General features: G+C 36.9%; 2 protein-coding genes across 2 annotated transcripts; one reads left to right on the top strand and one right to left on the bottom strand.

The window, feature by feature from the left end:
- Positions 1-2553: 2553 nt before the first annotated feature.
- On the bottom strand, positions 2554-57841 carry LOC129244369 (uncharacterized). Its single transcript, XM_054881989.1, has 14 exons — positions 57746-57841; positions 57187-57339; positions 44219-44657; positions 43847-44125; positions 7682-7835; positions 7187-7454; positions 6913-7016; positions 6603-6840; positions 6406-6534; positions 6137-6346; positions 4802-5153; positions 4596-4747; positions 2721-4529; positions 2554-2568 (listed from the first exon to the last, which is right to left on the bottom strand). The coding sequence occupies exons 1-14, from the start codon at positions 57839-57841 to the stop codon at positions 2554-2556; spliced, it is 4398 nt and encodes a 1465-aa protein (XP_054737964.1).
- Positions 57842-81429: 23588 nt separating this feature from the next.
- LOC129244370 (uncharacterized) lies at positions 81430-83457 on the top strand. Its single transcript, XM_054881990.1, has one exon. The coding sequence runs from the start codon at positions 81430-81432 to the stop codon at positions 83455-83457; it is 2028 nt and encodes a 675-aa protein (XP_054737965.1).
- The last annotated feature ends 60722 nt before the right edge of the window (positions 83458-144179 follow it).

Here is a 144179-nt window from a genome sequence, read left to right on the forward strand (position 1 = left end):
GCCGGGAGCTGTTCCATAAAATTAGGATATATGAGTTCATTCATATGCACTTCAGTACATAAAAGCATCAAAAAACTACTAACGAAAAAGCTGGGGGAAAAATGCGGTCTGCGTTTGGAAGTTATGACATGAATTTACTAGCCGTCCGATTGCCAAGGCGGCCACAAACTTCTCACTGCTTTCACTACACTTCTCGAAAGGTTTCGATATACTGGTTCCGAAATTGAACTCAGAAAAGTCTGGCCTGACGTCTGGTTTTCCAGGGAGTAGAGGGAGCGGATTTGTAGCATTAGGAGTTATTTGCTTTTAAACGATGGTAAGAGTGTATCAAAGTACAAAACTTTCCTTTTCCTTCTCTTACATATTTTCTCTGAGCTATCGTCTGTTGAATTTACAGTGAGCTATTTGTAAAAAGTGGCTGATAAAAAAACCTAAGTTGCAGTAAGTAAGTAAGCACTGCAAAATTAGCAAAGGTTATCTCAGAACCAAATACAAATTTGCAGCACGTCAAGAATCTTCAGAAAATGTAGTCTAGCTTTTTTTATTCTGCGATATCTGTCGCAGCTTACATTCCAAAACATGGTGGGCAAAGCACAACGGTCACTTCGAGGTTGTGACCACAGGGATGCTAAGATCTTGCTAGACGGAAACATTTCATGTGTTCTGTCTGCCCTCGTCAGATCTGCTAATAAAATAAATTAGGCTGCACAACGCCCTCAGTCATAAGCAGCACTTCCTAAAATACAGTGTAACCTGAAAAAAAAAATTACGCATCACGCTTCACACAACAAAGGAATGAAATGGCATATGGTATATTTCCAAATGCTTCGAATCATCAGTGGATTTATCCATGGCTCCAAAATGGGCTACGGAGACGATGCCAGCGCTTTCTTAGTGAATCTATATATTAAGAGGATTCTTGCGACGAATATGGCGAGCGAATATTTTTCGGTCGACAGTAACAATTTTTAATGCCAGACAACATTAAAAGCTTTTGGCTCAACAAAGCGTGTATCAAGCTTTGTAAATCGGGGATATGTTACGGAGCTTGCTAGTATTACCCGCTTGTGATCGTCCAATAACATTAAACGTTCCCCAACTAGCATTAAAATGGATATGAACAGAATTTATCTTGACTGACTGCTGGGAACTGATTGCTCGGATCGAACTGAGTGTTATGGAGGCAAGTTGCGATAGGCAAGGCAATTACTGCCGTGTGTGCAATTCATTTGCTAAGAATTGTGTAGGATTAGTATTAGGCCTGCAGACAAACCTGAGCCTCAGGTAATTTCTGCTTATTGAATTTACGAAACATCCTAGACTACTTTCTTTTTATTTTGCCATTCTTTTCAGGTTGAATCGCGAGTTCCATCCAAGGAAAGAATCCATGTGATCCATCAAAATATTTTGGATCCAAAAAAGAAAGCAAAACCATCCACAAAGTGAGAGTTTGAGCTGTCAAACAGATAGAGGTCGATTACCGAATTCAGGCCGGGTTAAACACAAAAGAATCTATAAGGGGAAAACAACTGATCGTCAACTGTCAAAAGTTTTTTTTTTTATCGAGTAACAACGTTAAATAACATGCCACAATTAGACAGAATGAGGCTGTAAGCCTTTTCTTATTTTCAAGATGTTTTCGGCGGCGGGAATCCAACCCTATAGTCGGCTTCTCACAATTCAGTTGGCAGTGGCGATGGAGCGATACACCTATGCTCAACTAAGAGAGGCTTCGCAAACTCGGAGATACGAGTTAGGCTTGCACAATCTGTGATTGAGGCAAGCAGCTTTCTTTGACTTTCTTCGAAAAATCTGTGATGGAGGTTATCTGCGGGTTGATTCTTATTTTTTGTATCAATAAACTTTTGAGTGCCTTGAAAAGCACGAATTGTTGCGTGAAGGAAAGGAATGAGGAGGGTTGATTCGATATGGTAACGAGCCCATTTGATTCACATTATCAAGCTAAACTAACCTAGCTTCCACATGCAGCTCTTTCAATTCATTTGCCCCATTAAGACCTAAATTTAGTGAAGACTTGAGTCGAAGATTTGCTAAAGTTTATTCTTATTGACTAATTCCAGCTTTTACGGTAAACCTTTCTATTTTCTTATGGCAGCTGAAATTATTTTCGTAAGTTTCACTTATGAAAACAAGTATGTATGTATATGTACAAGCACATATGCAAGAGTAATTGTTGTTTCTAGTACTTAGCCCATAACTTGTTTGGTTTTCTTCGCTTGTATATACGAGTATGTATGCTTGTAAGTAGTACGGTTAGGTTGAACTGTACGTTTTGAACGCCTTAAATTATGCCTTAGAAATTAGATTTTTTATATTTATGATAAAATTATGGGTACAGTTCTGATTATTTATGACTGAATTGTAGTAGTTTATAGTTTTTTTTCGAATTTCCGTTTTTGTTGCAACTTAGCACTTGGAAATATTTGTGAGTAATCTAAAATAGTTAATCTAGTAGGCGCTTAAGTACTTACTTCGTTAATCCGCTGTTTTAGGTATTAAACAGAGAGTGGCCATTAGCTTATTTTTATATACTCATACACTTGTGGACTGAGCGGGTGGAAGGGAAGTAATTATTTTGTATACAATTATTTTTTGCCAGAATTATTCGTCGTAGTGGTAATCGTAGTAGTAGTGGTGATTACACTTGTTGCTGTTGCAGTCACTGCGCTTGTTGGTTTTGTTGTTGTAGTTGCGGCAACAGTTGTTGCTATTATTGACTTGGCTATAGTAGGTGCTGTTGCTGCTGTTGTCGGCTTTGCAGCTGTTGTTGTAGTTCCCGTTACCGGTTGTGTTGTTGTTGTTGCTGATGCTACTGCTATTGCTGGTTTTGCTGTTTTGGCTGCAGCAGCTGTTGGCGCTGTTGCTACTGCTGTCTTTGCTGCGCCTGCTGTTGTTGTCGACGTTATTGCTGCCGATGTTGCCGCCTTTGTTGTTGCTGCCTCCATCGCTGGCAACTTGGCGTCTGCCTTTAAGGTTGCTGTTAACACTGTTGGCTTCTGCATGGCCGTGGTGATGGGATTTGCAGTTGTGCTGACCACTTTCGTGGCGGCAACTTTCGTAGGCTGTGCGGCGAGGGTGGGGGCAATAGTTACAGCCGCTGGCGAAGTGCTAGCAACACTCGATTTCGTAGTTGTTGGCTTAGGTGCTGTTGTTGTTATTGTAGTTGTGGCTGATGCAGATTGCTTTGGTGCTACAGTTGTTGTTGTTGACATTAAATTTATATTGACCATTGATAATGGTGTTGTTGTTGTAGTTTTGGCAACAGTGGCGACCACTTTGGCAGTTATTGTTGTAGTTGTTGGGGGTGGTGTAGTCGTTTGTGCGGCAGTAGGAGCAGCAGAGATAGCTGGTAATAATTTACTTGTTATTGTTGTTGCAGCTATTGTTGGCGGCTTCGCAGCAGTTGTTGTGGCTGACGATTTGCTTTCTGGAAGTGTTTTTGTGACTGTTGTTGTAGGCTTAGTATTTGTTATTGCTGTTGCTCCAGCCGCCATTGTTGCAGCTGTGATGCTCGGTTTTGCGATAGACATTTGCCCTGCCGGTGAAGTAATTGCTGTTGTTGTTGTTACTTTTTGTGTCGCAGTTGTTTTTGCCGCTGGCTGTACTACTGTTGCCGTAGTTGTTGCTGTTGTAGTTTTTGTCGCTGCAACAATTGGCATTTTTACAGATACAGCAACTGTAGTTGCTGCTGCCGTTGCTGTTGCCGCCAGCTTTGGCTTGGTAATTGTTGCTGTTACGGCAGTAGTTACAATTGACGCCGGCCGGGCAGCAACCGCCGATAAAGTGGTTGTTGCACTTATACCGGGCTTAGTAGTTGTAAGCCCCTTCGCGGCTTCTGCTGCTGCCGGCTTTGTTGTCACAATCTCCGTGGGTTGCTTAGTTTTTCTTATTGCTGCTGCTGTCTCTGTTATAGTTCCATCTGGCAATTTAGAGTTTTTCGCAGTTGGTGTCGCCGCTTTTGTTGTCGGTGCGCTTACGGAAAAAGTTGTTGTTGCTGCTGCCGTCGTTTTGGTCGCTGTTGTAGTAACTGCTTCTGCACCTGGTACTACGCCACGTTCACCAAACGTGGTGAGCATTCGCTCGCGGCCACTGCTCATTGTGCCAGCGACCAACACTTGTGTTGTTGCTGCTGTGGTGGCGGCACTAGCGCCTGTCGATGCCACTGTAGTGGTCGGTAATGCCGATTTCGTGGGCAATACAATGCTGGCAGTCACTTTTGTAATTTTATCACCAGCCTCGCCAGCATAGCCATTCGTCGTTTGCGCTTTGCGCTGTGCCAATGCGGCTGCCTCATTAAGGAACGAGCCGACACTATCGTTGGCACGGAGCTCCGCTTCTATTAGCGGTTGGCGGCTGGGACTCGATTCGGGCTGCGACTGCCCTTTGGCACGGCCATTGCTGGCTGCCTGATTACTCTTTGACGTCTTCAGTATGCTGGGACCGGGCAGCTTTGTAGTACCAGCCGAGCCGGGTGTTTTGATGGCTACTGAGGTGCCATAGTCAGAATGCTGGAAGCATACAATCTTAAATTATTTAAAGAAATATTAGAACTTCAGCAATTCTTTCTAACTTACACTTCCGTTCCTGATCGTTACAGCTGCACCGCTACCTTTTCTATCGCCACCTCCTCCTCCACTTCCTGACCCATTACCGCTCATTCGCAGTCCTATGCCATCGTCGACGTGATCACTCATGCGCACAATAGCAGTGGATGTCTTTGTTGCTGCTGTCGTCGTCGACGATGCGCTCACTCGCTCTCAGAGTTGCATCGCCTCATCACGATATCCATTGCTGTTGTCCTCATAGGGTGACACATCAGCGGGTAGGCCATTAATTAGTACTTGCGTATTGGCGACGACGTCGTAGTTTTGGCTGTCGTAGCGTTCGGCATGCAAATTGACGCATGGTCTACCAGCCGGTCCCCACTCGGCTGTGGGACGAAGTAAAAGTTTTAGACGCTCCTTGAATGTGAGTTGCTTAGGTGCTTTGCAAATTTGTTGGAAGGCAATTAGGAAAATGAAGAGTACCGGTAGTAGACCGATGAACCAACCAACCGCATCGGCCCACAACGGGTAGACGTAGTGGCCATATGAGGCGGGTTTATATTCGACCCAGTTGAAGAAGAGGATGAACTGAAAGAGGGAGTTTAAAATTTATATTAGTTAAAAATATTTAGCATAATTGGTTTTGGGAAGAAAGTTTTTGTGACTATAATTGGTTTCGGCTATTATTTTTGTCGTTTTATAAGCTCTGAGGTGATAGAAATGAGAGAGAAGTTCCAGGTATGAATACCAAGTTTTACACTTATCAGAAACTTGCTAATTTTTACCTTTGCGAACCAAAAGTTGATGTTTTTAAACCTGAATTGACCAACCTATTTAATAGTTTAGTATGAAGGCTAATAAGATTGAGATTTGTTATAGATGATGGGGCATATCTGGTAAGACTACTTTTTGGGCTGAATATAGGCTAGAGGCTAAATTGGCAAGGGGTAAATGTGATCATGAAAAATAATTTTCCCTGTTCGATCAACCATTGAAGATTCTTACTTTTCATAAGAGACTAAGTACAGCAATCGCGGAATTTTGGGATCCCGGCCGTTTTTAAGTCTCGAAAAACCGAGATTTCATACAATGAAGAAAAACCATTCACCCTGTTTATAAGAGACTAAATATATCAATCCCGAAGTTTCGGGATCGGGGTGTTTTTTAAGTCCCGAAAACCCGAGATTTCATACAATAAAGAAAAACCATATAAGAGACTAAGTACACCAATTCCGGAATTTCGGAACCGGGGTGTTTTTTAAGTCGCGAAAATCCGATACTTCACACAATGAAGAAAAAAGATGCACCCTGTTCATAAGAGACTAAGCATATCCATCACGGAATTCCGGGATCCCGGTCTTTTTAAGTCCCGAAAATCCGAGATTTGTTCATAAGAGACTAGGCATATCCATCACGGAATTCCGGGATCCCGGTCTTTTTTAAGTCACGAAAATGCAAGATTTGTTCATAAGAGCTCATAATGCTTATCATTTTTCTAGGCCCTTCACTTTTTCTTCCCAAAATTGGCAACCTACTTCTTCCCATTTTTAAAACGTCCTTCCGTTACTTACCAACAGTGTTGCTGGCGTGATATAACGCCACATTGTAGACCAAAAAATATTCCAGAACCTTGATCTTTTACCAATCATACCCTGTATATCGTTTAAGAAACGCTGAGAGCCGTATATCCAAGCAATTAGAACACACTCAGATATGGCGATAAGCAGTACGGACCAATTGGCAGCATACTTATCCATTAGCTGCAGCCAATACATGCCGCTCTGCGGAGAAAAATAGTTTAGTAAAGTTTCTCTTGAACACAGAGTTGCATTGCACTTACATTCGTGGTAAAACCGAGACCACCAATATAACCGAAAATTCCAACAAAAAGCACAACCCATGTTTTGTATTGTCGTAAATTAGGGAATTTATCCAATATGGCAGTTGTAACTGTTTCCATGAGCGCGAACTGAAAGGAGAAAGGGAGAAAGTGAAAATATTTTGAAAATGATATTACACTACACTCGAAAGTTTCACCTGTGAGTCCAGTCCCAGCGTAAGCAACATGACGAAAAATAGCACCGACCACACGGGCGAGACTGGGAGACGTGTCACCACCTCCGGATAAACAATGAACGCCAGGCCAGCCCCTTGATCGACCACCTTCTTTACTTCCACCTCTAATTCGTGTGCTAGAAAACCGATGATCGAGAAGATGACCAAACCGGCAAAAAATGAGGTGGCTATATTGCAAATGGCCACAATCAAAGAGTCTCTGGAAGTGATAGACACATTTTCTTCAGAAGCAAGCGCCATTTTTTTTATTTTTAAAAAGTCATAGACTTACTTGTAACAGTTGTTAGAGAATTTGTTGTAGGAAGACAAGGTGATCAAACCACCCCAAGCGGGGCTGAGCGCAAAGAATATTTGTACGGCAGCATCACCCCAAACCTGTGAAAAGAGGGTGAAAATAATAGGTGTAAGCTGAATATGAAGCAGCACACTTTTTTTATATTGGCTCATTAGATTAGTTCAATATAAACGTGGTAAAAAGAACGTGGAAGAGCACGCAAGCTCTTTCTCTCTCTCTTTCTTCGAAATAGTTCGCTCAGTTCACCTACCTGTGCATTAGCTAACTGCTTGAAATCAGGCGTTAAGTAAAATAATATACCCGTTTTAGCGCCTGGTAGAGTTACACCTCTAAAGAATAGTATAACTAATACTACATATGGAAAAAGCGCCGTAAAGTAGACTACTTTGCCCGAAGATTGCACGCCTTTGCAGAGGCATAGAAAAACTATAGCCCATGCAACGAAAAGACAGGCAGCGAGTTCGACTTTTATACCGCCAGTTTCTTCAATGCCCGAAGATAAGCCGAGTACGTGATTGCTGGAAGAAAGAAAAATCATTAAAAAATGAAAAAGAGTTCAGCAGCACAGATGCATGTTGATTCGCGCTTATTTCGCAGTTTCTTTAAATCTCAAATGCCTTTTGGGAAAGGCAAACATGACAAGGCGAATCGAAATGCAGTACACGCCTGATAGTTACAAGAAATATAAATTCTAGAGCCACTAATTTGTGTGATACTTTTCCACTTGTCACATTTTGTAACCTACGTGAAATACTCCTCAGCCGGTGGACGCTTCAACGCATGCAACGCCAATTCGGTGATGTTATGCTCCTCAGCATAGCTAATATTGTAACATTTTCTCAAGTAGAAGGTGCCATTGACGGCATCACATTGATCGGCCATCTCGTAGGAGAAACAGTCTGGAACGAGAAAAGTTGAGAATAAAATAGAAATATTCAGTGGAGAAATGAAGTGAAGATTATACTTTAAAAAATGGTTAGAATATGCGCGTATGCACATATAAGCGATGCCATGTAAAGTGATCGAAGTATTTCGGATAAGATCTTAAATTTTTTTAAAATTAACTTATTTGTAGACGTAATAAGAAGTAAACTGAGACAATTTTCAAATATATTTTGAGATTCATTCAATGCTGAAAATGTTCGTATGGAGTTTTTAAAACCAATTATCTTTGGTTCATTTTTTTCACCCGAGCTTCAGGGTGAAGACATTTAATCATTTTATATCATGAAAAAAAATATAACAACTTATACGGTTAATATATTTTTTAAATATGTGTTTTTGCAATTTTTTTTGAAAAATGAGTAATTTTCCATCTCAACTTTTCCTCTACCGCTTCCTAAACGATCAGTGGGAAACATTTACTGCTTTTGTGAGTATCTATGAATGCACGAATATATTTCCACTAGTTTTTGAAGCACGTTTACATATACATACAAGGTGGCACAAAATTAATAATCGCTATATGGAGAAAATGATCAAGATTTCCAAAGGAAAAAACTATCATAAATCAACGAGAATTTTGAGTAACTTCAAATTTTCACTTTATTATACTACAAGGTGGGGCAAAACTAATAATTTTGAATTACACTGTGATATTATACTTTTATGGAGACCTAGCACAACTTGTAGGTATAGTAAAACTAAGAAAAATGGTATAGGAGAAATTTCCAATACACCCCCAAAATCTCATTTTATGGCCATAAAACCGTTTTTCAGTAGGTTGATGTGAACAATCACTCCTAACTTCGTCAATTTCTATCCGATTTCGAATTTGTTTTTGACAGTGTGTTCACAATTTTTCTGAAATGACAACTGACGAGACTGTAGACCAGGGGTGGGCAAATACTTTAAAGCGCGGGCCAAAATGAAATTTTCAAAATGTCTCCCGGGCCGGAGGACTATACCGCATATGCTTTGCACAAGCGGATGTTTTGGATCCAGTTTTTTCCCTGCCAATTTTTTTTTGACAAAAACACTAAGTATCATTTCAATTTGAATAAAATATGTCACGTAATTTTTAAAGAAATATTTTTATAAATAAATGCCTATCAGATAAACCAGTCAATGAAACATTTTATTTTGTTACTTATTTATGTCTTAATGATACAAATTATTTTATATTGACACATAGTTATTACAATTTAACATTTATATTGCATTTCGTAAATATAATAGTAAATAGAATTCAAAAAAGAAAAGAAAAACATCAAACGGTAAAATAAATATTTAAAGTTAATGCGAAACGTGAAATCTCGAATGTTCATCTGACATTATTTCTTCAAAATTGGGTTCCAAATCACTTGCAGCAATCCTTAATACCGAGTGTAGATTTTCGTCAGTAATTTGTGATCGATATTTATTTTTCGTGGAAATCATTAAAGAAAAAGTTCTTTCACAAATATATGTCGAACCAAATAAAACAAGGTATTTTTGAACATAGTTCAAAAAATGTTTGAAATGTTCATCATTCAAAGCGCCATAGAAAGCACTCAATTCGTTTGAGTGAAAATTTTCTTTTAGTAAAATATTTGATTGTAAGTCAATTAGTTCTAGTTGAATTTCAACAGGGGCTTCTTGCACATCGAAATTGAAAGGTTGGCTAATTAATGATAAAGGTTTGTCAATAGCTTTGAAATCTTGAAATCTTCTTTGGAATTCAGAATGCAGGTCTTGTGTTATTGTACTATATTTAAAAAAATCTGTATTTTTCAATGATTCTCGCCGTGCTTGCAATGAGGGGAAATGATTTAATAATTTATTATTAAAGTTTTCAGCAAATAAACTTAGTTTTGTCATAAATGCTTTGACGTTTGAGTGCATATTGAAAGCGGATTGTTTTTTCCCTTGTAGATTTATATTTAGTTCATTCAAATATTTTACGATATCTACTAAAAATGAGAAATCGTTTAGCCAAGCTCTATTTTGCAATTCAGGAAAATCATGTAGTTTTTCTTTTATCGACAAGAAGGATACTATTTCATCAAGCAAATATTGAAATCTGTCCAAAACTTTACCAATGCTAAGCCATCTCACTTCAGTGTAATAAGGAATTTCATAGAAGTCACTTTCAATTTCTTTCAAAAATTCAACAAACTGTCGATGGTTTACGGCACGTCCTCGAATAAAATTCACAACTTTGGTCACAACAGTAACGACGTCATTCAGTTTTAAAACCTTTCTGCATAGCACTTCTTGATGAATAATGCAGTGCAAAAATAATATATCGTGTTCTGGTTGTAACTTTTTTACTTTGTCGCGAATTCGTTTAAGTAAGCCTACATTTTTCCCTGTTAAACTAGTACAACCATCCGTAGTGACGCTTACTATTTTATTCCAAGTTAAACTTACTTTAACTAAACACTCTTCAAGAGCGAGAAAAAAGTCTTCACCAGTAGTTGTATCTTTCATTGGATGCACACTAAGAAGTTCCTCGCTAATTTCGCATTTCTTGTTAATGCCGCGAATAAATTGACTTGTATCAGTAATATCGCAGGACTCATCTAAAGCCAGAGAACAATAGGTAAAATCAGCAATTTTAGTTCTTAGCTGGTCAAGTAAGTTTCCTGAAATATTTTCAATCCGTCGTACTATTGTTCTTCTTGAAAGGCTTACATTTTCAAAAATATGTTTCTTTTCAGGACAACATATCTCCGACACTTGTACCATGCATTGTTTAACAAATTCTGCTTCAGAAAACGGCTTACATAACTTAGCAATTTTGTGTGCGACAACATATGTACATATTTCGTACGGATTGTGCTTATTTTTAGTATATGTAGGTGTTTACGAGTGATATAAGGCTATTGGGCAACCGCACACTAAATACTAACCTCAATGGTGGTGTGGAAACTAAAAATTCCAGACCTTTGATTCAAAAATACCCAATTCATGTTTCTACCGGTGTGGCAATATTGGAAAATGTTATAAAAAATGCACATTTTTCAGCGCTCTCACGAGAAAAAGAGTTTCACATCTAGTCATCTATGGCATATGCCTTACTCACAGGCATTTCGAATCTAGCGCGGTCTCCTTTGTGTTTGACGAAAAAACCGCCCTGAGAGCGATCGTCGCCAGCGACCCGTGTGAAACACACGAGGATTTTTTAAGCTCACGACATCGTCCACACTAGGAGACCGACCGCCCATTTTATTAAGACTATTATATATACAGTACGCACACTAATAATGCTGATGTCAACAAAATCTCATAAAAGAGTTTAAAAAAATTTATGTGCGGAATTTTTCAACGGGCCGGATAAAATTAGCAAGAGGGCCGGATCCGGCCCGCGGGCCGGCTTTTGCCCACCCCTGCTGTAGACGGAAGTATTTGAAATTTTTTTATTTTTTCTCTATTTTTTCAACTTTGACATAATTTTTACGATATTATCCGATATTGAGGATTTTTATTAGTACACTACTGTTATAGAAAATTTAATTTTGCGTCGAATGAGCTATATTTGACTGTAATTGAATTAAAATTAATAGAGTTGTGTGAGTTTTAAGATTTTTTGTTTTTTTTTTTTTACTAATTTGGTATGTAGGTATAACTTACGCTAATGGGAATAAGGGCGCGTTTTGAAGCATGAAAATGATAACAAGTGTCATTATAAACACATAATATTTATTGGAGTGCAGTGCAGCACTGTATGGTATGGTACGGTGCAGTACACAACGGAACTTGTTCCAAACTTAAAAATGCATTGGAAACGGCCCTTTGGAGTTTAGTATGGTACGGTACATTTGCCATTCTCTTCATCAGTTTTGAATACTTCTCTGTAATAAATTTGATCATCATCATTCATCTGAAGTCGTCATCAACTAAATTCCATTGTTTAAATCGAGAAGCGAGAAAGTTTTCTTCATCATCAGGTTTATTGTTATCAGTTTGATTATCATCAGCAATGAGTTGAACTTCCTTCAGTTCATGACCTGCAGTTGAGTCAATCATATCGTCCAAGACTAAGGGGTTCTTAACAGATGCAACATCAGCATACTTTATGAGCTTTCGAGTTTTATAATGATGACCGTTTACGTCCGTTTTACAAAAATAACAATCATCTGGTTTTTATGATAAGGCTGATGATACCACATCAACATTTCAATGAACACTCAGTACAAGCAAATTCCGGTTCATACCAGCGGTCAGAAGTAGTATATGTAAGCTTAAAGAAATCGTTGTAGCCATCAACCAGAGCTTTATTACTCTGTAACTTCAAACAATGTTTTTGATCCACAAACCACATATGAAACAAAACTTATTGCGATTATCGCACATTTCTTTCTCACAAATTGAAGCAAAACAAAAAAACTTTGACGTTTTAATAAGGTTAAATTATAATAACAAACTTCTTTTGTTAATCAATGTACAGTGTGAACTTTGGTAGACTTGGGAGCTTTTTCATATATTGAAAAAAAAAAAATGTGTGGTAATATGTAAGTTGTATGCAGTGTACTCTTATGTATACATATATATCCAATAAATATTACGTATCTATATTATAATAACGCATCAAAACACGTCCTTATTCCCATTTAGCGTAAGTTATACCTACATACCAAATTAGTAAAAAAAAAAAAATTAAATCTTAAAACTCACACAACTCTATTAATTTTAATTCAATTACAGTCAAATATAGCTCATTCGACGCAAAATTAAATTTTCTATAACAGTAGTGTACTAATAAAAATCCTCAATATCAGATAATATCGTAAAAATTATGTCAAAGTTGAAAAAATAGAGAAAAAATAAAAAAATTCCAAATACTTCCGTCTACAGTCTCGTCAGTTGTCATTTCAGAAAAATTGTCAACACCCTATCAAAAAGGCTTGTTTTCGTTCATTCGAACTAAAAAAACTAATTCGAAATCGGATGGAAATTGGCGAGGTTAGGAGTGATTCTTCACATCAACCTACTGAAAAACGGTTTTATGGCCATAAAATGAGATTTTGGGGGTGTATTAGAAATTTCTTCTATTCCATTTTTTTTAGTTTTTCTATACCCACAAATTGTGCTAATATAGGTCTCCATAAAAGTATATTTAATTTTTGTTTTTTTTGTCACACAGTGTTATCAATTCGAATTAGCCGGCGCGAATTTCCATAGGCATCACAAGACAACCTCGTTCTCTTTCAAATTGGCAAGATCTTGCAATCCGGTGTCGTAAAGTAATTGACGCCAACTTTTTCGCCTGGTTTCAATGAAGTGTCGCACGATTTTATCCTATCTTTCCTTTTCATTTTGCATTCTGGGAGACGAACAAACTTAAGGGATTATACACTTGTAATTTTCAAAAAATCGATTTTCTTTTCATTTTCGGAATGTATATATACTTGAGTATATCCTCTGAAAATTTCAATTCGATTCGCTAAATATTTTCTGAGATATATCTGTAATTGTAAACACGTTTTTGAGTGTCGAAAAATAGGAAACGGAGTAGCAGCTGCATTCACTGCCCGCACTACCTGCGATACCTTTGGCCATTATTTTTTCGCTCGAAACGCGAATTCAAGAAATTCATAGTATACCTGAAGGTAAAATTTAGTTATTTAAACTTTTAGGCATCAGTATTAAATAAATTGTGTCAGTCTATGCAGCTCTGTAGCGTTGTAAAGTCGTTAGTTCTGGTCAACTTACTGTTCTTGCTTTTTCATTATATGTTTTATTAAATTTACTTTAACGCGCTCTTTTCTCCAAGTTTTATGGCACAACAAAAACAGTATTGCCTGTTAACTTTCTTAGCAAAAGTTTTCATTTCTATGCTCATTTCGTACTTTTGCTATGGAATTTGAGTTTTCAAATAAAAAGTAGCCTTTCTAATGTCCTCTTGGACGGATTTACTAAGTAGCTCAAAATGACCGACACAAGGTGAAAATTAGACACCTAACATAAATAAATAATTGGTGCGTACACTTCTGTTAGGTGTTTAGCCGAGCTACTCCTCCTATTTGTGGTGTGCGTCTTGATGTTGTTCCACAAATGGAGGGACCTACAGTTTCAAGCCGACTCCGAACGGCAGATATTTTTATGAGGAGCTTTTTCATGGCAGAAATACACTCGGAGGTTTGCCATTGCTTGCCGAGGGACGACCGCTATTAGAAAAATGTTTTTTTTAATTTTGCTTGCACCAAGATTTGAACCTAACACACCGAAGACACCTAACATCACCTTTAACAATTGCTTCGAGCTGTTTTCCCATATGAGAATTTACACATTTTTTCTTAATATTTGGTCATACGTAGAGTTGCTCTTTTCCCCAAGGATTTTTACATTTTTTCCCCTATTTTGTCATGCGTAACATAATTTTCCCACTTTCTATCAGTCATACATAACTTGCTAAATGCTTTCATTCTTACATTAAAATTTTCGTTTTTGCATCTTTTTTCTGATTTTCCATCTTTGCTTCCATTTAAATTCCAAATAGCTTTATTTTGGGCGGCTATTTAATTTTGCATTAAATTTAATAACTCCATTTTAATTTGTTATTACCCATTTGCTTCACATTCAACATACATACATATGCATGTCTTTCAGCCTTTTCAAGTTCCCCTCATCCTTTCTGGCATCTGTACTTTTATTCACAGAATAATATCCTTTTGTGCCTTTAATGATGTTGGGAATTGCCAGCAATGCCGTTGGGCTTTTACTGCCGCCCCTTGATGTATAAAACGGCTTGTGCGAATTTGTATGTATTAGAATACATATCTACATGTGCAGATCTCTACATAAATTATGCAGTAGTAATGTCTATGTTAAACCAGTGGGTACGCGTCGCAGACATCTTGCCTACTTCCGTTTCCAGCTGTACATAATACACAAATATAATTTTCTTAATATGCTCGCCTTTGAATTCGTTTTTATTTGCTCAACATTCGACCCTAATAACAATCTTCCGCATCATCTGCATTCACTTTCTATGGCGGCTAAATAATTTCGCTCCATCTTTTATTAATTTGCTAGAATTTCAGTCATAAGTATTTTGGCTTTTGTCCCTTTGTACTTCAACCGCGTTTGCCTCTCTTCACAGCTCGCACATTTCTTTGCTATTCTGTTTCATTGCCAATTCTCCTTCTATTCCCTTATGTATTAGCGCTCGGCCAGTTGCCTTTTTTATGCTTTAAGCAACCCTTTCATGCGATTTTTCGCACTACTTCAGTTGTTGGTCGGCCTTTGTTCTTTGACTTCTGATTCTTCATTTGCTTTAATTTTTGTGGACTGTTTTTTTTCTTTTCTTCGCAAAGCACTCACTTTTAGCTTGTTTAGTTTTAGCCTTCAACCTTCTAATTAATTTTCCTTACTTTTTTCTGTTTGGGCAAGCTAACTGTTTATAAATACAATATGAGCACAAAGGTTTTTTCCTTATTTTTCTTCCGTTTGCGCTTCATGTTGTTTCCTTTCATAATTCATAAAAATATTAAATTACTCAAAGGAACTCAAATTATTCATAAATGATTGTCATAGTTGTATTCAATTTGTGGAACGCCGGAAATGAGACAAATGGCAGTGTCAACTGAATGTTATGAACTTGTAAATTTTTCTTTTTAAACTGCGTGGATGCTCACTAACATAAAAAATGGTTTGACGGCAATTAGGAAAAATAATTGTTTGTTGAAAAGGACAATTTGGAAAATATTTGCATAAAAAGCGACTTAAAAAAGCAACAAAAAGTAGTATTCATATTTATAAGGGTGATTGCCGGTAGGTACAGGCGCAGACAACACAATGTTTGATGAGATGGCCCTAGTGGTGTTCGAGATTTATGATATTTTGTGTGACTACAAATATCGTGGATGATGAAACAGTAGGTTTTATGAGCTTTAATAGGGTTATAGACATCAAGTCGCGAATAAATAACCCCTGCTTGCTAGCTGAAGTCAAATGAAATGGATGCAAGCGCTTCGGCGCTGAAAACATTCCAAGTGCTATCTGCTGCTGTTCGTAGATGCCTCCTGGTGCTTCTCTGCGTAGAAAAATGCAAACGAAGAAGGATTTGGCTTCACTTGGGCTTTCTAATTGCCTTGAGTTAAACAGATACGACTGGCTTGCTTTGTTGTACTCAGCCAAAGTTGCTAATCTAAACCACTTTTTTAAATTATCCAAAGAATTACTTTCTGCGTAAAATCAAAATGAAGTCACATAAAGAATAATGTAATAAAAAATTGTTTATCGTTCTTTATGTGCGTCTCTTAATTCATGCGTTATTATTTATGAAATAAATCACTTCATTCCATTTCTCCACTTAATTTTCCTCTCCCGCAAACGGCATAAAACACTTTTAAATTTTAGCACCGTTACTGGTTTGCGTGAAAATGAGATTAGTGTAAACAGTAAATTTCGCTGTAAATCCTTTACATAACCACATGCTTTCACATCCATCAATAACCGCTTACTCTTTTCACCTTCAACAATTTTTGCTATGGGCCTACCCGCCGTACTATATGAGCAACACACATTGAATGGCAGCGGATGTGCAACCATTTGTACAGGTGCATGTGTGTATGTGCATGTGTAGTTATGAGAAGAAGGATTTAGCTGTAAGTTATGCATAATCTTACAATTTGTTTATTTATTCATAAATTGTTTACAGGCAAATTGATGTGAATATGTAAATACACGCACACAACCGTATGCTTCTAAGTCCACAGGTATGTACATATACCTATGTATGTATGTACCTGGTGGGTATGGTTATTTTGCAAGCGCATTAGAAGGCTTTAATATCCTGCCAGCACATTCGCCCTTGCTCCAATTTTTATGTCAGATTGCGTTATTTGGTTGCCGTAGATTTGAATGGTTAAACGTAAATGGGGTCACATGTGCGAGTTCGTTCATTGGAAATGTGTTAATTTGTGCAAATGTGTGCATGAAGTCGTATAGGTTAATGCAAGGACTATTTGGGAGCTGCTGCTGGAGCAGTGAAATTTTTAATTTCCTCTTGAAACCACAAATCATGAAATAAAAACATTTGATTGAAGACGGAAAATAATGAATGCGAAAAAATTTAAGATCAGATATTAGAAAAAAAGAAAAATGAAAAGAGATAAAAAAATTACAAAAAAATTAAAGAAAAAATTAAAGAAAAAATGAAAGAAAAAATTAAATAAATAATGAAGTCAAATAAATTAAATAAAAAGTCAAGGAAATTCAGTAATTTAATTAAATGATAATAGAAAAGAATTGAAAAACTTATAAAATTAAATTAAATAAAAGGGAAAGACAAAATAAATAAATAATAAAAAATAAAAAAAAATTTTTTAAAATGTAATGATATAAAATAAAGTAAATTGAAATAAATAATAAATTAAAGTAAAATTAAATAAAATGAAATAGATTAAAAGAAAATTAGTTGAAATAAAACAAACCAAAATAAAAGAAAATCGAATAAAATAAAACAGAATAGAATAGAATAAACACAAGAATAAAAATAGTTAAAATACAGTAATTTGATAAACAAATAATATTATATTAATAAAATAAGCTAAAATCCAATAAAATGGAAGGAAAATTGAAAAAAATTTAAACAAGGAATAAAATAAGATAAGGAAAATTAAAATAAATAAGTTGAAATAAAAGAATATAAATAAAAAAACAAATGAATAAAAAAATAAATAAATAAAAAAATAAAACAAAATAAACTGAATAGAATACAACAGAAAGAAAAAAAATTAAGCGAGAAATAATATAAAATAGAGTAAATTAAGATACATATGGTGAGATAATGTAATATAAATAAATAATTAAATAAAGTAAAACAAAATAAGCTGAAAAAGAATACAATAGAACAAAAAAAAAATTAAAAAAGAAATAAAATGAAGTAAATTAAGATAAACCAGATTAAATAAAAGAATATAAATTAAGAAAAAATAATAATAAATAATAAAATAGAAATGTATATAAAAAAATATTTAAAAAAATAAAATAAAACAAAATAACCTGAAAAATAATTCAACAGAAGGAAAAAAAATTAAACAAGAAACAAAATAAAAGTAAATTAAGATTAATGTAATAAATAGATAATTACTTGGCATGTCGAAAAAGGTATGGAAGGTAAAAATTTTGATGAATGGCATGAAAGCTGTGAAAGATTACAGTAAAATAAAAACTAAATAAAACAAAGATGATCGAAAATTAATAAAACTGAATATAGCTAAATGATATTGAATACGACGGGGTGGAGCCGTTGAAGCTCTCGCTAATTTAGTTGTGATGTTGTTGTTGTTGTAGCAGTAAGAGAATCCCGTCAGCGTAGTAAAACTAGCCCTGTCTAGTGAACAGTCTTTAATTGTGATCTCGTTTATGGGTTGCTATTTTGGCTAAAGGTGCACTATGCGTTCAAAAACTGCAGTAAATAGTGCATCTGTAATTTCCTTCTCTAATTCTAGCTTAGACTCCACGAAAATTCCGGTCTTTTGCACAAAAAACAGAAAAATATAGTAAAAGAAAGTAGACGATTGTTCGTCTGTACGCATGAGATTAGACTCCCTTCTCATTAAGCTCCGTGACTACTTCTCAATTCAAAGCGTCTCAGCTTGTTAATGATGAAGGAATGAAGTTTTTAAAATGAACTCAAGGAACATTCGGACCTGAAAGCTGTCCCTTTACAGTTAGAAATATAGTTTGTGGCCTTTAAAGCACTTATAACCTATATAACTCCTATAGTATAGCCCCCATTTGGTATAATTTTTTTCCTTTAACTTCTAATAGAGCAGAGGGCGTCAACTATGCCTCTTCGCCAAAGGACACGGGTTTGAGCTACATATCCCAGTTCATTCCACGTAAGACCAAGAGAGTTCATTCCAGCTTCTGTTGTGCGTCTCCTGGTGGTACGCGGCCTATCCAATCCTCGGCTAGCTTGCTGGAAGGAGTCCCAACGCATGGTCTACCTAACAACATTTTCACCATTTTTTCTAAGCGTGTGTTCTATTCACTGCTACTTCCTTTTTGCGATTTTCAGTCTCCACGTCAAGCTGGTTAGCTTTTCTTAGCAAGTCCGAGTTGAGCATTGTACGGGATCAAAAAATTCCCAAATACGGCGCAGGTAGCGGCTGACAAGTTTTTGCGAGCGTCTTGTGATTGCCGTGGTTACTTTCCATGCGGTCCAATCATATAGAACATAACAAATTTGACATGAGTGTTCAATATGCGCAATTTAGTATGAAGGCTGATGCTGTTATTTTGCCACAAAGGTGCTTGGATGCCAAAAGATGAAATAGCTTTACTAATCCTACATTCAACATCTACCTCAGAGCCGTCTCCGGGGGTGACAATGCAGCCAAGGTAGCAAAATTTCTCAACAATTTCGTACTGTTCTACGCCTACTGGAAGAAATAGAATAAGGTATTCTCACTAAACAACTTCGACACCACAGTTTATACAGATGGCAGTAAAATGGATTGTGGTGTTGGAGCTGGCATATATTCTCACAGACTTAAAATTGAAAAATTGGTGCGTCTCCCTAATGCTTGCAGTGTCTTTCAGGCGGAAGTACTGGTACCTGTCATGTCCGATCGACTGTCGCAAACCCTTCTGTCATTAAGCAGAGGGGAGTGCAGACGGCTGGTTGGACTGATGACGGGCCACTTTCTGTGGGCAAAGCACATGGAAAGGTTGGGCATCTCAGACAGTGTACTCTGCCCAGCTTGTGAAGAGGAGGATGAGACGGCGGACCACTTCCTGTGTGTCTGCTGCCCCGCCTTCGCTCGAGTCAGGTTTGAGGTCTTTGGCACTGATGTGTTAAGAAGCGACCATCTTGGCTCCTTGGCACCACAAGATCTACTCCAAGTGTAGTACAATGGATTCAATTAATGTCTGAGTGCTGCACTTGCTAGTTGTCCCGACAAAAAAAAAAAAAACTGGCAATTGGGGAAGCTTGTAGGCTACTAATCGCATATCCCTCTTTTAAGGGCAATATCGCTATTCTTTCGGATAGCCAAGCAGCAATTCAGGCACTAGATATGGCGACAACAACCTCAAACCGGGACATCGGAGCATTGAAGGTAATGAAAAACCAGATGAACTGGCAAGAAGGGGATCTGCCATGAATAACGCTCTTGCAGAATTGGTATTCACACCATTAGGTGCAGTCAAGAGTACAATTTCCCTAAAATACCTCCGAATTGCGGATTGTAGATGGAGAGACCAGACGAAATGCAAAATTACCAGAACGTTATGGGCCACCTATAACCTCAAACAATCGTCAACATTAATAAGCGTGAAACGAAGGGACGCCTGGAGACTAACGGCAGTCATAACTGACTTTTGGTTTGTGGGACAACAATCAGCCAAAATGGGCTCACAAAACACACTGTCACAGTTGTAAACAATCAGAGAAAAAGGAAACGACTGTGTACATTTCCTCTGTGAACGCCCTGCCCTATGGAAGGACAGAATATTAACCCTGGGCAAACCGCTGTTCGAGAGTCTTGAACAGCTGTCTGGCTTAGATGTCAACAACTTGATAAGGTTCCTGAACTGCACAGACTGGATAAAGTCATGCCGTAAATAACTGGTAAACAAGTTGGTAACGAGGATGTGCCAAAAAAATGGTGCGGAAGCGCTAGTTGGATTCTGGAAGAATCATCACTTAAACCACGCCCACTGTAATCAGCTCTGATGTGACCTCATTGAAATGCAGCACTTTCGTTTTCTTAGCGTTGATCTTGAGGCCGGTACTTTGCAGATTTTCGGCATGGGTTAATAAACAGTTTTAGCTTGCAAAAGTTTATAAGCTAATAAGCAGATGTTATCCTTGTATGCCAGGTATCTGAGAAATCGATTGCTTATATGCCACTGAATCCCTTTCTGCTGATTTTCATTACAGAAAGCAGCGGACATGACGTTTTCGATGACAAGAAGAAACAGCATTAATATCCTCTAAAGCTTCTGTAATATCTATGAGAACCAGCTCTGAGCCTGATACTGGGGCAGTAGCGGATTTAAGAAGTGAATAGACCAGTGAATAGAATTAGTGACGGCATCAATACCTTTGACAAATGCTGAGTAATGCGCATAGCAGTCATTGGGTTTTGCGTCGTTAGCATTCTACGAGTATAAACATCTTCCATAGCTCCTCTGCTAACATCTATCCTTTCTGTATCTTAACTTGATTCTATTTACAATTTCTGTTTTACAATTTCACTTTCAAAATTTCATAAAGCAAATCATTGAGCTCATAAGCAAAGCACAAAAAAAATATATATATAAATCACAGTGGAGTGGAAATGATAAGCGCACCTGAGACGAAGGCAAAACATAAAAAAATTAACGAGAATCGAATGAGAAAAGGTGCTGCGGAATGATATAAAATTGCATATAAAATTATATTGACAGCTAAAAACGTGCGAATAGAAAATAATAAAAAAAATTTCAAGTATCAATAATAATTCAGTAAAATCGAATTTTTCTTCTAGTATATCGACCGAACCCTTCCTTAGAATAACTTATCCAAAATATTGTACGAACGAATATATGTACGATTGAAAGCGACCTTCCCTTATGACCTTCAAACTTTATCTTCTGCTTTGACTTGTTCCTTTTCAAAGCGTAAAGTAAAAATATTTATGCGCTTGTATATGTGAGATTTTTGTTTACTCATCATTGTTGCAGCATTTTATCAATGCGACGGTCTGACAAGTTATCCATATCACAAAATCTGCCCGAGTGAATTCCTTTGCTATTGAACTTTTTACACAGAAAAAAAAACACACATTCGTATGCGTATAAATATTTATTACCCTGTAGGGAAATTACTGAAATATAGGTAAACTGGCAAAACTTTGCGGATTGTGAAATATTTCGCCTCTAATTTTCGGAAGGTTCGAATCTTCGGAATTAGGTTCGAATTCAAAGCCATTCTTTATTCGTTGCGCTATGTCTATGTCGTCGTAAAGCTTATACAGCTCATCGTTCTATCGATTACGCTACTCGCCGTCACCAACGTGCAAAGGCCCAAAAATCTTTCGCAGAATCTTTCTCTCAAACACTATAAGGGATGCCTTATGGGATGTTGTCCTAGCTTTTGCCCCATTCGATAGCGCGGCCATAATGAGAGCCTTATAAAGTGTTAGCTTTGTACGTCGAGAGCGGACTTTGCTACTCAATTCCCTACATAGTCCAAAGTATGATATGTGGCACTTGCTGGCTAGAGTGACTCTCCGTTGGATATGAAAAACTGAAGCAACACAAATAAGCCATTGATCTCAAATCACCAGAAGCGCATTAGTTAGGTACTACTACGTATTCCTACAGGGTACCTGCAAGTATCAGAGCAAATGTTGTTATTCAACGCCAGTGCTCGAGCCCAGAAACCTTTGCCATCTCAATCATTTAACCCAAACATTCCGCCACACTCAAGCACGCAATCACTCATTCATTCCGAGTTCATTAATGCGATTGTAAGTTTGATTAACGTGAAAATTTGTATAGCCAACTGACACATACACATTCAAGTCGGATACACATTCGCGTGCAGACTTCGCATACTTATGAGCACAATTGTGTGGCTGCCACAAATGAAAAAGGATATTGCAAACCGCACTTTTAATGGGGAAAAATTGATGAATTGAAAAAGGAAAGCCCCAAAACATGCGTCCCTGACTACGAGCATACTTGTGTATGTATGTGTGCGAATGATGGTATATCAGGCCATTGACATTTGGGGGAAAAAGGTTGTAAAAATGCGGCAACTTGCAAATGACAGTCGTGCAAAGTAGATTAGAGAGCGAAGAAAAGAGTGAGCGAGACCAAGAGGGAAAGAGAAAAAGACATAGGGTAAAAGAGCGAAGAAGTGACGAAAGAAAAATAAAAGTTTGTGAACGAAAGCGGCACCAACTTTTCAAATTTAAAATATCTAATAAAATGTATCGCAAATTGAATGAAAATTTAAGTACGAAGAGAAAAATGATGGCAGAACCAAAGGATTTAAAACTTTACATCAGCTGGCATACTCAAGCATGGCTGCAGCCAAAATTAATTTCTTGCAGTATTTTGGGTGCTTCCTCCACTCGGAGGAAAGGTAACGAAAGTTAGCTGACAGCAGCCGCCTTAGCGGCAATAGTTTGCTGAATTGCCTCTCTCTGCTAGTTGACACTTCCTTCACCACCAGTCAGCTATCATCGCCTTTCATGATCTCTTTCAAACCGGCTTGTGATTAGCGAGGAAATTATCCTGCAACTGCTAAGTTTTCATAAACAATTGATTTAAGTGCGCAAAACAGGGAACTGCTGCTGGCTGTCGCAAAGAGACAAACCTGTTTTGTTTATTGTTTCTGTGGTCATTGTGTGACATTCTAACGTTTCCCTGCAGGGAAAATCTGAACTAATCACTTGCCCACTTACCCCCTTGATGACGGTTGCGGCATTTGTTTTCAAAATCTGAGCTCTGTGTCTAAAGCTATTCAAAGCTTACTCGCATTTTACAACCGGAGCGCCATGAAGCAGGAAGTTCGCTGCCGGTTCGAGTCGGGTTGGAAGATGATGCGAGTTTTTTCAAATTCAGTAACGCGAAGTAAGTTATTGTGTCACGTTTGAGTTCTAATAAAATTTAAATTAATTTAGAGCTATGTATTAAAAAGTAAATGCATCTTTTAGTGAAAAGCCAAAGTACTCAGTAAAAATTTTTAAAAATTTATGAACAGGTTTTTAATCTCAGTTCGATGGTGACTGTGCCAGTTGCCCAATTGTCCACAAGACGGTCATGCCAAACAAATATTATTCTTCTATTGTTAATAAAAATATTTCAAATTTTAAGTGTGCTGAAATGAGAATTATACGGATTATACCATGGCGAATTCATTTAAGGTGATGTTATGCAATTTTTTTATCTTTCACTTTCGTGATTTGATTTTTTCCTACTCTAATTGGAATTCGTGGCATTGCTTTTCTAGTTTTTTTCTCACAAGTAAATTGCTATAGAAGTAATACTAACTTACAGAAAAAAAAAACCAAAAACCCAAAAGTTCAGATCAACACATTTTTTTTCTACGAAGAGAAAAATGCTGACATAATCAAAGGATTCAAAACTTTACATCAGCTGACACATACAAAAAATTTATTTCGAGAAATCTTGAAAATTACTTGACAGAACAAAATGTAAATTTTCGAACTCGGCGGCCGACCGATTTTATATAAGACTTGAGTCGTCTGGCTCTTGGGTAAAAAAAAATATTATTTGTAAGCCAGTGCAAACGGCTGATTTGAGATTCAAACCACCAAATTGAGAAAGTGAAAATACAACCAAATTCCTTTTATGGAAATATTAATGGAGTAAATTATCAGTTTTTTTTGTATATCTATTTTGGACTATTCGTGGACGTATGGCGCAGAAGCGTGGACGATGACAACATCCGATGAAGCGACGCTAGGAGTGTTTGAGAGAAAGATTCTGCGGAAGAGCTTTGGGCCTTTGCACGTTGGCAACGGCGAATATCATAGGCGATGGAACGATGAGCTGTATGAGCTTTAAGACGACATAGACATATCGCTGCGAATAAAGATCCAGCGGCTTCGTTGGCTTAGTCCGAATGAATACAAACACTGCGGCCCTGCAAGTATTCGACGCGGTACCAGCTGGTGGTAGCAGAGGAAGAGGAAGGCCTCCTCTGCGTTGGAAAGATCAGGTGGAGAAGGACTTGGTGTTTCCAACTGGCCCTGGTTAGCACAAGAAAGAAACGACTGGCGCGCTTTGTTATACTCGGCTAACATCGCGTAAGCGGTTATTGAGCCACTCGTACTTCGTTAAAACCTGTAATGCTACGCATTTACTGATAGGCTGATCAGTCTGACATTTGACACTTCGTAGGACGTCGTCATGCTAAAAGTGCCAGTTGCTAATATTGTAAAAAGCGGCCGTCGTAGCCGAATGGATTGGCGCGTGAGTTCGAATATCCGTGCATGAAACAGCAAAATTATGGAAAAAGTTTTTTTTAAGGCAAGACAAGCAATGCCAGGCCTTCGAGTGAGTGTATTTCTGCCATGAAAAAGCTCCTCATAAAACAAAAACCATCTGCCGTTCGTAGTCGACTTAAAACTGTAGGAGGAGGAGCTCGGCTAAACATCTAACAAAAAGTGTACGCGCAAAGTATTACTGTTTTTTTCCATTTGGAAGTAAGCCTGGGTTCAAATCTTCATGCACGAAACACGAAATAATAGAACACGTTTTTTCTAATAGCGGTTGCCCCTCGCCAGGCAGTGGCAAGCCTGTGTAGGTATTTCTGGCAAGGAAAAGCTTCTCATGAAAAACCATTTGCCGTTCGAAATCTGCTTAAAGCTATAGGTGTCTCCATTTCTGGAACAACATTTAGATGCACACCACAAACGTAGAAGGAGGAGCTCTGCCAAACACCAAAATTTATATAGGTTCTAGCGAATCAGAGCTCGAAAATCGTGGTGTATTCTGGGCTATTCAATTTTTTATATTAATCAAAAAAATATTCTTTAGCAGCACGGAATGTCAAAGCGAGGGTTTGCTAGTTATATAATAAAGTACGAACGTAAAATTTATATTAAATTAAATTCACCTGCGCCTTTATTCAATTAATTTGTATATATCTTTGTTTGTTTAGCTTCGACAAAAAGTGAAAGAGCAGGCCAAAACAAAAACAAATCCCACTCTTAAAACGCATTTTAATCCAAGGCTTGTGATAACTAACTTCTCGGCATCAGCGCAAAAATGAATCAAAACAAAACAACAAATGAAACACAGGTAAAACGCTAACTCAATGAACTCTTTGATGTCAACAAATGTAGCCACAACAACAACAACACCAGCAGCTACAACAAAACATCCTATTTAGCTGAATAAATAAATAGTTTGCCGCTATGTAGCAAAATAAAATACGAGAATCAACAAAAGCAAAAAAAAAACAAAGCACGAAATTTATGATGCCAATGAATGCTGCTCTATTTTTTGAGCTAGAGCCGTATTGTGAATCTTACAAAATAGAACAGGCTATAAATCAAGTAGATCCAGAAAAAGTACTCAGTGACACTCGGTGGCTGCATTTCAACTTCAAAATCAGTGGGAAACAGCACAGGGATACAATTAAAGGGTGATCAGATTGGAGGTACTTCTTCCAATAGGGGGTTTTTGACAGATCACGCGTGACTACTGTCAAACTAAATACATAATTTTTTTTCAATGTTCATTGGCATTTCATCATGGGAAAACTTACCCCTCAACAACGTTTACAAATCGTACAAATGCATTACGAAAATCGACGCTCTGTGAAAAGTGTTCATCGCGTGCTCAGGCCAACTGAATGGACTATTCGGCAAACCAGTGGCAAAATTGAGAACAATATTACATTATTGGATGATACTCGACCTATTAAACCACGTATAGACCTAAGTAAAGATAATAGTACGGCTGTAAATCAGAGTTTCCTGAAAATCCGGGAGAATTGTTTCGGCGCAGATTTCAAATACTTGGTTTATCTTACGGACCTACTTTTGCGATTTTGCGCAAAGATCTTGGTTTGAAAGCGTATAAAATAAAACTAGTCTAAGATTTGAAGTCGGCTGATCTTCCGAAACGTTATAATTTCATTCGCGGGGTTCTTGAAAAACTCGCCGTAGATTCGCATTTTGGGACCCGAAATTCGTTCAGCGAAGAGACACAGTTTTGACTGATTTGGGTTACGTCAATAAACAAACTGAAGAGCAACCCGAAGCCATTCAAAAAGAGCCATAGCATCCATTGAAAACAACCCTTTAGTGCGGCCTATGGGCTGGAAATATCCGAGGCCCATTTTTCTTCAAAGACGAGGCTAGCGTCAATGCAATAGTGAATGACAAACGCTATCGCGCTATGATAAACGTCTTTGTGATGCCTGAAATTGAAGCCCCTGATCTCCACAATATTTAGTTCCAACAAAACGGCGGACGGCACTACTTGCCATACAGCCCGTGAAATCCATTGTTTCGTCATTTCGGTGGGCAATTTGTCTCTCCTCTCGGACCAGTGGATTGGCCACCAAGATCGTGTGGTATTCCACTTTATGACTTTCATTTGTGGAGGTATGTAAAGTCTAAATGCTTTGCGGATACAACAACTTCGATGGAGGCATTGAAAGCCAACATTACTAAAGATATTCACGACATACCGACCGAAGTGCTCCAGCGAGTCATTCAAAATTGGTGTTCACCGATGGCTGAATTACGGCACAGTTGCGGCCAACATTTGGAAGGGTTTATCTTTCAAAAATAAATATCATGAATGGTTCTACACAAAAATAATAAAGTTTGTCCAATCAAACTGAATTTCGTTGTTTTATTTCAATGTGAAATCTGATACCTCTACATAGATCACCCTTTATGTGTATGCATGTCGACTATCTTTTATTCCAGCAAGAGTTTTGCACAGCTGTGGTTTGGGTCTTTTGTCTTTACGAGCGTTGTTAATTCATCATTTGCTCAGGCACTCTTTGTACTCTTGTAATTGCTGGAAGTAACCAAAAATGCGAACAGCACAGAACAGCATCCTATACTCAAGCTAACTTTTCGTTGGATTTGATGATTCGTAGATATCAAACACATACAATATGTATACTTTAAGAGGCATAAGAACGTACATAAACACTAAGGTGAGTCAATTTGTATGGAATGATTTTTCTAGATTCGGTTTTTCAAGCAGGTTTGGTTGCTACATGACATTCTAAGAGAAATAGTCCATTCGAGCATAGCTCTAGAGTCAATTTTGAGCCCTCTGAATTTGAAAAGGCCCCCCTAATTAATATAAAAATTGTAAATACATTGTTAATTGTACAAAAAAAAGTTAAGAAAAAATATGTTAAAAGTACTGTAAAATTTAGTCGTTTTTGGTATTTTTTTTTAACTAAACTTTACTTTTCAGAGAAAAAAATTGCATACGGTTACTTTTCCTTTTACGATATTAAAAAGTACATGCAGTTTGGCAATGAATATAAAAAGAAGAAAAATACGCTTCCTGTTGAAAGTAAAAATGATGTAAAACCTAATAATTGTAAATGCATTGTTAATTGTCAAAAAAAAAAAAAAAAAAAAAATACCGATTAAAAAAATGCTAAAAAACTGATTTTTGAAATATCCTATTTTAAATTTAATTGCTTTTTGCGGTTTTAATCTAATTTACATATTGTATAAAAAAATTACACACAGTCACTTTTTCTCTTATAATAAAAAAAGTATGTATTTTTTGGTTCTTAAAATATAAAATAAGTATCAGAAATAAATTCTTCGTATCAAAAAAAATTCAAAAATGTTAAGTTTGTTTTGAAAAAAAAAGTTGGTCAGTATAAATTTTCATAATACTGAAAACTACCTTCTTTTAAAATTTGGGAGGTCAAAACTGAGCTTAGAGCTATGCTCTGGTGAGGCACAAAAGGCCTAAAGGGGTCCCGGTTGTCTAGAGCTTGGAAATTTAGGGTATGTTCATGAATTTTTTTTTACAATAAACGATATTTAAAATTTTGATGCTTTTTATTTAACTTATTTTACAAACAAAAATGAATTTTTTTTTTAATTTTAATAATTTAAAAAATGGCGTTGAAGTTGACCGTCCTGAAAAATTGGACCTGGACGGTGTTGTCGATTTTGGCTCTTCTATTTATATAAAACATATAAGCCAAAAAATTATTAATGTCCCGTACTAGAATTAAAAAAAAAAATTTACAAAATGGCGCGGTTTTGAATTTGACACTCTAAAATCGTTTTTTTTTCAGTTTTTTAATCAAAAAAATACGAAATAATTGAAATAATAATTTGATTCAAGAACGGGCGATAGCCATTGATGTTGTGAAAACGACGATTCGATTGAATTGTTTTTTTTTTTTTGTTTTGGCCGAAAAAAGTCGCTTCGAGATAAATGAGTTTAAAGTTTGAGGTACAGCAGCGCGCGGACCGCTCTCTACCTAGTTAATGGGCTGTAGAAGCTATAATATTGGGAGTCCCGCATCGAAATTTCACAGTGTATTCTTCAAATATTATGCTATCGAAATATCGAAAAAAAAATCCATTTTTTGAAACTTCTCGACCACCGGGTACCCTTAAGGTTGAAGTGCAAACCTCTCGCTCTTTTCATTTCATGCTCTAGTAGACTTTGTTTCCTGGAATTTTATGTAGAATCCGTATCTACTTAGAACGTTGTCAAAAAAAGAAGAAAAATGACCCACCCTAATAAACATTTTTGTATGTAAATATGTGTATAAAAAAGCCATTCCGAGAATTTTGTTCGCATCAACGTAAGTAATTACCTATTAAATTTCACGGCCATTACTATTACGACCTTTTTCGACATTCGATTACGGCATATTTTGCCCAATCATTGGTTGTTGTATAAACACATAAGAATGCAAGAAGTGTTGCACAAACATACTTTGTTATATTTGATATTTGGCCGAGCCAATTCAACATATTATTATTCAGGACATATTTTGTGAAGAATGAAATAAAGTGAGAAAAACAAATTTTGTTTTGTATGCATTGACATTATTTATTAAACAAGATTTTAGGCATGTGGCAGCCTTAGTGGTGATCGTAGAAGGACATTCTCTCAGGCCAATTTTCTAAAATGGACTACGATTTTTCACTCACTTCATGTGCATCGAGCTTCTGTCTAGGTAGGTAGGTAGGTAGGTGGGTTGGGTGATCGTCGTAGCGACACACTTAGACCTTTAATAAACGAGTAGAGCTTCGTTTGTTTTAGATGCGCTTTGTCCGCTACATCAGTTAAAAATGCTGAAAAAAAGTGTGCTTAGCCTCCTCATAGCTAAGTTTTCACACTCACATAAAAGGTGTCTGACTGTTTCCTCTTTTTCTGTATTAAGACAGCTTCTACAGAAATCGAAGTACGGGAGCCCTAACCTTCTAGCGTGGCTGCCTATTAAAGACTGACCAGTTAGTACGCCTATCATTTTTCTTATAGGTACTCTGTTAAATCTTAACAGGATTTTCGATCGACCGCTTTTCCAATTCGACAATGTCTGTCTGCTTAGTTCGCATGTTGTGAGGTTTTGCCAGCTTTTATTTACCTTTTTGATGGTCTATAGGTCTATAAGTAATTTACAAGTGGCTATAGGCATGGGTATCAGCGTCTTGTCCGGTTGGAGATCGAGCGTTGTACCGGTTACTCCGAGTTTATCGGAGTAAACCCCTCCACCTACTTTGTTGTCTAGTTTTAAGCCATCTCTATAGATATTTATATCATATTTCTTAACAATAAGCCCGTTATCCCATTCCTTTTGGGAAGGAAATACTGTGACGAAGGATGTATTTAAGTTGATATCCTTGGTCTTACAGAAATCCGTTGTGCCAGGAATGCAGGGGAATTTTTCTAAAATTGAAGAAAGTCCTCTCTGGTTCGTTCTGAGTAGGCCGATTTCTCTTAGTCTGAGAGCTGCTTTGGCATCAAGATACATTGTCTTGTTTGTTTTTGAGTCATCTCAATATACAGTAGCGGACACGGAAATCTTGATACTAGTACAGCGATCAATTACAGCTGCATTTTGAGGGATGAATTAGGCTTACAATTTTGTTTTACATTATTTGAAAGTGCATTTGGTAGGTTGTGAAAAAAGTGGAAAATGTTAAACCATAAAAAAAGCGAACATTTTAACTTTAAGTCACGAAAACTACACTCTTTGCGAAATTAGTGCTTAAGTTAGATCTAGCAAGGTTATAATTTTCCCTCTAACTAAAAACAAGCACCCTTTTTGGGTGATTGGCCGAACTACTCCTCCTGTTTGTGGTGTGCGTCTTGATGTTCTTCCACAAATGGAAGGACCTACAATTTTAAGCCGAGATTCCGAACGGCAAATGGGTTTATGCGGAGCTTTTTCATGGCAAAAATACACTCGGAGCTTCGCCATTGCCTGCCGTGGGGGCGTCCGGTATTAGAAAAAAATTTTCTACTTCCAAGCATTAAAAATGTTAGGGTTGCTTAAAAAATACTCCAATTGAAGCCTGTTAAGAATTATAAAAACTTGTTTCCTAAATATCAATTAACGTATATCGGCTCTTAAAAATGATTTCGTCATATGTTTCACGTGTGCAAAAATACAATAAAACTGTTTAAAAATCTAGATTCCGTCCGTATATCAGTGAATTTCTAGAATTTTGCGTAATGGTGTAACACAAATACAGCCTTTTTTGCATTCATACAGCCATTTTGTCTGCCTGCTTCAGATACTTTAACACGCGCGTACATACACACTACACGCACACACATACACACATCCACACATGCTTCCATTTGACTGATTTTTGCTGACTCAAACTTCCTTCTGTTTCGACAAATCCATTCGTTTACTTTTCTATTCTACGCTAAATAAAACCACTTTCACTTTCTTCTCTTCGTACCAGCATTCTCTTTCATCTTCGCACTTCGCTTTCATGCGGATCTAATCGACCCATCTGCCCCATCTGTCTTTAGGAGCATCTTGTCTCAGTAATTGAAGTGGAATGGGTTCACATTTGAGAAAACTCAAGTGGGGAGTGTTGTTTGATGTGCAGAAAATTATCGAAAATCTATTAAGCGATCAAACGCATCTTTGCTTGCTTGTTTGATATTATTTAATCAGCTTTTTACTTATACAAATATCGAAATGGTTAGAACTTATAATTTTCAGCATGGAAGAATGTTTACCATTCACAGTAATTATTTTCATGAGGGTATGACTTTACGGGAACAAAAATTTACGCGTGTTGTTTGAAAAATAACGTGCAACAATAAAAACTACTTAATTGTTTGGGGTAAATATTTTTTGTTTTTCGACATAGTCTTCTTTTAGGCTTATAAATACACCTCGTTCAACGCCAATTGTGTTGCCTTTTATTCCTGAGTGATCCGGAACCCAGGAAAGTACACTTTTATTTATTGTACTAAGTTGATTAGGTGCCACAACAAGTCCTACTTTGGACTGAGTAGGCAACTGAGCAGTAAAGTCCTCTCTCGACGAACAAAACTAACACTCTACAAGGCTCTCATCATTCCCGTCCTAACGTATGGCGCTGAAGCGTGGACGATTACAACATCCGATGAAGCGACGCTTGGAATATTTGAGAGAAAGATGCTGCGTAAGATTTTTGGACCTTTGCACTTTGGTAACGGCGAATATCGCAGGCGATGGAATGAAGAGCTGTATAAGCTTTACGACGACATAGACATAGCGCAGCGAATAAAGATCCAGCGGCTACGTTGGCTGGGACATGTCATGAAAGTATTCGACGCGGTACCAGCTGGTGGTAGCAAAGGAATAGGAAGGCCTCCTTTGCGTTGGAAAGATCAGGTGGAGAAAGACTTGGCTTCATTTGGTGTGTCCAACTGGCGCCGGTTCGCACGAGAAAGAAATGACTGGCGCGCTTTGTTAAACTCAATCAAAATCACGTAAGCGGTTATCGCGCCAATGAAGAAGAAGAAGTTGATTAGGTTGAACTAATTGACTTCATAGCGACACCAGCTGGAGTTCATTAGCTATGTGTTTTGAAATAGTTCATCCGAATGGTGCCTGTTTCAATTCCGAATTTAAGGAGACATTTCCAACCTACTATCTTCCAATCCATCAAACAGTGGTGCCCCCAAATATTTCCATCCTATTTTGAATAACGGAGGACATCTGCAAAGGAGATGCTCTACAGCTTTCCATGAGCCCTGCTCCTTTAATTTCTGTACTCCTCGCAGTCCGAGATTCCTATCTTATAAACTTGCGCTGTTATTAGGTGTTACAAAGTACCACGAATACTTATGACCAAGCGCGAACAAAAAGGGGGAAAACAACCGGCTTCAGTTACAGAATTTATTCAAGTTAATTCGTAGTTCTAACATTTATTATGTCAAGTCTTTGTAAAGGTAAAAAAGGAGATAATGGCAAAAGAGAGAGAATTAAATATGCGTTTGGAATGTAGATTTATTTCCGCACAGATTGAAATTGCTTGAATTTCTGCCTGTTCTTTGCCCATTGGTTCGTGCTTGGTCCATATACTCTCGCACCGTCTCCAGTGAATCATTCGGGACAATCGCTATGATAACCAGGCTCTCACTTTATTTCACAGAACGCGTAATTCAAGTGAGAATTTTTCGGTTGTGATAAATGAAACTTAAAGCGGTCGGTTCATACTCTTGAGTATTGACGCTCCTTATCTGGTTTTTGCAAATTCACCCTTCAAACAACCAATTTACCAAGTATTGAATTTTTCCATTGAATCAAAGAAGCAAATTTTTTTTTAATGTTGTTGTTTGCTTGGGTTGAGATTTTCATGTTATTTGACATACACGTGTCACGCAGGAGACATTGTGAAAGTATGTATGTGAGATAGTGACATAAAAGCAACAATAATACTATATGCAGCAACAATAGCGAAATTAAAGTACAAGACAAATACTAAAGCTTGAGTGAGCGACGCTTTGTTGAGTAGCTTAAGAGATATACCGTTCTCTGAAAGAGTTGGTGGAATGAAGGACGTGAGAGACGTAGCGTGCGAATATGCAAACATGCATGTTTGTGTGGGCAAGAATTTGAGCATGTGCTTGTGCTATGACAGTCAGATTGCCCCATGGCTGAGTGTGTAGTATGCTCATATTTTATGCATGAGTATGTGTGTCAATGTAAATATTTACAAGTCCATGTATGTGTAACCGCTGGCTGGACTAAACGCAAATACTAGATAAACGCCACTGAAGGGTTCGCTCAACGCCAACTGCCAAGTGTAAAGTCGCAACCAGTTTTGGGGAAGGCTCACGGATATATCCACTTGGTGATGTATTGGTAAGCACGAGCAACTCGTGCTAACCGACCAACAACATCACATTATTTCAACCTCCACAAATGACACTGGCGTTGTGATGACTTTATACTCCTATTATGTAAATATGTACACATCCATACTCGTGGGAACATATGTATATATGCACGTGAGTGTTGTAGTTGTGCTTGCGTCGGTTTGTTGTCATTTTGAGACGCTTGTTACAGCGTTACAACTACAAACAGTTATGTCTAAACTGCTGATAAATTTGTAAATAATTTCGCAAGGGCGCACGGTAGATTTGTGCTTAGGTGTGTCGGTGTGTGCATGCATGCGTGAATCTGTGCACACCGCCAAGAAAGTGACAAGCAGGCAAGTGAGTTGGAAGATATACTACTTATAGATCTATGTGTGTATGTGTGTGATATGGTCCTGCTCACGTTGGGCTGTCACAAGCAGTAAGGGACAGCGGAAAGCAATAAAAGAATATAATAAAAGCGCACGAATTTGAGGTGCTTTGGTAATCGGTAAAAAATGGGAATAAGCATAAGAAGCGTGAAAAATCAAAGTGACACTCGCAAGGCCTTCGAAAGTTATAAATCTTGTTAATAAATATAATTAAGAAATAAATAAAAGGTAACGCAAAAATACCATCCAATTGTTCATCCATTTGACGGTTACGAAATTTATTTTGTTTCAAAAGGGAGCGGTATAGGGTGGAAGGAGAGCGGCGTTACACCTCGTTTTCGTCGACTACCGTACCGCTTTCGTCAGCATTTATAGAGGATGCATATGGGGCGCCATATATCGCCGAGGCATTGAACCGAAATTAACCAGCTAATTAAAGCCCAGTGCGATAGCTTCAAATGCAAGGTTCAACATAATGGAAGTCTATCGTCCACCTTTGACTCTATATCTGGTGTTCGGCAAGGTTGCCTGATTTTTCCTATGCTGCTCCTAATTGTGCTCGATGACGTGCTTTCAAGATCTGTACGCGTATGCCGCGGAGGTATACAATGGAGTCGCTCAAGCTCCAGTTCAGGGATAGACTCTAGCCTTTCAAAACTAAGAGCACTCAGGTAGCATAGTCTAGTTTTCGAGAGAGCCGGACAGTAGCATCGAACATACTCTAGGATATTAGGTACCTCCTAAATTAAATGTTAGGTAGAGTAAACAATTTTCAATGTTTTTTCGTTTAATTCTGATTATGAAGTTAACATAGAATGGGGTTAATAACACTAACACAGGGACAATTTTTTAATTTAATTTTAATATTTTTTTATGAAAATATATAATAATTCATTGCTCAGTTTTGATAATTTATTTGTTCTTTATTTAATTTGAATGATTTTTTGTGAAAATATAATTCATTCTCCTACGAAAATCATATAAATTTAAGCTTCAAACTTGGTGCAAATTAAAAAAAATAAACAAATTTTCAGTAAAATTTCAAACCTTTTAATATTACTGGTTATAAAGTGGAACACTAATCCAACATGGATAAATGATGACTCAAAAAAATGGTACACAGATGGTTCCAAAACGCTCCAAGGAGTAGGAGCAGAAATAGTGGGGCCTAGAGCACGCAAATCCCTAACACTAAGTACGGATACCACAATTTTCAATGCGGAGCTCTACGCCATAATGGAAACAGTGGAAATTATATCCAAAAGAGGGTTCGAGAAAGTAAAAATTAAAATACTTTCGGACAGCTTTGAATAGCTTTCTCAATCAAGTCAAAAGTCCTAATAGAGTGTAACAATGCACTCAACAAACTGGTCACTCATAATCAGGTCTCACTGATTTGGCTAGCAGGACATGAGGGACACGAAGTAAACGAGAAGGCAGACTTTTATGCCAAAAAATGGGCAGAAGGGCTTTTTATTGGACCAACCCCATTTTTCGGCTTTAACAAATATAATATAAAACAGGAAACCAAAAAATGGATCCAAACTAAAATCAGGGAACACTGGAATGGGACAAGCGGCCTTAATCACTCCAAAGAGTTTTTGGATTTCAATGCCAACAGAGCAAAATCTGCTTTACCCCTAGATAAAGATATTACTCTGTGGAGCACTGACAGGTCACTTTGCCTGTAATAAATACTTTAACACAATAGGGTTATCTAGTATAAGATTATGCAGCTTCTGCTGTGATGAATAGGAGTCTATGAAACAGTTAATCACCAACTGTGAGCCATTAGGCCACAGGAGACACAGAATTATGGGCTAGTACCTACAAGAGGAGGAAGACCTACAATTACTCCCTCTTAAGGAGCTGGTTCGATTCGTCTGTATACTCAATAAAGAACTCTTGAAAATTTTTAACTATTGCGCACATTGAGAGATTCTGTATCTCACGCCAACTGCCCCAACCAACCACCCGTGACATTTTCGCCTAGTGGCAGGGCAATTTAACATTTTCAAATACACAACTACAAAATTCAAGTGCCTTTGTCGCATGTGTACGGAAGGAGGCTGAAGGTAAGCTTTGAAGAAAGTTGATGTTCTTCGTTTGAAAAAATGAAGGCAATACTGCTCTATTTAATATCGTCCTAGTCGGCGGATCACAGCCACATGACGCACTCAGCTGGCGGTATGGCATAGAGCTACCGCAAATTGTCTAAAGTTTGAGTTGCCTTTTAAAAAGCGAAATAATAATTTATGATTTGTGGCGGTAGCGTGTGAAAAAAATGCGTGTGGAGGTGAGCAGTGGAAATGAAATAAAGTATGAGTGAAAAAATAGGTTGCGGCAGCGTAATTTTCGAAAGCTCTTGCCGCATTTCTCATTTTGTGATACTTCACTTTGTAAAGCATTTAAGATGTTATATCATCTTCGAGTCCTCATATTTGCGCCATTACTCATCATTACAACCCAGTCTCCTTGGCTTTGCTTTTTCCATTTGTATAGTCAAATATTGCCAGCTGGATGCCAGCGCAAAGTTTTAGCGCCTAAAACCGCAATAACAACTCCAAGAGCCACTTGGTGTTTCTTAATGCTATTGTTGCTACTTGGAAGCCTATTACTTTACTTGCAGCTGCTTGAAGTATTTTTCTTTCGTTTGCTTGTTTTGCAGCGTTTTTTCTTCCTTACCTCCCTTCTTCCTTCTCACCATTGGAGCTGGTGTTCTAAGTTCCAGCTCAGCGAGCAGTTTACTGTGCATCAATTTTTGCTGAGGCAGTTATAATTTTATAGCTTAAAGTAATTCTAATTTGTAATCTACTGCTCAACCACCAAGTATATTAGCACTGTGAGGCACTCAGAGAGCAGTCATATGTTTATTAAGGTTGCCGCGAGAAATTACATTTTGGAGATTAACCAGAGTTAAAGGTTTTAGTGAATTACTAAATTTACACCTCGTGCCAAAAAATAGTAAAGAGTAGTTGAATTTTTATATCTTTCTAGACGGACTACCGTGCTGAGTGCTCACTTTAAATAACGGATATCAGACAGTGAAATCTACATAGTAAGGAATCGAGAATCAATAATGCTCAGATAGCGCTTCTCGATTCCACACTGGCTAATCCAGTGTAGGGAATAGAGACGAAGGGAGTGTCTACTCTGTTCAACTAGGGGTTCCAAGTTTGTTACGGCAACTCGACCACTGTAGCGCTTTTCAGGCCAAAGACGAAGCTGTTGTTAACCCAACTAACTGTTGTCACGAAAAATTTGATTTTCATTTACTCAGATAGCCGAGCTATCCAGAAGGCGCTTGGCCCTCGAACGATCAATATGGAACCAGAAGTGAATCGGGACAAATTCCAAGCGTCCGTCTGGTATGCATGCTTACTAACTAAAATGTAAGATATTTGACAGCAAAAAAAAAACCAATTCATCAACTGAGAGGAGGCTCGTCATGACGCTCATTAGTTGGAAGCTCCTAATTTGGAGGTATTTTTTTTAAATGAGTGTAATTGCACAACGGAGCCAAACTCATGTGACTGGGGTTGAACCTGAGGATATAGCTAATGATTGGGCAAATTCTTATCGTGAGACACGCAGTACGACAAGGCGCCACAGTAATGTTCCACTTGATTTGACTGCTTGGAGAGGTTTGAAGATTAGTAGGGAGTTCGGATCTATGCGGTAGCTGGAAGTGTTAAATTTCGGGACGGAGCTCTCAATGGCCAGCTCAATTAAACTAAATTCGAAACAAAGAATTTTCAAAGCTCAATATTAGGTTTCCAAAAAAACGACAATTTCAGGGTCTACAAAACAGAGACCGAAAGCAAATCGGAGCGCGCAAGACCAGAAAATATATGCAACACTAAGCAGCATAGTCGCTGTTTGGAGTGAATGAGTTTGCAGAAAATGTTTCCAATGCTAGGCATCGGAGGCAGGACGTAGAGGACATTAATAAAGCGAACACGCAGTAGGTCAAAGAATTACGCAATTGCTTGTGGACTGGCAAAAATTCACATTGCAAAAAAAAAAAAGATCACATGGGCTAATAGTCCTCAATCTTGGACTCTTGATGATTTGAAAATTTGAAGATTTTTTCTAGATAAGCGTAAAATTTAAAGAAGACTGCCTTTCCCAAGCTTTGAAGCTTTCAATGGAAGCTGGTTTTATGCGATATTCCCAGGCTTAGGCATAATTAGATCTTGGGATATTTTATTTAAGAATACATTTCTTTAGTGACCCACTTGCCTCAAGACAAACGCCTGCTTGAAGCTGCACTTACTAGGGACAGCCGTAGTAGAACCTGGTAAGTTCTTCAGCCGAATACGTCGGAGTTCGACGAGATTCTCCTCTTCACTTTATCTCGCTCTTAAATGGAAGTTTGGAGGTTATTTAGAAGTTACTTGGCTGTGAAGTAGCGAAAGGAAATGACTTCTGGAGGTCAATCGAGATCAAAGAGATTTAATTTGGGTTGCTGTTGTTATTGTTGCAGTATAAACATTCCCCATGCATGTGAAGGGAGTGCTGCGGAGTGACAGTCCTTGGCTGAATATAAATCCGGGTCATTTCGGTAAAGTAGGACCGACTGTTATGGGAACGATTTAAGTCTCTGCTTGCTTGGCTTGAGATGCCCGATTCGGAGTTATTGGTGCGTTCCGAACCTAAGCGAGTTGTTCAGCGAGTTGTGGTTCATTACTTTCCTCTTCTGTACGTATGCATTTTTCAGCGGCGGTTTGCTCCATTGCACCATATTGGTGTGTGCTCACAAGTTAACCTTCATATCAAGCGCAAATACATACATAAATAATCTCGCAACAAAGAAGTACTCACTCGTACATCACTCTATTTTCTCTCTACCGCGATACCTCACTCTCACTAAGTTAATGATGCTAATTACTTAGCATCAAGAAAGAAACCGCACATGATGAAGAGAATGTTTTTCTCTCAACACATGAACTTATTGGCTTACAAGAGTGCATTCACCATGACAAAATTAAGTTACTTCTTTTTTACTTTGCATTACAGAATGCATTTCTGTTGTTTTCTCAAAAAAAATTTTGCTCATTAGTATGTTAAACTTAATAAGAGTTTGAAAGGCTAAAGAACTGAAAAATTAAAGAAGAAGAAAAAATGCGAAAGTTAAGCTTTGAAAAGACATGCTGCTAAAGCGAGAAAAGTTTAAGCGACACGAAGTTGGGAAAGTTTAAAATGCAAAGGTAAGAAATGAAAATTTATTAAGCAAAACGAAAAAAAAATAGGAAAAAAACTAACAAAGTGAGAAGTCAGAAAAGCAGTTTTTACCAACAGAAAGAAAAAAAGAGAAAGCTTCGCAAAAGTTAAGTGCTTAAATTAATTTTTCAACGACAGATTCGTTAATTTCTTTTTAGTAGAGAATGGAAATATTGAGAAAAAATTAAATATATTTTTTTCAAACTGGCTTTTTTAGATCTATATCGAAAAAGTAAGCAAGTAATTGGCTGCTCTCTAGCGTAAAATTATATAATATGTGGCTGCGATGTAGGTAGGCATAATCATGGTAAAAAACTGACTAATATCAGACCGTTAACCGGCTCTCAGCGAATTTAAAAGCAGCATCTGATGAGCTGACGTAACTGGGGTCAAGACAGCGGGTTGTTTACGAAAAAACTGTGATTGTGTTGGTGATATATGAAAAAAATCCAGGCACTCTCTGCTCACGTTGCTTCGTTGCCATCTGAACAACGGCTAATTGGACGAGTGTGTGAATACGTGTGAAATGAGCGGTCAGAATTCTGTTGCCGAGTGACGTGGCAGCCGAAGTAGCTAGCACAATTTTCTGCAAGAACGATAGAATATAAGATTGCGCCTTCCGAATACGTTGTGACGTCAGGGTCCGAGAATATACAAACTACTAATGGAAGGGGAATTACTTGTTTGTGAAAAGGAAGAGTAGGCGAAAGCTAGTTAGTTTGTATAAAATCAAAAACAAGGCATTCTCGTATAGAAATAAAACAAGGCTACACTGTAGTACTTAAAAAAAATTTAATTTGCGTTCGTTTGGGATTAATAAATTTGCCAAATTGTGTGAAATGAAAAAGTTTCATATTCCCGTGAGCAGTTGGAATATATGAAGATTAAAATGGTGAAATGTTTCTTAATATTTCGCATGAAAGCAATTTCGTGTCACGTCCAGTCTCTTGACCATGTTTTTCCATGGTGAGGCAGTCATGGCCCTGGCATGCTCAGCCAGATTTTGCGCCCTTCTTTCAACAAAAAACACACTTACACACGTTTGATTGCCTTCGCTTGGTTTCTGCAACTGATTACCGCGATTTAAGCTACAACAAAGTTGCCAGCAGTATCATTCGGTTTGATTACTTTAGAATTGTTTGAAGACAGGAAAGAAGAAATCTCAACAGCTAGAAGCGTATAAACTAGAAATGCGTGCAATAGTGCTGCCGTACAGCAAACGGCTTTGCCTCACTTCCATCTCTGTTTAGCAAACAGAAAATTGCCTACCTCGTCCACTTTCATTCTCACACGCCCAATTTATTGCCTATCAACTGTGGGGGCCGTGATGTTATTGCTTGCCCTGTTTGCTGTTACGCTTTGCTTGTGCATTGTCTGCGCGCTTGGCGGCTTGGCTGTCTGTGTATTTACTTATCTGACCGTCCTACATTTCAGCGCTTCTTTCATAGTCATTTGCTAACTTTTCACTTCCGTTTCCGCAGCTAACTGCTTTTGCTTTCTGAGCACGCGAGACGAGAAATCGATAGCTATGAGTTAAAGACGAGCCAACGTGCCTCGCATGTTGCAAGGCATCAATGGCAGCGTGCCATTGATAATGCGGCCGGAATTATTTGCAATATTCGTTCATGAGCAGAAGGCACAATGACAGCGAGAGAGCAGTTATGAACGAGATGCGTGGATTTCTACCTTTGTCTACATAGATGAACTTTTTGCGTGTTGTGTATCTGTTAATTGTAGTTGTGTGTATGCACGCATACATACACTATATATCGGTACAAGTACATTTCCCGGGCGGCCTAAAGTTGTTTATTTTTCATTTGGTAATAAAAATGTTTTATAAAGAGTAAAAATAATAATATATTTAATTATACTATAACTTTATTAACGCGTCATTGTCACTTGTAATTCTGTTAAAATTGAATATAAAAATTTGCATAAAAAATCAACAGCCATAAAATTTATTTATCTCCAAATAATTGCATATACGTACGGGTATAAAAAGATTGGCCATTTTTTCTAGGACTTTCACAGCAATTTTACACTTTGTCGTAAAGTATTGCATAATGAAAACCAGGTATATTACACGAATTACCAAAGTGCTGCAACCTAATTGGAAAAGGAAACCAGTAATAAAGGAAAGAATTACTAAAAATAATTTTTATCTTATTGTTGCAAAATGAGTAACAAGGCAGTGGCATATAAGAAAGTTTTAATCCAAACGGCAATATTTTCACCTAATTTTTAATGGCAAATATAAATTAAATACGATATGTGTTAAAATAATAAGATTTGGTATCAAACTAAAAATGTTCAAAAGAAATATTTTATTAAAATATTTTTGTATCGCGTTGCCACCTAACTTAAAATGCAATGCGAAAATAGTAACTGGTTTAACTGCTGAATTAAGTATTAGGCTATGGCTAGCCCACAAGGGATAAACAAAATTTTATGATGGCGTTGCCACCTAACTTTTAAGGGACAAATATAAATTAAATATGAAATTTGTTAAAATGTTAAGATTTTTATGAAATGAAAAGTATAATATTTAAAATAAAGGGTAGTAGAAAATAGATTTTTATTGGCCTTGCCACATAATTTTTAATAGAAAAGTAAAAAATAGCTACAAATTCAAGTAAATATTAGAATAACGGTGTCAGAAGAAATATTTTCAAAGAAAATATTTAATTAAAAAAAATTATTTTGTACCGCGTTCCCACATAACTCCAAATAGTAACTAGTTACATAGCTTAATTAGGTATTAGAAGAAGACCATCACGCTAAAGATGATTAAAAAGTTGTTTTTAGTTGTTCTGCCACCTAATTTGTAATGAACAAATATAAATTAAACACGAAATTAGTGAAAAATGGCACTGCCATCTAATTTTTAATATAATAAATAGAAAAGTTGAAATTAGTTACAAAATTCGATTAAATATTAAAACTGCGGTGTGAGAAGCAATATTTTCCAAAAAAGTAAGTTTGTACCCCGTTGCCACCTAACTCTAATTAGTAGCAAAAATATTAGCTAGTTGCACAGCTGAGCTAAGTATAGAATGTGACTATCACAGAAAAGGAAATTTAAAAATTTTTGAATAACGTTGCCACCTAGTTTTTAATGGAAAAATATGAACTAATTACAAAATTTAATAAAATATTAGGTTATGAGCATCAAAGGTATCAAGTGTTCAAATAACCGATTTTATTTAAAAATTATTTTTGTACTGCGTTGCCACCAAACTCTAAATAGTGGCAAAAATAATAGCTAGTTACACAGTTGAATTAAGTAAAAATGAGGCTATCACACAAGAGGAAATTAAAAATATTTCTGAATAGCGTTGCCACCTAATTTTTAAAGGAAAAATATTAATAATTTTCGAAATTGAATTGAATATTAGGTTAGAAGCATCAAACGTATCAAGTGTTTAAGTAACAGGTTTTATTTATGGTAAAAGTTATTTTTGTACTGCGTTGCCACCTAACTATAAATAGTAGTAAGAATAGTAGCTAGTTACATAGCTGAATTATGTATTAGAAAGTGGCTATCGTACAAGAGAGTATTAAAAATAAATCTAGAAAGCGTTGTCACCAAGTTTTTAATGCGAAAAAAAAATTTTTTGCGAAATTTAAATAAATATTAGGTTATAAGCATGGAACGTAACAAGTGTTCAACGGGCAAATTTATTTGAAAAATAGTATTAAGCCGCGTTGTCACCTTACTTTAAATGCCGAAATCGTAAATACTTATTATATATAGTGATCCTATGCTTCACTACGGAGCGAAAGGAATAAATATATACGAGTATTTAGCTCTAATAAGTATTAGGATGTGGCTAAGCACACAAAAGTTGATTGGAAATATATTTGAATAGCATTGCCACCTAATTTTTAGTTCAGAAAGCATTAGAAATGTCCGCAAATCTAAAAAATATCTGCTAAATCTACTCTCACAACAACATTGAAATTGACTGGTACTCAACATCGCCTCTTAAAGTTTCATAGCTCTAAACTATCGCTCTATTTATATTTTTGAAGCTTCTGGTCACACTTGAGCAGTGAAGTTGATAACAAAAATTATAGAGAAAATTTTTACTCTCAGGTTACACAAAAGTTGCAAAATTATCTCTTTTCTTTCTTTCATACAAAATTGTGTAGGGGCGGCCAATCTCATTGGCAGTACAAAAATATTCACATATTCCTCCTTAAAGGCAGAGCTCAGTGGGAGGGAGTCTGAATATTTATAAATATTTCCTTCTCGACGAGTTTATTAATTCTTCTCGGCTTACTGAAAATAAGATAATTTCACGCCTTTGCAGGGAAGTGTTATTTAAGTGCGTACTCATAAGTCAATTAAGGCACGCACACAAAAGTTTCACTTAATCGGCTAAACGCAACACGCCATTAAATTAAATTTAATATTTACCTTTTCAAAACACTACGCAAGTCAACAAAATGAACGCGAAGTAGGATGTCTTGTGAGCCAACACAATTAAATATATACACTTATACATATACACATATACATCTACATATAAATCTATAATAAAGTGGTGATTTTTGTTTGTACTCACTTTTAGTGCTCCAAGCAGGCTCACAATTCTGCCACGGCAACTGACGACGAAATGAGGCGCACATATAGAATATTGTCCAGGCAATAATCAAATTATAGTAGAGCATTACAATTGCCGAAACGATAACCATGCCAGCGCCGAGACCACGAAACAGCGGGCAGAAGCGGCGATAAATTGCTACTGGGCCCAAGGCGGCATACTGGCCGAACGATAGCTCCATGAACATGAGCGGCAGACCGGCGATAATTAACATTATTGTGAAGGGTATGAGAAAAGCGCCTGTAGAAGAAAGCGAGATGGAGAAGGAGACAAATAGCGAGATGTGAAATAAATAATTCTGATTTGATCTACAGCTTCACACTTCAAACTTACCACCGCCATTGTTATAGCACAGATAGGGAAAGCGCCACACATTTCCCAGTCCCACCGAATAACCGAGTAGGGAGAGTAAGAAATCGAAGCGTCCAGTCCAATTGCCACGCTCCGGTTCGTTTGACTCGCCTGTGTCAAGTGCAATGAGCGCAGCGCCAGAATCGCCACCGCCAATGGCTACTTTGGCTGCGGGTGTGGTGGGTGTGTTCGGTGGATAGGTGATCACATCAATGGGTTCACACGGAGTAGGCCCACCTGGACCATCCCCTCCACCACCATCGCCGCCAATACTGATGCTGATCGATTTACCAGGTTTGCTGCTGCTGCTGCTAGCGCTAGCGGGTGTGGTACTTGTAGCAGCTGTTGTCGTGGCACTGCTATTGTTCGGCATTTTGACGCCGGCGGGCAGTTCGACGGTGGTGAAGCGATCCTCATTTTGCTGAATACAGGGAGTGAAAGTGAGAAAAATGTAGTATTTAGTGTGAAAATATTTCTTTTCTTAACTGCAGTTTATTGGCAAATGTTTAATTAGGTTAAGGCAAGAAAATCTGATATTTATTTAAACTGCATTCAAGTAAATTTTTTAGGAAACAACAATAATAATGGTATTAAATACTAAATTTGATTTTTCTTTTACAGTTCATATCGATAAGTAGAGGTAACCCCATTGTGAATCGAAGAGTTGTCCATTCCACACACAGGAAATTGCATTTTCCTTTTTTTTGAAATTTTCGAAATAAGATTTGGCATACAAGTAATAATTTTGAAAATTTTTATATAAGCACCAGTTTTGGAAACGTTCTTTAAATGTTTTCCCGTTTAGCTGCTTAATCATTGATACAAAAGGCATATGCGAAATAGTGAAAGAAATAATGAAAGAAAACCTGCAGGTAGGATAGGATCAGGAATCATGAAAATTATACAATTTTGGCAAAAAAAAAACAAAAACAAAATATAAGAGTCTATGCTAGGCAGCGAGTCTTTGAATTTAGCTACGGCGGCCGCCAAAGTAGAGAATTTAGTTCAATATCGCTAAATTCGATGCTTCTGATTTGTCTAAAACCAACTAGTCAAAATGCAACCGAGTATCAAAGTGATCAGTGGAAGATCAGGTTAGGAAATATGTGAAATTTTTTTACTATCGCAAAGTTTCTTAAACAAATGTAGAGCTTACAACTTTGCGAAGAGGTTCCCAAACTCAACATCGCTAAAACTATATGGCCGATAATGAATCGAAGGTTAGCTTTGATTGGCAATTCATATAGAAAGACCCAAACACTTACTAGGGGGCATAATCACCTATTGTGGCTGCGCTCTGTAAGTGCTTCGTGCTGACTTATCCCGCAGTATTTGGTTACCGTAATAAGTCAACGTATTGGTCTTTTGAAATTTAAATAATTAAATACTAACTCTGAAAATGAGCCCGGAAAATACTGTTTTCGCTCTTTAACGGATGGCTTTAGGACCGAGTACGGTTACGGCTCTGATGTCTACACGGAATCTACGCGAGACAAAACTGCACTTTGTTTTTGGAATGCATGCATCTGTGTTTCAAGCGGGGGTGTATGCTATTCAAGAAGCAATGAACTTTGTTGTGGAAAACAGATGGAGAGGCAGATCTGTATGGGTCTGTTGCGCTCATGGCCTTAAACAGGCCTCCAACCACTTCAAGGGTAGTTGAGTCCTGTAAATCCAGGCTAAACTAAGTCGGTAGACATAATATTCTAATGGGTCCCGGGACAAGCGGGTATCTTACTCTTTAGCTAGGATGGGCTCTGAGGCCAACTTCTTTGGCCCGGAACCCGTTCTGGCACACTTTTCTGCAGCTATCAAAGCCGCGACTAGCAAACGGGCTACTTCAACCCACAAGCGAGCCTGGCAGGTTGAGCGAGGCTGCAGATGAACAAAACTGATGTTACCTGTCATATCCGAACGAATGTCTTAGATCCTCCCGTTATTAAGCAGAAGAGACTGATGACGGGCCAGTTGGCATCTCAGACATTGCACTGTGCCCAGCATATCTGGAGGAGGATGAGACGGCGGACCATGTTCTGTGTGTCGGCCTGGCCTTCGCTCGAGTCAGACTTGAGGTCTATGGCACTGATGTGTTAAGAAGCTACTACCTTGGTTCCTTGGCACTACAAGATCTACTCAGATTTCTTCGGAGATCGGGTAGATTTAAAGAAAATTAAAAAGGAATTCCGAGTGCAGTACAATGGGCTTAATGTTGTCTGAGTGCGGTAATTGCTATATGTCAGGACAAAAAAAAAACAAAAGAAATTAGTCCAAACTGGCACTTGTTGCCGCATTTGTTAGAGCAAGGCTGCGAATTTTAGGTTCCAATGTCATGAAAACAAGTAAAAAAATTGTCTCAGGTCTAACTACCTCTATTCCTCTATTATATCCTATCCTTTTACTTTTGTTACTTTTCCCCTTTCCTCTTTGACTAACTATTATTTCACTTTCCAGAGTTGTAAATAAAATGGGCTTTTTAGCCTCTGTGTTTTAGGAGTTACCAAATATCTCGGTGCTTCTTGGCTGGACTTTTCAAATTAAAAAAAGGAAGAAGTTTAAGGGATTATACGTTGGATTTCAAGGCTGACGGTATTACCGGTGTTAATACTGGTTCCTAAATGAACGAAGTCTCTTACAACCTATGGATATTAACTTAAGCTATATTTAATTACATAAGCGGTCAGCCACTTAGAGCTTGGCTGTTAGGTAGTGTAAAGAAAATTGAAGTTGCTTCACCAAAGCCCGCAGGTTTTAGAAAAAAATATTGGGGTTTTAAATACAATAATTTTGAAATTTTTTATATTTTATTTTCAGTTCAAAGCTATATGTTTGCATGCATCAACTCGTTTCTCCAGTCTGAAAGTGAAAGAGAAAGAAATGCGTAATCCCATCGAAGATTTTCAGCCCCACTTAAGACCAAGAGTGCGTGCCGCTTGGCAAAAGCTATTTCTTGGAAAAGTTGAAAGTATGTACGAGTACATATTTATAACTAAAATGAAGTAATTGCGTGGAAATATGGCATACATTTTACCCTATCGCAGGGCTTTAGAATTTCTACGCCTAGCGAGTTGCTTAAGTAGTTGGTGGAAGCGTTTGTTTTTTGTTTGTGTTTTCTGTTTATTTTGAGTAAGCGCAAATCCGCTGATGAGCGCAAGCATTAGTTGGCTGTTTAAGAGCAGACTTTTCGCTAAAACTTAATCCTCTTACGCACACATATATAATAGTATACACATAGAAGTGTGCACTGGAGCATGCTCACGCCCACAAATTCATGGCCGTAGGGATGCACGCAAGTGTGGTATGAAAACCCACCTACCAAATCCACTGTAGCTGTGTTCAGGCTAAAAGTAGATTTTAACTTAAGTTATTATAATTATTGTAAATATTAAGTTTTCTATACGATTGAAATAGCAGCAGATGCGGGAGAATATTCATAGCTATGGATGAATCTATGTGTATGTGCATGTATATTAGTTCACCACATTTCTGTTTGTTGTCGTAAGAGCAAATACTGCGTTTATATAAAAAAGGAAACAAAAAACCAACATTTTATAAAAAATAATATCTTATGGAAAAAAATATATGAATTTAAAAAACTAATCTAACATTGGTACCGGAAGCTGAAAACAGAAGAGAGACGTATTATCAGAGGGAGGAGCTTGAGATGCTGGCCAACAGGAAAAAGGCCCCAAAATTCTACCAGAATGTTTGGCGGTTTACAGAAGGCTTAAAGACAGAAGGTTTAAAGTCAAAGACTGACATGCCGAGGGAACACTTCTCAAACCGGTTAAAAGGTGGCAACTACGCATTTCACAGAGAATGTGAAGATCCCGATAACTCAATCGTTGACGACGGGGCTGTCGTTCCGCTTTCCGACCATGACGAGGTGAGAATACGAATAACGCGGCTAACGAACAACAAAGCCGCGGGAGCTGACGCACTGCCGGTTGAGCTATTCAAACATGGTGGCGAAAAGCTAGTAAGCTGCATGCTTCAGCTCCTATGATGCAAAATATGGTTGGATGAAAGCATGCCTGCCGATTGGAATTTAAGCGTGCTCTGCCGAATCCATAGGAAGGGTGATCCTGCAATCTGTGCCAATTACCGCGGGATTAGTCTTCTAAATATCGCATATGAGGTTCTAGCGAGCGTATTGTGTGAAAGGCTGAAGCCCAACGTTAACCAACTGATTGGACCTTATCAGTGTGGGTTTAGACCTGGAAAGTCTATCATCGACCAAATATTCACAATACTCCAAATCTCGGAAAAGACCCATGAAAGGAGAATCGACATACACCATCTTTTTGTCGATTTAAAGCTGCATTCGACAACCTCGCTATTCGTTCTTCCTGCCCAAGTTGGATAAAGAAGTAAAACGTATGGGTCTGGTGGTGCACGAGGACAAAACGAAGTACCGCCTGTCATCAGACAAACATTCGGCACACTCGCGTATTGGCACTTGGACGATGACAACATCTGATGGGGCCTCCCTTGGGGTGTTTGAGATAAAGTTTCTGCGGAAGATTTTTGGACCTTTGCGCGTTAGTGACGACGAGTATCGCAGACGATGTAACGATGAGCTGTATGAGCTGTACGACGACATAGATATAGCGCAGCGTCAATTTAGAAGAAGAGAGCTTAACATTCCCATATTACGAGTATGAAATAAGTGTGGCATTTGAATCTAAATAACTAATTTGTCAGCCTGCTGTATACTGCGTTCGGGAAATGAGTTTCAAAATTATGGTAGCGTATTGACATTTTTGTTGAAATCTTCGTAAAAAGCATTGAAAAATATAAGGCGATGATTGTTCTTCCCGTACATAAACTTGGGCGTTATCTAATTGTCATTTTCAAATGAGTAAATAGAGCCTTCCACGAGAAAAATTAGATTGTCCATACATTGAACTAACAGCCCAGATATTATTGAATGAAATGGAATATCAAATTCCAGATGTCACAGATATCTGTATTTTATACCAATTTTTATTCTATATTCGATCCGACTAAGGCGAAATTTGGGTAAGAAAATCGTTGCCGATAAAGCATGGAAATCTTTAAGTCATTTCCGCATATGAACACTTTTTTCATTGAGCGATTTCATGTAAAGTGATCCAAGTAGTTTGGACATTATCGTCAATTTTTCTGAACATTTTTTGCTAGTGTTTTTTACAAATGAAGAACTTTTTTTTTGGCTCAATAAATTTTGAATGAAAATACTATACTTTTTTCTCTAAGAATTTCTGCAGATGCCGTTGCCGAATGGGTTAGTGCTTAACTACCATTCGGGAGTACACTGATCTGGAACGTTCGTCATTAAACCCAATTACAGGAAATGTCGTTTTTGATTTTTGATTGAGCGATCGCCCTTTGGCGTGTATTTCCGCCATGATATGAGCCAAAAATGAGGAATCACTCAAATTGGAAGCCTATTTAAGGCTCGCGATCAAGCATAAGAGACCACATCGGAGGTCGCAGTGGACTCTGGCTAACACAACTTGTTTGTAGTTTCATCAGCTAACAAGTCAGAAAAACAGAATATTGTCGGTTGGGTATACCTGTACAGGTGGAGAGGCATGTGGCGCGCTGTACAAGGCTTCGGCAAAGGTACTTTTTCGATTGCTAAGCACAGCCCTTTACTCATTTTGCAATTTTAAGGTAAGTTAAAAGAATCAATGACAATTAAATGAGCTACAGATATCCTAAGCGAGCCTTGATATACTCCAAGGGGCAAAAACTGGGTTTCCCATTTTGTGAGTTCCTATTGTTTTAAGTACGAAAAATGTCGAAATTTCCTGCTTCATGTGGATTTTGTTGCATTTTCTGCTTCTATTGCTGATTTCTTGTTCTCTATATTCGCCACTCTCCTGCTTTTCCTCTTCTATTAGCTGCAAATTATGTATGTCAGGCATAATTTCTCAATATCTCACCCACACTCGGCTGTCCACAGTTAATACAATAGCGCAAATGAAATAAGGCATATCCATTGTTTCACACTTAGCCATTGAAATCCGGTTGAACGGTAGCATTGAGTCGATAATTAAGTTTATTAGCATCAGACGGCAATCTCGTGTGCACACAAGCACACCCACCCGATTCGCTATCTATCCACGCTAATGCCTATAAAATATAGAATTGTGAGCACAATGTTGCGCCGTCATATTTAGTCGAGAATGGAATACTCTATCGCATAGGTTCAATCCAATTTTGTAATTATATGCACGCTGCGTTTTCGTCGCTTGCCTCACATTTGACCTTTGCAGAATTACGTGAAGGCGAGTATTGAAAATTTGTAAGCAAACCAAACTAAATGCCAATCGATCGCGCGCATTAGCTATTGCACTCCCACAGCCAGCCGAAGGGATAGCGAGTGGGTATATTTCAAGTGTGAATTTGCAACGAATTTGTGAATTCAAAGCCATTATATGGATGCATGTGTGTGTGTGCAAGTGTTTGTTTAAAAACTATTTGTGCAATAAATAAATTTATATTATTCGCTTGGAAATTGCTTAATTATTGACAGATGACGGCAATCAACACAAATGCGCAAACGCTCCATCGCCCAATACATCAGCGCATTCGATATGTGCGTGGGGAATACGCGGCGATGCAAGCAGCTGCTGTCATGACACAAATGCATAAACAATGATGCAACGAAATGAATGAATGAATTGCTTACATCGGTGCTGCTGACATGAATGCAGTGTTGTACCGCGGGGCGTATGAGCAACAACTGTCAGCACCTAATCTCCACGGGCGCTGAGAAATGAGAAATTAAATAAACAAAGTAATAGAGAAATGTTATGAAATGAAAATGCGAGAAGTAAGAGGAAAATGTGCAGTGAATTAAATAAATATTAAAAATTGATTTATATATAGTAATGGCTGAAAAACTAGGAGTGGGAAGAGAGAATGTTATATGAATGCACAGAAGAAGAAGGCATACTAAAGGGTCTTTCAAAAGACGTGCTTATTTGTTGTTTTAAAAAAAGATATGTGAACATTTAGAAGCTTTTAGGTGTCACTAAATTATTTACTGTAAACAATTATATGTGAAAAGGTATTAAACGTCCACCATGAGAACGTCTACAGGTAAAATCCGCCAAACAGTCGATTCATAAATGTCTAACTTTTGAGAACGTGGAAATATCGATGTTGAAGTTTGTTCACCAACACTTCAGCAACTGCGCTCCAGCTGCAATATTCTCAACAGAACGTCCAGTTTTTGGTCTGTCCGTCTTTTTCCTATACTCGACAGAACCAGTTTCTTGAATTTTTTTCACCAACCTTTGAATTGTCGACGAAATGATCGATGATGATTTTCACCAAAAAAATCATCAATTTTGCGATATGTTGTTCTTAAAGATCGACCATTTTCATGAAAATTTTCATTAAGTTGTGATTGATTTTTTAATTTTTTTGTCTACTTGACAAATACCAAAGATGACATAAAAAAATAGGTGCCGTCTTGGAATTATTTACTACTGAGATTTAGGCGTCAGGCGGATTTTATGTTTAGACAAGACATGCTTATAGCGCACACATTTATATTATTAAATTTTTCACATATAATTGTTAAAAGTCGCATTTTGAAAAAAAAACTTGAATTAATATACATTTTTACATGTTTTATTTAACAATAACAAAGTTTTGTACGTTTCTTTGTCAGGGCAAAGTATTGGCAAAGTGAAAAACAAAGAATGAATTCGCCTTGTTTCATTCTGTGCTGACAGTCACATTGACATGGCGAAAGAAAAAGTAAATCAGCTGATTTACCAACACCACCTTCAATAGATTTGCGAAAATGAAATAAATGGAAAAACACAAAAATTGTTTTTTTTTAATTGTGAAATTGAGGTATAATAATAATGCAGCGCTCCCGAATTATTCCCTGCTGCCAACTGTCTTATATACAATATTTAAAAATTCTAGGACTCAAATACAGTAGTTTCTGTTTATAATCTCATCCATTAATTTCACACACAATTGGAAATGTGAAGATTATAAAAAAAAAATTGTACGGATTAAATTTTACTAAAAAATATATTTTCCAGTAGAATAATTTTTCTATGAAATATCTACTTTTCTGCAGATTAGTTGCGCAGATGGCATTTAAATTTCCCGGGCTGGGCTACGTTGAATATTTCAGTTTTTTCTAAAAAAAATATTTTGTTGGTAATCAACTCTTTGCACGCTACTCTTTCTCTTCTTTGTTGATTTTCTGCAATAGCAGAGTTGGTCCACTTTACCTTTAGCATTTTTTTTGTTAAAGAATTATAGTTACTCTGTGACTTTTGCATTACGTTGGAGCATCTGTACTGAGCATTCATCCACTTCACACTTCCACTCAAACAGTTAGGCCGTGCATAAGTCGCATTATATTGACTTATGTGAAGCAGTTGGATCGTCTAAACTTTGTGCCTTCTCCCTTTATTCGCTAGGAATTAAGCAGCTATAAAGCACAGGGCGACTCATGTGAGGCTTACCTTTTTTATATTTTGCGCCCCATAATAATGAAAATACAGTGAAATCATAATGAAAATGGCTTTATTGTTTTTAAAAATATTCTCTCTGGAAGACAATACACTTCTGCATTCGCTTAAATTAATTTTCAAAGTACTTTTGCCACTCAGAAGTGGACACCTCCAATACGAACTGTTTAAAGCCTTCAGCAGTTAGCTCAGGCGTTGAAAAACGTTGGTGTCACATTTAATTTTTGAAGTTCAGGAACAAAAATAAATCATTACATGTGAAATGAGGGATGCAATGCGGTTGACGAACTGATTCGATTTTTTGAGTGCTCAAAAACTCTCTTGTGTGAGTCGATCCGTGAGAGTTCGCATTGTCTTGATGAACGATGGATGATTCGTCTTCAGCGGTTAGTTTTTCTTAATTCTTTGAAAATTTCTAGCAAACAACTAGTTTTATGCCACTCAGAATTGACTATTGGACATTTTTCTAGTGATACAGTTGCAACATGACCAGATTTTCTGAAACAAACAGGCAACCACTTGCTTTGAGGTGCTTCTGTTCATAGGCATATATCGAATGTTTGTCGCCTGCTACGATGTCATAGACGTGCTTTGAATCACCGCGGCTAAATGTCCTAACCCAATCCACGCGATGCATTTTTTGGGAAATTTATGCCAGTTAAGGAGAATGAGAATGTCTGAGGGCAAAAAAAAAACCTTTGTAATGATTCTATTTAAGCGGGTAGTGCTTAATATTGTTCTCATCTGCAGGCGTGCCGCAAATTGAGCCTTTTATTTATTATTTAATTTGCGTATCAAATCTGCATGATTTGCATCAAGCTCTCATAACGGTAACGGGAAATCTTCAATTCAAGTTAAAGGTAGCTAGAAACATTCATTGGTGTGCGCTTACCTGCCCAACGAGCTATAAAGCCCAAATAAATAACACAGCAAATAAGCTCACCATGAAGCTCACGCAATCCTTTGTCATTAGTCTGAGCTCCCCACAATCCCTGAGCTAATCAAACTTGAAAAATGCGTAAAAAATCGACCAGTAAAAAGGCACCTGGTAAACTGTTACTTTAATTATTATCTTCTCAATCATAAATTCTTGGTTGTTATTATAAAATTAATCGCAAAATTATACAGATATTCATCGCACAGTTTTATTAGATACTTAAATATTTATTCCTGTTTCAAAGGCACTGAATGCGATACTGACCCTTAACCCCATTATAATTTATTATATTTACTTGTATATACGAGTTTGTATGCATGCAATTACTGAGAACGAGCAATTAAGAAGAGAATAACGGAAATTCAAAAGCTTGAACTTGAATGTCATTAAACAAAGGCATTAACTAGAGAGTGCCGAGCTGCACAGAGGCTGGCAAGGCAAAAGAGCAAACAAATAACTGAAGGTAAACAACCTTGACGGAGAGGCGGAGGACAAGCAGTTTTTTGGTGGATATTTGCGAGCGAATGCGGAAAAGTTACATTCATAGAGAAGAGTGGAAGGTAAGACCGAGAAAATACTCAATTGAAACGGTGTTGAGCACAATAAAGCTGGTCACATACCTAGGAACACAGATAAGCGCTTGAAAAATATACGGAGGCAGTGTGGGCGAAACAACAACAATAACACGAAATACTTATTTGATATAAAAGAACACCGAAGGGTACTAAAAGGGCTATGAAATGGGTGTATAAAAACAAAAAAAAAAAAAACAAAAAAAAAACACATAAAACGAGGGCAAGTGTGCGGACAACCGGTATCGCAGCAGCCATGTTGCTTTTGGCTATCAAATTGGTAACACTTGTCGTTGACACTTTGAAGGCGTGATCAAAGGCAAAACGAAAAAAAAGGAAAACAAAAACAACAACCAACAAACATGAAATATCAACACCCCTTCACACACACTTTCGCTGAGGGCTTACTAATTTTCAAAGTCATTGCGATGTGCAAAACAGGCTCGTTCGGAAGCTGAGCGGAACTGAGTAAGCACAATAACAGCAATTTGGCGAGCAGCCAACAGTCCATGACTAAATGCCAAAAAGCGACACGGCCCAAATACAGCAAACGTCGCGACACCCGCACGGTCAGTTGATGGCGCTTTTATTTCGCAATTCAACCATAATTTACTGTCAAGTGCGAGCAAAAAGTGCAAAAACAAAAACACACAACAAAAATGAAACAATCAACTAACATTTTTGCACTACAATCAACCTTCACTTTGAATTATCCATCCATAGTGGGTTTGTTCATTTCAGACTCTCCATTTGCATTCTAAATTTAAGGGCGGCATTTTTTTTATTTCGCAATAATATTTTAGTAGCGTTAAAAATGTGGCTCCGAAATGAAAATGTGCACAGTTTTAAGAGAGTGAGAGTGAGTTTAAAGTGTATATAGAGTGAGAGTGGGTTCGAAGTTATGATAACTGTTGGGTTAAGCTGAGGTTCTGTCCGAGGATAAATGGATCACAATGTGTAAAGTTCAACGTTCAATTAAGGAGTGAGAAGAGAAATAAAAAGTAAAAAAAAAATTGAGTTAAAGACAAACGCATTGTTATTTACACAGAGTTTCTAATTTAAATAGTAGTGGGTGCTTTTTTTAAGAGCTTGAGAACTTAAAATTATAATACAAAACAAATATGTTTTTGAAATAAATTTGTTTTTCTATTATAAGCTGGTAGATAAGTTCTTATACCAAATCAAGATGTTGAGAGCAGAATAAAAAAAAAAACACTTTTGCCTCCCATGAAATTACAATACGCTAAGCATATTTCAAAGCAAACCAAACTTCGTATTTTCAGTTGAAATGTGAAATCGATTATGTTGTATGGGAGTGAAACATGGCACATGCCAGCAGAACTTCATACTAAGAAACTTCAAACATTCGCCAATCAATGTCTCAGAGTCATTATTCGTATATGGTAGCCAGATACTTGGGTTTCAAACCAACAACTGCTCCAGCACAGTAAAAAACAACCGATTCATTTTGAAATTTTGAAAATTCGGGAGCACAAATGGAGATGGATAGGCCATACACTATTTGAACCTACTTCCGAAATCAGTGGAACGGCCCTTGAATGGAAAGCAAGCCGATCGCGCAGAGGCTAATGCAGACGCAGTCTAAATAATGAAATTAGTACCACCGGACTTAATACGACGTGGTCTCAAGTCAAGATAAAGGCTGAAAACCAGAGCGATTTTGAAATATTTGGGAAGCCACTGTGCGCCCACCAGACGGCACTATAGCTATAAGTCTGGCATGCAGTTTAATGCTAGCTTGAATATTGCGATCTTTTAGCCGATTAATTTTTGTTAATAAAAATTCAGTCAGAATGGTTCGATAGCGCTCGTTACTCCCCGAAATGGCTGCTCCTTCCTCATTTCGTAAGAAATATGGGCCAATCATGCCGCCAGTGCTCTATGAACTTTGTGAACAGATTTATTTATTTCTTTCAAAGTAAATTTTCACAGTTTGGAAGCATTGTTCTGGCGTTAAACTATTCATAATGACTGGACAAACTTTACTGAACAGAAATGTCAACCTTCTCACATTGGAGACCCAGCGTCATTTTGAGTTCACATGCTAGTGACTACTAATCCCTCAAACCACTTACTATCACGCGGCACTTGGTGCTACACCTTAGATTTCTCTGATTATTGGAAGGGAAAGAACAGCTCAGAGGCACATCAAAAGGATGAAGAAAGAAGATAATCAGTTTTCAGATTGTGCTTTGAAGTCTGACCCTCATTTCTAGAAATTTCCTTCTCTTCGCCCGAGTAGGCTCCGTATGACATAAACTATGGACATATAATATAATCAGTTATACGATAGCAACAATTTCAGCTGTGAATACAAATACTCCTGGTATCGGTGATGCTAAATATTTTGTGAAAGTTTGCTTTTCCTTTTACGATTGCCATTTGTTGGAAATATAACCAAAATTACAGGCTTATTACTTGTCACAGTAGCCACTGAGGAAGGCATAACCGAAAGTCTGGTCGCGCATGCATACGGATACCATCCCAAAAAGAGGGGGAAAGATGCCTGTAATCCGGTCACCTGATAGAGATCCAACATCCTCAGATCCTCTTGGTCTACATCTAGCCATTGCAATATGCGCTGATGCATTGTCTTGCTCTATTTTTAGAGGTAACCGTTTTTCCAAGAAACACAAAAAAAGGACTAAAACTGGAATGAAGAATATGACCACATTGACTTATTTGTAGAAAAGAGATACAGGATTTGAAAAAGAAATCTTCACACTACACAGGTGGGGATCGCGAGAAAGGATATAAAGGCAAGAACGTAGAGTTCCTTCACTGTTTCGCTGACAAAATTTGGTTGGGAAATCTACAACTCAAAACCCAATTGGAACTAAATAGAGTCAGTGGCTCTATGCTTCAATTTTGAACTTTAGGAGCTGATGATGATGATGATAAGAGTCAACTTAGAGTAGTAAGCGCTCTTACAATTAAGAATGTCGCTTGTCGGCGGAAATTTTCAATGATTTCCAAACGTTGTGCATTCATGTGAATAATTACGATAAAAGCGTAGGCGCAAGTGGCCGCTGTAGTCGAATAGGTAAGAGCTTGACTATCATTCGGCATTGCCCGGGCTTGAAACTACGGGAATGGAGCAACAAATGATAGAACAAAATTTTTCAAATAACGGCCACGCTCGGCAGGCCAAAGAAAAACTCCGAGTGTATTTTTGTCATGAAGAAAAAAAGCTCTTCATAAAAAAGTATCTACCGTTCGGGGGCGGTATGAAACTGTTGGATCCTCTATTTGCACAAACATCAAGATACACCACAAATAGGAGGAAGAGCTCCACCAAAGGGGTGTTAGTGCCAATTATATGCCTTGAAAGACATTTTGATGCCAATTGCCTGATTAAAAAAAAAATTGCGACTACATCTTTGAATGCTCAATGATTGTTATTTCTATTTAAACAAGAAAATTATATATTGCAAATAGTACCAGAGCCATATATGAAGGTATGTATGCATTTTTATTCACAACTACTTACCTCCCATAGGTCCACATCCAATGCTGTGCTCGACTCTTTGTTTGATTTCAAACGTTTCGGTTTGGTTTTTGATTTCGCTTTATTCTTTTTATCCATATTGTTATGATTTGTTATGTTGTTTTTGTAATTTATGCTAGAGCAATTTTTGCCTCGGCACACGAAGTTAGTTTTAAAATTTTGCTTATTTGGTTAATTATTGTTGTAGCAGTTGTTGTTTCTACACCGAGTTCCTTTAAGGAACAAAAAACGTTCAAATTGATTTCTAATATTTGATTAAAAAAAATCAAATTCCTAATTTTTTTCGAACCCTAAATTGTAAATTCTTTTCGTTTTTCTTTAAAAAATAGTTGCTATATTGTTGCTGCCTCACTTTTATAGCAATTCCAATACCTTTTACACCTTTACAATTTTTTAGTTCTTTGCTGCTTCACCACTGCTTTTTTGCATTGTAACAAAGTGGCACTTTCATAGTTGGTATAGTATTGAGTCTACTATGAAACAATGAAATTATAAATTACGGCAAACCTTTTTGTTATTGTTTACCAAGGAATATGAGAAAGTCTTAGCCAGCATTCAAACCAGCTCGCGTAAAAAACTGCTTCGATTGGATAGTCTTGGATTCTTCGCTCGCTGTTGTTGTAAGTGATCTGATTGACTCTGTTGGTGTTTATAGTATTTTGTTTTTCTAAATTACTATCTCTTTAAAATATTTTATTATATTTCATCTATATTTTTACTTTTCTTTCTTCACATTATTTATTTTATTCCCGCATTTTCATTTTAATTTTCATTTTTGCTTTGTCTTTATTTCCCAGCTCCTTTTTGTTTTGTTAATTTATAGAAAGGCTAGTTGCGCTCTTCTGCTTTCAAAATTTTTCTATTGTTGTTGTGGTAGCTTTTGCTAATTTTCACTTATGATTTATGCTCCTCACTGTTGGTGTCCACTGGTAATGTTGGCACCATGTGGCTCACTGTTGCGTTGCTCTGGTCTTGTCTGTTGCGTGTCGCTTGTCGGCTGTTGTCGCCTGTTGTTTGCTGTTTTTGTTTCTGGCTGGGTTGACTGGGTTGGTTTGATATTCAATACGAATGTAATTTAACCAAGCGAATTCGGTCAGCAATTAACCAATGAACTGTAGCGGACACTGAAATAAGTTGAAGAAAGGATACAAGAAATTTGATTACTTGAACAAGTTTGTAAGCAGAAATTGTAAAATATGAAATTTCTATAAAACAAGTGCTTTTTTATTTAAAAAATAAACTTATAAATTTAATTTGTTTAACATAAAATTCAGAGAGTTCAATATAACGGAAGCACTGCTCATCAGTGGAGACTGCTGCGAAGCGTAGGAATTCGTGAAAATTAAACAGAAATGTATATTAATTTTTTTCGGCTTCCTGAAGTAACTTCTTGAAATCAATTGGAGCCGAGTGTAGTTCGAGTTGGGTTAGAGCCTTCTGTTGCAAGTCAGAGGCATAAGAATACAGCTGTCATTATTTATTTTATGCTCCTCAAAGAAATAATTTATTGATTAAAATTGTTAGAAATTGTTAAAAACAAAAATATTTATGTAAAAAAATTATTTAAAAATATCTAAATTAAAAAAAAAAAAAATTAAATATAAAAAAAAATTATATAAAAATATCTAAATTTTGTTTTTATGTAAAAATAAATTTTTGTGTGCTTTTATTATACACATAATTTTGTTATAGTATCCATAATTAAAAAAAAAATTTAAATAAAAAAAAATTATGCAAAAATTTGTAGATAAATGAGAAAAAAACATTAATAAAAAATATATAAATTTTTTCAAAAAAAAAAAATATGTTAAAACATGTATTATTAATTAAAAAAAAATTAAATTACAAATAAATGTAAAAATATGTAAAATTTTTTTATGTAATAATAATTTTTGTGTGCTTTTATTATACACATAATTTTTTTATAGTATCCACAATTTAAAAAAAAATTTAAATAAAAAAAAAAATGATGTAAAAATATGTAAAGTAAAAAAACACATAATTAAAAAGTATGTAAATTTGTTTCAAAAAAAATGATGAAAAAACATGTAAATTTTTTACAAACAAAAAAAAATGTAACAACATATATTATTATTTAAAAAAAAAAATAAATAAAAAAAAAAATGTAAAAATATGTAAATTTGTTTTATGTAAAAGTAAATATTTGTGTGCTTTTATTACAATATATACAAAATTTTTTGTAATATAGTAAAAAAAAATTTAAACAAAAATAATAATTATGTAAAAATATGTAAAAGTTGTTTTTATGTAAAAATAAATTTTTGTGTGCTTTTATTATATACATAATTTTTTATAGTATCCATAATTAAAAAAAAAAAATTTAAGTAAAAATATGTAATTTTTGTTTTTATGTAAAAATAAATGTTTGTGTGCTTTTATTATACACATAATCTTTTATAGTATCCATCTTTGTTGGAAATTGATGCTTTTAATCTTACTTCTGCTAGCCACATTTTATTAATTTTATTCCTATTTGAAGCTGCACCCTACGCCCATTACCGCTACATGCGCATGGGGCACCACCTTTCACATTTGTGATTTTCACAACTTTGTGCTAAGTAATTGGCACTAAAAATAGCAAACTTGCGGAAGAAGAAAATTTGTACATAAAGCTGAAGAATTCAAGCGCTAATTGTGTGGGTCTGAGATAATGAAGAGAAGGTGACTACATGTGAATAAGTGACTCACTGCAGGCTTACTTTGTAGTAAATCATTACTTTATTCCTAATTTTTTAGTTTTTATTCTTTGTTTTTTTATTTTTTATTTTTTGTTTTTTCATTTTTTCATTTTTTTATTTTTTTATCTATTTTTATTTTTTTATTTTATTTATTAAACCGTTTTTTTTTGTTCAAAGCTGCTAAGCGTTTCTCTCAAACGATGTGTGTAATTTTGTTTTGTACTTTTTTACCATTTCATTACTGTTGGCTAATCACTTCAAGGAAAAGCGCTAATTCGACTTGTCACTTTTGTAATTTTCATTGTCTTATGAGTAATTGGTAAGGAAATTATGCACATAAAAGTTTTACAATACTAATTAACAATGAATTACTCATTTTATGAATGATTAAAATTTCCTTTGAATTGTTCACGTTTTTCAATGGAAGCACAAAATTTTGTAGGCATTCAGGGCCATTTATGTAGATAAAATGTAAGCTGTTGCAAATACAAGGAGCTCAAGTTTCTATTTTGAATTTTTAAATAAATTTCAAGTCTTTGCGACTCGTGCAAGCTCCAGTCAGATCTGACGATAACGTCGCGGCTTGGTGTGATAAAAATCGCCTTCGCTTAAATTTTAGAAAATATTTTCAGATTTCGTTTTTTAAGTCAAGTTTTTTGTTTTTCTAAGTCAGTTATTTGATACCTCATATTTAATTAAGGAAAATCGCGTCCCACCATTATGAATGAAGTTTCGCAACTGGTTGTAATTTTTGAATAAAAATTCCTATTTCGGTGTCATTTAAAGTATTTATAATTTCTAAGTCATATTCTTTTAATTTTCCTTTGGTTCAGACTTTACCGATCCATGCACGCTAAAGTTACCTCACTTGGGTGATCTAAGTGGAAATATGCCGTCTTAACAGGGTGGTGATGCAGTCTTGCCATATTAATAGATTGAACGAATTCAAAAGCATTTCGTTTGTTTCGCTCTCAGATCGCTTAATTTTGGTGATGCGATTCCTTACAAGATGTGCCTTAATATATTTGAAGTTGTTGCAAAATAGAGGTAGGCATATTTTCACTCTGCCTTATCTTTGGTAACGTGCCTGCTTTGATGAATGCCCTCTGTTTTAAGTCCTCGCATTTATTTTTATATTTGCACATTTCGCGAAAACATTTGCAGAGTAGTTTATTCATTTTGGTGCGGACTAGAACGGTCTATGCCCCTTATGCTCCGAGGCATAGAATGATGAAAGAACTTAATGAGACTTCAATGTCAACCCTAGGCAAAGCACTGTTCGAGAATCATTCTTAAAACGCACAGACTGGATATAGTCACACTGTAAATAACAGTTGAACAAGTTGGTAGCGAGGAAGTAGCAACAAAATGGTGCGGAAGCGCTAATTGGATTCTGGATGAATCACCACTTTAACCAACCAATCAGCCAATGCGACTTCAAATTTTTTAACTATCCATTTTTCATCGTCTAAACAAACTTTACTTAATGAATTATTTAGATAAGTATGAACTACCTGGTTTGGTGGTAAGCTCTTCGGAAGGGCTATGATAAGGGATAAACGCAAAAAAACACTTTTTTCATGAATTTATTGTAGCGAAACGGTTCAAGTCAGTTTATTAAAAGTTGTTGCATATTATAAAGTAACATTTCAAGAATATTTGATAAAATTTTCATGTAAAAATATTGCAAAATGAGCGAATGAGAGCACATTTATGTAGACGTCTTTTCAAAAATACATTTTGCAGTAGTCAGCATATCTCAGCGTAGAATCATCTGAAATCAAAAAAATCGAATAATTTAGTTAAAGTATGAGTTAAACTTCCCCCCAACGTTTATTTTGACGATTTATTTTCATTTTCAGCCATTTGGTAGTCGTTTGAAGTAAAAAGTGATTTTTGACGAAAAAATGCCGCCATTTTGTAGGTGTAAAACCACCTTAATATAAAAAAAAATGGCGAAAAAAAACGTTGGCGGGAGGTTTTTTATATGTAAAATATGTGTGCAAAATTTCAAAAGGATCGGTTGAGTAGTTTTCAAATGCCAATGACTACGCACTTTAAAAAAAAAGGTTCGAGAAAACCGCGTTTAAAGTTTGTAACGGACTACGCGCGCAACTGCTGCGTCTCGGCAGATGTTTGAGGCGGCTCGGCTTAATGCTCTATAACTTAAAAAGTTTTACTCGGATTGACTTAAAATTTTAACACGGTATTTTTGAAATGTTTTACTACAATAACATGAAAAAAAATCGATTTTTATCCCTTATTAAAAATTAAAAATATTAAATTACAGTTTCAGTTGGTCGAGACGCGCATCCTCCAACAAAGCATTCCTTCAAGAAAGGCTGTGCAACTGTCTTTTGGTTTTATATTGCGTGTAGCCTAACTTCTCATTACCTGCCAAACGTGGCACCATCGAACTCTAAAAAAAGAAACTTGACCTTGAAATACCCTGCACGTTAGAGCGGCTGTAATTTCAACATGGAAAATTACTAATTATTATTTTATGGGGAATTATTAAGTTTTTCTGGGCAACCTCTAGAAATAGAAGCTTATTACCAAAAAAAAAAGCAAAAACAAAACAAAAATTACTAAAAAATAAATTTTAACCCGATCGGAGAAGGTTTAGAAGTTCCGATTAAAGTTTTAGTTTTAAAAAGGAAAACCCTAACGCATTGACTGCAATGTTGTTTGAAAAATAAAACAAAAAATCGTAACAATTTTTTTAGCTTATATCATCTTTGCTTTTAAGAAATATAAGAATTTTTCGTATTTTAACTTCAAGTCACAAGTTTTAAATCTTATCCGATTGGCTTAATATTTCATATTCTGCCAATTTTCCGGTAGCGCCCCCATGTTAAGTAGTGTTCCGAACAATATCAACAGTTTCAGAAATAGCGACTACCCTAATGTGCAATTGTATGTGCGAAATTCACTTCCAAGTGCCTTCACTTTGTATTAAATTTTCATAATTTTACTATTTCCAGTTTAAGATTTCACCTTTTCCCCCGAGTGGCTTTGATTTCCTCATTCATGCACTTACTCATGCACTCGCCTTGGAAGTTGTTTTTCAAATATCTTTATTTTTTAGCATTTATTTGCAAACAATTACGCCCATTCACACTTGTAATGCAGTTAGCGCCTTGTATTTATGAGTGTTGGCCTCGATTGAATGCGTTCGACTCTCGACTCTTCGCATACATACAGACACACATGCCTACATATGCACGCACTTAATAATTTTTTATGACCTACTGACTTCCTTGATTTTTAATTGTCTACTTATGCTTTGTTTACATGTTCTGTCCTCCGTGTTTTCTCTGATATTTTTATTATTGCATTTAATTTTTTGTTGTCTTAAAATTTGATGTATTTCGTTTTTCTTTTTGTGTTCTTTTTTAATTATGCCTTCCTTCATGTCCCATAAACACTTTTATTTGCTCTTTTATATAAATTCATTATTTTTTCTATTTGATACGCGCAATTGTTATTGACATTTCACAATCCCGCGCAATTTTTGTTTACTTAGCAATTTCTGTGACCTTTTGTCAATAAGCGCCTACAATAAATGGATGTTCTGCGTATTTGCATTAATGGCGTGTACTATATGTATGGGTGTGTGTACATTAGTCTGAGTGCCCCTGAGACGCATTATAATTAAATAATAAAAAAAAACTGAAAGCTTCACTACGCACGTAAATACACGCACACACACTTATATACCTGGTGACACTGTTTTTTTTCATAATTGCTTGTATTGCTTTTTGATTGGCTGTGTATTCTTTTTCCTTTCGAGCAATGCCAAATAAACTGATTAATTTTACGCTCGTTCTTTCAGGATTTCAGGGAGAAAAAAGATCGAGACGAATAGTAAACGTAGTTAGTAGACTTTTTAAAGAAACTCTGCCAAGTGGTTACTCATAAAAATGTGCTTAATGCAGATCGGTTTTTGATGGATTCTTTTCCGGGCCTAAAATCTTACGGTGAGTGATTCTATGTCAAGTCATCCAAGTAGTTTGGAGATTGCCGCGAATTTAATTGGGTTTTTAGTACAAAATACAATTTTTAAAATTTTTTTGTAATTTTTTTTTATTTATAAAGGTCTTTTTAAGATTTAACAATTTGTGGTTTTTAAGTTTTTTGGATAAAATATAAAGGGCCCGCCATCTATCGTTACGGATTTGAACTAGGTATTATTTGAAGAATGGTAACACTTAGCTGTCATCTGATTTGACAGAAAATTAGTTTTATTCTTCCGCTGAACGAAAATGGTTGTGTATACGCTCAAAGAACGCTGGGAAATATTGCGACATTACTTTGAAAATCATGGTAATGCTGCAGAATGTGTACGAAAATTACGTACGGCAATGGGAAGAAGAAAAGCACCGAATGAAGCGTATGTGCGTTACTTTGCGAAAAAAGTAAGAGAAAGCTACGATTTGACGCCGTTGGATTATTATCTTTGGGGTGCCATCAAAGACCAGTGTTATGCCAACAAACCAGCAACAATTGATGCACTGAAGACCAACATACGCGATGTCATAGCTGAAATACAGCCGCATGCAATCGAAAATGTGTTGAAAAATTGGACCGATCGTATGGGATGGTGCGTGGCTAGCCGAGGCAGCCATATGAATGAAGTTGTGTTCCACCATTAACCGGAAGGATTGTACTTCAAAATAAAAAAAAAAAGTTTGAAAAATATTGAATAGTTCCTTTTTTATAGTATTTTTAATTCCGTAAAGTTATATGGCGGACCCTTTACTTTAAGAGAAGTTTATTTTCAAAAGAGGAACTTTTCTTGTTCACAAATTTCAGCGGTTACTGAACAGCTGTAACCAGTAACTCTCTGTAGCCAATTTTCAATCACTTTCGAAGAAAAAAATCTGAGGAGGGACTGTTTTTAAAAATGACATAACAAAAATTTGTGAAAAAAAGAGTTGAAGTAAACTGTAAAGTTTTAGAAAAGAGAAAAATCTTCAGTTATTTTTAACATTTTTTTCCGAATTTTTAGGCTTTGTTTTTTAAAATTGATTTTGCCATTTTTGAAAAACGCCCTGTCAAATTTTTTTCTTTTTTTCGATTCGCTATAATTTTTCAATGTAACTCGAAATTTTATGGGAAACCTTCCAGTTGAAGTAAACTGTAAACATTTTTGTTTATTTTTAGAATTTTTGTTTGACTTTTTTGAAAATCTTTTAAAAGTTTTTTTTCCATTTTTTTCTTTATTTTTAGAACTTTTTTTGCCATTTTTGAAAAACACCCAGTTAACTTTTTTTCCTTTTTCCGATTCGTTGTAATTTTTCAATTCGAAATGCCATGGGAAACCCTTTAAGGACCCTTCAGCGATTATCTGTAGCCTGTTTTCAATTAGTTTCGATTAAAAATGTAAGACAAAAATCTGAGGAGAGGCTGTTTTACAAAAATGACAGAACAAAATGTTTCTCCCTAAAATTGTGAAAACCCAGTTTTGAAGTAAACTGTAAAAACTTGTTAAAAAGCAAAATATTCAAATATTTTTACCATTTTAAATTTCAATGAAAAAATATTCGACAAAAAATGTTTATCTGTTTTGAAATTTTTTTTGTTTTTTTTTTTCAATTTTTTGTTAACATTTTTGAACAGAACCCCTCTAATTTCATATTTTTTTCTGGTTCTGGCTGTTTTTCAAAAATGTCGAAACAAAATTTTTTTCACTGAAATTTTGAAAAACCAGTTTTGAAGAAAACTGTAAAAACTTTTTAAAAGGAAAAATTTTCAAATATTTTTAACATTTTAAATTTTTATGAAAAAATATTCGCAAAAAATTATTTATTTGTTTTGAAATTTTTGAAAAGGACTCCTCTCATTTTTTTCTTATTTTTTCTGGTTCTGGCTGTTTTTCAAAAACAACAAAACGAAATTGTTTTCTCTCAAATTGTGTAAACCCAGTTCTGAAGTAAACCGTAAAAGCTTTTTAAAGAGAAAAATCTTGACACCTTTTTAACATTTTTGAAAATTTTCCTAATAAAATATACGTTAAGAAAATATATGTTTAAATTTTTTTTTTGAAAATTCTTTTTTTGTTTATTTTGCTTTCATCCGTTTGCTAAACATTGTAATACAAATGGATTCTTTTTTCAATAGACTGATGCTTTTAAGCAACCTTATGAATTAAAAAAATCAATCTCGTTTCGAGAGTTGTTTCACTGACTCGAAATCAGCAATTAAGTAGTCGAGTCAAGTAAGTCGAGTCAAGTAAGTCGAGTCTCAGTTTGGTTGTACAAAACGAAATACTCAAAATAGCAGGTAGACTTTATGAAAAATGCGACACGTTCGTCTCTGCGCTCCAAAAGGCGACAGCCTCCAGCAATAGCAAGCATTTTTGTGTAAGCAAAATTCGTTGCACGATCAGGTAGATGTAAAGAACTTTTTACCTCCAGGATAGCACCGAAAACTCCTTTTCCAATACACCATCCCTGAAGGAGTTGGTGGTGTATAAGCCAGATATCAAGGGTGGAAGGGTTCGAGAGGTTCAAAGAATTTCTTTGAACTGAGCTGAAATTGTGCTTATTTTCTTGATACATTTTAAAAGTACACCAATAAAAAAATTTCGTCTCATGGTAAGAGGATTCTTCAACATGGCGCTGTTGCGTATAGTTTAACGTCTAATTAGTACGCCCTTGCCGACTAAAAACAAGAAATATCAAATAAACCGAGGAATAAAAGGAAACTAGTAAATATTCTTGAGCAAACAGTGCATTAAATTTACGCCTTTCCAGCAAAGCTCAGCAGCAGCTGCTGTAGGACGAAAGAGTATTATTTATAAAATCACATCACTCATACGCCTACGTGTGCCAAGAAAAGCGCTGCTGGACACAAGTAAATGTGGACCCAGGCAGCATACAATTGGCGTACTTTTCCAACAGAAACCTAGCAATATTAGTGGAGAAATCAACGCAAGGAAGGCAAAAGGTGTAAAGCGGAGAAAGTTAAGTAGCACAAAAAAGGTAAATAGAAAAGGAGAGCGCGAAAGGTATCTAAGGAAACTATGTAGAAAATTTTAAAATTCAGAAAAATTCAGGGCACCAAAATAAGATAAAAAAAAAAAAATGCTGCACAATATTGCCATAGCGACTAAGAATAATGACGTCAGTTAACAGTAAAAACGGTCGAGCATGCACGAGCCATAAAAACAAGTAATATTTTACAGCAAATATTGATATTAATTTTTTGCCTTTATAAAAGTTCTCATTTTTTATTATAGGTATTTATAGCCATTCCTTCTTGCTTGAAATGCGTTGTAAATTTTTTGTTACTTTAATTGCCTTTTTTAGCTACTTTGCGTTTCTGTATTGTTTTGTATTTTATTTTCAATTTTTTTTCGTTATTTTGTTAGCAGTTTTTATTATTATGCAGCTTTGTTGTTGTTTGAGCTTGATAAATACGCTTTAATTTGTACTCATAAATCTGCACTTAGCCTCACTCGCTACGATTCAAGCACGGATAACCCAAATATTTTAAGTCTGTTGCAATGGCTGTAGATAAATGCGAGCAACTGGCATATGCATGTGTGTGTGTGTGTATGTGTGTAGATGTTAGGGTAATATAGTTGAAAATGTGGGCGGTTAAATTTATATTGAAGGCGAATGTTGGGTGAGCCTGAGTAAATATGTATGGAATAGTGTGTCGCACAAGAGAGGAGCTTCAAAATTTTCAATGTCATGACCGACTGAGCATTAAAGATTTTATGCAATGAAGATTTAATTGCCTTTTTTAATGTGATTTTTTTTGCCACATTTTCCAAACAGAAATAACAGATTTTAAATGTTGATAATTTTAGAAAAGCTTCACTTAATATAGTTTTATGTAACTGGAGAGAGTTTCAGCCAAAAACGATTCATTCTTTGCTGCATTTATTACGAATTTCTAGAAATCGATTTTGGTGTTATACATAATTTTGGTAATCTGCGTTTTGAGAAGTATGAGAAAGCTCTTGCTTCTGTTCTTCGGATTTATATTTTGTATCAGCATTCTCGCAAATGTGTGAGCCTTTTGACGACTGTGTAAATCTCAAAATATATGTCAGAAAATAACTTGCTGTCTCCATTACTGTCAGGCTTCAGGCCTAAGTACCAATAATAAATGACGTGACACTGGTAGAGTGTGATGCGACACCTGGAGATGATATCTACATTTTTACTGATAGCCAGAAGACAATAAAACCCCCTACAAAGCATTCGAAAACCTCCAAAGTAGCCTTGAAATGACGCACATCTTTTAATGAGATGGCTGAGTCATTTCACCTGAGGGTAACTGCAGAGCCAATGAACTAGCGAGACTTGGTACCAAGTTGACAATGATGAGTACACAGAGAATGTCATAAACATGGCTTTACAGACATGAAAGTTACTTATCCTTGAGGGAATCGTAAGAGCAGCGAACGAAAGATGTCGTGATAAACTCAGAATTGCCCGACAATTGTGGCCGATTCTCAATGCTAAATGGACAGAATCTTTGCTAAGCCAAAAAAGGGATAATCTTAGCACACTGATTCCAGTTATAGTAAGACCCTGCGGGTCCGTTCATAGGATAGCGGGTACGTTTACTTCTGCAGAAGTTGTCGAGATGAGAAAGAGGAAGAGACAATCTCGCACCTCCTGTGCCATTGTCCTGGTCTATACAGACGTAGCCCTACCCGGTTTAGGTAGACAATTTTTTGGAATATCTCAGTTCCGCGATCTTTGGAAGTACACACTGTTTTCAGGAGAGATAAGGACAAGTTCCCCAAGCGGCATCACAATGAGCTGCAAGCCTGAGTGTGGCAACCATACTTTGCTTTTATGGAAACGTGGGCTCTTCTATGCCTTTTCCGACAGCGCCATATAACTTTTAATTAGCTACTTTGTGGGTAGAGTTCCACAAGTTAAAGCAGAGAGGGTTTCAATGCGGTTAAAAGCAACAACAGCGAGCGCCCCTCAGGGTTCGGTTCTTGGTGCTCTCATTACCTTAACGGAATTCTTAAACTATTGTAAGAGCCCTGCCAGGTAAGTTAGTAAGTAAGTAAACTGAAATAGCTGGAATGGGTTGAAATTCTTTTTAATTTTTTCTTTCTTGTAAGAAACCAAACAATTGCTCCCATCCAGTCCCACCAATGCTAGAGCCGCCATACGCATGAAGTACCGCTCATTTTTGTCGTGACATCTTCTCAAGAAAGAAGAGAGGTCTTTTATTGAGAGAGAGGATGGTGTAGTTTTCTTGATGGTGGAAAACGAGTTCGATATAACAAAATTACTGGAATAACAGTTTACATATTTGCATAAGGATGTAAGTGGGCCAGAAAAAATGGGCTAGAAATGGACCTTGTGAGCTGATTGGTTAGTTTTATGAAGTGGCGATTCACCAAGAACCCAATTAAAGTTTCCGCGCTATTTTGCTGCCATATTCTCGCTACCAACAAGTTATGCCGTTATTCCTTCACGACTATATCCAGTTGAAGGATTGAGAATCTTTATAGTTTTGCTGACGTCTATGCCGGTTCGATCTGCGAAGTATTCAAAAAGCGGTTTACCTAGGGTTAACATTCTCGCCTTGAGTACAATGCAAAGTAGACTGAGACAATTTTGAGAAAATGTTTATAATTTTTAGATTTATTTAATGTTGAAAATTTTGGTACCATGTATTTTAAAGAAGCAGACTTAGCCATAGAAAACACTCCTCCGAACCATCAAATAACCCTTAGCCAAGCAGCCATCAAAGCAATAGCAGCTATAATGACAAACTCACACTGCGTACGACCATGCCGAAACAGTTGGGTGAGCTAGGAACTGAGAAACAAGCCGCCATCTACTGGGTTGCAGAGCACAAGTGAATTGAAGGAAACGAGAAAGTAGATATAGTAGCAAAAAACGACTGGATATAGATGCAGCAATGATTTAAGAAGAGAACTCAAGATGGGGAAGAACCAGCTCATGCACCAGCTCTGTCATTGTCCTGCACTTAGCAAAACACGAATAAACTGCTTAGGTTCTGCACCCTTTTCAACCTTAGAAAGTGTGGCAGATTAAAAAATTAGCAGCCTACTTAAATTATCTACGCTGTGTATTTGAGACAAAATATAAAGTTCTTAAGCTCTCCATACACACTTGGTATCACTTGGATCAATTTCTGGTCTATGTGTAATCTAACCTAACCTAACCTTTTTGTAGTGAACTACTTTCGGATATAAATAACATTCTTATAGTTTTTTTAAATTGTTTTACAATACAATTTAATTACAAATTTTTAATTCTTTTTAATAAATTTTATTTTTGAATAGTTTTTTTTTAGTAAATTAAAAAAAAAAATTTTAATAAATTGTATTTTTTAATAAAAATTCTTGGGGAAGAAACTAAATTTTTTTTTGGTTGAAAATTGTTGGAAAGTGTTTTTTGTCTGTTTGAAAAATACTACCCCCATCATATTTTTATGTAATTTTTTTTATTCATAGCTTAGACTATATTGAACTATCTCTGTGTCATAATGGGAAGCTCATAATTTTTCAAGTTAAACAAAGTGGCGCAAAATTAATCAATCAATTTTATTTTTCAAAAACCTTTATACAAGTAAAAAAAAATAGTTAGTGATGGACATTTTTATTTATAAAGGCGCTACTTGTTGGTTTGTGTACTTTAAAAGTCAAAAACAAGGGCCAAAAAAAGGGTTGTTCATCTTTTACCATCCGCCATTTGTTCGTAGTTCACACGATTACGACACTCATACGGAATAAGAACCTTTTTATCATTTTGTTTTCAGACAGCTGTGAGTCCCGGAATCCGTGTCGCCAGCGAAATACCTTTTTTGGGAAGACCAGTTCTTGAAGCCTGACAACTTTTTGAAAAAACCTCGTATGACTAAACAAAATTTTTGTTTCTTAAAAATGAATCAAAAAATTAAAAAATACTGGAAACAAAAATAAAAAATCATTTTTCGTTTATGTTTTACGCGCTTTTAAAGAAACCCCCAAAAAACACCATTTCAAATGATCGAGGGCCTTAAATATCCTCTGATAGGGCCAACTACGTACAAAATAAGAGGAACAATATTTGCGTATCTGGTTACTAAGATACGTAGCGATGCCTCGATCGACTTACAAACAGGCCTAATATACTGCGCTAGCACATCGCTGGAGCAGTAGTGCTCTACTCAACATGTCGCCTCATAATTGCTTTCATTGTGCGAGTAGTCTCATCAAGCCCTTTGTATTTCATGGCAATCAATTTGCACATCCTTTGCTGCCTTAGAAGTAGGCACATGTACGTATATGTAACTATGTACATGTGTGTGTATAAGTAGATAAGCTTCCATCGCAGTTAAATCATTTCCTTCGATTTCGTTAAGATTTCTCCTCATTGACGCTTGAGTGGAAAATTTGCAAAAGTCGCAACTTAATTACGAAAGCGACAGATGAGGGAAAAGTCGGAGTGATCTGTTCCTAAACATATTTTTGTAATTTTTATATGACTTATATATATATATGAGCATACTCAAGTGCATATTTATTGGTGATTATCATGATTTGTACATTTTTTTATAGTATCTTGCAAGCCATTGTGCGCCTGATGGAATCTCATCTCATAATCCATTCCGGCACTTTGCTTGCGCAAAATACGAAGAAATAAAGAAATATGGAAGAAAAAGTGCTGCTAGGCGCATACAGATGTGCGCTGCACTCGTTGACAAGCGCTGAGTGTCATTGACGTGAACGTCACTTGCGGCGGCCCGAACAGCGTGAGCACACTCATTAATCTTGAGGCAAGCCACAAGGGTGTGGGCCACCGTTGACAGATACTCGTATAATATGAGTACAATACACTGACACTTTCGTACTTTTTATACTCGTATGAGCGAAAGGCTACAAAAATGTGTTGAAATCAAGGAGAATATGTTGGAAATAAATCTGTGAGAAAATAAGAAAGCGCAGAAGAAGCAGAGCAAGTGCTGAAAAAATGAATGATAGTGTGCGTCAAATGCGAGGCAAAAAGCAAGAAAATGAAAAAAAAAATGGTGGCAAAGCAGTGGAGAGGTGGTTGACTGGAATGCCTGCCGGCAGCATAAGCAGCAACATTTGCAGCAATTCATATATATATTTATAATTTGTTTCTACTTGTTTTTGGGTACATGTACAGCGCTTTTACTCAAGACAAATTTTGCCTGCATGCCATGCGTTACATGGCGTAGTAAGTAGCACTTTTTTGTTATTTGTACTTTGTTTTTTTTTTTTTGTTTTTTGCCATGCCTTGAATGCATGTAAAAAAGGTTTAAGTTGGTGCTGAACATGCGCTGTCCGGAAGCTGTGCGAAATTAAATTGTACGCAGAATATTAAGCAAAGCACTCGGGCGCAAATATGTGTGTTCGATAGCCGCAGGTTGCGTATACGCCGTGTTGGGCTACAGCGCGCGATGTGTAGCGAGAGAATGTTGAATGTTGAAAGTTGGAAGTTGAAAGGTGTGAAACGCCGCCAATGCAACTTAATTAAAGTGCGACAACGTGAGTGAGCTTATGTTTATAAGTGTAAATACGTGAATGTGCGTGAGTGTGCGTGAGTGTATATAAGCTGCGGTGCGTATTTAAGCTGACCCCTGGCACTTATGTAAGTATGCGTCAGCTCAAAAATAAATGCATTGCCGTCAGGTAAATGTAGTTGGATGCTGAATGTTGCTATGGCAGTATAGCTATAACAGTACAATACCAGCAACAGCAACAACAACAGTAGCAGTATCACAACTTAATCAGTAAACAAGCTGACAAATGCAATCAAGCGTGGAAATGCAATGAGGATATGGCACTACGTGGTGTGCTACAATGTGTGAACGCAGTACGGATACGTCCTCGGGTCGGCTTTATGCAAATAAATATTGTAGTTCATATGTATATGAAGTGAGTATAAAGTGCGATAATAAAGTGCCATGCACGCATATAGAAAAGTTTAGACAATTTATTTATTTCGGTTTTAATTTTTACACATTTTTTATAAAAATGTATTTCATTCACAAAGAGCAAAAAAAAAAAAACTAAATGTTTTAAATTTGCTCATCCAAGTAATGTGTAGTCTTACCATTATTTTCAATAACTTTAAAGGCGCTACTCGGCATTTACTCAAATATCTTTTTTTTTAGTTGTATGCTCATGAATGAAGAATGACGTCATTGTTGTTGTTGTTGTATCAGCATAAACATTCTCCATATTTACATACGCCGGATTTAAGTCCGGGTCGTTTCGGTAACGTAGAACCGACTGTCGTGGAAACGGAATGACACCCTTCAACTCTTCCTTTGTAGAGTGCTGCTTATTTCATTCCTAAACTTCTCGGGAAAATTGTTGTTCTTCATTATATTGAGATCTGGAAAAATTGATGGCCACTCAAGACAGGGGATACATTGTTCGGCAACCCTACTCCAAGTGCGATAAGATGAATGACAGGCCACCTTAGAATGCTGTAAAACAAGATTTTCGCCAGATTGCACATTGAAAAATGGTAGCAATTCATTCGCAAGAAAGCTTCAATACACTTTGGAATTTATGTGTGTTGATGGTAAGTGGATATACATCTTTCCCAGTGTACGCACAGCTCGCCACACCATTTCAGCTTCAAAATTTCTTTTTCAAAAATATTCTGCCTCTAAACGTATATCTCTTCAATACCTACTGAACCCATCTGTCCCATCAAAGTTAAATTTATTTCCTTCAGAAAAGATAGCCTCAAAAAAAAAGTGGACAAATTTGGAAAACTAACATATTTTTGGAAAACTGTTTTACTTTTTTTAAACTACCAGATTCCAAGAGGTATAATAACGAGCGAGGGTTTTTCGTCTAATTTTATTGGCAGTCCAAAGCTTGGGCCCCCTCCCTTCATATTAGAGAATTTAATACTGCACGAGCGCTTTAAAACTCGACTTAACGTGACCCGAGTAACATTGGGGTCACTTTCAGCCTTGATATCACGTAAGTCCTTTGTATTGTTTCGCGTCATATAAATAAAATTGGGTAGCTAATTACAATTGCGTTAACCACTTCCAGCTATTTATGCAATTCACCAGGTGTGTGGTATCTAAACCTCCCATATCCGCAGGTGTAGCAAACGAGTGATCCTGACTCTTGTCTGAGTTTTAGTCCGGCCAGAGCAAAACGGGTAAGGAAAAGGTGCTGATATGATTACACCTCATCCTCGAGGCAGTTGCTGTAGAAAGTACTTGAAGCGAAGGCAAATATTACCACATGGATGCCAGAGCTGCTGCTTAGTTGGCCTTAAAAGTTCTCTCGCAAATAGGTTATTATTATTGTTAGTGCGCAGTAGCACTGCGACCAAAAGAGATGTATTGTGCAAAGACTGCTGAGATACCCTATATTTTGAGTTTTTTGTTTAATTTTCAGCACATTCTGGGGTTTATTGTTCCATAAATTATATGGATGCAAGGCAATACGAGTACCAATGAGGTGATTTAGCCATTTTTTGCCTAGCGAAGAATATTTAAAAAGAATATGTCTTGAGTTTTCAGTGTCCATTTCACACAACCAGCAGATAATGGTCACAGAGATACCAATTTTGTTTAAGTGATATCTCAGGCTGCAATGGCCTTTAAAGTAACCAGTTAATAGTCTTGAGTCTAATCTGCTAAGTGAAAGTAGCTCATCAGAAATTTCTTTGTTCGACGTTAGGAATTATTTCAGACTTCGCCATACTACGATCCTTAACCTGCTTGGCAATGAGACTTTTAGTCTTCCTTAATGAATAATAAAAAGCACTTGGACTATGTAGGAGTTGAGATCTTTCATTTTTTGTCTGATAAGTAGCAGATGTTTTCACAAAATATGCTCAAATCGCTCATCATCTCCCAAGCAAGCCGGCCAAATGTTTCAGTAGGCAGACTTCACTTGGGCTTATGAAGACTCTTTCGATTGTTACCGGTTAGATAATTAATGAGGCAACGAATGCCAATCTTACTTAACGAGTTAATCTTCCTCCTATCGAACGGATACCAAATAGCCTTGTATGGCTTATACCACTTTATTATTCTCCAGTTTTCACTTCACTCAGCAACTCTGAATATGAAGGATGATCAACTAGGGCCGCAGAATGGACTCAAGTACCAAAATTCAGAGTGCTCCAAATATTCCAAACTATTTCAAAGAGGAGTCGAGCAAAGTATTTACTCTGCATACACTGACGTGCAACACTGTAAATTCAAATTCTAAAGAATCACATAAATTTGTTGAATAATCTGCGTTTGGTTACATAACCGGCTCGGGAGCCACTCTAGTTATGAGACGCCTGAGGGATGGAAGCAACTTTTGTTTTTCATTTTCTCCATATGAATTCGGGTGATCCTTATAACCTGTAATGGTATATTAGTTTGCTTCCACAACTCATTTCTCCTATGGGGTTGGTTTATATATTAAACACACTGCAATTTGGCCGCCGCCGTAGTCAAATAGGTTGGTGCGTGACTACCATTCGGAATTCACAGAAGGAACGTAGGTTCGAATCTCGGTGAAACACCAAAATTAAGAAAAACATTTTTCTAATAGCGGTCGCCCCTCGGCAGGCAATGGCAAACCTCCGAGTGTATTTCTGCCATGAAAAAGCTCCTCATAAAAATATCTGCCGTTCGGTGTCGGTTTGAAACTGTAGGCCTCTCCATTTGTGGAACATCATCAAGACGCACACCACAAATAGGAGGAGGAGCTCAGCCACACACCCAAAAAAGGGTGTACGCGCCTATTATATATATATACACTGCAATTTGTCATAATGCCACAAATTTTCAATTGAATTGATGTGAGAAGATTTTGAATATGACTACAAATGATGCAATTTTTTTATTTTGTATCTGAACTTTGCCTACAGCTCCGGTATGCTTTGCGCTACTGCATTTCTAAAAATAACACAAAATAACATAGAAAAATCTATTTGTTCCACTACACCGGGCGCAGCTTATTGCGGGATGCTTAGGTACTGAAGACAATTTTTCGAATTTCAAACTCAACGCCATTATTGATCGCCCACTATATTTCATGGATTGGCTTACATTAGCAGGGCGGTTTGAATCAGAATGTGAGCACATATTACAGTGCCCAATAATGAAAAATTTGCAGAAAAAGTGTTTGGAGCGATTTGCGTGGGGCTGGTCTGAAGAAAAAGCTCGATGTACAAGAATTTCTGTAAACTAATCTTCTGGAGCTAATTGATGTCTGCAATGCTTTGCAGAAGCGTGAGGAAATCGTCCAATTTATGAAGCTGAAGGTAACTGGTGAACGAGAATAGCGCCCATGCTCGAATCAAGAAGGTTTTGCTACGCATTTGGTGTAAGTGGAAGAGAATCATCCACTGTGAGGTACTTCTACTGGGGCTAAAGCCTCGATTTCGGACCTTTACCGCTCATTACCTGACCAGTGTGAAGCAGGTGAAGTGGCCAAAATTGACGAATAGAAATGTTGTTATGTTTCAGTAACATATCTGCTTTATCATTTTTCTAAAACTAAAATTTCTTGGTCCACACTTAAAGCAAAGAAAAATAACAAGGAATACCCAGAGTGCCGCAACTAAATTTGTGAATGCCTTCCAAAGTTCACACAACTGTTGCTGTGATACTACAAATTTTTGCTGCACAACATTCAGTTTTCACATCATTATCGTTCTCGTAGCGTAACAAGAAAATTCTTCTGCTTAATGTTGAATTTCCATAAAAATATTTTTCATATTTGTACTTTTGTACTGCAAATTAATTACAGGCAATTTCTTGCAAAGAGTCACATTGGCGCAGCAGAATTCATGAATATGAGAATAATAGCAATTAAATGTGTATGTATGTATGTGTATACATGTATGTGATAAATATGTGCAAGAATGCAACCGTCCTTTCGCTTCCTCCGCCTGTGTGCGTACACTGCATATCGCTTGTTCAACTAAAATTTCAAGCACCCTTAAATATTCCACCGAAATTTATTTGAGTCTTCACCCATTAGTGAAGGTAAAATGTAATATATATACTTATATTTGCATGCGTATGTGTATATAAAATTTCCTTTCACATGTATGGAAAAGCGTGCAAACAGCCTTCGCCCCTATATCCGTCTCGATCTGGGTCTCGGTCTCGATAACATGAACTTGCTATGCTGGCGATAATCACAATAAGAGCAACAACAATGCAATCCCCACTTTTTGGCATTTTCGTTTGCATCGCTACAAGTGCTTGAGCTTGATCTCTCTCTCAACGCAGGGTGAGTTTAAGGACATGTGCAATGAGGTCGCTGAGGAAATGTAAATCGCATACCCACATAAATAAAATCTATAATTCTTATAACGCTCTTGTTAATGTGAGTGCGTGTGAAAATTTCAAATAGATTGAAAATCCATGCAAGGAATTGAAAAATTTTTAGTGAATGATGTGGAAGTAAAAATCGGGGTAGCACAAATTTTAGTACTCTAGGCTTGGAAAAATATGTATATATGTAAAAAATCATAGCATCTGGGGCTATTCACAGAATGCTTAGATTTGCACAGTTGTTTTTCTTTTGTTGCAGCTAATCTTTTGTGGAACGTTTTGTTTTGGGCATAACTTGCATAAACTTTCAGAAAATGCATACCAATTTGCCTACAAAGCATAAAATTAATTTTCGAATTGAAGCAAATCAAAAATGACTAAACTGTTGACGCCCAGTTCTTGTTCTGTGTTAACGTAAACTGAAAAAAATTTCATTTTCGTTTTCACAGGCACTTTTCACTCTGCCCTTTTATAAACGACCGGCAGATTTCAAAAAAATGTATACTGCTTTTGAAAAATATAAAAAAATCGTGCCTGATCGAAGGATTTTTTTTCAAAATTTCGGTTTTTTTAATTGGACAGATACCTGTAAAATTTCGAAAAAAAAAAAATTTTTTTTTCATAAAATGTTAATATAATCCTATAAAAATTTGTCAAAAAAATTTTAGAACGTAAGTTTAAGTATTTCTTAGACGCGTTTTTTTCAAAACTATATTTTTCGAATTGGCGCACACGATAATTCGAAAAGTTATTGACCGATCTCCCTGAAATTTTGCACACATCTTTTCTATGATATTACTTTCTATGTGAATTTACAAGTTCTTGAAAATATTTCAAAAAAATAGTGTTTTCGAAGCAAAAATAGTAGGAAAATTCGGCCCAAAATTCATTTTTTAAGCATTTTATTCCGCGAATTTTTTTTTCATTTTTGTTTCATCCATATAGAAATTATGACATTAATAAACAAAAAAATTTTTGGTTTTTTGAATTCAGGTCACTGATGCCGATGCTCGTCGATTGAGAAGCCCCGCTGCGGCTTCCTGGAAGAATTGAGTGTACATCCGCCATTTTAAATGATTAAAATAAAAAAAAAAAAATTATACTTTTCAAATGTATAAACAAACTGTATACCAATTTTGCAAAAAAATATATTGACTTCTTCATCTATACTAATATTATAAAGAGGAAAACTTTGTTTGTTTGTAATGAATAGGCTCAAAAACTACTGGACCGATTTTAAAAATTCTTTCACCATTCGAAAGCTACATAATCCACGAGTACCATGGATTATATTTTATTTTGGAAATAGGGCTCGAGATATAGGTCAAAACGTGGACCCGGGTAACCTTCGGATGTGTATGTACAATATGGGTATCAAATGGAAGCTGTTCGTGAATGCTTTAGTCCAGAGTATTTTTCATGCCGCTCCGTGACTAGGGTCTTGAGATAGAGACCAAAACGTGGACCCTAGAATGTGTTTGTACAATATGGATATCAAATTGAAGCTGTTGGTGAATGCTTTAGTACAGAGTATTTTTCATGCCGCTCCGTGACTGGGGTCTCGAGATATAGGTCAAAACGTGGACCCGGGTAACCTTTGGTTGTGTATGTACAATATGGGTATCAAATGAAAGCTGTTGATAAGTTCTTTAACACGGGGTAATTTTCATACCTATTGATGACTAGGGTCTCGAAATATATGCCAAAACGTGGACCCGCCGTGTCTTTGCACCGAATTAAACCAAACTTACGCACATTGTTAAGGAGGTATTGAAGATGGTTTCCGTATAGTTTGGATACCTATTGGTAGATAGGGTCTCGAGATATAGGTCAAAACGTGGACCCGGGTAACCTTCGGATGTGTATGTACAATATGAGTATCAAATGGAAGCTGTTGGTGAATGCTTTAGTTCAGAGTATTTCCATCCGCTCCGTGACTAGGGTCTCGAGATAGAGACCAAAACGTGGACTCTAGAATGTGTTTGTACAATATGGATATCAAATGAAAGCTGTTGATAAGTGCTTTAATACGGGGTAATTTTCATACCTATTGATGACTAGGGTCTCGAAATATATGCCAAAACGTGGACCCGCCGTGTCTTTGCACCGAATTAAACCAAACTTACACACATTGTTAAGTAAGTATTGAAAATGGGATTCGTTAAGTTTGGTTGTAATTCGGAGCACTGGCAACGGGTACAGCGTTCTTTTGAACCAGCCATAATGTCACTTACTTTTTTAACGCTTGGGGCGGAACTGAACTGTCAAATTGACAGTGTGAGTTACAATGTGTCAATATTTCTTTCTGATTTGGATGCCATAAGGAAAAAACGTAAGTGCAACATGTAAAAATTGTTTGTGAATTTTTTTGGAGTGGATTTGGGAACAGTGAATAATTTCTTACGAAATTTGAGAATTTAATGTGAAATCCGAATGAAATTAATATATGTGTTCGTGGAAAAAAAATTTTTTTTCGTTTTTTTTTTTTGAAAAATATAAATGGATAATGGTTAAAAAAGCTCCAATGCTTAATAAAACATATAAATTGAAACGAAAAATTCATGGATGATCAGGAAAAAAGACGATTGTTTCTTAGTTATTCATATGCGTTGATTTGAAATTTAAAAACAATCTTCTTTTTTCCTGATTTTCAATTTATATTTTATATATACTCAAAAACAAATAGAAAAACAAAAAATATTGTTTATGCCAAAGCGCTTGAGTAAAGAATAAAGAAACAAATAATATGAAAATCATATATTTTCTGTTCTAAACCATATCTATTCTATTTTAGTGTGGGCCGGGTTTGCTAGTTTTAAATAATTTGAAGGAAAATCAGGGATAATATGGCCATCTACAGGCCCATTCCCTTACACAATTAATTGTTGGTTTTTTTCTCGAAAATCTGAAAAAGATTTCCTGAGGACGCCATATTGTTAATTTTGAAAAAATGGCATAAGATTGTCTATTAATAAAACTAATTTCTCTTGTCCGATTGATTTTTGATGAAGGGACTTGTTGGGAACCGCTCTAATGAATAGAACCCAGCACTTTGACTTTGCAATTTCTTTCGTTCTGTAGTCATTTACAGTCATTTACACTCAATGCATACTTATATTACATACATACACACATACCAATTAAGCGCTCTCATTTTAATCATTTTGCCTATTACTTATATTCGTTTCTAATTTACTGTAACATCTTGTACATACATTTTTGCTATATAAGGTCCTACTCAACTTATGTACATTACCATTAGAAAAAATACACTAGCGAAATAAAGTGAATTGGAAGTCAAGACAAATCAGCCTTCCGACTCTTAACATTGGTGACCCCGACGTGATCATACATTTGATACGTCGTACAAACAAAACAAAAACAAAAAAAAACCAAAAACTAATAAGCAAACGTTGGCGCTCATCTTAAGTACCGTGTGCTTAAGTACATTCACCTGCATAACCGTTGCATACACGGTCAGCTACCTTGGCCTACGGGACTTGCATTTACTTTTGCAGCTGTAAACTCACGCCATCCTACCGCTAACTTAGTACTGTATACGGCATACAGTTGGGAATTTTTGTAATCGCTATCAAAGGCACTGTGAAAATGTCAAGGAATGAAGACTCTCTATCCGCACGACCAGGATGGTTCCTGAAAAGGAAAAGTGAAGCTATTTTTAGGCAAATGGAATCCATACATCGTCTCGCAACAACCGAAGCCCTACGCTCACTGGATCATGTAGATCTCACGTTGAAATTGGAACTGGTAGACAACATAAGGAGTAATTTTGAGCTCACACAAAACCGCCTGGAAGAAGAAGATCCTGACGAATTAGATACTGATGCTCGACAGCAGTTCTTGAACATATTTATTTCAGTCAAAGGCGCCATCACTCGCGAGCTACAGTCCAACCGCTTAGATAGCCATTTACATTCAACCACGCGCAATTTTTCGCCTCAGGACTCGCAATCTGTGGTTGTTCTTAAGCAACCAAAATCTTGTTTACCGGAACTGAAGTTGCCAACGTTTAGAGGCAACTACTCAGATTGGCCACAATTTTTCTCCATGTTTCGCACCATAAGTGACCGAGAAGCTGAATTAACTAAAGTGGAAAAACTCCAACATCTCCGCTCATGCCTTGCAGATGCCGCGTTGGACACCATAAAGTCCTTAGAAATTCGCGAATCTAACTATGATAAAGCTCTTGAATTACTAAATAACCGATTTGATAACAAGCGTTTAATTTTTCAGGCACATATCCGTGAGTTGTTTGGACTAGAAAGTGTCGAAGGAAAGGTGGCAACAAATCTCCGGCAGTTAACGGATAAATTTTTGTCACATATTCGTGCATTACAGACTTTAGGCAGCATAGAACAATTGGCCGACAGCTTGCTGATACACATCGTTATGCAGAAACTTGACTCCGCTACTCAAAACATGTGGGAGGAAAAAGTGTCATCCAATGAGCTACCCACTTGGGAAGGCATGGCGTTGTTCCTAGAAAAAAGGTGTCAAACTCTGGAGAATGTTCCGTTTGTTACGCTCGGTAAGACTCCAACTAAGGTGAGCAAATATGTGAATCGCAACAAGTCTTTTGTGGTCTCGAAGCCTGCGCAAAGGTCATGTGTGTTTTGCAAGCACCGTGATCACCTCATTTATACTTGCCCGTCATTTGCGAAACTCTCCCCAAGCGAGCGCTGGAAAGAGGCAAAAAATGCTGAACTTTGCCTGAACTGTCTTAAGCTTGGACATCGAGTACAACAATGCAAATCCACTCACTGTTTTCGTTGTAAAGGTGCTCATCACACCCTTTTACATAAGGATATTCCAGAGCAACCCTTCCAAAATGCCTCATTGGCAGAAAAGTTTCCTCAACCAGGATCAGCAGCATCTTTGGTTTCCATGGCGCCTCCATGCATATCAAACGAGCACTCAAGCATTAAACTAAACGAATCCGTACTACTAGCTACCGCAACGGTGTTTGTAAAAAACAGTGTTGGATGTTTTATCCCCTGTCGTGCTATTTTAGACTCAGCTTCGCAACTAAATTTCGCTACGAGCAGGTTATCCAACCAACTACAGTTGAAGAAATCGAAGTTCCCAGTAGCAGTTTCGGGAATTGGAGAGTCAGATACAACAGTTGAGTACACAATCAATATTATTTTTAAATCTATTCACAGTGATTACACAAACACTATTACGGCGTCAATAATTCCCACCATTACTGAGCAGCAACCAACCACCACGTTCAGCATATCGCAATGGGTCATACCTAAGAACATAAAATTGGCCGATCCATCATTCAATACTTCTCGTAGGATTGACCTCTTAATTGGAGCCGGCATATTTTTTGACTTGTTGTGTGTCGGCCAAATACGTCTTAAGGAACCAACACACATTTTGCAAAAGACACGTCTCGGCTGGATCGTCTCTGGCGGTAAACAACGCTCCAACATCAGCTCTTCGTGCACGGTGTCATCCAAACTCGTCGAAAGCAACGAACCACATGGATCACTTGATCAAATGGTTCGCAGTTTTTGGGAAACAGAAAATTGTCTCGAAGGAACCACGAAGGTAACAAAAGAAGAACTAGATTGTGAAATACATTTCCAAACAAACCATTGCCGTCTGGGTACTGGCGAGTACTCAGTCCGCCTTCCTGTCAAACTGAGTCCAAATATGCTTGGTGACTCATATCAATACGCCGATTAATCTCTCTAGAACGACGTTTGCAGCGAAACGACAACGTAAGGTTACAGTATTCAGCGTTCATGCGAGAATATCTTGATTTAAAGCACATGACTCTTGTGGATGCTCTCCCCAATGTACCAACACATTATCTTCCTCATCACTGCGTTTTTAAAGAAGATAGCACAACAACGAAATTACGGGTAGTATTCGATGGTTCAGCTTCTACAACAAGTAACTACTCTCTGAATGAAATTCTTATGGCAGGTCCAACAATTCAACCAAAACTTGCAGAAACTTTAATACGTTTTAGGTCAAGGCCCATCGCATTAACAGGTGACATATGCAAAATGTACCGCTGCGTACGCATCACCTCACCAGATGACTATCTTCAGTGCATACTTTGGAGGGAAAACCCGATGGAAGATGTTAAGACCTACAAATTAGAGACTGTCACTTAGGGAACACGACCAGCATCATTCTTAGCTATTAGAGCTAACGATGAAGCCGAATCGTACCCCCTTGGTGCTCAGATAGTACTGCGGGATTTTTATGTTGATGACATGATCACTGGATCCGATACTGTTGAGGAGGCAATTGAAATAATGGGGCAAACTTCGCAGCTACTTGCAAAGGGTAACTTCAAAATACGAAAGTGGTGCTCCAATGATCAAGCTGTAATAGCGCAGATTCCTCTAGCTGATAGGGAAAAACGTCTAAGGTTTGACGACGGCAGCAACATAACAAAGGCACTAGGGTTGCAATGGAACACAGATCATGATTTATTTTTCTTTGCATTTACCCCATTTCAGAAACCAACAAAAATAACGAAACGCTCTGCACTTTCCATCATTGCCCGTTTGTATGATCCGCTCGGCTTAGTCGGCCCATTTGTATTAAAGGCAAAAATATTTCTTCAGCGTCTATGGATGGAAAAACTTGACTGGGATGAAAGTTTACCGATGTCTCATGAAACAAGTTGGGAGAACCTATGCAGCCAATTCAACGATGTCAAACATTTGACATTTCCCCGCTTCATCGCTAAAAGGAATGCATCATTGGAACTTCATGCCTTTTGTGACGCCAGTTTGTCTGCTTATGGTACGTGTGTTTACATACGTGCTAGCAATGGTAAGAGCGTATGTATAAATCTGCTTTGCTCAAAGTCGCGAGTTGCTCCGATTAAATCTCTCACTGTGCCAAAGCTCGAGCTGTGTGCTGCCTATTTGCTTGCTCAGTTAGTGCACTCTATTGCTCAACTTAATATCTTCAGCTGTATGTTTTATTGTTGATCAGACTCCAGTATTGTGCTCTCATGGTTAAAGGAGGACTCATCCCGGTTCAACGTATTCGTAGCTAATCGCATTAACAGTATTCAAAATCTCACAGATGGTATGGAGTGGCGTTATGTCCCAACAGCTGTAAACCCTGCTGATATACTATCACGCGGAGCCACACCAACAGAATTACTAAATTCTTCGTTGTGGAAACATGGACCGCCGTTTTTGTCTAATCCGCACAATGAGTGGCCTAAATGCTGCGTTCGAACTCAAGAGCTTCCCGAAATGCGCAAAACCTTTTTGCTAACTACGCGCTCTGCTTCTGATATGTCAATAAACTGCAAATACGTAAATTCTTTTGCATCTATGCAACGCATCTACGGTTACGTTTACAAGTTTGTGAAGAAAGATATCTCAGGTCATTTAACACCTAGTCACATTCAGAATGGAACATACTTCTTAATCCGCATGATACAAATGGTACACTTTTCAGCTGAGTATACGTCACTTCAAAGAAAAAACACAATTTCCTCTAAAAGTGCATTGTTTTCTTTATCACCTTTTCTGGACCCGGTTGGACTTCTGAGAGTTGGTGGCCGTCTCAAGAACACAAACTTAGATTTTGATTCCAACATCTATGATTAGTTATTTCCATTTAAAATATCTACATGTAGGTCCTCAGGCATTGCTTGCAACGATTCGTTTACAATATTGGCCAATAGGTGGTCGGAAAACGGTGGCACAGGTTATCAACAAATGCATCATTTGTTTTCGTGCGAAACCAAACTTGATGGAACAAATCATGGCAGATTTACTGGTGGAACGAGTAAAAGCGGCCAGATCATTTTTTACTACAGGAATAGATTTTTGTGGCCCGTTCTATTATCAGTCGGAAATTCGGAACAGGCAACCACTGAAGTGCTACATCGCCTTGTTCATATGCTTTGCCACGAAGGCAGTTCATCTTGAACTCGTCAAGGATTTGTCGACACCCGCGTTTCTAGCTGCGTTGCAAAGATTCATCAGCACACGAGGTAAACCTAAAACAATTTGGACGGATAACGCAACAAACTTTGTTGGAGCCAAAAACGAGCTGCTGGAACTAAGGCGATTATTTCTGAGTAGCGAACATCAACGTGAAGTGGCCAAACATTGTGTCGAAGATGGAATCGAATGGAAGTTTATACCGCCAAGATCTCCTCATTTTGGTGGACTTTGGGAAGCTGCTGTTAAGTCAGCGAAATTTCATTTCTACAGAGTCGTTTGTTCTTCGAGGCTGTCCTTCGAAGAGCTCCGCACACTTGTTTGCCAAATCTCAGCAGTAATTAATTCACGGCCTCTTATTCCTCTTACAGAGCATCCTGATGATCTTGCAGTTCTTACGCCGGGACATTTTTTGATTGGCGGCCCTTTCACAGCTACAGTAGAACCAGACATCACTGACCTGAATATTAACAGGCTCAGTCGTTGGCAGCAAATTTCTCACATGCAACAAATATTTTGGAAGAAGTGGAGTACAGAATATCTTACCCAATTACAACAACGATCCAAATGGCGAACCCATAGGGAAGGACTTAAAAAAGGTGCTCTAGTACTCATAAAAGACGAAAATCTGCCGCCGCTTCGTTGACCTCTGGCACGAGTTATTGACATAATTCCTGAACCAGATAGTGTAGTACGCGTAGCAAGCCTAAAAACAACTTCAGGAATCACCAAAAGAGCTATAACTAAATTGTGCTTGTTGCCATTAGACGATCATCTTGAAAGCTTAAACTTTCAACGGGCGGAGGATGTTGGGAACCGCTGTAATGAATAGAACCCAGCACTTTGACTTTGCAATTTCTTTCGTTTTGTTGTCATTTACAGTCATTTACACTCAATGCATACTTATATTACATACATACACACATACCAATTAAGCGCTCTCATTTTAATCATTTTGCCTATTACTTATATTCGTTTCTAATTTACTGTAACATCTTGTACATACATTTATGCTATATAAGGTCCTACTCAACTTATGTACATTACCATTAGAAAAAATACACTAGCGAAATAAAGTGAATTGGAAGTCAAGACAAATCAGTCTTCCGACTCTTAACAGGACTTATGGGGAAACGGGCTTCACACAAACAGCGACAACTTTTATAATTAATAAGTTTTTTGTTTTGAAATTTTGCTAGGGTCAATTCGAAACATGATGTATTAATGCCATGTTTTTATTTTTGTAAAATAAAGCAACTGACTAGCAAAGTCAGTCAGTTGTTAATTTAAACTGTTTTTTTTAATTTTTTAATTCACAAAATCAATAAACAAAAGAAATAAAAGTGAAAAATACGTACAGTTTTTCTCCTAAATTTTTTCATATGAAAATATTTGGCAAGAAAAAATGTTTGAAGTGAAAACAAACAAATTAAACTTATAATATTTTTCCGTCATTTATGAAAAATTAGATCATTAGTTATTTTAAGTGAAAGCAAAAAAAGCAATTGAAAAAAAAAATTACATTCTATGTCAAAATTCTCTGGGCGGGAGAATTTAGCATTTTTGTGCAATTATGTAAGAACTAAGGCCTGCATATGTAAGAATTGTGCTTGGGATCATTGCCTTGGTATAGTTTCAATAACAGTCATTTGGATCATTTGGATCAAGATCACTGATTTTTGCAAATTTCGTTTCAAATTATTACTATTATTATTACATATATGTAAAATATGTAAATAGATTTCTTTTTTTATGAAGTCTCCAATAATTTTAATTTCATCAACGCCTCTGCTAGAAATGCAACCCCATATCATTACACTTCTTCTTCCGCTCAAGGGATTTTGGCCGAGTTCAACAACCAGTTGGAAACACCAAGTGAAGTCAAGTACCTCTTCACCTGATCTGAAGCAGAGGAGGCCTTCCACTTCCTCTGCTACCACCAGCTGGTACCGCGTCGAATACTTTCTGAGCTGGAGCTCTTATTTCTATTCGGACGCCAACGAAGCCGGTGGATCTTTATGCGGATCTATGTCATCGTAAAGCTCATACAGCTCGTCGTTACATCGCCTACGATATTCGCAGAATCTTTCTCTCGAACACTCCAAGCGTCCCTTCATCGGATGTTGTCAGCGTCTTAGCTTCTGCGCCATACATTAGGACGGGCACGATGAGAGTCTTGTAGTGTGTTAGTTTTGTTCGTCGAGACAGGACTTTACTGTTCAGTTGCCTACTTAGTCCAAAGTAACACTTGTTGGCAAGAGAGATTCTACGTTGGATTTCAAGGCTAAGATTATTATCGGTATAAATGCTGGTTCCTAATTAAACGAAGTCTTTTACAACCTCGAAATTATAACTGTGAACTGTGACGTGGGTGCCGATACGCGAGTGCGCCGACTGTTTGTTTGAAGACAGGAGGTACTTCGTTTTGTCCTCGTTCACCACCAGACCCATTCGCTTTGTCTCTTTATCCAGTTTGGAGAAGGCAGAACTAACAGCGCGGTTGTTAAGGCCGATGATGTCGATATCATCGGTATACGCCAGCAATTGTACGCTCTTATAAAAAATTGTGCCTGAACGATTAAGTTCTGCGGCTCGTACGACGCTCTCCAACATCAGGTTAAAGAAGTCACACGACAGTCGTTTGGTACCAAAGGGCTCGGAGAGGTCCTTCCCAATTCTGATGGCGGTGCTTGAAAAGCCGTATTAGTTTTGTGGGGATACCAAATTCAGACATCGCGGCATACAACTACCTCCTTTTCGTACTGTCGAATGCAGCTTTGAAATCGACGAAACGATGGTGTGTGTCGATTCTCCTTTCGTGGGTCTTTTCCAAGATTTGGCGTATTGTAAATATTTGGTCGATGGTAGACTTTCCAGGTCTAAAGGCACACTGATAAGGTCCAATCAGTTGGTTAACGTTGGGCTTCAGCCTTTCACACAATACGCTCGCTAGAACCTCATATGCGATATTTAGAAGACTAATCCCGCGGTAATTGGCACAGATTGCAGGATCGCCCTTCTTATGAATAGGGCAGAGCACACTTAAATTCTCATCGGCAGGCATGCTTTCTTCCGACCATATTTTGCCTAGAAGCTGATTTACCTTTACGGTAATTATAATAAATCAATTGCCTAATTTTTTCACTCACATGATAGCCCGCCATTAATGCAAAAGGATTTCAAAGTATTAATCCATAATCAAATTTACTAAGAAAATAATGAGAAGATTTTCTTAAATATTTCGGCCAGAGCTCTGCGTAGTTCGGAGTTCTTTTATATTGGTCTCTCAAAATCTCTTTATGCTCAAACTGCTTCTATTACTAGAACGTAAATTGAGTTTAATAAAATCTCCAAATTTGTTGAGATAGATTTTTCATTTTCAAAAGACCACCTATTGAAATTTTGGAATATTTATTATAGATATCATAGTTCAATTCTACTTCCTTTTTTAATGCCCATTAACCTTAAAATATGTCCACTGAGCCTAACAAATCTATTAGATTATAAATATTACATTGTGAAAAGAATTATGAGACCAACTGTACATACATATGATATGCACAAACACCAATAAAACCTGCACCACACGATCCATCAGCCACAAATGGAAGGCAGCAAATTTGCCCTATTTTTTTTTCTCAGATAAGTAGGCAACCAGGCATACACGCACACATACAGCGTACAGCCGTTAGAACAAAGTGAAATATTACTAACACAACAACAAAAAAAAATAATACTTGTTACCACAACAACATGCCACAACTGCTTCCTATAACAAAGATAACAAAAGCTTGAGTAAAAAGTTGGCAGTGTAACACAATTTTTACGGCTTGCACTTTGCTGCTTCCATGTTTTAGATTCTTAAATTTCAGAAATCGATTATTGAATTTCGCCAGCGTATTGTGCGCTAACCGCAAATATTCCCTTACATGCAATGCATTTGTTTCGGCCGCGCTTTGCTGCCGCGGGGTATGCAAATTTTGAAAAGAGAAGAACATCTCTAATCTGTATGCTACCGTTGCGCTATTGTGCAAGTGCATGTGAGTGTGAGTGTGTCTATGTGTGTATTTTTCGACTGGCATTTTTTCCTCGTTCCTCATTTCTCATTTCATCTTGCTTTCACTTTTGTTCTACTATTGAGATGAATGCTTTATGATTCTGGTCGGTTGGTAGGTTGATTGCTCGAAAGAGTTTTTGTGGCTAAAGTGTAAAACGGGGTGGTAGGAGGCAGGAGAAATGGTTGCTTTGTATGGTAGATGAAATTGTAGCTGCAAACATATGCAGAGTGGTACTAAATACGTATGACTTTACAAAGTTGTATTCACATTTTTTCCATAAAATATTTTTGCGAATTACATTGAAACGCCAGCGCATCTCTTTGAGGTTTATTTTTTGTATTAAAAGACAGTAAAATCCGATAGCCGATAGTTCTCGTGGGTTATAATATTTATTGTGAATTTATTTGTAATAAATAAAGATTATAAAAAATAATAAAAGATAGTAAAAGTACTCTAAAAGTGCTAAGACATCAATTGCGTGTGAAGGTTGCTTTATTTACTTTGATTTTTTGCGCATTTTTGATTTGGAACAAAAAAGTACATAACTCTGAGCTTCTCTCCATATATTCGTATCTTTTTAGGTAACATCATAAAATTAAAAAAAAAAAATGAATTTTATATGCATTAAATCTTTAGCGTAGTTGGCAGTATATCTATTTACAAAACAAACAAAAAAACACTACATCGGCTACTTGGTATCGCCTATGAGATGTGTCTCAACTATCAAATTTCCGCGCATATACGTACAGTTTGTCTAATGGAAGTGTGACCGCAAAATTCAAACTTACATTACAAAAAAAAATGTCTGATAAATAAGCGTATCGCTTAGGCAATACGCCGTATGCTCTTTGTTAGTTTTGTGAGAAATTTGGGAAATTTTTTTTTACAAAATGAGTTTCGACGTTGAAGAAGAAGAAATGTTGACCATTTTCCCGGACGAGGCAAGAAAAAAACAAAAATCTTTCATCATCATTAACCCATCTTCGGCCGCTACAAGAATTCGACATAATTTTTCCATTTCCTTTTTAGTCAGTGCTTATAGGACCATAATCAAGAAAAATTAAAAAAAAAAAATTCTGACCATCGGTGTTTTAGATATGGACTGGTCGAAAAATCGACCGCTGGCCAAAAATCGTCAAATATTTAAAAAAAAATTAGAATAATTCAAATTAGAGTTAAAAGCGTGGGATGCTTGATATAGTAAATATTACAATCATTCTATTGGCAACTACCTATGTACAGAGGGTTATGAAAGTGAAGCAAAATGCATCCCACGCTTTTAACTCTAATTTGAATTACTCTATTTGTATCTTAATTTTTGTTATAATTCTGTTCTGAGGTAGTTGACTATGACTGATCGTTCGATTTGCTATTACTTCATTATAGGTCTCTTTGTCATTAGAATTTATTTTCTACTTTTTAGTTCGATTGGCAATAAAAGCGTGTTTTTTAGTTTTTTTTAACTATTTTTTATTTTTTACTTTTTAGTTCGATTAGCAAAAAAGCGTGTTTTTTAGTTTTTTTTTTTAACTATTTTTTATTATGGGTGGCCGCCGTAGCCGAATGGGTTGGTGCGTGATTACCATTCCGAATTCACAGAGAGGTCGTTGGTTCGAATCTATTGGAAAATAATGAAATTGTAAGTAGTTGGCAACCCGAATTCCTACTTAGTTCCTTTTTTACTTCATTTCTTTTTACTTCTATAGATTTAAGTTTAGTGTGTAATAAAACGTTGAAAAGAACATACGGATTTTCCTTCAATCTGGTTTTTTGTCCTACAGAATCTCGGTGAAAGCAAAATTAATAAAAACATTTCTCTAATAGCGGTCGCCCCTCGGCAGGCAATGGCAAACCTCCGAGTATATTTCTGTAGTATTTTCAGTCAGTGAATTAATGATTCGATATATTCGTGTTATATTTAATTCCTTTCTTATCGACTATGAGTCTAAAGCTATGCAGTTATCGGCCGTGATAAAGAAGTAATCGGGATGAAGAACTTATTTCGTGGAGGGAGCCTGGGAAACGGCTACCCCACTCCTGAAACGGAGAGGTAACAACAAAATATACTGACATAATCGATATGTTACATACTTTTTCCCATATAGATCATTGATTGAAGGTCGAGCCTTGTTTTTCTGAATGAAAATTATTGTTTTCATTTAGCCAGTGATTTATAGTCCGATTTAATTGTGTTATATTTAATTCCTTCTTTACCGACTATACGTCAAAAGATAGGCCAGCGTTGGCCTTGACACAGAATAGATATTCTCAGCACAGAAAACGGAGACCGTGGATTATATTGACACAATCAAAACGAGATGTAAAGTTCCAGTTTGGTTTTTTTAGTTCACTTTTGTTGTGAATTGTACTTTAATCGATAAAATTTTATAAATGAAATTATGGTAATGATAAATTCCTTCTGTATTTGCCAAAATTTTGTTCCGTAAAATAATTTCAAAATTTATGTTTTGATTATTTTAATGTAATTACCAAAATTATATCTTATATGAACATTGAATAGAGTAAATTTGCGTGTATGCGACTTGTAGTATCTACGCATGTGTAAAGACTATACAAAGTGAGAATGCAACTACCCTGAAACCGTTTTAGCTTTCTATTCGTACTGCAGTGCCGCGTGCCCGAGCAAGTTCGAATTCGAAAGAGTAAGCCGTAGACTCCCGAAATCAGTAAGAGTAACTCGGAGAGTGCAGGCATGCGCAGACCGCGCGTTAGCTCTGTCTTTCTTACTCTTCTACAGAAGATCTAAAAAAAGAAAATATTAATTCTGGCAATCCTAATAAGGATAATGGAAAACTTTTATCAAATTATTGCATTGTCATTGGTCCTTGATAGGTGTGCAAAATTCCAAGTCGATCAGATTTTTAGAAGCCAGTGAAAATTAAGCTCAAAGATTCCGTTACATACATACAACCCGAGCTAATAAAAGTGTGTTGAAAATAATTAACCAAAAATAATGCATGGATATCTGGTTAATTCTGTGAAGAATTACCAGGTAAAATTTCAAAACGATTGGTATAGTATATTTTTGATAATTATAGTACACACAGACTTCAAAAATTACAAGCTTCAGGCAAATATTTTGAAGTCTAGCAACTATAGAAAGGCAGCTCATAGTAATTTTACTCCAATCGATGTGAAATGTTGACACGATATTCTTGAGATGGCATGCATTCAAATAAATATAAAATAAATATAAAAATATAAACAAATTTTAAATGTCATACCACTCATACTACTGGGGTGGCTGTCGCAGTGACACACTTGGACCTTTCGTAGGTTCATTGTGATACGACTGGAACTTATCCTTACCCTAAGGGTTGCTTTTCAAACCATCCGGTAGCTTTAATAAACGAGCAAAGCTTCGTTAGTTTTAGATGCGCTTTGTCCGCCACATCAGTTAAAAATGCTGAAAAAAAGAGTGCGCAGCCTCCTCATAGCTAAGTTTTCACACTCACATAAAAGGTGTCTGACTGTTTCCTCTTTTTCTGTATTAAGACAGCTTCTACAGAAATCGAAGTGCGGGAGCCCTAACCTACTAGCGTGGCTGCCCATTAGCAATGACCAGTTAATACCCCTATGATTTTTCCTTTCGCTTCTCTGTTGGTTTACCTGCTTATGAAATAGAACTCGTGCAATAATTGAAGCGAAATAGTCATCGTTTTAGTCGTATTTTTACTAATTGGGCTCATTTAGATTTATCATTCTAATTTATTGAATCATGCAACTCCCTGCCGCGGTGGGCACATGTCGCATCTCATATTCAAAAACAAAATGCCATGAAACTATCTAGCAGATTAAAACATTGTAAAAAAATGCATTCTAGCAATATTTCTGTTGTGTATTATCATTTTAAGTTCTGGAGCTCTTAAACAACACCCATTACAAGGTGGCGCAAAATTAATGACCTTATCGGAAGATTTATACTTTTTGTAAATGATGTCGTACGTCAATACTATTTGAGATGTGTGAACTAAGCAGCTGCAGTTACCCAAAAAAAAAAATTTAAGATTACCGTTACTCAAAATAATTTTCGTTTTCTTTATTTAGTAAAAAGTTATTCAGAAACTAAATTGGATGATTAATTTTGCGCCACCGCACACAGTGAAAAAAATAAAAATTAATTAAGTTCTTACCAAATTAGATTAAAAGAGGAACAGATTAAAGTCGAAATTATTGCTTGCTTTATTTTAAACGTCTTTCCTGTAATAAAATAAAATTGTCTCACATTATTTATAGAATATAACAAACGCGGAAACAAGGAGTATTACATAAACATGAAATGTACACGTAAAGTCATGCCGATTGATGAAACCTTGAGATTACAGCGCCACATATGAATATATACAAACATACATAAGTACAATACTATGCACCACACACACACACACACACATGTTTGTACAAAGCTTGTAAATATGATGTAAGCGCCGTAAGTTCATAAAAAATAAAAAAAAAATGAGAGGAGCACAGAATTGCAGTGAGTTCATAAACAACGTTTTTTTTATGGATGGAGGAACTAATATCCTCTTTCATACATACCTGGTTACATACAACAGATATTGATTGTTTGTCATTGTGCTCGATTCTTTTGTTTTACATTTTGTTACCGTTAGCTGGTAGGGCAAATCACGCTTTCATACGTGCACACTCACTAACAGGTGAAGTAATTTTTTTACACATGTGAGTGTATGTGGGTATGCGATGTGTGTTTGTGTTGTGAAAGTACATAGAGAGTTGCAGAAACAGTTGGGGAATCAAGTGAAAGCTTTAATCGAGTACGAGCAAAAAATGACAAATCTGATCAACAGGAAATGCAACGCGGCAAAGAGAAATGCCAATACATATGTAATGGCTGTGTGAGCATGTTACTGTGCATATTTTTAATAAAACCATCTCTCTTTTTTGAAAAAATAAAACCATACAATTTTTTGAAATAAAGTGTTTACTTAATTCATTTCATCATTTAAAGAACGATTCGATAGAAATTTGTGCATGAAAAAGGGGACCACCCACCCTACCATTATGCACTACCTGCTAGAGACTCGGCGGAGATTTCTTTGAGGGCCATTATAAGCTCAGGTCCATGGGTATCGGGTAGCTCGTAAGCAATAATTATTAGTGAATTTTTCGAAAAACTCTTCCAAATCTTAATTCTTACACGTTTTTAATTTGTGTGCCCATAATTCTACTCTATTGTGGCTTAAGTTAGTCTGTGTACACTGATGTGCCAGATGAGTTAAAATTAATCATTCAATCCTGTTTTTGAGTATTTTGTTTTCTACTAAATATAGAAAAGCCTGTTTGTACACTGCAGCTGTCTAGTTCACAAGTGTCAAATACGATTGACGCATGGCGCCATTTACAATAATTATAAATCTTCCGATAAGGTAATTGATTTTGCGCCACCTTGTACATATATACCTTTACATGGAGTAAGCATGAAAATAAGGATTTCCAAGCGATCTTATCTACTACTGTGTCCAAAAAATAAGGTGACATTTGATTTTAAACTGCGCGCTTTGAAGGATTAGGAGAATTCTTTTTTTTTTTAGGTTGGTAGTACTGTGAGTGACATCTATGTCAAATTTCATGTGAAATATTCATTTACTGTTTGAGATACGCGTCGTTTTGTGAGCTGCTAAAAGTGAGTTTCTCGTTTTTTGCAATGTCGAAATTTGTTGAGCAAAGAATTTGCATTAAATTTTGTTTGCGGAATCAATTTTCTGCTGCGTTGAGGATGGTGCAGAAAGCCTTTGGTGATGAGGCTATGTCTAAAAAAAATGTTTACAAGTGGTATAGTGAGTTCCAAGCCGGTCGTGAACGTGTCGAAGACGAAGAGCGTCCTGGGCGACCATCAACCTCAACTGACGAAGCTCACGTCCAACAAATCAAAGATTTGGTGTTGAAAAACCGTCGATTAACGATTAGAGACCTTGCTGATGATGTTGGCATATCGAAAGGCTCAGTCAATACCATTTTGAAGGATGTTTTGGGCCTCAAGCGCGTCAAATCTCGACTGGTACCGAAAACATTGAATTTTTTGGACTCGTAATTCGTGATCATTTCATCAAAAACTCAACCCATATCGTTCCGCAACCACCGTATTCACCTGATCTGGCACCGTGCGACTTCTGGATGTTCAGCAGGCTCAAAAGACCGCTCCGGGGACACCGTTTTGACACGATAGAGGAGATTCAAGCCGCAACGAAGACGGAACTGAAGGCCATCCCGGAAAGTGACTACAACCAGTGTTTCGAAAATTGGAAAAAACGTTGGCATAAGTGCATTGTGTCGGGAGGGGATTACTTTGAAGGGGATGAAATTGATTTGGAAGAATAAATAAAGAATTTTCAAAATAAATACAATGTCACCTTATTTTTTGGACACAGAGTACATACTTATCGCCATCTTACAACCATTTACCAGCAATGGAGTAAATAGTTGCGGAGTGAAAAGTGGTTTAGCTCGAAAGACAAATACTTTTGTTTTTAACTTGGCATTCACGAACTGCCTGAGTGGAGACGAGAAAAGTACCTGGCGTACCATCATTTTAAATAAAATATTTTCAGAGGGTTCAGATGAAAATAAAACTCCGGTTTCATAGGTATATATTAAGTAGTTCATGATCAACCTTATCAGTGAGTCCGTCGTAGGAAAGGTATGAATGCGAAAAATTTGGCATCACTGAATTCTTGTGAACTCGAAAAAACTACAAAAACAAAGAATGGAACAAACACGTTATAGAATGCCCACAGAACGACTCGTGAAATCTGCCATACTGGAAAGGCCCACCACAACTAGACCATCAGGAACACCTCCTAGAAGTTGATATGAATGTTGGACTTCAGGCGAAAGACCCGAATAATAATTTTGGCTACCTGTATTTTATAAATTGTATATATATTTTTGTATTGTAAATTTTATAATCGTTTATGTTGTTTTTAAAACGGGTGTGGTTTTTTAAATGATGAAGAAGAACATGTTTCGCCATGATTGAGCTGGAAATTAGTGATGAGAAAGAATGAAATGGGAAAATGGATTCCTATACAAAATACAGATTTTCGGTGTTAATAAAAATATTTTCAGCTGCGCAAGATAATTTTCTGTGCTACGAGTATAATCGTTTAGCTTTTTGTGTCATGTAGAGCACATATTTGGAAATCTTTTATATGAAAGAAAATTCGCAAATATTTTATGCGAAAAAAATTGTGAAAAATTAACGTGATTTTTGAGGCATTTGAAGCTTTCACTTTGTTCTACAAAAATGTGACGATCAACAAAACTGCATACCCAGTTTTTTTTTTATAAATTCTGTTTAAAAAGTTGAAAATTTTGATGAGAATTTTTGGAATTATTTAAATTTTAGTGAATTTTGTGCATAGTCTGGAATTTCGATTTATACAATTTTTGTTATGCAACGAACTATACTTTTATAATTTTTATATTATATTGGCCATGTGGAAATCCCGATTTGAATCCATTGTGCCACTGTTCGTGGTCAGAATCGGAAAACATGGCCTGTCGAAGACCTCACAGAAATTTGGAATGTCTCAAAAAACCTTTGGTTCGAGCAGCGACGTCGATAACAATGGAAACCGAGCGTGCTGTAATAGCTGAATGGCCTAGTCGTTTGAAAGCTTGTGGAGAAGCAAATGTAGACCATTTCGAATGAAAAGTGCATTTTTTTTTAATTTAAATGATTAAATAAAACTAACTTCATCAAAAAAAAAATACTATAATTTCATATCTATAATGAACTTAACTTGTAACAGGACTAAGTAAAGGGTTTTCCAATAATAGGTATCTATCGCTATTGAGAGATGATTAACGATTTTTTAAGACCGGAATTGGTATTGGTATTGATCTGGACAACGTTTATTTTCAACAAGACGGCGCTGCGTGCGTGCAAGCAACGAAACCATTGACCTTTTATGTTAGAAGTTTCCGGACCGTGTTATCTCTCGAAGAGGTGATCAAAATTGGCCACCGAGATCTTGTGATTTAACACCTTGTGACTTTTTTCTTTGGGGCCACGTGGAAGAGAAGATCTACGCCAACAGCCCAGGGTCGATTCACGACCTCAAAGATGGAATTCGTGAGGCTATCGAGGACATAGGGCAGCCACTTTGCAATTCGGTTATGGAAAATTTCACAAATTTGTTGTGGCTTTTGAAAAATTTGTACAGCTGAATTCTGCACTATTATAGGAAATAATTAAAAAAAAATTAATAAAAAAAATTAGTTTTTCTTTAAATTTTCCATTGTTCGAAATATTTTGCACCCTTATTTTACTTAGTTTTATTAGCGAAAAATTTAATTTTGCAGGCCTGCGGAATTTCTTCCTTGGAATTTTTATGTGCATACGAGCACTTAAATTTAAGTTATTTTCTCATCTAATATTCCGCTTTCATATTCATTTAAAATGTTCATTCCATTTTTTCCATTTCATTTCTGCTATTTTTTTAGGTTTTTGTGTTACATTTCTCTTCGCTTTAGTGCTGCATTTATTTGCTGTCACCGTTTTTAGTTGAGCACACAAGTGTACGTGTTGTTTAGCATTGACATTCGACAAGCTGCAGCTGTAGCAATAATAAAACAAAAGCAAAAGAAATTTCTTCCACAGCAATAACAACTACAGCAAATCACAAAATTCACCAAGCACATGTGTTTTATTACTTTATTTCACTTTCCCCATTGAACAGTTGAGTAGTACGCTGCGCTTAAGTGCAATTATATGTACATATGTACATATGTATGTGCGTTTGTGTTCAGCTGTTCATATGGTCGCTCATACGCTCTGACAAACCAGCGTGATGTGACATGTTTTAATGTAGAAGAGCACAGGTGTGGGTTTCTCCCTAAGCTCGTATGCACGTATGCGTATATGTCTATAAAAATGTGTATGTATATGTGTATGTGTAAAGAACATACTTGCAAGATACTTACTCATGGATGAGTAGTACATAGAACAAGCAAACAAATAAACCAGCAAAGAAAACAGTAACAACAGCGGAAAGAGTAATAGCGAAAGAAGAGAGTAGTGTTTGCATTACATGAATGTAGGGCTCTTATTTACTCAGCTATTTATGAACGCAAGTTAACAGGAAATACTAAGTAAGCGCAAATTGAATGGATCAAAAGTGCAAATCATGATTTATTTTCAGATGTGTTATATGGTTGTATATGTTTAGTATTTCGATGATTGAACATGATTTGTTATGTTTTTGCTAAGGCGGTAACATCTCTTAAGCGTTTGCGAAAAATCAATTTTTGTGTGTTAAAAAATAGCTTACCGACTTTGAACCAAATAAGTCGTTAATCTTTTAGTTATGAATTTGTTTTTTTGTGTTTTAATTTATTTTTTGCATTTTGCTCGTAAAACTTTGAAAGCATTTTTTTGAAATCTGTTTTTAAAGTGGGCTAAAAGTTTACTAAAACATTCTTACATGGGTTGCATATAAAATCTACAAAAGATGAGATTTTGATCTAAAAACTTGGTTTTGCGTCGTTTGGACACGAGTAATCATGAGCTTAAATTTTAATAAAATCGTTGACTACTGCCATAGGTAAGTGTTAATTTCATTAGTTTACATTGAAGAAACTATTTTCAACTAATGTAAATATGTGGGTAAGTTGACTTTTTTGAAATTTTCAAAATTTTCAGGTGTCCAAAGACTTAGGTGAGGTCAGGTTAGTCAGGTTGCTTGCTTAACATTAGGCAGCCGGTGACCCTAAGGCCCATTGCGATACCTGTCTTTGTTTCCCTTTCCCTAACTAAGTTGCTTAAGCCACTAAGATCTTTTTACGAAGGTAACTACTCCCTCCAGTGAGACATTTTGCAAATTTCTCAGGTTCTCAAAGAAATAATTGCCAAGATATTTGCACGGCTTCTTTGAAGTGCAGGAAATTCCCAGAAGAGGTGTTGTGCCGACTTAGTTTCTTCTTCATCTGCACAGCTCCTGTAGTAGTTATTGTGAGGTACATCCATTGTGAGGTTTATTGGCTAGGGGGCTGGGGTGTCAATAGTTCAGTGACCCGTTTTAACACCTGTGAGAACGCATTTTGCCCTTTTCAGATTCAGTTTTGGCCAGAGCGCTTTGGGGACCCTGCAGTTAGTAATCAGAGTCCCCATTCCATTGGTTTCCGTGATTACGCTCAGGTAAATCGCAGTGTGCAGTTCATTTAGAGGAATGTTAATGTCCTCTACCATTCGCTGAAGGTAAATTTCAGAGCCTCTCCTTGCACATTCATCCGCTCTTACATTTCTCTCCACCACAGAGTGGCCGGGAACCCAACAAAGTGTGGTGATGTGTTGTTGGATGAGCGAGAGCGACCGCCTGCCAAAGATTTAAATCGCGTGCTTTAGGTAGATAATTTCATGGCATTTATTTTTTGGTTATTAAACCGGCATAGCCCGCCGTGGCTACGAGCTACTTGATTGATTCGACCAGTTCAATTTCTGACGAATTTTTCCAATAAATCTGGGCATATGGCGTCAATGGTTGCTTGAGTATTGCAATAAATCGATTGTTAAGCACGCTATATAGTAAGTTGAGCTCTCTTGCCATCGATGTTTAGCTGTTTAAATTTAGCTGTTTAAATATTTCTCATTTCCAAAGAAGAAAGGACCGATGATTCCGCCAGTCCTCTATGAACATCGCGAACAGATTTTTTTGTTTTTCATAAATGCTCACAATTCGGCTATTTTGGCGTTAAACGATTCAATCCCAACACAGTTTGCCATTATCAGCTGTCAAAACATAGTTATCGATATCATTAATTCTCAGGTAGCTAAAAAAGGACCTCCTTATTAGAATTTTATAACAAAATTTGTTGTGGTAAATTTTAAGCCGCTATATCCCTCTATTGTATGTTTGGAGTTTTCTCGCAAAAGAAGCAAAAATGCTCACTTAGTAATGAGTTAGAGAGTTAAAATGCTCTACAAATATATTCACCGTTGTTTTTTTTTCTAAAACTCCTGAACACATTACATATCTTAAATCTAAGCATAACATAGTTCCCTAGTCGGTTTCTTAGATCAAGTGATTTTCTATGCCGATTTGTTAGGTAAGTGTGTAAGTAGTGAAATTTTTACCCCTTCTACAGTTTGTTATGCTGTAAAGAAGATATATGAGCCAAATACAGGATGTACGATGTCTGGCAGGTAAAAAAGCTGATTGCTTAAATTGCTTCAATGGTGCTCACTCTTATATAATGCTAATAAGGAATAATACAAGTAAAATAAACCTGTTTCATTTTGATAAAAAAAAACGTTTTATACTTTTCTGCCAAATACCTAGAAATTTTATTGAGAGTCAGCATTGATTTTGCTTTTATTTATTTCATGGACTGGGAGGGTACCCTCACATCATGTGTGATTCATATCGCATCATATCTGACATCATATCTACAAAGATTATATGATATATAGCCACGTGGCAATTTAATAGGAAATACTATAACCCAAATATCATTCATCAACAAATTATCATGTGATCCACCATCACGAGAATGTCCAAGCACCACATAAATACGAGTTAAATATGGCAAGATTACGAGTGTATATGATTATATGCATGTCACAAGGTTACATATGATGCGATTTAACATCACGTGACTATTTAACATCACTACGTATCTTATCGCCAAACAACTGCAACGATTATTTGAATTATCATAACATGAATTGAAATCAACATATCCGCATTATTGTTTTCGTACGAGTTTTTTGGTCCTCATAGGACGCGATATTTTCGATTCGACGAAAGCAAACATAGGAACAATGCAACACACGAATATAACCCCTATGACCAAAAAATACGATTACAGTAAATTATGAAAAGTGTTTGCTAAAAAACTATGCTTGAAATAGCCTTAAGATCTGGAAGATCCTATTACCTTTAGACAGAAGCCGAAATATTGACCGACCAAATAAATAAAACAATGGAAATTGTGTGTTTCGTTTAACTTCTAGACATGAGCTCAATGTATTGTAAATAATGAAAAATATGCAATAAAATTTGGCGGTCAAACACAAATTGAAGAAGATAAGTATTTTTAGAATAACTAATTTTTGAGATTTTTATTTCTTTTTTTATTTTATTTACATTGTTTCATCTTAAGGATAATTTAAATAATTAATTAACAATAAAATCAAAATTAAAATTAAATTTAGTGGTAAAGCAGTTGAAGTTGAAGAAGATATTAAAAAAGGAAAGAAAGATAAAAATAGTAGAAGTAGGAATTAATAGAAATAGATTGAAATAATGAGAAATCATTTGAGTACATTCAGCAACATAAGGCAACGAATGAAGCAATCTCTGTTTGAAGCTCTCTTTTATATGTATACTTTTTCGGGGTAGGTTATTCCAAAGACGGACAGAACAAAAAGTCTTGGCGTTCTGTCACCAAAAAACTGTATTTCATCGAGACTAAGTTTAAAAAACGGCAAGATTTTGAAAACATAAGTCGGTCTTTGAGGTGTCTGAGTTCCTGAGTATTTGTGATTTTCTAGAATGCAATTTTTTTCCTATACAAAATCCAATTGAAATAATATAGCAGCCGTTTTTTTTCTCATACAAATATATTACTACATATTGGTATGGTGGCGCAAAATTTATAAATTTTGCAAATGGCGTCGCATATCAATCATATTTGACACTTGTGATCTAGGCAGCTGGGATTATGGGATTTTTTTGATAAGTAAAAGTTCTTCGAAAATAAAATTATGCACCTCCGTACTCATAGAAATTGGTAAAAACTTCCAAAAACTGGGCAAATCCAAAGATAGACAACAGCACTGACACATGTCAAATTACATACATGACCCCGCCAACGTAACAGGGATTGCTTTGCCGAATGGCTGCCGAGACTTCTTGTGGCGCATCGCCTATCGCTTGCTGCACACCCAACTACCCATAGCGGCGCCCATAAAACTGCATACATTTTATACATTTCGTTTACATATAAATACAGATGTACATATACATATCGGGATCTATACAGTGCATATTTAATGCGAATGTATTGTAAGTAAGTTCATCCATCAGCGTTCTTTTTAGTGGATTTGTTTGCTTGTTTTGGTTTTCACTCCTGGTTTAAGTTTTTATTTATTTTTTTATTGTTGTTATTGCTATATTGTTTACTTTACATTTTTATTAATTTTTCCTATTTTTTTATAGTTGTTAGTGCTTTGTTTTTTACTGACGTGAAAGATTTGCAACGTTTTTGGGTCTTGTGATTAATGTTATTGTTTTTTTTCTTAGTCCTGTTTGTGCTTATGCCTGTTTGTTATTGTTGTTTTTATGGCGTGCAATTGCGTGCATCTGCATATACTTGTACATGGGCATTTACATATGCACTTTAGAATTTTTTGCTCCGCTAGCAATTTTTATTAAAATTTTTGATTGACCATAAAAAGAAATTAACGAAGTGGCACGATTGTTATGGACTGTGGGTGGGATATCACAAAGTAAGGGGCGGGAGTTGGTAATACATAAATGGAAAAAATAATATTAAATTAAGCGATTAACATTTGTAGTTTTTGTTCTCCATCAACTTGTTTGTATCATAACTGAGCGAAGAGGGAAAAAATGTCAGTTGCAGAACTCGTAAATGTACAGATAGAAAAAGAGAGTTCTCCCTCATTTGCGACCCTGCGATACTTTTTAGCGCTAAAGAGTTCTTTTCTATGACGACTGTTATTTGTTTTTTGTTTTGTTACTTTTTCAACATTATTGCCGAATTTTCTTAATTCAATACAATTTTTTTTATAAAAAAAAGGCTATTGCTAATCACTTGTTGTTCTTCTTTGACTAAAGCTTTCGCCGAAGAAACTTCACCAATAGTAGTTTATAGTTAACGCCTCTGTTGTCTCAAATGCAGATGATGCCAAGGAGAGGTAAACTAAAGTTGGGGTCCCTGCTCTCAAAAATAGGTCGCTCAGCACATTTGTAGCACTCAGTTGTCCCTAACTATTTTTAAAATAGTGGACACTACACAAGAAAAAATCTGTAGAAAAAACTGCCTTTGTTACGTTAGGTTAAAATAAATGGCTGCCCTTGCGAGGGGCCCATTTGGACAAAAAATTGCCCGTTGTGATATCATACAGGGGAAGGGGAGGGGAAAGGAAAAGGGAAGGAACCACAGGATGACGGCCAACGGCGGCGATTTACATTCGTATTAACCGGTTAAGCTGCTGATGAATCACTCCAGGTGTATCATATTTAAACCCACAATATCCGCAGGTATAGTGAAAAAGTAAGATCCGAGATGTCTCAACCTTTGCCCAACGAGAGAAAGGCAGCTGAGAAGAAGGTGCTGAGATAATTTTACCTCCAACTCCAGATAGTTTCTACAAAACGGACTTGAAGCAATTCCAAGCCTCACCGCATAGACACCTAAAGGACAATGCCCGGTAAGGATATCCACAAAATTCAAGAACTGCGGCTTTGTTAGCCTTAGAAGCTCCCTCGAGTGCGCCGATCTACCCATAGCTAGAGAGTTCTCGGGACTTTGCACATTCGCGCACAAGCGCAGCGCTCCATGAGCCAACGCGAGGTCGATCTTTTCAGGAGCACAGTACAGGTTCTGAAGGGAACCCCAATCCTCTCATTTTGTGACGAAACCATCTCCAGGATCCCCTGTCCAGGCATCAGCCTAGCAGTTTCCCTTTATGCCGCTGGGACCGGGAACCCAAACCTGGCTTTGTTGAACTCGCTCAAAATCGCTTAGGCGGCAACTGCGCCAATTAAAATGAACTGAAGGAACAATAAGAAGAAACGCTGGGTGCCTTTAAGCTATACGCAAACTTTTTAATAAGTCCAAGAATGTGTATATCTCAAGTAGCTCAACAGCAATGCTCATAACATTAAAGAGAAAAGAAAACTTAATCCAAATTCAACCCAAGCGCTAGCAGATACTTCTAAATTTCGAGGCTGGTAAGAAGAAAAAATATATAATTTTTTAAACTATCCAACATTTAGTCCGAAATGTCTGCTCCTTTTTCTCGCTGCGGCATCGCAATCGCTCTATACTCGGTTCTTAATTCTCTTCTTCAAGGCTTTCAAGTTTCAAAGTGGCAGGCGTAAATAGAGATATCCGTGGCGTATACTTAATTTCATATCTAGGAAATAAGTTCAAATAATTTTTTTAGGTTTATATAAATACCAACAAGAACGAAGGTCATATATGTATTACTATATTACATATACATATCTTTAAGAAATATTTTTTTGGAAAAAATTTATTAGAAAATTCCAAGTATATTTAAAGATACATTTTTCAAAGGACATATTTTTTAATAGCTAACAATATTCCCTTTCGTTTGGTAACCATATTAATATCACACAAACAATAAAATTATTTAAAACAATTGTTTGAAAATTTTGTGTTTTGAAACTTTTGAAGTCTTTAGTTAAATTTGAGTAAATGAAAAACTGCATACACAATTTTTTCTGTTTACCTGTTACTGTCGCACGATGCCATCATCATTGTGGCTAATCAATCTTTGAGAAGCTATGAAAAATTATACTTTCAATAGCACCTCTAGTTTTCTTCGTTAGTTTTAAAGTTACGATTCAAAGCTAATTTTCAGGGTTAGCTAATTTGACTATGTACTACCACCCCCTTTATATGAGAAGTAGTGCTCTTCTAATGAAAACATCTATCTTTTTGGGTCATTTCGATTTGAAGCTATGGCAAAATGTAAAAATAGCAAAATTTTGACATTTTGTGCCGAATTATTGAACCAGAGATTATTGTCTTTTCTACTTTCACAGTTCAATCTCTTCTTCCTTCTGATGCATTTGGTAATTTACATTTTCCATCCAGTATCGTAATCATCGTGAACTCAACGCATTTACCTTCTCCTCTATTTGAGCAAGAATCTCTTCGCTCAATTTATGTAAATGCAAAGTTGATCCCCATGTCGTTCGCTTTTGAATGAATATTATTTTAGCCAGTCGCTTGTTAACAATGTTTGCTGCTTGCATCTATCCTAGTTATGCATGCATGTATATATCTGCACCACTAACGGGTGTGTTTTTGTGACATGCACGATTTTCGATGAACCAGTAGCCGAAATAAGCGTATGTCAGTATACTCTGACAAAGTATCATTGGAAGGTCTACGTAGTGATGTTTTTAATTGCGATATTTGAATTGAGACGAATCCTCCACGTTACTATTAGGACTTCATTGCATTCAGAAGTGAATAGAGAAGGTACCAATTTCTCTGTCAATAATCAAAGCCTCAGGCAAATAATTTGCAATTTTCTATTCTCCTAATATCGATCTAATATGAGGCAAAATACTATACCAGGCAGCACTTAATCATCAGAACTTTATCATCTTAGTCATTGCATCACTTTATTAGGATGAACTTTTGGTGGTTGAAACCTTGGAAGAAATGCTATTCTCAATTAGTCGCTTAGCTGACGAAAATCAGCTTCTTTGATGCCTTCATTTTAAGAAAGCTGGCGAAGTCACTGGTATAACACTAGCTATGCCTGACGATTTTGAGGCCAATCAGCGTTATTAGCGCGAGATAAGACCGTTTATGCTGGCGAAAGGACAAAATTCAAGTTGGGACTGATTTGTTGATTTGGATAAAAATATTTATCTTTAGTGTATCAAGCCTATATATGTGTATATGCTAGATACAAGCTAGTGAGTTGCCAAAACCTTTCTGATATATGCTGCGCCTACTTGGTAAAATCAATCAGCGCTAAGGTTCGCGCAAGCCACACCCAACGAACTCCAACGACTAGCCTGCGTGGTCATCACAAAGCGATGAGAACAATTTTCACCGCCGTCTTCAAGAAGCTTCTAAATACGAGTATACCTTCTCTGCATACTATAATAAAAAACAGAAGCATAATTTTTAACGAAAAACTCTTTCCCATAGAAAATGCAGGAGATAAAAAGTAAATACCAAACCAACCTTCTCTACAACCTTTTTCTTCACAGAAGAAGAATTTCGGCTTAGTATAGCAGATCAATGCTTTGCGTGGCTTAACATCACATAAATTTTCAGGGTCTTCTTTCCAAATAAGTTCAGTTGGGATAAGAAGTAATCCACACCTAGAAAAGTAAGTCATATCCCTCTTATTTTTGTACAAAATCTTCTACTCGAAGTCAGTGAGAAACTCAAAACCTCTCGCTGCTAGATACAAAACACTAACGTCGGAAATTCAGTTCTTGCACATGCACGGCTCGACTTTGCAATATTTGCTGGTGTGTCGGAGCAGTGTTTATGGTATGCCATGTGGAAGGCTTCTATTTACCAGTACGTGTCAAAGCAACTTTGCTTTTCAGGCTCAGGTACTTGCCATAGAACTATGCCTTAGATGGAAGGCAGGCAGTGGGGTGACCAACAAATACATCTAAGGCACTCTTGGCCGTGAAAGCACGTGAAGTGTGTGCGACTGTCTTTAACTTTTAAAAGAAATCGCACCCATGAGCAAAGTAAACCGCGTATAGCTACCTAATGGATGCATTTACTGTGAATCGCAATATGCCCACACTAAGAATGGGGCAGATCTCTATAGATCCCACATCCTTTCTCGTTCTGCTAATAAGCTTTATTGGGCAAAACCTTTATATTTGGTTGAACAAGAACACGTCGTAGACGAATGGGGTGATGCGTGACTACCATTCGAAGAAGGAAGAACACCATAGTGAAGAAAATTTTTTTCTAATAGCGGTTTCTCCTCGGCAATCAAGGGCAAACCTCCAAGAGTATTTCAATCATGAAAAAGCTTCTCATAAAAGGTATCTGTCGCTCGGAGTCGGCTTAAAACTGTACGCCGCAAATAGGAGGAGGAGCTCGACCGAACGCCCAAAAATGGTGTAAGCGCGAATTATAGATGAATAGATGACTAGGTGATGCTTACCAGGCCTAGACTGAGCTTCCTTGGATGACTGGATCTAGAAGCATCATCACAACTTATCAACGAGCTTCCCGAACTTCCTTAATGCCACTTATTTCGGTGAAGATCCGTGTAACCGAATACCGTTTTTTTATAACAGATCAAATGCGAACGCAATCACTAGATGGCTTGCAACCTACTCCCCTAAAAACCCCCACTACTTCAATACTTATATACGCCTACTTCTTTACATATTTGAAGCTGCATGAATTAGCATGAATATTGATGAGAATTTATAAAAACATGTTGCTAGTCTTTAGGAGAAGCGCGCGAGAAGCAGAAAAAACGTAGAATTTATGTAACCTAGTTTTCACTATTTTGTGCTACATTTGTATCACTATTTCCTCCATCTATTTTTCCACTATTTCTTCCTCTACGTGTTTTTTTTTGTTTTTGTTTGCTTACTAGAATTTTTGTGCGAGTTTAGATATTCGCTATCCTCTGCGTTTGCAATCGGCGAGATTCAACGAGACGACGAGACGGGTTTACGGAGCAACTTGCTTTAAATAACTGAGTGGAATGAAGTGCAGTTTTAATTTTTCATATTTGACTGCCTGCCATGCAACGCTAAGCCGCTGCAGGACACCGCTCATATTTTTGATGCTGCTGATTTCTTGCTTACGCGGCAATGATTTTCAAAACTTCATAAGGGGTTAACTGGGTTATGAGAGAACATGCATAGATGGCAGCGATAAATTGTTGCAGAGAGGTGAAAAAGCTCGCGCAGGGAAGGGTTTTTGTGAAGAGAGGGGGATGTGGCCTTATTTAGCGGGGCGTAGTTGGTCATTCAATGCATTTAAAAACACCAAGTTTCAGTCAAATCTGTTGATTGAAATTCAAGATATCGACGTAAAAACCAATCAGTCTGGGAAAAACATAAATTATTGCAAAAATTGTGTATCATGCGGCAAATGAGTTCCTTATTAAGCAACGATAGAAATGCTATCTATTGATGGATACTCCTGCAGAGGAAAAATAGTAATTTATACATAGATGGCATAAACAATTTAAATGAGTATTAGAGTCGATTCAGGACGATTAGCGCCCGAGTCTATGTCTTGGGATGATAATTTAGAAAACATCCCTACTGCTATGCCACACTATCCATATTAGAACCATTGACGTATATAGATGATAGGGAAATGGAGCTTTTTTCATGCGCTCTGCTACTCCTTTTGCACCCTCTTGTTGAGGGTTTTCCCTAAAATGTTTTTCATACATTTCTGTTTGTCCAAATTCTACTCTAAATTAGGAGTAGGCAACATTATCACTATTGGCATGACGGTCCGGGTTCAATCTTGACCTCCCTCATTAGCTTCAACCAAGAATCTCGATTCTTTGCAGACATCCTACAGTTTTTCAGTCAAAAAATCTTGGACTCACCATTAACTGTGTAAATCCAAGTTTTCCTGGAGCGACCCCGTTTTTGTTTTTTTGGTAGGTGAGATAGAGCCTTCACACTTACAGCGACCGTGGTCAATTGCGCCGAGTCGTATGACCACTAAAGCAATCCCCCCTCCTCTTTTGGGGAGACTCCGTTTGCGGAACTACTTTCTGCATTACATGAAATGTACCAATTCTATTCACCCACGTCTGGGTCCACTATGCTTGTAGCCAGCTTCATGCTATAGGCTCATCCTCTTATGTCTCTGGCTGTGAGCTCTCGCTTTGTAGTACTGCGCCAAGGTCTATCTTTTTTCTACGCCTTCAATGTATCTTTTACTCGCATTCCAGTTATCCTCGGGTTCAAGCATCTTGTCGATCACATTGGTCGGCACGATGTCGCCCACCTGTTTTCTCAAAGCATCTCGTTCAACGAGTCATCTGTTGCAACTATGTAGTGAACGTGTGTTCGGCGTCATAGCTCGGTGCTTCGCAGTATATGCAACTGGTGCCACTTAACCTACCCATGCGGTTTAGGTATTTCTGTAAGTATCCGTGGTATCCGAAGTATCCACTTTCACGAAGTACCTTTGAACCTATTTACCTATTATAAGAACCAGCTTCGCCGTCCATCTGCCACTCGAGGCACTCGTTTGGGTCCTGCTGAAGCTTGATGTAGCTGGTGATTTGAAAGCCGTTTAGCTTAGCTAGGTATTCATTGCTGTAACGTAGGCGATAGTTGATGTGATCTGTCCGCACCGGTCCGAGAATGCGTTGTTGAAGACTTATCGCTCAAAAACGTTACGGTTTTTCTCATCCGCCTTGCGCATCTCCCATGCTTCAAAAGCATAAGCAACGCAAGACCTGATTATTGTTTCATAGAGTTTCAGCTCTGTTCGCTTAAAAAGAAAATACCACATCCACCGCACTATCTTTTTGTTTGGATGTTACGTCCGCGGAGATGATGGATCCAATCAAATTAGCTGTTACTCAAATTATAAATTTCATTACAGAAGTACTTGAAGCTATTGGAACTGTCTTCACGTGCAGGCTTCCTACGCAAAAATGTTGGATAATTTTAATAGAAAAATCATGTTGACTGGCGACTGAATAGACTACCATTGAGTTTAATATTTACATGCGCAAATATTTCTTTGCATATATGATTTCTGAAGAAATAAATCATATGCTCGTAAATTTCTATGCAGCAGTAAAGAAAACTATTTACGAGAGAATTCATTACAGTGGATTACTTAAAAAAATGCATTCCCGAGTTGACAGCAAATAAATAATGCTCGCAACGAAATGGTGAAATCAAAACTATTTCGTTTTAAATTACTTTCATTTTATTTCGAATTGAAGCTGTCAAAGTGCCTTATTATGATTTGCTGCAGCGGAACGAAGTCGTTGGGCCATGGAATGTCTATGTGAAAAACCTGCGGAGAATTTTTGTACTCGCATATCTTTGTGTGTGTATGGGTGTGTGCGCGCAAAGAATCTATTAAATGCATAAGTTTTTTACAATCAAAATGCTTTCGCACAAATAAATATACTCGTATGTATAATCGGATATGCGCACTGTTGACTGCCTGCGGCTGTTGTCGCCGCTGACCCTTGCCGCCGCTGCTGCTGCTGCTGCTGCATATATTTGTGTCAATTCAACTGCAAGGTGTTGTGAAAAATATGAAATTCACACGAATCAAATTGCATTAAAATTGCAAATTAAATTTACCGTAATGTAGCCGCAAGACAGGAGTATCGCGCATGCACGCACACATGCACAAAAATTCAACGTGTTAGTGTTGCTGCTCTGTTGGCCACAAACTATTTATATACACAAGCAGAATTTGAGTAGGGTAAAAAATTTGAAAAATAAAATTAACTGTAAGTGATCAAATAAAAAGTTTCAGAGTGGCGAAATAGAATAGAAAGTACTGTAAAGGTGGTTGTATTTATTTGCGAGTAAATGTGCGGATATGCCCAGTAAGAATAGTTTAAATCCTTTCGTAATTGAGTTAGTTTTGCACTTGGATGATTCACAAATAACGACACAACTGAGTAGTTTAAATCAAATGCTGAGATCAACCACTTTGTAGAAGTTTTCAATATTTTTTTTAAATAATACTGGAATAGTTAGAATTATATATGTTAATCATTAGGTCCAACATCACTCATAGCTTTTGCGTAGTTTTTAGCCTTTCAGACCTCAAAATGTGGCCTTTAAGACGGAAAGAATATATTTAGTAATACCACCTTAGTTGAATGAGCTGGTGCGCGGCTACCATTCGGGAGTGCTCAGCTTCGAAATCCAGGGTATGAAAGCACGAGTGTATTACGCGTTGAAAAAGTTCTTCATAGGTCCATTTATAGGTCCCTCGATAAGAAAAACATCAGGACGTGCATCGGAAATAGCAGGAAGTTCAGCCAATTCAGTTCACTACAAATAGGAGGAGTTCTAACAAACATCCACTAAAGGGTGTAGGCGTCAATTTTATATAAAGGTTGTCAAAAAAGTCTTGCGGTATTTCCGCAAGCTTGTCTTTGCAAGCGTGTAGTTCTAGTTGTATTCGTCGCATCGGTTCACGCTAGAGCTTTTTGGAAAGCTCTTTTCACGTGCTAACACGTGTTTGATTAATTGTTGTTTGCTTTTAGTCGTTCGTGAGTTATAGCGTCGCAAACATGGAGCAAAATAAAGATAAAATACGGCATATTTTACAGTACTACTACGATAAAGGCAAAAATGCATCTCATGCTGCCAATAAAATTTGTGCAGTTTATGGACCCGATACAGTTTCCATTTCCACCGCACAACGATGGTTTCAACGTTTTCGATCCGGTGCAAAGGTGATCGAAGATGCGCCACGGTCCGGAAGGCCTGTCGTCAAAAATTGCGATAAAATCGCTGAATTGATCGAAAGAGACCGGCATAGTAGCAGCCGGAGCATCGGCCAAGAGCTGGGCATGAGTCATCAAACCGTTATAAACCATTTGAAGAAGCTTGGATTCAAAAAGAAGCTCTAGATATGGGTGCCCAACGACTTGACGCAAAAAAACATTTTTGCCCGTATGGATGCATGCGAATCGCTTCTGAATCGCAACAAAATCGACCCGTTTTTGAAGCGGATGGTGACTGGCGATGAAAAGTGGGTCACTTACGACAACGTGAAGCGCAAACGGTCGTGGTCGAAAAGCGGTGAAGCTGCCCAGACGGTGGCCAAGCCTGGATTGACGGCCAGGAAGGTTCTTCTGTGTGTTTGGTGGGATTGGCAGGGAATCATCCACTATGAGCTGCTCCCCTATGGCCAAACGCTCAATTTGGACCTGTACTGCCAACAACTGGACCGCTGGAATGCAGCACTCATGCAGAAGAGGCCATCTTTGATCAACAGAGGCCGAATTGTCTTCCATCAGGACAACGCCAGGCCACACACATCTTTGGTGACGCGCCAGAAGCTCCGGGAGCTCGGATGGGAAGTTCTTTTGCATCCACCGTATAGTCCGGATCTCGCACTAAGTGATTACCACCTATTTCTGTCCATGGCGAACGAGCTTGGTAGTCGGAAGTTGTCCACAAGAGAGTCCTGTGAAAATTGGCTCTCCGAGTTTTTTGACAATAGGGAAGCGAGCTTCTATAAGAGGGGCATTATGAAGTTGGCATCTCGTTGGGAACTCGTCATCGAACAAAACGGCGCATATATGGCTTCAATCGCATTATTATAACCAATTTTATGAACAATTGAAAATTCAATAAAAATACCGCAAGACTTTTTTGACAACCTTTATTAGTTTGGGGAACAAAAAAACCCATTATTTTCTTGGTAGCTGGTTATAGTGATCAAAATCGCGTATAGTATCGATCAAACAATTTAAAGTTTATGTTCGTTGTGAAGGTGACATTTCACACTAAAAAACCCTGATTGCTCTATTCAGTTGTGAGTGACAGGGTGTTAATAATGGAGGTCAATAAAGAGAAAATTCAGAACATTTAACAGTTTTTCTTTGATGGAGGCGAGAATGCGAAAATGCGAGCCAGGCCGCTGAAACTGGGAATGGTGTTTACGGTGCCTATTCTGTAACAGTTAATTACATCCAATTTTGGCTTCGTCAATTCCGTTCAGACATTTTTAATGTGAAATATGCACTTCGCACTGGCAGACCCGTCGTCGAAAATGTCGATAAAATCACCGAAATAATCGAAGTTGACCGCCATGTTAGTAGTCGTGGTATCGCCCAAGAGCTAAAGTTCGACCATAAAACACATAAGCAATAAATTTGTTTTTTGCAAAACAAAAACTAAAAAATAAAGCGTAAAGCAAACTAAATTAAAGCTCAAACTTTTTTTCTAAAATTTGCTTTCCGCGCACTTAATTTTTCTCTACCCCAACCTGCTTACTAAAGGTTTTCCAATAACAGGCGTTATTTTGAATAGCCCGCTATGTCGGTAGATGTGACTTTTGAAGTTGTCATTTTTTGATATTTGACAATTAGAAACTGCGCCATTAATAAAAATGGAACCATACACGCTTAAACAACGCATTGAAATTCTTAAAATTCACTATAAAAATGATGAAAATTTGGCAGAGACGGTTGGTAAAACTCGAACATTTTTGAGTCATCGTGAAGCACTTTGTCGGACCGCAATACAGAAATTGGTGCAAAAATTCGAGCTGTTGGTACAAGTTAGTGATGTGAAGAATAAAACCCGTGCACGTCGTTCAAGAACAGCCGAAAATATTGCTGTTGTAGCCGAAACTGTTGAAGGAAACCCAGGTTTGTCCATTCCTCGTTGTTCTTTGGAATTAGACATTCCACAAACGTCATTACACCGTATTTTGCATAAAGATTTGGGCCTTAAGGCTTATAATGTCCAGTTATCACAAGAACTCAAGCCGGCTGATCATCAACAACGTCGTGTCTTTGCTGAGTGGGTCGTTGAAATGCATGAAAATGATCCGGAATTCCACCAAATCATGTTGAGTGATGAGGCCCATTTCCACCTCGGTGGTTTCGACAACAAGCAAAATTGACCTTACTTTTTCGAAAATGAAGCTGGAGAAACAGTTAACGGTGAATAGATTGCGCTTTCGAGAGATGATTAACGATTAACGATGATAACGGAATTGGATGGTATTGATCTCGACAACGTTTATTTTCAACAAGACGGCGCTCTTTGACACACAAGCAACGAAACCATCAATTTGTTACGGGAATAACACGTCTTATTGGAAACCTTTCACTATCTTTGGACAGAAGATCAATTTTGGCGCGCTCATTTGTCATTAGCATCTTAGGTGGCTCAATTGACTGATCTTCTCTTTTAGAAAATATTGTGTTTCAATATCCCCTCTAGAAATCTTCGCCATTCGGAATTCTTTAAAATTGTTTTTGTACAGAATCGCATATCGAAAATCTCTGCCGTGCTAAACTTAGTCATCAATGCTCTAGATTTTCCAGCAATTTTTTCGCACAATCAAGCTCTACTTTAGTTAATTATTTGGGAATGTTTTTATTTGTGCCACATCATTGGTGTTTTATATTAGCTCATGTATTTAATATTTGCCCTAATTTTAAGATTTATCCACAGTTAGATTAATATTAGCGGTGCGGTCTGTAAGAATATTTTGTATTCCAAGACTTTATATAAATAAATATAAGTAAATATATATTTATCGATATATTATTGTAAGTAATAATATATATATCTATTCTGTAAGGTTCTTGTAATCATAGCCTCAAATAAATAAATAAGAAAAATAACACGTTTTTCCAGCTGGTCTCAAAGTAACTAGTTGCGAACTGATTTATTGTAAACTAGTTACGAACTAGTTTATTATAAACTAGTTTAAATTACTTTTCAATAACTAATTTTAAACTGAAATTTGGCTCGTTCTTAAATTCTTCATTTCAAGACATCTTTTACTCAGAAACTTGTTTTAAACTCTTATTGAATCAATTATAGTAAGTAGCTAGTTTATACCTTGGATATAATGTTGTAACAAAACCAATAGCCCTGGCAGCTAGTGCTTTCATTAAATATAATTCTTGAATTGTAATTAGTTATAATAAAAAAATAAAAAATTTTAAAAGTGCTTTTCCACAACTAATTTCACTACAACTTCTTAAAATATGTATAAGCATGTGTATTGTTGGTAACTGTTATTTTTTAAATTAATCTACTATTTTTACTTACGTTATCGCCAACTTATTCACCAATTACAAGAAAAAGTTCGGGTGCATAACTCCAGTTCGAAAACAATTCATCAAGAATTCGTACTACTTCCTGGTTTTCATACCTTTCAAAATTATATTTCAAAATTGAATTCAACTTAAGTTTATATCCATAATAGGAGCTTTAACATTCGCACATAACTACTTGCGTCGAAAATGTGCCAGCCTTCATCAAGCTGTGTTTTTTTTGTTTTTGTTCCAAAGCCTACATAAATCAATACAATCTCGTTCCATTCGGGAATTGTTTCAACAACACCACTGACGGACGCCTGCCCAATGCCAAGTTTAAAATTCTCAGTCAAATCTATGTGAACTCAATTGAGAATTCTGTGGTTCCAAACAACAACCATCTGAGTTGACTCAAGGAAAAATCGAGTAAGCTAAGCTATCAAGTTTTACTAACAAAACCTATTTCTAGAAGATTTACGTACCCCTATCCCCATTACTATGTTTTTTTAAAAGCTTTTAATAAAAAAGAAATTGACTTCGAAAAATATGTATATAGAGTAACTTTTTTCTCTTCAGCGATTATTACTTGACACCATAGAAATTATCATCGAATCATAAGTTGTACAGCTTGTTTCAAACTATCTTCTTATTCCTCCTATTAGCATAATTCCGAATATATATTCATACACACATACATATGTTTACACGATTTTTTCGCTCTCGCTCTATTTTCTCTTCGATTTCCAATTCTAACTAGAAGTAATTAAAGTTATCGCCGTAGGAACTCGTTCCAACTATGTTATTCCAAAAATGCTCGAAATTTTTTATTCACTTTATGTACTTAGGTGCAAATGTGTACGTGTGTCTACAAATACTTAGACACACCATGCACGTAGATATTTTTGCTTATTCACCCATTGCAGGTGCAAAGTTTCGATGAACGATTGTATCAGTGAAATTAAATTCATGTCAACAACTGAAACTTTAGCACTTTCACTTGTAAAACTAAAATGGAAATTGATTTTAGTTTCTCATGTCCGTATATAACTTAATATTTGAAAAGTGCAAATGTGAGCGTGTGACGAGTTGATGGAAATGTTCAAGGAGAATAAGAGAAAAATATTGTTGTTACTGACATACGAGGTGTATTAAAAAATAATAGCGAATTTTGAATTTTCGCAGGTTAGGTATATTCGAATTTCGATTTTTTTGTGGCGATATGTTGGTACTCATGTATCTCGCTCATGCCGACGAGTTCGGGCATTTTGAATGTTCAGTTAATTGTTGACAGCTGCTTTGCTTGCACGTGTTTCGGCTCGTCTTCGATTTTTACCTATTCAAAAAGATGGATCAAATTTTTTGTGAAAAACGAAATGAAGTGCGCGAATGTGGACAGTGTTATACGGAGAAGCTACTTTGGACCAAATCAACGTTTATCGGTGGTACAAAATGTTCTCAGAAGGCCCAGAAGATGTGAACAACGAAACACGTACCGACGTGCCGGACGCCCGAGCACTTGAACAAAAGACGAAAAAATTGATGAAATCAAGAAAATGGTATTGGCCAATCGTCGAATCACCGTTAGAGAAGTTGCTGAGGACCTAGACATATCGAGTGGCTCGTGCCATTCGATTTTTTTCAATGATTTGGGCATGAGACGGGTCGCCGCAGAATTCGTACCAAAACCGCTCAATTTCGACCAAAAGCAGCATCGCACGAACATTGCTAATGAGATGTTGGACTCTGTCCGCGACGACCTACTACCCGAATTTACTCCAGAGGGTCACAACTGGTGACGAATCGTGGGTTTATGGTTATGACGTGGAAGCCAAAGCTCAATCATCTCAATGGAAGCTGCCGCACGAACCAAGACCGAAAAAAGCGCGCCAAGTTCGGTCGAATGTAAAGGTTTTGCTTACCATTTTCTTCAGTTGCAGGGGCGTTGTGCATTATGAGTTCTTGCCATAGGCTAGAACGGTCAATAAGCAATATTACCTGCAAGTTATGCGCAGCTTGCGCGAAGCAATCTGCCAGAAATGCCCGGATTTGTGGAAGAACAAAAATTGGCTCTCGCATTACGATAACGCTCCTTCTCACACATCGTTGCTTGTGCGCGACTTTTTGGTCAAAAACAACACACTGATGATGCCACCGTATTCCCCAGATCTGGCCCCCTGTGACTTTTTCTTGACGACGCTACGCTACGATTGCCGAAATAAAGACTGCATCGAAAGAGGAGCTGAACAAGATAAAAAAAATGATTTTTTGAAGTACTTCGAAGATTAAAAAAAAACGTTGGCACAAGTGCATAATATCTCATGGGGATTACATTGAAGGGGACAAAATAGCTATTAATGAATAAATAAATAATTTTTGAAACAACACAAAATCCGCGATACTTTGTGAGCACACCTCGTATGCTTTAAAGAGATCGCACAAAAGTATGCTTCGGCTTTGATTTTATTAGAAGGCCATTACGCACTGCGACCAGAGTTGATCTATTGTGATAGGCAACGGCTTTGATAGGCAACTGAATCAAGAGTTGCTTCAACTTAGTGCAAAGCAAAAAACGATGCTATGCTTAGTTATACTTTGAAGTGGTGAAGAAGCTCAGAGCTGTATTTCGGGAAAATGATAGTGAAAGAGAGCGAGTATTTGTGTTGTTACAGTTGCCATATAACACCTTAATTTCGGCTCTTAAGTTCTTTTTCTACACTCTAGGTAAAGAAAGTATCTAATATGGCATGTTTGACCTTCGTTTGGAGGCGTTTTTTATATCAAACTGCGTCTATACCAAAAAAATTTTGATTCTCTCCAGTTTCATTATTTTTATTCAAATTACGGCGCTTAACAATTAACACATATTGCAAAAACAAAAAACCGGCTATTGATACCATTTATCTTTCAATGAAAGCAAATTTCGGCAATGAATAGTTTTTAGTCCTATCTAAATTTGTTCCCATTTTTTCATTTTTTTTTTTGTTTTTCGTTATTCAACAAGCTTGGTTTTTATGTGCCCCAGCGAAACATTGATGTGACTTCAACAAAGTGAAAAGCGATGTGTGTGCCACATTTTTTTTAGTACTTTCAGAAATATGCAGCCAAAACGAACAATTCGCTAACCGCCACTTAACCACAGAAATGTGGCCACTGAAAACACTCGTTTTTATGTGGATTTTAATACTACTTTAGTTCTTTTTTGCATTACTTTGCGGATTGCAGTGAAAGTCAGAAACTCACGAAATAATTGGGGTAACCAAAAAAAGAGATGAGGAGAAATAGTAAAAAATTGAGAAAAGCGAAGGGAAACCAGAAAAAGTAATGCGCAGGTATATATCATTTGCGAGGGCATATAAATGAACACGAACGCCAAGGGCAAGTGGGAAATATGTACGTTTTCATTTATTTAGTACTTCTATACAGTGCGTTTAATAAGTGAAATACAGGGTCTTATTGATTGAAACCTATTAAAATTTGCTTGAAAGAAGCTAAAGTAAAACCAGATGAAGCAGTTTCGAGAATATTTATCCAAAACTATCAATATCCGGAATGAAATGTAACTTCAGAGAAAAATTGCTGCCTTATTCCACCTTGCTTAGGTTAACTGCTTTTTAGTTGCTTTTGTTTGCTGAAAGTAAACAGTTCACCCAATGTGATGAAAAACCGGAAGCAATGCTACACTGAACCCAAAAAAACCAACAATGAGTGCCAATATCACTAAACTATTCTTCAGAGATGTGTACGTATGTGTGTATGTGTGTATGTGTGTACGTAGAGTATGTGAACGTGTGATTTGTAGGAAATGTATTCTTAGTGAGAAATTCAACGAAATGCAATGTGTGCGTATGCGATGTGATTGGATATGTTCGAGGGTGACAAAAATACAAATTTACTTAGAGACAGAAAAAACGGAGACAGTTTGGAAGCTGGAATATACTATACATGACTCCTATATTCTGTAAAGGAACTGAGCTTCATTTATGGTTTTGAATACACTGCACGCTTTAAATAGGAGCGGTTATCTGCTTGCTGTAACAAATATTGCTCCACTGTCAAAGCTGCAGAAAGTGTTGATATTCTTCCTAACAAAGTTCTTCGAAAGCATTCTTCTAGGAGCTGATCTGAGAAGTAGCATTTGAATATGAAATAGACTTCAAGGCAGTTCATAGCAGCAGAAGAGTTGACCGTAAGATAGAGAAAAATTTCGCATTAGTTTCTAAGGAAATAGTGGTCGTTCATTTAACATATGAACAACGAAGAGGTTATCGCTGGAACTGTGGCCTATTTAGAGGCTAAAGATGAATCCTTCTACCAAAGTGGTATTGAAATGTTAGAGCGACGCTGGAATATATGCGTTCTTCTTGATGGAAATTACGTTGATCAATAATACAAAAAAGCGTATTTTCTTTGTTAGACCCGGGACTTTTCAGCCAATGTGTTCGGATCCAGAGATCGAGGTAAAATTTTTGACTATTTATTTGCATTTAATTTTAATAATCTGTTTACGAAAATATAGGATGGTACTTCCAATTTTTAAAGTTTTGAATTACATGAAGTTTTATAGCACCTGGAATTTTTGTAATAAAGTGCAAATTTAAAGTGGCTCAAAAATCGGATTGATTTTTGAAAATTTTTTTGCTGCCGACGGTCTCTTGCATTTTCTTCAGGTAATGAATGTTCGATTTTGTTTTACAAATGCTAGATTTTCATTAGGCACGAGCGGTGTTAAATATAAATAAAATACGCTTGGTAAAACTGAGAAGGTGGATTGGAGGATTGGACGTACGTGGAGGTGGATTGGACGTACACTTCGCAAAGACGCAAATGCAATTCGTCGTCAAGCACTGGATTGCAATCCACAAGGTGTTTGCAAGGTTTGCCGTCCAAAAATATCAAAAATATTTAAAAGAGAATAGTCCAGAAGGAAGTTGAAACGTCAGGAAAAAATTGGAACGAAATCAAGCGTCTTGCAAAAAATAGAACCAAATGGAGGTGTTTTACTGAGGCGCTATGCTCCAATGGGAGATACAGGAACAGTTGATGATGTTGATTATTGCTTGTCTGCTCCATTACTTGTCAGTTGTCTAGCTCACAAGTGTCAAATATGATTTACGTATGACGCCATTTGACAAAAATTATAAATCTTCTAGGGTGATTAATTTTGCGCCGCCTTTTGTATATAATATTATACATATATTTTTTCTTTTCGTAAGGTTTTTTTCGGTTTTTACAAACTTTGTTTTCGAGGGAGATTTTAATGATTAGGTGATGTCCAATAAAAGATTATTACGCCTTTTTTTCCTTGTTCACTCCTCTCGGGAGCATAGGGTCTCGACAACACTGAGCCTTGCGTTGGTTTCGGTAATCTATTTTGATTTCTGACGGGGTAGGTGATTACCTGCCGCTACCAGTTCTAAGTAGTGGGAATGTCCACCTGTCGTTGCTTAGAAACAACGCCTTCTTACTGTTTGGAGCGCCATCTCTCTTTCATTTTTTTCTGGCAGAAGGACCCTCACAGATGATTTTGAGGCTTCGCTAAAGTTGGTGTGCCTGTGCTATTACCGATTGCCCGCTTCCTTTTGCTGGCGCCACTGATTCAATTCTAACTGTGTGCTTTTCTTTGTTTTAGCAGCCGCATTGCATGTAATGCGCTAACTTTTTTTGCGGGAGTAAGGATAAAGCTAAGGTCGTTGGGGTTGTGGAAAAATTTTTTTTTATTTTTTTTATTTTATTTTATTTTATAAACTAGGAAAGTAGGTAAGTTTGGAAAAGTGCGAGGACCGTGATTGACATGGGATTCGAACCCAAAACCTCTGGAATAGCAGGCTAGTGCACTTACGTTAGACTACCGTTGCCGCTTACAGAGTCTACAATAACTATTTTCTACCACACCAATTTTTTTCATGTGATATCTGAGTTTTGAATGTCCTGTTAGTAGTTCAGTGTAGAGTTTTATGTTTTTTTTGTTGACATTTAGGATTGCCTCTACCTTTATACGCTCTGGATCAATGAGCCTTTTTTTAGACATTCCCAGACCAACCTTGATTCAAATGAGAAACTGTCTAGCGATTTTGAAGCTGCTTGTCTGAGCTGATTGTCTGAGAGAATATTGATATTGACACCACGCGTGCGTCTACGAAAACACTTCCTGACATATAGTTCTAAGGCGTGAACCTCCACCTGAAAATGGAAGTCGTTTTTCCCATTGCAATTGCTTTCTTGAAGTGCATTATATTTTGGACCCATCAGTAAACCACACCTGCGCGCTCTGTTTAAAAAGAAAAATTCATTGTTTCTCTATGCGGAGCGCTCACTGATGACCACCTTGAAATTCTTGGAGAATTTTCTTTCCATCTTATCACAGACCGTCAGGCACAGAGAGTTCAGGATTGAACCCAGAATTCTAACATACCCTGTAAGATTGCGTTCTTTCCTAATCTATTATTAGGAAGCCTTTGGACTGCTCTGGCTGCCAACCGTTTGACTACAAGGTGGAGTGAATTGAGTCCAGTGGCCATTTTTTAAACCGTTGTGGAGCATTTTCGCATTGCAGGCTTTCGTTTAGCTTTAATACATATGCTAACCCTCAGTTAGAGATACCTGTATTAGCTGGTGTAACGTCAACATATTCAAAAGCGACATTCCAATCTGCCAGTTTTTTTTCTCTCATCAAATTACGAAGTAAAACAGTTGATGTGAAATATTCTGAATTCCAAAACTATTTCAAACTATTTTAGAGAACATACACGTCTTGTTTTTTTAGACTTTATATTCTAAGCAGCGGTTTAAAATAATACCATTTTCAATAAAAGGCGTCATGGACTTCGAAGTATTTCATGGTAGAAGAACTCCACTGAATTTCTCATTACTAAATAAAAAACTTAACAAAGAAAACAGCAAAGCAACATCTGTTGCGGTAGTTAGTTGCTAGTGGTTAAAAATGCTTTTAAACAAATTACTTAGCTGAGTGAAGTCATATCTCCTGGACGCCACATTGGCCATCGAGTGAACTCATTTCAGGAGCAGCTTGTCTGCCCAAAACTAATGAAGGGAAAGTACTAAATAATATTCGAGTGAAAAGTATAGAATAAAATTGTCTAAAAAACAGCTGCGAACTCATAACTTGTTACATATATACAAATATATGCATTCACATACATAACTTTGCTGATGAATTTTCCATGTGAAGCATTCAACAGAATTTGTGCAATTTCAACTTTTTTCCATTTTTTTTTCTTTGTGTAAATTTGTCATTGCTTTAATAATTTAGGTAGCAGCTAAGTTAGATGTCATTTTGCAGTCGCCCAAAAGCGTCCCCAGAGCAACATTTACTTACTTTTTTCATTTGTCAGCTGGCTGGTAAATTCATACTCAGTGTCACTTTTATTTAATATGGATGCAATTGTGCATATACTCGTATGTAATTTGTATGCATGCGTGTGTGTGTGCAATTCTCCCTTAAGCCAGCCCCCATCTTGTGTGGCAGACTGCGCGTATGACCGCCAAAGCGCCAGTTTATTGTGTCTGTCGTTGTTGGCGTTGGTGTTGCCTACTGGCTGTTCCCTCATGGCTGCTGCATTCAAGGTCAATGTTACTTAGTATGCACGTAAGCACATATATGATACATATACACATACATATAAGTGAGTACATACATCTTTACTATTACTCAAACATCCATACACACACACACTCGTATTTTAACATTCTCAGTGCATCGTAAATATGTATGCGTTTTTGTATGTATCACTGTTAGCACGGCCTAAGGGCAAAATGGCGCTTTGTTTGTTTCAAAAAACAAAAACGAATATGAAAAAGGCACAAAAAAAAGACGAGCAAAAATACATGAAAAATATAAAGAAATTCTACGCTAAAGTAAACAAAGCTCGCCCGAGCTCGCTTATAGATTTCACACTCCAGTTGAGCAAGCAGCCCGCGGGCACGTACAAGTAAGTACCGTTTTTCGTCGCCGTGACGACAGTGCAAGCAGTAGCAGTAGCAGTGGTAGTAGCAGGGGCAGCGTGGTACTACATTGCGTATACGTAACACTTTGCAATTGAGATTTTTGTTATACGTTTCGCACGAACGAAAATATTCGCTAAATATCAAAAAATGGGCACCAAAATGATCAAACCATCAAGCTGACAAGATTTAGCTTATCTTATTTGTTCTCTCTGCATCAGTAAGTTTACTTTTTCAATTAGTGGCTGGACCCAAAATTTTAAAAATTTTCCGCTTAAAAATATGAGACTTAAATTTTTAATATAACATCCTTACAAACATTTTTTTCAGTTTTGGGATATTGTTATTTTTTTCCAAAAAAAAAGACACAATTTAGGTTTTAAACTAATTTGGAACTGGCAAACGTCATTTGGGTGCATCATTATGAAATTAACTCATAAATATAGATAAAAGATGGATTAATATACAAATAATTAAAAAAACACTTTGGGAACAGAAAAATCCATTGGACAGCAAGAGAGTTCCTGTAACTTAACTTAACTCTTTTCCAATCCAATATCGTTATTCTAAGCTTCTAAGGCACTTTCAGATTCCCTAATGAAGAATATAATTTCTTTGGTTGGCACTGTTCCAACAATAATAGGATCTGGAAAACATTTCATAATGCCTGCCACCGATTCAGCCTAGGGTCATGTCCTTCAGACATTCTTGGCATTTTCCCCCTATATATGAACGAATCAGAATTAAGTTGAAAGTAGAGGAATTTAAACAAAACGAGCTACATGATTTGGCTAAGTTGACAGACCAATTGCCCAATTTGCGAAAAAATTACACGAATAAGTGGTGTCTACTCCTAACAGTAACTAGTTCCGAATATCTACATCAGTTGGTCTTTAATAATATCACTGCTTCTCTGAATAAGTGGGTTGGCAAGAAACATACCTCAACGACTTGAAAATATTTCATCTCCATTAAGTTGAGCTGAAGTTTTTCTGCTTGCGAATTGTATCGTCTATAAGCAGGAGACTGAAACTAGTGCACCCACTTGAACCTCCCAATGATTCATCTAAAAAACTTATTTTCAGCAGTTTACGTTAGAGAATTTGTTAAAATTTTCAGCCAAAATCAAGAGAAACGTCGAAGTATCGGTTCACTTCAAGACTCGGTTACGTTCAGTCGTTTGTCATAGAGGCCAATGTCCAATGTAGAGGTCCAGGATAAAGATTCTAAAACATTTGAAGTGCCTTTATGAGATTAGGGGGGTGGATTTCATATCACTTTACAGCCAGCGCACGCTATGTGGCTAGTTTAAAGTGATGTCAAGGTGTCTAACTCATTACTAAAAATTATTTAGAATTAATAGTTCGAAGTCCACCGTGAAAATGAAATATTAAGGTAAGGAAAAAGATTTCTAATAAGGATCTGGCAAATATCGAAGCAAATTTTTGTTAAAAAAAAGTTTCTCATGAAATTCACCTACCGTTCGAAGTGAACATAAAATTATAAGCCTCTTCATTTACACGAAAAAATCGGAAAGCGAAAACATAATTTGCCTTAAGTTCGGCTAAAAACATTTCCAGAGTGCAATAATGATGATACCTGGATAATAACCGTGATTTATATATCCTGTGATTACTTTTAAATTCCAAGAGCTTTAATCTGATTTTAATTTATTTAATCAATCGTGTCTACTCGTAACGTGTCAGCGCAAGAAATCGACTGCCTTACTTCTGTCTTCTACATCGGCTCTCAAAAACCTTTTGTATATTTCGCCCATTCGCTCGTTCGCTCATTCCTACATTTGCGCTTTTTATTCATTTGTATGTTAGTTATTTTTCACTCATATTCATTTTTTGTTTTTATAAATGTATTTTTCCTTCTTTTCCCCATCTCGGTTTCACTTAGTTACTCATACGCCATGCTGCACCACACAATTGGAGGGTGAAGCTATATTTCACGTTTTCTACATATATGCATAATACCTCCTCGGAGAATTTGCAAATGCCACGGTTCTGCATATATTATAGAATGGCTCTTAATTGCTGTTGGTTACAAGCACACAAACAAAGTTACAATTTTTGGAAAGTACCAGAAAGTTTAAAATTAAAAGAAAATTTATCCACATTTCATGAAGCCTATTAATGCTTGCTGCGAAGGCTAAGTTTAAACTGTAAATTTAAGAGGAAATGAAGAAATTTCGATAGAATTTTGTGATGTTTTCCCAAACTGTCAAAATCGGCCTTGAAATGCAACTTCAGACAGAAACAGCTGCCTTATTCACCCTTGAGTAGGTTAACTGCTTTTAAGTTGCTTTTGTTTGCCGAGAGTAATCAGTTAACACAATGTGATGAAAGACCGGAAGCAATGCTACAATGAACCCAGAAAAACCAAAAATAAGTGCCAATACCAATAAACTATTATTCATCATAGATATTCACGTAGGCGTGTATATGTGTACATAGAGTATGTGAGTGTGTGCTTTGAAGGAAAGATATTCTTAGCGAAAAATTCAACGAAACGCAATGTGTGCGTGAGATGTGAGTGCATATGTCTGAGAGAGAGGCTGGAGGCTGGAATATACATAACTCCTAAATTTTGTGAACGAACTGAGTTTCCTCTATGGTTTTGAATGCACTGAACCCTTTTGATACGAGCGCCTATATGATTAGTGGGTAAAATATTGCTCCAAAGACAAAGACGCAGAAAGTTTTGATATTCTTCCTAACAAAGTTCTTCAAAAGCTTTCTTCCTGTAACAGATCAGAGAAGTTGAATTTAGATGTGAAAGACATTTTGGAGCTGCTCAGCAGAAGGAGATTTGATTGTAATACAGAGAAAATTTCGTCCCCGTTTTCACGTTGAAATAGAGGTCGTTCGTGACGAACAAGCGATTTACGAATAAGCAAACGAAGATAAGCTCTTCGGCGTGCTTTAGTAAATCATTTAAAAAATAAATAAATAATTGGCGCGAACACTTCTATTAGGTGTTTGGCCGAGCTCCTCCTCCTATTTTGTGGTGTGCGTCTTGGTGTTGTTCCACAAATGGAGGTACCTACAGTTTCAAGCCGACTCCGAACGGCAGATATTTTTATGAGGAGTTTTTTCATGGCAGAAATACACTCGGAGGTGTGCCATTGCCTGCCGAGGGGCGACCGCTATTAGAAAAATGTTTTTCTTAAATTTGCTTTCACCGAGATTCGAACCAACGACCTCTCTGTGAATTCCGAATGGTAATCACGCACCAACCCATTCGGCTACGGCGGCCACCAGTAAATCATTTTAGGTACCACATTTTTTTTGTTTTTGAATTATATGGTTTTCGCTTGCTGCCTCCTAAGGCATGCCATATTCCGGGGTACACAGTGACTGTATCGAAAAATTGAACACTCTTCATTTTAATATTTAATAGTTAATTTAATATTTTTTTAAAATAATTTTTTTAATTCTTTAATGTACCAAGCAGATTATCGGATATCGGAATACAAATTGAAAACTTATGTTCTCTGTCCCTGAGTCCGCTTCCATGGTGGCTTCGAGTTGAAACATTCGTAGAAGCGGCATATTCCATATTCCAAATGGAAGTTATTAGCCACAATAATAAACTTGCACGCTGCTATACAAATATTCAATATGCTACAAAACGACTACTTTTCTAAATATTCTGAACTTTATAAAAATGTTTGAACTGAGAGGGAGACCGTACACAAAAACAAAAACCGCACTAGTAGTAATCGAACATTTTTAAATGTGACTAGCCATTTGTTTTCGATTTTGTAGACTCCTAATTTTTTGATATGTAGCAAATAGCTGCGGTATATATTAATCTGTGTTTGACTCTAGTTTTTATAAAAGCATTGTCCGTAAAAGCTGTCTACTGAACTCCCTTTTATTGAATTTGAGATATATAGCACAGGACAAATCACGCGGTACCCATCGCTCGGAACTAACAGCTACAGTTGATATAAACCCTCTATCCGGCAGAGACTATAAGTAATCGTTAAAAAATCATGTAAAATTCATAAACCGTCAATTTTGGTACGCTAAAAACGAACATTTTATTCACTTTTACTGCACCAAAAAGTGCACAAAATGTGTATTCATATGTGTATATGAAAAATTAGCCGTAATGCGGAATAACCGTCTGTAAACGGTCAATAAAAACTGCACAAAAATCACTTTTATTTTTTCAGTTTCACTATAACTAATAGTTTTATTGAAAAATATACAGAAAAACACACCTATTTTGAATTTTTGAAGAAATTTCTGCAATGTTTGGTCACTTTTTCACAAACGAAAAGATGAAATTTTTCACCTGCAATTTTTTCGACTGACTTCAACGACGGCCATTACTAAATTGACGATAAACATCAAAATGAAACAAATGAACACTATAAACGATTTGGAATGGTTCCGTCATAGTCGTTTCAAGGCACCCATGCCGGCTCACACGAAAAAGAAAATTACATATAAAACCCAGGAGGGTTTTATGATGACCGTCTGTAGACGGTCTTGCTGGATAGAGGATTTATTTGAGAAAATATTTGCATTTGGAACGGATTTAATTTTTCATTGCTCAGAGTGGTATTTTACATACTTACATTTTACAGAAAATTTGAGGTAAGAATTCGTTTATTTCTAGAATATTAGTGACATTTAAAGCAATTAGAATTGCAAAACAAAAATAAATTAACAAAATCAAAACGCGTCATCCGCTGCTAAAGCGAACAAGTGCATGACGTTTCGCAGACGTCAAATGTACCCAAGAGGTTAATATCCCAAAATATCTACAACTCGAAGAATTGCTCATTTAAAGTAGTAAACAGGGCAACCCAAAAATTGCATTTTCAACTTGTTTGCCCTAATTCGAAGAAACGCTCAGCCAGAAATTGTGTTTGCTAAATTTGCTACTAAATCGCCTATGTACATGCATATATCTGAGCAATTTTTAGCAATTTTTGCTATAAGTGCAGTTTTGGCAAATAAAAGCAGTTTTTAGAGCAATTTTCCAAGAACTAAGTCGCTCATGCGTGGACTTTGAGCTTTGTACTCTGATTCTGCTTGGTTTAGAAAATGTGTTTGTGAAGGCACCTACATGAGTTACTAATTTTAGGGCCAGAGATTTCACCGTCCCTGCAACTCATTAATACCTGCGGGGCTACATAGCTAGAAGCAGATAACTGCAAGGCCAAATACTTGGAGATAAATAAAACTCATTTTTATGTTGTTGAAATCAGTATGTAGAATCAAAAAAATTTTAAAATAGCCAAAGAACTATTTTGTGCCGAGTACTTTACACAGATTTCTATTGTTTTTATTTCATTTAATTTTGGATTTCTAGCCCCTAGCGACTCAAACATAAGTTCTATAGCCAGTAGAAAAGTAGAAATATTATTTTGTAATAAGGCGAATTGCTAAACAAATTTCAGCACAAATTATTAATATGTAAATTGGAGCAAGTATTGATTGTTATTTTTTGTTGGGTCAATTTTGAAGATGCTCTTCTTTTTTTCTTGGTTCCTCTCTTCAAGTTCAAAACTGTTGAGCAAATACTTGATAAATGAACAAGTTTCGACCAAATGATGCTAGATTACAAGGTTTGACCATCCGCTATGCTTTTGCTGCCACGTCATTGAGTGCTCGGTAACAGAATTATGTCCGCTCATTTCACACGTTTTTGCGTACTTTTCCAATCAACAGCCATTCAGACGGCAACGAGGCAACGTGAGTTACATTTTGTATATCACCAACATAATCTCAGTTTCTTCTTAAACGAATCGTTGTCATGCCCTATGTGAAACCAATCAGGCATTTATTCAAATTCGCTGCTGAGAGAGTCAGTCTGAATTGGCCAAAATTTTGAAATCTTTTCACCATGACTTCGAGTGGGTATCGAGCTACTCGCACTGCTCAATGCCTGGCTATCAGCAGCTTTAGCTTGTACCCTGTCACAAAACACTTTGACTGGGATATTTCCACTGTATGATACTTTCATGGGTATCTACCATATGTATTTTCTTTTTTCTATTGAGCATTTTTTATCTCTCAATTTCCTTATTCCTGCTAGTGCAAGACTGCATAAGAGTTGAAGGTGATTGCGCATCGCCAACAAAGAGTTTAATACCTCTATGTGCTCTACGGCTATTGAAGATTCCGCTCGAAAAATAATAGAGCCTTAGTGTAGCCTGGCTATCATTTAAAATTACGCTGACTTCATTGCTTTAGTTCCTCTGCAAATCAATCTCTGCTCACAGGCCGCTGTTGTACGTTTGCTTTGAGCGTCTAATTGATTGAGCAGCTTTGTTTGTCATACAAATTATTTGTCTTATTTTAAGTTTAAAAAAATGTCAGTATCATAAAAATTGTTGAAAGAATACTCAAATTCAGTCGTTGTCATACTTTTAAGAAATTATAAATTTCTCTTATTTCCTGCATTTGTGCAAGTTGTTCTCCGCTACGAACTTTTCTATACTTTTTCCTTCACTGCTAACGCGCATTTGGCGTACGGCCAACGCGTTAACTTTTTGTTCAGTTTATTTATTCTTGGGGGGAACACACATTTTTTGCATTTATGTAAATTTTTGCATTTTTCTAACTCAATACAAAATATTAAATAAATAAATAAAATCTGATGGGTATAAAATAAAGTAGCACAAGCAAAGAAAAAAGGAGAATGAAATAAAGCAAAATAGCAAAATTGAATGAAACACAATGCGGTATACATAACTAAGTACGGAGCGACCACAGCAACTCGAATTGAATCAGAATCAGCGCCGTTAGTGGCCTTTTGCTTTTTGTGGCATTTTACTGTTCAAATTTTTAATTTACTTGTTTAAAATAAATTTCAGTTTGGAGTGGCTTAAGATGTTTAGATCAAAAGTTTGATTTTTGTGGGAGTTACTTATACTACAGGGATACATACATATATAATGGGTGACCAAATGAGGGCGAAAGGAATGAAAAGGAGAAATCAAATTGCTTCTTGCCTTATATTGAAGCTGGGCATTGCACAATAATGCCATTATTTATGAGATCAGATCTCAAGTAAATGACTACTTCACTTGTGGCTACAGCAGTGCATTCTTTGGGTCTATCTTTATTAATTCTATCCAACATTTGTGAAATTGTGCTTGCACCGACCTGGTCTGAAATGGCTGCTTTGTTGTAATAAACACGGAAATTGATTTAGTTCAGTTTCTGTGAAAGTTATCGTGAAGTATTTGCTGTTCGGCACTAACAAGGCCGCTTTGGAATATCATTGAAATGCCCAATTTTCCTTTCAGCAAATAGAATGCTGCGTGAAATGGAATGGAAGGGAATTTTGAACGGCTGATAGTTGTCCCAAGTACGCTTAAGGCCTACAGATAGGAGAGATGGGCAGAGGGGTTAAGTAGTCATTATTGGTCAGCAAACTTACCAGTTTCTGTCATGAATTTTGGTAGCTTGTCTAAGGAAAAAGAATGTAATTTGTCGATTATCACTGCATCCGACCCAGAAATATACCCTATGATCAGAAAGTACCGGGAATGTTTAAATAAAACGAAACAGAGTTAAATTCCAGGCAAATTGATTTTATCTCCTTCAAAATATGACCCGTCTGCACATGCACTCCTGGTAGGCCGACGAAGGAAAGGCCTTCTGCTTCCTCGACGCATTCTCTTTGATCTCCTCTATCGACTGAAATCTCCTTCCACGAAGTGGTAACTTCAACTTGGGAAACAAAAAGAAGCCGCACGGGGCCATATCAGGTGAATACGGTGCTTGCACGATGGTATTTACTTGGTGTTTGATCAGATAATCCAGCACAATTTGGGCTCGGTGCGATAGCGCGTTATCATCACGCAAAATCCAAAAATTGTCTGCCCACATTTCCGGCCGTTTGCGAGGTGCGGCATCTCTCAAACGCTTCAAAACGGATAAATAATATTTTTTATTTACTGTCTGGCCCGATGGAAGGTACTCATGGTGCACTACGCCTACAGTCAACATCACCTTCCCGGCACTTTTTGATCATAGATGGTACTCTAATTCTGGCAAAAGTCAAAACGCGGTGGAGAGAATACGATCTTCATTATCCAAACAAGATTCCTATGGTAATCATCAGACAGTGCCACGCAATTAGTCCTATCAGGGCATGTAGCTCACTCCTCTTCTATCTAAAAAGAAAACTTGGTACCACACAGTCTGGTCTATTCAGGAAACACTAGGTTGTTTTGCAGGTGTCTGTACTTCACCAATGGTTCTCATAAGATTTGGTACTGGTCACTTTGATGCACCCGACTGTTCTCGGTATATTTGTTTTTAAACTTGGCTCCTGTCTAATTCAACACTACAGAGAAGTACAGTTTGCCAACTCAGCAGCCAATTCGTAGTCTTGAACAGTCCGACACCTATGTAAACTCAAGTTCATCCTGTCCTGCAAAACAGAGTAACATTTTTGAAGAAGTGCGAGCGGTTTCTAAGTCCTCAGAGCAGCCTGCCTGTTACTAAAGACCCTGATTTTGATTCTTTGGCCCCTTCGCCAAATATTACCATGACCATGCTTACAGGACAATATCCTTTTCATGAAATTTTTCATAACCGAATTACAAAGTGGCTGCCCTATGTCCTCGATAGCCTTCCGAATTCCATATTTGAGGTCTTGAATCCTCTCTGGGGTGTTGGCGTGTTGGCGTAGACCTTCTCTTTCACGTGGCCTCAAAGAAAAAGTCACAAGGTGTTAAATCACAAGATCTTGGTGGATAATTGTGATCACCTCTTCGAGAGATAACACGGTCAGGAAACCTTTCCCGTGAAAGATCAATGGTTTCGTTGCTTGTGTGGCACATAGTGCCGTCTTGTTGAAAATAAACGTTTCCAGATTAATACCATCTAATTCCGGCCATAAAAAACGTTAATCATCTCTAATCTAATCTAAATAACAAATGTTGTTGCAAAACCCTTTATTTCATCTGCGCGGCGAGGCAATGTCTTAGGAGACAAATATATATTTTCAATAATATCAAGCATGCAATTGAGTTCCTGCAAAACGTGCTTCAACATGGTTTCTTCTTCATTTTCTTCCTCTGCTTGGCAAATCGATTTCGTGAATAATTCTTGAGAACTTTTTTTCTTTTCAGTAAACAAATTATCCCTCCACACACCCTGAAAATGATCTATGAAAACTAGTATAGATCAAAAAGTTCACGGAACAAGCGTTAGATTTTAGGTTGCCACATCTGTGATTAGCATTTCTACAAAAATTTTGAGTAAATTTATCTCTGAACGTGTTTTCGATTTGTTACAGTTTTAAAATTATTTCCATTGCTGAGTACGACCCAACATTCATCAAACTCATCATTACTGGAGACGAGATGTGGGTTCATGAGTACGAAACGCAATGCAGATATCAGGCGAATGAGTGGAGAGCTCCGAATTAACGAGGTCCACTGGTTTCACGAGGTTGACTGGTTGACTGGTTTCAGTCAAAAATGGAAGTGGAGCTCAGGTTTTTGTGCATTGCATATGTGGTATTGTACACCACAAATTTTTCCCCGAAGCTCGAACAGTTAATAAGGACTATTAGGAAGTTATGAGACCTTTACGTGAAGCAATTCCCTAAGAAAAAAAGAATTTGTGGGAAAACAACTCGTGGATTTTGCACCATGAAAATGCACTGTCCCATAGTGCCATCACTATTTGTAAATTTTTAGCAGCAACGAAACGAATATCTTACAACAGCTGCATGGCTTCATGCAATTTTTTTCTGTTAGGTCCAGTCAAAAAACCACTACGGGGAACGCAATTCAACAGCCGAAAAGAAGTAATGGAAACATCGAAGACGGTTCTAATTGCTATTATGAAAATAGAGTGCGAGCAACGTTTCGAGAGCTCGATCACACGCTGGCATAAGTACGTTGCTGTTGATGGGCGAGTACTTTGAAGCTGATGATATCACTTTTGAGGAATAAATTTGTATCTTGAATTTTCTGAATATATTCCAAGAACTCTTTGATCAAGAGGGTAATTCGATTTGGTTAGATTAGGTTACTGTTGGGTTATACGGACTGCGCTTAGGCAAGCCACAGCACCCACAAAAATATTTATCCCGACCTGTCCGTAAACCATCCAGATCTTTGGTGAATTCAACCAGCTCCCTCAAAGACGCTTTGATTGAACTGCTCTGGCTCTAGAAGAAAGTGGTCACTAGAACCGTGAGACGCATTTTTCAAAGCATGCGGTATTTGCACAGAATACAGAAGATCATATCTATCTTTCGCGTCTCTGTAGCTTCTACATAAATCATTATGAGCGATAGGCAGCCACACATTTTGCGACGGCATCATACATATGTGTGTACCAACTTGCCTTGTACCTCAGTTGCAGTAAAATATTTATTCATCAAGATTTTACTTTTTAAAGTTATAAATTATTTAAAAAAACTACAGTAGTATATCTTCTCAATATTTTTACGCAAGTACACCTGAAACAAAGTGTTTTTCTTTTCTTGCACACCAGAGCTTTCGCTGCTAGAAACTTTTTCTATTACGACAAAATTAGCCATGAAAAGCAAAAAAAAGTAAGAAAAAAAACGTGTACAGCCACGAATGCACTTAAGCCTTAAAAAATGTGGTTTAACAACGAAAAAGTATAAAAACAGTTAAAGTTCAGCAATGAAGAATTTAGTATAAAGGAAAATAGAGCTCAGTTAGGAGTAGATAAGGAAGAGTTAAGAGGCGCGCAAAAAGTTGTTAAGTCCAGTTTACAGCCTTGCTTGCATACAAAAGTCATTTGATGTTTTCTGAAGCAACGGGATTTGTTGTATTTTTTATGCTTATATATGTGTAACTTTTTGGTGATAAAGTAGACAAAACAAAATTTATGGCGACTCTCGTAAAATTCTTTATTGAACATTTTATTTAACTTTTTGTGCTATTTTAAATTGTTCTCTACATGAAGAGGCTCGATTGTAAATAAAAAACTCATTTATTGAGCGACAACTGCACCGGAATGGAGGTTTTGCAATATGGAATTGAGGTTTGGGCCACTGCTGCAAAAAGTATTCTAAGTATACTACAACGAGACCAGTCTAAAAAATTTAGTACCATGACCGATGCACCTTGGGGCATACCTATCACAGATATTCAGTGCGGCCCTGATATTGATACTATTTGAAGAGGTACAAATACAAAGCGCAAGCAGAAGACTCTTAACCAGACTATTGACGCACACAAATTTTATGATGAAAAGGCTACTAAATAGAGTGAAAGCCACCCAAAACCGACTTAATCATCAAACACAATTGGAATTGCAAAATCTATAAAACAAATGGGTTGAAAAGTCCCGGGCTTAACACATAAATGGCACTAGTTTTATTGCATTTATCTCTTTTTAAGTGAGTTCTAAACTTAAAAGGACAGCTTTTAAAATTTCATGATATTCTATTCATTAGTTCGTGAGTTGTTGTGCTAAGAGTGACCTTAGTTTTGTTATTTTCAAAGCAGTGGCTCAAAAAGAATTTCGTGTTCGATGGCGAAAAATACCATTCAAGCGAAGCAATGGCTTGAAAAGTGTTATGGAGACTCCGCTCCGACAGGAACAACAATAAAACGATGGTTTGCTGACTTCAAGCGGGGTCGTAGAGACACCGATGATGCACAACGCGATGAATGCTCAAATGAGGTGGTAACACCAGAAAACATCAAAAAAATCCACAAAGTCGTTTCGAATGACCGAAACGTGAAGTTGCGTGAGTTAGCTGACATTGTAAAGATATCAAAAGAACGTGCATGCACATCTGACTATGAGAAAACTCTGTTCAAAGTAGGCGTTGCGAAACAATGACAAAACTACATAAATTGAACTTCAACTTGCTCCCATTGTCATCATATTCTGCAGATTTTACTCCCAGTGTTTACTGACTCTCGCAGGCCTAAGAAATGCTCGCCGGTAAGAAATTTCGCTCGCATGACAAGGTTGTCGCTGGAACTGAGCCCTACTCTGAGACAAAAGGTAAATCGTTCTACAAAAGTGGTATTTAATGATTGATATTTCTTCTAAATGAGGTTGGAGGAATTGGCTCTTCAATATCGGCCCTCATTCCATCTTTTTGTAAATTAAATTAAATAACAATAATATGAAAAATATTAACCACAGCGCTTCCCAGTGGCTACTTTGGGTATAAAATGTGATTCAAGCTATAACCTATCTTCCATTTGTCATTAGAAGTGCCATCAATATCGCTTCAACCTTTCTGCAGGTTAGTTTGAAAGAAGATCCTGTCCTTCAAAATCACTAACAGCTACCTCTGTATGCTACGCCCGTGTAGATGCATAGGCAAACGTATTTAATCCATTTGCTATTAATCCTTTTTCCAAGAAATCATCAAAATTTGAACGAAAACAAAAAAAAATACCCACTTACTACCTTGTTAGAGAATTTAACAGTATTAAATCGTACACTGAATAGGCAGCTACAAATTCTGAGTAATTGTTAAATGTGCACATTTATTGGAAGTGGGTGGGAATTAAGCGTTTGAAGTAGTGGCGTTGTGTCGATTTGCAAATGAAAGTCATTCACTATACATAGAATAACCGCAACCGCTACCGTGGTAACACCAACACACACACATACACCTGCACATATACAGATGAAGCATTTGGTTGGAAATGCCTCAGCAAAATCAACTATTAATTATAGCAACAAATGCAAGCGACAACAAAACCAATAAAGAGTGCACGTACAGAGAAATAATCAATAATGCGTAAGTATTGCAACAATTACAACAGCTATAACAGCAGAGTGGCAGCAATGTATGACAATCGGTATTGTGCTGGGTAGCGATTTAATTAACAAACAAAAGGTCAACTGATGAATAGAGATTTGAATATTTATTTAGGTATGTATGGATAGGTATTGATGAGCTTTGTGACTATTTGCTCAACAGCCAGGTATGTATTGTTCGCAAATTGCCATGCCAGTCACCCGGTCACTCAGTCACTAAGTCTACCAGTCAGACGCTCTGTCATTTAAAGTGAAAGTTCAACATGATTTTACAATTCATAAATTGGCTATCGTGCGGCGGCGTGCCAAGGGAGCGGACAGCTTTGTAGCCGCCTGCTGTGCTGTGCTGTGCCGGAGCACATATTCACAAAATAGTGTAAGTGTGTAGATAAGCTTATAAGTATGTGCAGCTTGTTTGTACATTTTTGATTGCTTTTCATGCTTTTACATGCATTTGCAGTCGTTTGTGCTGCGCCTCAGTTGTTTTGGTTATTTTAGTGACTACAACGTTGGTGATACGTTGCGTATGAATGACATTTTATGGTGAAATATCTAGAGCACATTTCGTATGTCACTCATACGCCATGGTGACGGTATACATTTAGGCTTTATTATTTAGTTGAAATTGTAATATAGTTTTCAATATTCTCACAGAAAGCACCCACAACCCTGCCTATGCAAATCTAAGTAAGTAAAATTTAATAATTTGCTGCATTTCACAAAAATTACAAAACATTAAAGTAAAATTGCTTCGTGTCTATCAGTTGCTCACACAGCTGATGTTACTTTTGAATGTTTTTATACTATTATAATTTTGTTGAAAAAGATATTGAAAAATCTAAGAGATACACACAATGAGGTTAAAATATTTAGAATTTGTTTTTTTTTAAAGGCAAATGAAAAGGCAAATTCGAGATGGATTTGATAAGAATGAAAGAATTTATTTAAAAATAGCGAAACTTTTTAAAAAGTTACTGATTTGAAATTCACATTAAAGGAAAATAACTTGCATAAGAGTTAACTACTTATATAAAAGTAGGTTGAAAAAAAATAAATTACCTACATTACTTTGGGGAACAAGAAATCCATTATTTATGCGTCCAATTTTTGCGTAAATGGTTTAAAATTGTTTTATGGGCGATCTTTAGCTCATGAGCGATGATACGACTACTCGCATGCTAGTCAACTACGATTATTGCTGTAATTTTATCAACATTTTCGACGATGGGCCTGCCTGTGTGAGGTGCATATTTCACACCAAAAATGACTGAACGGAATCAACGAAACCAAAATTGCACGTAATTAGTTGTTACAGTATCGGCACCATAAACACCATTCATAATTATAGGGGCCTGTCTTGCGTTTCCGCCTTTATCAAAGAAACTTTAACTCACAACTGAATGGCACAAACAAAAAACAGCAAACGAACTTTTTTTGGGGGAAATGACACCTTGACAACTTTAAATTGTTTGACCGACACTTTACAAGATATCGATCACTACCACCATCTGCCGAGAAAATAGTGGATTTTTTCCCCCCAAAGAAATATTTGAGGGCTTTTGAATTTGAAACAAATTAATGCTGCACTTTTGTCACACTCTTTTCGTTCGAGCAGGTCCCAACTAAAATTTTTTGGAAAATATTTTTGTGGAAAATGTGAACCCCTGATTGAGACTTAAATCTTAATATTTTTATAGTTTTTGCAAATAAGGATCAAGATGACTCACATACGTAAGAAATATTGCAATAAGGTGTTCTACAAAACAAATTGTCAATAAATTTTATTATAGAATTTATAGAAATATTGGGTTAAAATGTTCCATGAAAATATGCGCCACTAAATTTGGATATAGACTCTTAAAGACGATTTTAATTGTAAGCGTAGTTGTATAGGAGCTTTTTTTTTAATAGTTCAGAACAACTTGAGACCAAACTTCAATGAACTCTAACAAAATTATGAGGATTAGGAACAGAATGGCTCGTGGTGCAATATTCTACCGTTTTTGCTCTTTTGCTGTACCGCATTTGTTATGCGTCTGTTTGGCGGTAGCATTGCGACCACTGTAACCTGCTCTCGTTATCGCTTAAGTGAGTATTGTGTGTATTCATATTCATCTTTTTCTTGCTACCACCTGCTCCACCACGGCAGCACCCCAGTTACTCCCTAAGGAAGGCGCCGTTGAAATACAGCCGGTCTGGTAAACCCTCTGCCTGCAAACCAACCAATGGGCATCGTGTCGCATAACACCCTGGATTAGGGGGTGGACAAGGAGAGGAAATAATGGGATAACAGGGGCTTAGGAATAAGAAGGGATCTTCGGCGGTACGGTGATCTTCGCATGGTGATTGGATGACCACCAATTTCGCCGTAAAGCGGATGGATGGCTAGCCAGTCCCCATATGGAGCTTCCCTCTTAGTTCGTGCTGAGTTGGTCCCCATGATATGGGTCTCAAACCATCTTCGCAGCAAGGAGACCAACATAATTAATTAAAATAATATTACATATTTTATAATATTAAGATTTAAATAAGTTTGCATTTAAAATAATTGGAATTGTTGAAATAATTGAAGACAATTTTTTTGTGTGTTTTATTAAGGCAAATTTTGATAAAAGCCCATTAGCGGAAGATTAAAGGACCAAAAAAAATCGAAACAATTTTACGAAACTTTCCCAGTTTTGCTTGAAAAATGTTATCACAATATTTGGTTATCTAACCTATGACCGTTGATAATGATAATATGCAAAGATTTTTAAAAAATTGTCTAAAAATATGAACATGGCAGACCACTCTCTTGCTAGGCCAGTAAAGTCACAAAGCTGGCCCTTGGCAGAAGTTAAATTCAAAGCTCAAATGAATAAAACAAGGAAAGCGTTGCGTGTAGTTTCAAACGCGCAAAAAAAGTAGAATTAAAGCAGCTGTCAAAATGCTTACCTTGTCAAGGTTTAAGTTTTGTTCGAACTGCGTGACTTTTCCACCAGCAAATCTGGGCGCCAAGCTCTTTGTAAATTGGTTTTCAGTTTATTTCCTTGGAATCGTGCGACCTTTCAACGAAGGACACACTGCTATTGTTTCTGCGAGTATGCGTACTGCTGCTGCCGCTTAGTGTTGCCTTTTTGCAGTCGATTTTACAAAGCATTGCCTTAGCCTGTTTTTAATTAAGATTATGTTCTGTTTAAACACCTTTTTAAGATAAGATTGTTCTTCCACCCCCTCTTCAGCTGTTGTTGTTGACATGAAAGTACTTAGATGCATATGTTTATATGTATGTTCGCGTCTACGGGTGCGTAGGTGCTGTGACTTGCCCGCGGCTGACCTTTGCCTTTAAGTTGCACACTGACTTGATTAACTTTTATTTTACTTGGTTTTTGTTTTTCGCTAACATCCACTTATTTGTTGATCCTGTTTGCCTTGTTTGCATGTTTATCATCTTTATTTATAATTTTTTTGTATTTTGTTAATTTGTTTGTGTTTCTGACACTTTTCAAGCTGTTATCACATTTTAAGCTTACTAAAAAATGCTGAAAGATAGCAATTTTTTTAATGTTTTTGCCATTTCGAAATTTTGAAGTGTTTAATACGTCTCATTTAATGTATTTTCCGTGTTTGTTAGAATTTCTTTGACTTATATGAGACTATTAATATGCAACACTTTCGTGCTGAGCTCTTGAATAATAGAACGAAAATCAAAATATATAAAACACTGATTCGACCAGAGGCAACATATGGATGTGAAACGTGGACACCGAAACCAGATACAATTTTTACAATTGCACAATTAGGCAATTTTTAAGCAATTAGAAAGAGATATACTGAGAAGAATACTGGGCCCAGTACGAGAAGGAAATAGAGACCATTTCGCATCAGGGTTGCAGGAATTCCTAAAAGGAGAAAATGTGGTGCGGCTTGTTAAATCGTTGAGGACGATCTAAGAAGCATAAGAGCGACGAATTACCGTAGTTTGGCTACGGAATAAGATGTTTTTTGAAGTGAAACTTCTTAGGCGTCGATGCACGAGCGAGAATGGAGAATAATATTTCAAGGCCATGCAACGTTTTGGGCATTTTCGTTCCGCGATAGAGAAAAAAGATATAATGTAGAGGAAAAGGAGAGAGGGAGCTATACCTTATATATATCTTAGATACACTTAAGGCTATTTTTCCTGAGTTTTTCCTTGTGGTTGCTAATTTCTAGCGAGAAATAACACTGCGCTTTGTTGTTGGTGCAAACTTGTAATATAGGTTTGGTGCCTACTTTTTAGCATTCTATTTCCTTGGTGCCTACTGTTTGGGGCGTTTTTTGATCCCAATGTTTTGGCGTTTGTTTTTTTTTTTAGTGCCTACTTTTTGGCACTAATTTCCGTTTCCTGGCAAGTGCTTGTGCGTACTATAAAGTGCGCCGGATTTATTGGTATTACCTTGCGGTAATTTGTGCCGTTGTTGTGGTCCTGGAATAGCTGCGTTTGTGCGGGTGATAAACGCTCGGGGTAGTGCGCGTTGTTGCCACGGTTTGTGTCCGGCGTTTACCTACACCGGTCGACCCTTCTCCGTTTTTTGTAAATTTTGTCTATTTGTATTCTCTGCAAATGTAGTTAATTTATTTAGATATATATTCTTTCTCTCTCTCTCTCTCATTCTCTCTCGGGTCTCTCCCTCTTTCTTTGTCTGCCTTAAAAAATTTTACTTCTGTTATGTGTACTACGATACACGTACTTTTTTTCTTTTTTCCTTGTTCACTCCTCTCGGAAGCATAGGGCCTCGACAAGACTTGCCTTGTGTTGGTTTCGGTAATCTATTTGATTTCTGACAAAGTAAGTGATTAGCCTGCCGCTATCAGTCCTAAGTGGTGGAAATGCCCACCTGTCGTTGCTTAGCACCAACGGCTTCTTTACTGCTTGGAGCGCCATCGGTGTTTCACATTTTTCTGTAGAAGAATCGCACAGATGGTTGAGGACTTCGCTAAATTTAATGTGCCTGCGCTATTACCGCGGATGCAATGTGTAACTGTTTGTTTTTGCTTGTTTTAACAGGCATAATGCAAATAATGCGCTGACTATTGTGCGGGAGTAAGGATGGAATGGTTTGCGTTTGACAAATGAGATTTTATTTTTTGTTTTTTTTTTAGAAACAGGGAAAGTAGGTAAATTTGGAAAAGTGAGAGGAGCGTGCTTTACGTGAGGTGGTTCGAATCCACAACCTCTGGATTGGCAGGCTAGGGTACCTACGCTAGACTACCGAGACCGCTTGGAATGAGATGTATGGAGAAAAAATGTGGAGGAGGCTAAGGTTCACACCGAGCTGTGGTGCCATGCATGATGATGATAAAAAAAATTCTGATAAAAAGTTTGAAATTTTGATGTAAATTTTTTAATTTTTGTTTTTGAAATTTACACAAAATTTGAAGCTAAACAATGAACCATATTTGCCTAAAAAGTTTCTTAAAATTAAACAGGAAAGAGAAAAAAATAATAAATTGTCAAAATTTGTCGATAAGTTCCAGTGCTATAGTTATTTAATGCACTTTATAAATGGCGCGCGCAGATATATATATTTGGTTATATTTCTCTGAACTACCTGCCCAATTTATTGCTAGAGTCTTAATATTGCGCTGCATTTGACTTTTCGTGAGAAACTTTTTCATGGCAAAAGTACTACTTGGCTCCATTGGCCGATATATTTTTACATTTCTATTTATATTTTCAACCATTTGAGCTTCCTGATAAACACAGCTCACATAGTTGTCTTAGAAGCAGAATTGTAGAAAATAAGAAATAAAAATAAAAATTGCCAATCACCGCGTAAAAAGTAAACAAACAACCAGTTAAAGGTGGCATAGCAAAACTCGTAAGCGTAGAAGAGCGACAATGGCCCAGCAGATCCGGTAAAAAAGTTGCTTCATAATAAACAGCAAGGAAAAGAGAGAGAGAGAGAGAACCACAAAACTTGTAGGAAAGCAACAGCAACACCAATACAAAAAGTACAAAAGTGCACGAGGGTACGCACCTGCACGCTACTCCTCTTCGAATAGGAGAAAAAGCTGAAACGCCACTACTTACCTACTTACCCAAAATTGATAAAATCATCAGCAAATCCTGCTTAACCAAATCAACCCATTCCACGGCACTACACCACTTACCAACAATAACCTTTCACTCGAGCGGAAAAGCTTGTGGTGACTTCCGAAACAGCAAAAATAATTATGTAAAGTAGTAGAAAAAGTAGCAAAAGCACACAAATAAACAAAAAAAAAGAAGAAACAAAACATCTAACAAAAAGAAATGCAGGGGAAAATTGGCAGAATGTAATGAATTTGCAATCTCCACTGGCTTTATTATTATTTCGTTGTCCTTCGCCTGGCAGACAAAACGAATGCGTACAATATGTAAGCAGCGGGCACTACAATAAAAACAACAACAATACTACGCATCACGAGGATGATAGTCGTATGACTGTGCAACTTCAACAGCGGTTGCCTGGAGGCACGACGTAGTAGAGGGAGGTCTTTAAGAAAGTTTCTTTATTTTCAAGCGGATGGACTTAGAGTCAGAAAAAAAACAACATTTTTTATGAGCAAGAGCACTTTTTCTGTACTTTTTGCTAAAAAAATTGGTTTTTAATTTTTAAAACTGGTAAATGATAATTTGGCATGTTGGGTAAAGCTATTTTAAGATTTAAGCGAAATCCACTACTGCAATTTTTTTTTGTTTTTATTCTAAAAGCGTATGCACCTACTAAGTTCGAGTAATAAAAAAAATGCAGATGATGCTATACCACTATTGATCGACGGATACAAGGTGGCGCAAAATAAATCACCCAATCGGAAGGTTTATAATTTTTGTAAAAGGCGTCGCAGGTCGATCATTTCTGGCATTTGTGAAATACAAAGATCCAAATACAGATTTACATCACTCGAAGTAATTTTTTTTATTTATTAAAAAATTTATTAAAACCACGAAATTGAGTGATTAATTTTGTGCCACCTTATATGCATATAAGTATGAACTAACGAAGGTTCTAGGGCCTAAAAAAGATGCTAGAGATTACAAGCTTGGTTGGTTCTTCTTCTTTTCAAATCCAAACAACATACCACTTCTAAGTACTGGTGTCGCCTGTGCTCAAAAATTTGACAACAAATTAACAATTCTCATAGTTAGGTCTGCCAGCGAAAAAATCGAAAACGCTTTTGAAATATTTATAAAAAAAATATTTTACTTTACGAGTTTAATGAATGTGGCGCAAAATTAAGCATCCAGTTTTGTTTTTGAATAATTTTTTTTTAACGTAAAAAAAAATATTTCGGTGATGGAAATCTCTATTTTGACCTTTTCGACCTCCATTTCTTGCATTTTTTTATGTATTACAGCTATTTTCTTCACAAGTGCCAAATAAGATTGACGTGTGGCGTTATGTGACGGCAAAAATTATAAACCTCCCGATAGGGTGATTAATTTTGCGCTATATATGTCTTCAATCGAGCGTTAGTCTCTTTTCTATTTGTTTTTCGGAAACATTAAATTTGCGTGCCAAAACTCTGCCTGAAGCATTTCTATTCGGCTCAAATGCCTTGAACACCTACTTTTTGCCTTCTGAGTGTGCGCCCTTTGGACGATCACTAGAACCAGTGGCTCTTTCTACTTATACAGTCAAATTTTGTTCAAATCTGAACCTAAATAAAAAGTCAATTTTCAATTTTTATTGCAATGGCGATTTTCGATAACTCTTTATTTTGCTCTTTGACGATTCGTTAGCAAATTAGATTCGAGTAAGTAGGGCGGCCGCCGTAGCCGAATAGCCTACCATTCGGAATTCACAGAGAGAACGTAGGTTCAAATCTCGGTGAAACACCAAAATTAAAGAAAAACATTTTTCTAATAGCGGTCGCCCCTCGGCAGGCAATAGCAAACCTCCGAGTGTATTTCTGCCATGAAAAAGCTCCTCATAAAAATATCTGCCCTTCGGAGTCGGCTTAAAACTGTAGGTCCCTCCATTTGTGGAGGAGGAGCTCGGCCAAACACCCAAAAAGGGTGTAGGCGCCATTTATATATGTATGTATATATATTAGGCCGGGTCGATTTGTGAGGAGGCAAAAAATCCCCCATTGCTCTGTGAAAATCATATTCTAGGGATCAAAATAAGAAATGTTGCCGAAAGAACCATACCTCTAAAACGAATTCTGATGGCCCCCAATTTGGGTC

Source organism: Anastrepha obliqua, chromosome 4 (genome assembly GCF_027943255.1).
Source record: "Anastrepha obliqua isolate idAnaObli1 chromosome 4, idAnaObli1_1.0, whole genome shotgun sequence".
Taxonomy (NCBI): Eukaryota; Metazoa; Arthropoda; class Insecta; order Diptera; family Tephritidae; genus Anastrepha; species Anastrepha obliqua.

Coding starts and splice junctions, on each gene's coding strand:
- LOC129244369 (XM_054881989.1), bottom strand. CDS start 57,841: ATGGATAAAAAGAATAAAGCGAAATCAAAAACCAAACCGAAACGTTTG. Junction 6,841..6,912: donor TTCTCTAACAACTGTTACAA/GTAAGTCTATGA, acceptor TATCACTTCCAG/AGACTCTTTGATTGTGGCCA. Junction 4,530..4,595: donor TAACGATCAGGAACGGAAGT/GTAAGTTAGAAA, acceptor GTATGCTTCCAG/CATTCTGACTATGGCACCTC.
- LOC129244370 (XM_054881990.1), top strand. CDS start 81,430: ATGGAATCCATACATCGTCTCGCAACAACCGAAGCCCTACGCTCACTG.